Source organism: Plectropomus leopardus, chromosome 17 (assembly GCF_026936395.1).
Source record: "Plectropomus leopardus strain MGB_pleo_1.0 chromosome 17, ASM2693639v1, whole genome shotgun sequence".
NCBI classification, from domain to species: domain Eukaryota; kingdom Metazoa; phylum Chordata; class Actinopteri; order Perciformes; family Serranidae; genus Plectropomus; species Plectropomus leopardus.
Genome location: NC_142192.1, coordinates 1681212 through 1785898, shown reverse-complemented (window position 1 = coordinate 1785898; position 104687 = coordinate 1681212). Strand labels below are relative to the sequence as shown.

The following is a 104687-nucleotide window of genomic DNA, read 5'->3' as shown; positions in this document are numbered from 1 at the left end:
CCACTGCACTCAACTTTTCCCTGTCCAGACATGTTGTTGCCCCTGGTGGTAGGGGCAGCTGCTCACCGTCCCCACCACATTCCTCTGACCTGCCTTTAATAGAGTCACCAAAAGATGAGGTTATATGGTTATAAGACTGGGATAAGGTGTGCATTTCATTACCTTCACTAGACAAGGGGGAAAGTAAAGGAGATATTGTTGAGTCATCACTAATAAGTGTGAGATAAGGAGGACAGGAAAGAGAAAACATGGGCTGAACCTGCTGAAAATGGAGCTGGAAGACCTAGCTGTTTTCTTTTTTTGTGGTGCCTCTGGGGAGCAATTTTGTCCAAGAGCCAGACGACGGAGACAATAAGGCTAAAGGAGGGTCATCTCCTGACTAGCTGTTAGTTCTACCCTAAAACAAAGAATAGCACTGAAACACTGCAGTTAACAGCTCTTAAGCCTTATTCCCACTGCAAAGAAAACCCACTAACACCTGCTAACATCTGGGTTTTTAATGCAATGTGTACTATTGGCATTCACATCTGGCTCATCTGGCGGCAGCATTGAAGGAAACACAACAATGCGCTAATTCAGCCCATTATCATTCCAAACTCTTCAGATACAGCTGCTTTGACAGTGCTTTTGGTGTACGATTCTGATGCCAAAAGGAACCTTTTGTGTGTGCATGATATGTACGTGTACAGCATCAGTTGAATATGCGGCTAGACAGAGCCAGTCGCGTTGTTGTTATACACCACCTTGATGGGCGAGGGGACTTGCCGTGTCAGCCTGATAGCAGAAGGGGGCATCACCTGAGATTACAGCTGGACCGAACCTGTCGCATGTGCGATATATTAATGAAGTAAAGATGAAGACAGCACTCCGATTATGATTAATTGGAAGTTGCGATCTAAATGCTGAGGAAGGGCATCTGGCTCAAAACATTTGTGTGGCAATCAGTAAAAAATTATAATCCGTTTGCTGTCCTGATCTTAACTTCATTAATATCTACTTTAAGTGATTCAGTACCCATTCTCAAAAAGTTTGATCGAAAGTGAGCGCATTGTGTCTCATTTTATATTTGCATGCACAAGATACACCACAGAACAGCGTCAAGTTGAAATGCTGTCGGTAACAACGTAATATAAGGAGTGCAAGGGCGCCTATAGGTCAGGCAGCAGGGGCAGTGGATGGGTCCAACAAACCCTGGACTTTACTACGGGAGTTCAGTGTTCGTTTCACTTTTCTACATCTTACCATGTGCCTCCTCCGCCTAATCCAAACCATCTGTGACTTTGCTGCCTATTCCTAACCATCCATGTGGTCAAAAAACAATGCTGTGCACACTGCCATACTATAAATAATGTTCACTGCTTTGAAGCTGCATCTAAACACACATTATTATCATCTGTAGTGCTCTAAACTTTAAAGCTGTGTTGGAATGAAGAAACTGGAATGTAATGCTGACCCCAGATCAGTTTCTATCTGTCTGATAGTATCTAGAGAAGAGGAGCCAGGTGGGACCTCCTTGCGTGTGTAACCCCGTCGTAGATCAGCTCTGTGACCCTTAAGCCGTCCATCACATTTTATTAGCCAATCAGTGTTTGCTTCTGCTGTTACATGTTGAAGCTGGCCTGTTGGTGGTTCTTTCTTTAAGTTGACATGACCCTTCCTGGAAACACATACACACACATAAATTAGATCAAGGGAACGGTAAACGTAATAAATGGTCCATGAACAGTTCCACTGGGTCTTGTGTTTTTCTTAAAACATGAAATAATAAAACGCAAGTGAGATCAAACATATAAAGCCCTATGTGTCCAGTGTTCACAGTGAAACTGTCTGCACAGCGGACAGTGAAGTATTTCTCAGAATCCAGGAGTGCCGAGAGCCAAAACACACTGGCTGTGTGCAGAGCCATCTGGCAGGCAATTCATACGCACATGAAGATACAAACACAGACTGATACACGCTATTTACTCAAATAGAAACCACGCAGAAATATTTGGACCTACATACAAGATAGTGTTTCTCAACAACAACCTTGTTTTTGCTTTTTCTTGGCCTACAGTCGGCTATTGTTTCATTTTCTTTTGAGCTATTCTTCCCTTTGACCTTTGGTTGGTAGCATGTTTTTTGATCTCAAAGGGAAAGGGAGTGGGGTTGTATGGTGGACTTATCCATGGTCAGTGTGGTCATTACCTATAGCAGATGTAAGTCGACATACCTCCGATTTGGAGAAGCAGGCTGGAGTCTGACATGGAAGAAAAGCAATGTACTGCTGTGGAGGAGTCAGCAACAAAATATGTCTTAGCCATCTAAAGTCGCACCTAAAGACATCAATATCAGTGTAAGATGTGCTATATTTATGATATTTTAAATGCTTTAACTTTCCATCAGATAGCCTGCTTTGATGAGAAAGCCATTAACTGCTTCAGTTCCCCATCCATACTCTCGTCAAAGCCACCATGGAGCCTCTGTCTGTGCTTTTGGCGTGTGACACTAAAAGGCACCTTTCGTGTGTGCATGGGATGCCAGCAGATCGGGTGAGAACATTACCAGGTAGAACTGGGGATGATTATTATTCACTGGTGGACAGCCTCCCGTGCACGGCGATATGTGCAGTGGAGGCATCACTTGAGAACGCAGCCAGAGGGAACCTGTCGCATACGCATTAAACGCGTCGGGATGGCGTTAGGTTGGACCGCTGCCAGTAATGACATAATATAAGGAGTACGAGGGTGGCGGGCAGGAGAGGAGGTGAATTGATCCAACAGAGCTGGACTTTGATGGGGGAGTCTGGTGTTTGTGTTTCCTGTCTGAATGTGATGTTTTTTCTACACCATACCATGGGCCTTTTTGTCCTAAACCTAACCATCAATGACTTTGTCACCTAAACTTAACTTGCCATTCTCATTTATTCATCTTGTGATGTACCTTTTACAGAGCCCTTTAACACTATAACTACTCTGCACATATGTTCAGTCAAAGAGACAATTACATAAACAATCTTTACCGCTAAAGTAAAATTTACCGATACAATAAGTTCCACATATACCCTTTTCATGCAACATGGTGGCTATTTCAAAGCTTTATGCAAGCACATTACTTGTTATGGTAAGGGTGAACTACTCCTTTAAAAACATGACATGAAATATTTTTGCAGCAGGAATTCCAGAGAGGGTGTGGTTGCTGCTGGTTTGTTTGGGACTGGACAAAAACAGGCCACAAGTTTCCATCCAACCATCCAACCATCGCTCTTTCTTACTTTCTTCCTTTGTCTCTCTCTCTCTCTCTCCATTTGCAGAGGAACTATCTGCCTGTTTTCACTATCTCAGGGGGGTCGTTTAAACGATCCACTGACGTCACAGCCAGGAAACCTGAGGTGACCTCTGTCGAATCTTTATTAAAATAACAAGATTGGCACTCACACAACATCTAATTAAGAGAGCTGAAAGCAGAGTGGGGATTCTCTGGTGAAACAGTTTGTGCAAACAACATGGATTAGGAACATATTTGTGCAGTTTAACTTTAAGGCTTTTGGGAGTGTGTAAGAACAAATCTGTAAACTTTTGAAAAGTCATAAAAGGTGCTGTACTGTAAAAAAGCAATCTTAATATTTACTGTTGTGCCTCAAACAACATTTACAGACATGAGACGAATTAAAGGAAAAACCTAAAAAATGGAGTGGAGAAACATACAAAATGCAGATGGTTCCATGCAGCAGGGCTTAATGAATGATTTGATGAGTATGAAAATAATGTGAATAAAAAGCTGCAGCCTTTAAAGTCATCATTTCTCAACCCAGTTAATCACCTATGAAAGATTTTGGACAAACCTGTAAGATGATGCTCTCCACCACCATCATCACAACATCAAATGATATTTAATAAAAACTTTTTTTTCCAATCTATCTCTGTCACTATCTCTGGTGCTGTATATTCTTTGGCTATGTTTGGCTGTGTTTGTTTTTCTCTCTATCTGCTGTACTCGGCTCTCTCATGCAAAAGAGATTTTGATCTCAGTGAGATTACCTGATTAATTTAACCCTTGAAACCTGAGCATATATGCTTGATTTTCTTCCCTTCACTTGGGAAGAAGGCAAAGAGAGACTTAAGAAGAAATTACCTTAAAATCTTAGAAATTAAAAAAATCTGTAGAATAACTATATATATTTATGATAGAAATAATATTAAAAAAAAATTCATACACCCTAGATTTTAAAGATATATATATATATAAAATTAAAAACTAAATATAATTTTCCACTAATTTCTTGCAATTTGTGGAATTTTTCTTGCCAAGCTGCTCATTGCCGTTGTCCCCCAGTTTTCAGAATAAAGCAAACTAATTTGCTCCTTCAAATGGTTTAAATACTTGTGAAAGCCTGTGAAAAACAACACAAGAAAAGTGATGTCACTCCAGGTTTCAAGAAGTAGTTTTAATCACTTCAACAGTTTCACAGACTTGGCAAAGAGCACTTGATGTTAGTTCTTTCTTTAATTTGTCACCCAACTGCACATCACAACAACAGGCTCCCTAAGCTGACATATCTCAACATACTGTACACACACACACACACACACACACACACACACACAAGCCAGTTATTCCTAGCAGTAACAACATTAACTTGACATGGAAGCTTTATGTGTTTGGGTTGACAGCGAGCCTCAGATGAACAGGGTGTCCTCTTAGAGCCATAATGATGTGCTAAAAGTGGCACCAATAAGAGCTGGGTGAGCCTTTACTCGAGATGGGTGAGTAAGACCAGAGGAATGTTAAAATTCATACTGACTAGTGTGGTGGATAACAAGTTGGTGTACTTACTGGACCCAAGTGAGATCCATGCATACTAATGTTGAAACAAGGCTATGAGTGTGCAGCCATGCTAGCAGCTCAGTCAGGCTGGACTGAGTTACTGTGGTGCTTTGAGCTAAATGCTGACACAACTCTGCTTGGTGTGTGAAAATGGTAACATGTGGTACAATAATTAGTAGTCTACTAAAGCTGCGATGACATTGGGACGTATTGTTTTCACTTTGTACGTGTGCATATGTGTGTGTGTCCAGAAATTTGTGCAAAATGTTAGAAGAATGTGACCAAAATGTGGTCCCGCAGGCACCAACTGTAGCAGGAACTACAGCAGATGCTGTTTTAAATATTTTGACGTGTTTTTATATGTGTGATTTTTGTTAACACCATACAATGTATCCTCATAAAACGGTTTGCATGATATATATCAAAAAATGCACGGACAACAGTTCGTATGATATCCTTTGAATTAGCACCCCACAAATGACGTTGCATCCTTAATGTACAGTTACATGATTTACGTAAAGACACTGAGGTAAGGTTAAGGAAAAGAAACATGGTGTGGGCATAACTTACAATGACTCAAAGGTCACATGGTTCCTAAAATGCATCTCTGTGGGAAAGTCTGGTTTTGAGACCCATTCACAACCCGTGCCTCTTTACAAGGGACACCGTCCTTGTTTTCCTCCGTCAGTGCATTAGTTCCATGATCATAGCCCTCCAAAATATGTCGGTTAAACACAACTTAAACACAAACAAGAATTACTGGCTCATGATTACGTGGGATATGTACAAATTTGGGTGCATTACTTTTTTTTAGAAAAAGTACCAACAGTTTATGAGAACAGCCTGCATGATAATGATGCAACATTGCAGGACTGCAGTGACAAAACTTAGTAGTTGTCTAGTTTCAACCTGTTCTCACTCAGAACAAGTTAAATACGTCTGATTTGTCAGTGCATTCAGCGTACGAGTGTGACGCCAAAAGCCCCTTCCACTACCAACCGTAACACAAATGGATGAGAACGCGCTCAGACAGAATCTGTGATGCTGTTATCAAGCGCTGGGCGGCACCGGGTGCATCCACATGCAACGGACAAGGGCGTCACCACTTAAGAGTGCGGACGGACGGAACCGGTCACATGTATGAAACGCTGAAGGACATGTCAGGAAATAATATAACAAACGATGTAATATAAGGTGTGTGAGTGCACTTATAGTGTGGTTGGGCGGGTGGACGGGTCCCACAAACAACTGACTTTCGTATGGAAGTCTGGAGTTTATGTCCTGTATGGATGTGTAGTTTTTTCCCTACACCTTGCCATGTGGCTCTTTGGCCTAAACCTAACAGTCTGTGACTTTGCGCCTTCTCCTAACCATTGTGACAGTCCGCCGGTTCGTTGCCATGTGCTGCTGTGTAAACATAAGGACAATGCTGCGTCATCCCACCGTGTGCATTTGTTGACATCGTGGTATCGACATCCTACAGCGTGAACATTGGCCATTGCCCTCCCCACTTTACACCCCTGACAGACATTTAGTTTAAGTTGGGTCCATCTCAAGATGGTCTCTAGTTTTTCATTTTAAGTGATGACGACTCTAGATGATGAAGTACAATTCATCCAGAGAGCAATACATGAATGTTTGTGCCAAAATTCATGGCAATTCACTCAATAGTTGTCAAGACATTTCATTTAATGTTTAATGCAACATTAAACTGAAGAGAATCTGCCATGATTGGCTGTGAGCGACGCAATGCAATCGTCATTTTTTTCTAGAGCTGGGTACAAAAAGGATTATACAACAGTTAGTTCCGACCAAGTAATTTGATTGGTGGGGAGGCATTCCATGAGTACTCATATAGGAGTACAACATCACTGGGACCGTAAACTTTTAACTCTGCATGTATCACTCTGCTTAACGGCTGTTCAAAATCTGTTTATTAGTGTAAGAGTGAAAGTGGGATATGTTTTAAAAGAAGTATATGTTTATAGTACGGTGTAAGCACAGGCTCAAACAGCTAGTTGCCGCAGTTCATGTAGCTGTCAGTTGGTCAGGTTGAGGGAGGAGAAGAAGAGAGGAGAGAGAGAAAGAGAGAGAGAGAGGAGTTTGGGGCGAGAAAGGATGAGAATTTTTAAGTGTGTGTTGAGCTGACTGTACATGCATTGGAGTTACTAAAAGTTATGAGGAAGCCCCGGAGGAGGCAGTTTTGACGGGTTGTGGTAAATGTTTGTTAACTGGAAGTAAGCCAGCTGTTACAGATGTTACAAGGATGTGCAGTGAGACAGGGACAGACTTGTCTGATACTAACCGCAGCCTGAGAGACACTGACACACACACACACTGTCTGATAAGAGACTCGAGGTGACGGAGATCACAGTAGTGAGCGGACACACACTGCAGAGACGAACTGTCAGATCAAACTAACTCATCTGAATCTCACAGGCCGCCAAAGTGTCTGTTAACAGATTCTGATTTCACTGAAAACACAGAGATAAATGTTTATGATACTAAGCATCTGGTCTGTGCATAACATGAAGACTGAGCTAACACAGATTAGCAAGCAGCATGCAGGAAAATGTTTACGTCCAGCAGTTGCGGAACTACTTGTGTCGGCAGAGCCAGAAAAAACATTAATTAAACAAACAAATCATAATCTGTTGTCGCTTTTTAATATTAACAAATAAAAGACACTTGTAAAAATGTTGTATGGTCATGTGTTGTGCTGTATATCATCACGACTGTAATTATCTTCGGCACTCGGCCTGCGAGCTTGTGACCGAATCACAGCCCTGATGATTTAGCACAACATCACTCCCTCTCTTGTGATATTGCTTAATTGAACACAGCTATCATTTGATTGGAGAAGTTTAATAATACTTGGCTAGAGGATAAATCAGCAGGTCACCAAAGTTATTAGAATTTTTTCTTTGCACATTATGGATATCTGTATCAAATTTCTGAGCAAGATATTGTGCATAAAACAAACACTGTCAAAGTCATGGTGGAAGAAAAGTCAGAAGGAGAAGTCAGGAGGAGAAGTAAGGAGATCACTAAAGTCAGAGAGCTTGGTCCTCTAGGAATCAGGAATTTTCAAACGTTCGTCTTAATCCATCCATCAGTTGCTGAGACATTTCAGTCTGGACAAAGGAATAGGACTAGAGCAAAACCACCAGCTGGCTAAAAATTTAAAAACATTTCCTCAAACAAGTGAACAATGCATCTGGCTCTTGCCACACTGACTCTGCAGTCAATGAATCCTCCCACCCCAACTGATGTAGGTCGGTTCCAAGAAACTTCTTGAAGTAGGAGGATTTATTTCCACACATGCAAAGACACAAACAGCCCTTTCAGCACATAAGTGGCAATACACCGGTGCAAAACAAGTCTCCACGGTTAAAGATTGACAGATAAACAGTGACTATCACCTAATGATTTCATTGTTGACACAGTTCACTCTGTAGGTGAAGTCTGTCAGCCATGACTGAAGCCAAAGTATGATCTTCACGGACTGAACATGTGATCTCATTTCTATCAGCTCATCTCATCTCTCTCTACATCAGCTAACAAACCTGGGTCCTGTCCCAATGCTGTGAAACTTTCCAAACAAAGACTAAATTTTGTGGAGAAGTAGCCTAATTTGAAAGGAGTATTGGGTGAGATAAAAAATCTAATCAAAGCGCTATGAGAACAAGCCAAAGCTGCTCTATCTTTTTAAGGACAAGCGTGTCTGTCATCTTTAAATAGAGGACATTCTTAATCCAGAACGGTGGAAAAGCACACTGAGGAAGGACATCGGGCCCCCTTATTCATTATATTAAGTGATCCCTTAAGACCATGAAAAGCCAGCTGGTAAAAACACAAGGTGGCTGATGACAGTAAGAAGATGGCGGCTGACAATTATGTGGCAGAGGCACTCTCCTTAAAATAAACACCCGATAAGGTCACTGTCATTAAAACACACTTAGCCTTGGTGAGACAATGCTGTATGATGCTCATTATGACAGGCGGTAGGGAACAACAAAGGGAGACAACAGATGTTGAGTTTGGAAAAGTGTGTTTGTTAGAAAAGTGCTCCGGGGCCTGTGTTTTTCTGTAGGCCGACACGGAAGTTAGCTTAAACCTAGTTCCCACGTCAAAAAGCTTACGGTATTTTTCCATTGGATTTTGGATTATGTCAGAAATAGATAAACAAACATATATGATACTTGCATATTTTGTTTAGCAAGATAATCTCCACAAATAAATGCCATTTTTAGAATATGAGGCCCAAATGCAATTGCCAGAGGTAAAAAGCTAATGTTAGGCCACAAACAAACTACACCACAGTCGCATGATTAAAAATCGCCACCATCTACGAGGCTGTAAAGCCCTGTTCAACATGATGATGTTCTGTAGTCTCATATAGCCACTTGTTAGCAACCACCTTTTTTAAGACACATAGAAGCTTAAAAGTTCATAATAAAGTATTTACTGACATATTTTATGTCATAGAACAAAACATGAAAGTGTCTTCAAACCTTATTTCAGGCTTCTAACCAAAAACACATTCAAAAAACATTAACTTAGGATGAGGTAACCAGAAGTGCTAAAATGCTAACTTATCTCCAGGTTTTAGGACTCATTACTGGGATTCTCTATGATTCAAATTCACAGACCTGCTGACAGAATGTTCCTGGGTGAATTGAGGGATTGTTTTGTTGTACCACAATAAGCTGTCAGTGAGCCATTGAGCAATACTTTTTTTTTTTAAATCAGCAGTTAAACACTGGTTGTATGAGAAAAACCTGCGTGAAATTGAGATTGTGAGCATTGTGAATGCATGTTGTATGAAGTCAAAAACGATGGCTGCTTGTATTTTTGATTTACATGTGGGCAGGTAGTTCATATTTTAGGCCATATATTATGTACAACCATTTTTGTCTCAAAAACACACAACAAAAACTTTTACCACCTCATTGTCTTCTTAATTAAATCATTTTCTAAGTAAAAGACCAGTTGAGCTTCTGGTGTAACTACAGTAGTTTGTTATGCTGTTAGATGTGTACTACATTATTTTTTATTGCTACCATTTTATGTCAGTGTCTTACCCTTTAATTCGAAATCACACAAGGAAAAAAATGAAAATCTCTGCTGGCAAAATGTGGTGAGACCACCTAAACTGAACAAAAGCATGAGTGCAACCAGAATGGAACCACCCATAAGGGACACATTCAGATGAAACACAAGGGTTCCTTTCCTCAAACTACTCCTGGACAAAACATTTTAGAGCAGACAGTATACCATATGCACATTTTTGTTTTGAATGGGATGTGTCTTATGAAAATGCACTTATTGTGTCCACCAGTCAGGTAGCTAATGATCCCTGAGCCAATTTATGTGAATAGAACACTCTACAGTGTTCTGCAAAGATGGTCGTCTGCCAAAATCCAATTTTAAGCCACAAATTACTGTGTTAGCAGACCTGAGTTGCAAAAAAGGTTTGAAATCAGGGATGCATTACATTTGATTTTGTTTGCCAATATCCAGTGTGCCAGTATATCCCAATTAATTTTGTTGGTAACCAATACCAATAGCAATAAATTCACTTTTTTTCTTCACCTAATTTTAGTGATCATCAAGTCTCTTCTGTAGTGTCATAAACATTATATTCTGCATAAAATATGCATAAATACTTCAAGAAAAGGTTGATGTTTTTTACATGTTAACTTAGTCAGTTTGTCGTAATGGCAGAAATAAGCATGTTGGCTGATTCCGAAATGTCACTGACCTTTAGAGACCGTTTAGTGCATTTTATGAGCTTTCCATTTTTTTTTTTTATCATTTTGGCTGTGTTCATGCATATGGCATAAATTTTAGACAGATTAACTGAATATTCACACTTCCTCAGCATGTGCCAGTACTGATCACCTACCTCCTTTCTCACTGTCATAATGTGAGGCTTCAAACTGGGCATCATCGTTGGGTAGCTGAATGCTGGCAATGACCGGGTGATTCTGCTCATCAGATGTGTGAGTGCCCAAAAGCGGCTAGTGCACACTGTAATCCTTCCCCTCTAACCTGTAAGGGAAAAAATCCTTCAACAATAACCTTTAGGGACTGTTTGGCACCCACTTTTCATTTTTCATTTGATAGGTTTGGCTGTGTCTAAAATGCACTGTGGAAACTAAATTGTTACATTCATACTGTTAACTGCAAAATATGCACCACTGAAGAGTATTAAAGAAATAACCTCAATGAAAGCAGAAAACCATATGAATGTATAACATTTCCATTGCCTGATTTTGAAAGGTACATTTTGTGTGCAGAGCGATGTAAGTGCGAATATCTGACATTGCACAAAAAAAAAGATAATGTATAAAAATCATTGCTGCTGCTAATCACTGACATATCCTAGACTGTGATGATAAAAGAAATCTACTCAGCACGTAGTATACTGACAATAATTCATTTTTGCTGTTGTTTTTTTAATTGAAAAACATAGTGGCATCATGACAAAAATCTGGCATTTAAAGGGTTAAAATTCTAAAAATTAATGAATATTTGATATTTTTGATTAGGACTGATGTTGGTTAAAAATTAACTCAATGACAGAAGAAAATAATTTTGGTGTATAATATTTTTTAAAGCTTGATTTTGAAAAGCCCATTTTGTGTGCAGAGCGATACAAGTCCGTGTAATAATGGAAGCGGGCCCTAAGGGTTAAAGCAAATACAAATACAGATGACATGACCATTCTATTGTTCATCCCTGTTTGAAATTTGAACAGTATGAATGTAAAGGGCGCCCAGCAGCCACCCCATGTACAAAGACTATGTCCTTGCCACAGTGGCTGCGCGTTCGAACCCAACCTTAGTGCTTTACTGCATATCATCCCCTCTTTTTGCCCCCTTCACTCTAAAGACTGATCTTAAAAAAGTCAATATGTTATTAAGAAACCCTTTATGTTTCACATCTACATTATTCCAAAGGAAACTACTGACATAAATAAAAATACATCTTAAAAAAAGAAAGCACTAATGAGTTGATGTGTGACTGAGATTAAAGGATGGAGAGAAGAGAAGAGAAACAGGAGGTAGAGGAGGACACACTGACAGGATGTTCCGGTGAGTTTGGACAGTGCTGCAGATTGGAGCAGACGCTAACAGACTGGTCCAAATCAATGTCCAGCATATGGCCTGTCTCAGTGGGACATTCAGTCCTCAACCACAACGCCCCCTGAAATATTTGGTTTCCCCCTTGTCCTGCTCTACACCCACACACAAACTGATGATCTCTCCATTCACTACGAAGGGAATGATTGCAAAAAGACTGAAAAGATGACGGTTTTTATGGTAGGCAAGTCTGAAAGTCTCTCTCTAGACCCCAGTGGATGTGTAGGTGTGCATCAGCACATCAATGTGTTGAACCAGTTCATTCCTGGACATAACTTGTAAATCACTGTCTCTCTCCCAAAGCTTAGACTTGCCAAAACACAGAGTCACACTGGTTGACATCAGTGAGTGAGATAAACATTACATCTTGTGCACAAGGGACAAAATCTTATCATGGAAATACTGAATCAGAATCTAAAGGGAATAACTGTCATTATTTCATAGGGTGTTAACTGCTAATAAAAGTATATTTAGTAAAAAGGGTCCTGCAAGTACTCTGAAGGAGGCTTTGCAGTAAATAATCTGAGATAGTTTTGTTCAGTTTAGAGTACACACAGACTAAACAGGAATCCATCATTCTCCCTCCACCTCTGGAACCCTTTGTAAGGCAGGAAGCAGCGATCAATAACAAATTAGAGAAAAATAACGTCTAAGATAGACAGTGTTAAAGGGATAGTTCTGGATTTTTGAAGTGGGGCTGTATTGGATGTGCACACCCCACGGCTCAGCATTGCCCGGCTGTATAGAGGGATTAATATCAAAACGTTTTAGGCACTTTAAAAAGAGCCTACTTAAAAAATACAATATCCCTCTAAGGTGACGCTGTATTCAGTGTTTTTAACATGAAGTTTCTCTTCAGTCGGGTCACGCAACAGCCGCTAACAGCACTTTCTGACCCAAACAGCTGAGCAGTGGCGGATGAGAAATGTGGGGCCAAAGGAAAAGGCATGGTAAAGTGGAGAAAATACTCTAAATACAGTGTCCACTTAGAGTGGTAAACCGGGAGCATGCTGACCGCAAGCTACTGTGTGTCTTACATTGTCTATACACTGATATCTCATACAGTCCTACTTCAAAAATCATGAACTCATCACTTTAAGGTCATATCTGTGATGTAATTGCTGTAGACTGGGTTTAGAGGTTAAAACTATGTCTTAACCCTTTAGGATAAATACAATTTAAAAAGTAAAAAAGGCAGACAAGACTGCCTTTTTAGTGGTTAAAAAGGTATAATAATGTGGTAACATAATTTTTAATATGTAATTATAATTATTAAATAGATTATTCCCCTGGCTTTTTTGGTTTTTTTCCTTAGAAATTTTTCCCTAGCTTAAAAAAAAAAACAACAATCTAAAACCAAAACAAAACAACAACAACAAAAACAATCTTAAAAAATCTACTTATTAATCATAATTTGAGGAACATTTCTTACCAAGCTGCTTATTGCCTTTTTCCTCATGTTTTTGAAAGAAATCACACCAATTGCTCAGGGTTCAAAGGCTAAAATACTTTTGAAAAGCAGCACAGGAAAAGAGATGTTGCCTCAGGTTTCTTAACTAAACTGGTTGTTCAAAGTTAGACACTCAACACACTTCTTACCTTACCCCTCTAGATGAGTGGTGTTAAAATTAAGCTATGAGGCCACCTAGTGGTGTCTGGCTGTTATATTTCTTCATATATATGAAAAATATTCAAAATAGTGTAAAATCAGAGGTATGATTAATGCATAGTAAGGTACAAAACCTAATTATATGCTATCAGAGAGATGTCAAAATTAGTGATAAACTCTCATTACCCACAAGAAAGTCTGCTTGTGGAATAAAATCTAGGTCTGATGTCAATCAAGATACAAGAAATCTTTCAACTGATATATCCATCGTCTCCTCCTTTATCCCTGGATCCCTCTCCCTTTTGTCAATATCTGCCACATCTTTTCATGTTTTTCAGCCCTGTCTCATCCTCTCTGCCCTCTCCTTAGACTACAGAGGAGCACCTGTGCTCCATTGCTGGGGTCAGAAGTTTAGGCGAAAACCTATCCTCCCGTGGGAAGCTTGCAGAAAAGTGAGGGGTGCTATTTAAAGACTCTGTGATAATGAGGAGGCACGGGTGGAATCCTGGAGCCATGTTCTCTTTAATCATCAACACTCACACCATAACTTTTTGCTATTGCTGCTCTGCATGTCTGCATGATATGCATAGTTGTATGTCATGGCTTCATGCTGCATGCATGGCCATTTATGTCTTCATGATGTTCTGCTGGTATTGCTATGTGAATTTTTATAATTTCACAGGTTTCAAAACATCTTGCCAAAGGACTACAGTTTAAAATTAGCCAGATGTCTAACACTGGCACATTTACAATAATGCTGAGTAATGTGTGCTGTCCTTATAGATAAAATAAATGAAATGAAATAGTCTAGCGCCAATTTACGTTCATTAGAAGTTTGTTTTTACCAGTGACTTAGACTGTGAATCAAAGTGTTTGACTCTTCTGTCTATAGTTAATTATACGTCTGGGCAGACAAATATGACATGCAGACTTCCCCAAGTCTCCATATTGGGGCCTCTTTCATTTGACATCTACATGCTTTCATTGGCTCAGATTACAAAAATTAACAAAACAATGTTACCATAGTTGAAGGGACTACTGTCCAATACAAGCTCTGACTGATTGCATTGAACAAATCAACAACTGGATGTGCCACAATTTTCTTCAACTAAACAAAAAAAAAGACAAAACTGAAGTACAGTACAGTAATTCTTTTTGGAGCCAAGGAGGAACCATTTAAAGTCAGCGCTCAGCTTCAATTAGCAATGTATAAAATGACATACCAAGCCAGACATCTTGGTTTGGTCAAGCACTCAGACCTGAATTTCAACAGCCACATTTAGACAATTACAAAGTCAGCCTACAACCACCTTAAGAACATACAGTATCAAGGATAAAATGACTTTTGTCTGCTCAGTTCTCAATAAAAAATGATCAGACAGCTGCAGATGACTGCTGCTCAAATTTCAAAATACTATTGTTAGTTTATAAAACACTGCATGCTTTAAGACCCAAATACATTTCTGACCTTCTGCTACAGTCTGAACCATCCAGAACTCTCAGGACTTCTTGGCCAGAGTCAAGACTAAACATGGGGGACCTGTGTTAAGTTTTTTTGCACTACATATCTGGAACAAACTCCCAGAAAACTGCAGGTCTGCTGAAACTCTGTGTTCTTTTACATCAAGGCTGAAGATTTTTCTCTTTGCTGCTGCCTTTTATTAAATTAAATATTTTCTTCATTTCTCTCACTTGGACTGTAACTCTTATGCTTGTACTGATACCTTAGTATTTCTTTTTGTTTGTTTTTATTTTCTATTCCCTAAATCTTGAATTAATTAAGCTTTTAATTGCATTTATATGTCATTTTAAAATGTGTTTCTTATGCACTGTCTCAACGCTTTTGATGCTTTATGTACCTTGTACCTGGTCACTGAAATGTGATGATGAAATAAACTTGCCTTGTCTAATGTTATCTAAAAGATTTTTAATATCTTGGCTGAATATTTAGCTCATTTCGATAATGTTGTAAAGGCTGCAAGACTGGCTCTGAAATAAGAACCCTAAGCCGCACATGCAGTTAGATTTTTCCTTTTAGCAGGTAAATTTCTTAGGTCTACCTGCTAAGCTAAGCTAAGCTAAGCAGGCAGGCAGCTTACTGCTGATATGTTTTGTATGGAAGCCAAGCCTGTGTCTGAACGACCATACCCGCACTTCAGCAATGTGTGCTTTAACCCTTCTATTTTTCAATTCACGTGCATAAAATTGCTAATGCAATCAATTGTGAAAATAAGAAGGGTATCCAGGATGACTGTGACAAAAACTAGGGCTTAACGACCAGGGCAAGTGTGACTTGGTGGTAGTCCTGGGCAAATACTTAACGATGGCCCAGAGTGAATGTGACTTGGTGGTGGTCCTGGACTAACACTTAATGACGGCCCATGATAACTATGCCTAGATAACCCCTCTATTTTTTCTTTCTTCTCTTTTGGCCTGCTTAGCTTAGGTTGGCTTTGCAGGTAGAGCTAACATTATCACAAGTCCTGTAAGAAGGTTCAAAACAAAGTTTAAAAAACAAAATTACATTTGTCCTTGATCCTGCTACATCTTTTGGAGTAACTATCAAGAATGGTGAAAAACATCTGTTTTTCTCACATATTTAGTTCCCACAAAATACAATCCACAAAGGTTATATACATATAATTCCCCAACCCCAAAACACATTTGTAAGGAAGCTACCTTTTAGTCTGCTTAGCTTAGCAGGGAGCTATAGTTTAGCTTAGTTTAGCAGATAGAGCTGATGTTACCACAAGTCCTGTAACATCTATCTTTTGTCCATTTAATTACTCACTTGTTATTTCGCATGCAGTTTCACATTCATCTTAAACTGAAACTAATGTGATACTTTGAAAGAATACTCTTTGTATAACGAGATGTCACTTAATTCATAAAAAAGCAATATACCTTTCAGAGATGTTGTTGTTGTTATGTCCTTTTAATATCTTCCAATAAATATAAAATTAGACAAACTGTACATATGGCTAACAGGTGTTCAGTATAATTCTTAGAGGTCATTTAAGCAAAACCCTTTTTGTCTCTGGGGTTGAAACGGCCTGCAGTGGCTCCTCTGTCTGCCAGCCTAGTGTTTATTAATAAACCTAAACAGAGTTGAAGTAGTCATGGTCACACATAGCAGCTCACTGACTTAGAGGGAGGGAGAGGAGGCTGGCTCAACTGTCTTTACGCCCCCCTCCTCTCTAAGTTCATCTGCAAACACTGCTCCCGCTCACTCTTAGCCTCTCAATTTGCTTTGTCACATGAACATCAACACACTTTGAATGGATTCATCCTGAGGATATACCACAGAAGAGCAGAAGAAACAAGCACACATACAGAAGTAAGTACAATTATATTTTTTGGGTTATTTACGGTGGTTTGTGCTATTTATTTTGATCAAATTTGAATGGAATTCCTGAAGAAAATCCAAACATTAACCATTCATGCTGCTCCCAACTTCCAAATAACTCTGAACTAATTTAGCAGTAAAGAAAACCAAACACACATCACATGAAGCTTAATTATTAATTTTTATGTTAAATACTAGAGGAAAAGTAAGTGTTCAGAATATTAAGCAAATATAGGCCAGTGCTGTCTTTGAGTGGTGGAGGTCTAAAGGAATGTGACTTGTGCCCATGCCTGTCCTCCAGCGAGACAGCTGGTGACTGTCATGTCTTCCCCGGGGCTTAAGTCAGCCATGCAGAGCACAACACTGTGCAGTCCTCTAGATTTTAGGACTCAAGTGTAGTCCTTATGAGCTGTAACAAACACTAGAGCTGCGTCTTGTATTTGGGCTGAGAACGTTTTGGCGGTGCAGCAGCAGCTATCAAATGACCGTCACACTTGTCTGCCATGCCCTCTCTACATTACTAATCTCCGACGATGACAGTATTGGGTCATTTTGATCAATTTACTCTCTGGGAGTCTCTGGCCAGTCTTGGCAAACACCTCAAAGGGTGAAATTACAGCTACATTAATCACCAGGGGAGAATGCGAATGCCCATCCATCGGCACAATGACTTGTTATGATAATCTGCTCTATAATGTCATCTGTGTAATGCCACTTGCTTGAGGTTCAGTTGAGAGCCGTTTGTACATTTTGGTTTATAAAAGTTGTGTTGCTTGTTGTCTGAGGTGTGTCTCTGGTCATTGCCAAGCAGTCAGTTGGTCCCTGGGCATCTAGCCTTGCAGTACAGCAGCTGTTAGCATACCCTCTGCAAAACTGACCCCTTGCCCTGCTCTACATATTTGCATGTAATGACATCACCATAACTTACCACACTGTAAACTCACAAGCTGATATGACTTAAAAAAATCTAGGAAACTGACTCCCTTAAGAAAAGTAAATTATCGAAAGTAAATAAGTGAGTAATAGGTCATAATAAGTATTAGCTTTATTTTATGTATTTCATATCTAATTGTGAAGATTACCTAAATTTTAGTTGACGAGTGAGTGAACTTGTTCATTCCAAGTGATAGCGGCTTACATTTTTAAGTGAACCAAATCACACTGTAAGATGTCAAAAGTAAATTTTGCTTAAAATCTAGGGAACTGATTGCCTTGAAAAATGTAAGTAAAGATAGCTATTAGTCTTAATTCATGTTCACTTTATATCTAATTGTTAAGTTCACTTAAAATCGTGTTAAATTTACAAAATATTGTGAAGTTGTTGCAGCTAAAAAAACAAGTTTAATTAAATCAGTCTTTCTAAGTTTTAGTAACTTGAGTAAACCAAGTGCACTGCACTCAATATCTGCTGGTTGCAAAGTAGTATTTTCTTAAACGTTAACAAATAAGAACTGACAGATCTCCTAGCCTTATCATTGGCTAAATCCTCTTGGTCATCATCAAGTTAAGTCAGAGTTACTTAGTTGCTAACAATTAGCAACAAGGTAATTTCACTTGTCATTTTTAAGTTGCAACAACTTCACAAAATTAAGTAAATTCAGCTAAATTATAAGTAAACTTAACAATTAGATATAAATATAGAAAAAGTTATACATACTTTTTCAAGGCAATTGATTTCCAAGATTATTTAAAGTAATTTCAACTTGTCTGATTTTACAATGCAGACTTAATTTCAATTTTATTTATAAATCCCATTATCACAAATCACACATTGCTTCAGAGGGCTTTACAGCAAACGACATCCCTCTGTCCTTAGACCCTCACAGCAACTAGGAACAGTTTTATGTATTTCGTGTCACGACGAAAAGGATTTTTCATGTGGAGTTAGGATATCTTTGAGTTTTGCAAATTTTGTTTTGTTAACATGTTTAAGAATATACAATTGTGAGTGATAGTTTGCAACCATGGGATACACATATATCACAATGTTAACATCTACAGTGTTGTTTGGTTCATTTCAGATTCAGGCAGGTGCATAATATGCAAGTTTGATTGAATGTTTCGTTTATTTTGCAAGTTTGCTGAAGCTTGATTGAGTATTGACATTTCTGATAAAACGGCTTGACATGGAGTCTTGTATTTCTCTTTTATAAACAATTTTTATAAGACTTAAAAGTAGATTTGTTTTGTTTGTATAATTTTGTTTGTTTCTACAAACACTGGTCTTGTCTTAAGATGCTAAGAATGGCGTCACAGAGTAAACACAACTGTTCAGTTAAGTCAGTCTAACTTGGTTTGATGAAGTTCATTTCATTTGTCATTTTATAAATGGACTTCACATAATGAATTCCAAAAATTTTAGGTAAACCTAAAAAAATAGCTATAAAGTAAACATAAGAATAGTTATATTAACTTACCTTTTTTTCAAGGCAATTGGTTTCCTAGATTAAAAGAAAAAAAAAATTAATAGTATGATCAACTTGTAAGATTTCATAGTGTGGACATCCAGAGTATGAACTCAACTCCTCTGCTGACATGTTTCCTGTGCAGAGCAGGCCTAATATTTGTGATATGCCACACAACTGATAAGAACTACAACTATTATGCCGAATAAGCACTGGCTAGGCTGTTTACATAATCATGTTCTTTTGTCCAGGGATGAGACGGTCATAAAGGAGACTTGTACAACAGAAGCGGCTTTAACAATAAGGCTGAACCAATGGAGAACGATAACACCTCATCTACTGGGTTCGAGCCTCTCTTCATTAAAGAAGAGGATGTTGATCCGGACAGAACCCTCATGGAACAAAGAGAGCGCAACACCGCACAGTCTGGACTCACCTTCACAGCAACGCAGCTGAATCAATCCGCTTTAATGAGGCCATACTTACAGGAGATGGATGAGCTGCTGAAAAGCTGTGAGGAGCTCACTGGCATCCACTTTGGCTCTCACTTCTCAGAAAAATACAATGAAACAAGTGTGACTGAATCAACTCAGAGCAACAGTCAACAGGAAGACACAATGGAGAGCAATGAAGAAAATGTTTCTTCTGAAACATATCTTACCACAAGCTACATTGACACACACATTGACGGGGCTGGAGCAGAAGACCAGTCGGCACAAGGCCGGTCTCAAGGCGTGGGCACCATCATTAACAGGTGTGGAGTGACTACAGAAGCTTCTTGCCAAAAAGACATGCCTCTGACTTCAGCGGGAAACAAACTGAGTGAAAGCATGGTGCAGTACGAGGGTCAGCTGTTAGGGATGTTGGCCATGCTGGAGAGCTGTATGGAAGAGTCTGGGATGGACTTTGAGCCTCAAGGCTGGCCTACAGATGCAAGTCAGGAGTATGTACACATCAGTAAGAATCCTCATCTTTCCCGGGGTACAACACTGGTGCCCATTCAGCAAGGGAGGCCAATAAAGCTGGAGACCCAGCCGATGCAGTTAGACTCATGGGCTGATCAACATGGAGCAGGAGATCAAGTCTCCCAAGAAAGCAGGAATGAGGAGACAGCGGTTGGCTTCTCAATGGAAACACTGGAATGGCAAGACCAGGAGGTTTCCAGTCCTCAGCTCACGTTTTCCGGGCCATCAGTGCCATTAGATATTAACAAAAATGATCCAATGTACTGTGAGATGACAAAAACAGAGTGTTTATCTACTAATGAAAGCACATATGTGAAAGAAGACATAACCGCGATTGAAGTGGACACTGAATTGCCAGCTGAAGAGATACAGGAGCTCAAAATGGACAACATTGATCTGGGATCTGGCATGAACGAACTACTCGCACTAGGGTGTCAGATGGAGGAGTGCATAGCGGAGGTACAGCTGTTACAGATGAGGAGGAAGGAACTTCTGACGGAGGTGCTGGAGCTGAGAGGGAATAAAAACAGAGAGGAGGCAGAGGAGACCAGTGAAGAGGAAGAGGAGACAGAGGTGCAAATTGACAGCAAAGTGGCAGAGCTGATGAGGGCACTGAAGAGGGAGGAGGAGGAGAGAAGACACGAGAGGAAGAAAGAGATCCAAAGTCTCAGGGAGGAGAGAGCAGAGGAGGAGAGGATGTTGTGGAAGGTGAACCTGGAGAGACAGGGGCTGTATGAGGAGCTAAGAAAGCTGAAGAGGAGGCTTTTCGGGATGGCCAGGGAATGTGCTCACAACCAGGCCGCTCTCAACACCCAGCACCGAGAGGTGGAGCTGCTGAAGAGGGAAGAGGTGAAAAAACTCAAGGAGAATCTTTATCTGTCCATCCGATGAAAGAAAAACCTTGACATAAAAGTTTCTTTCTCCCCATCCTCAGGAGAAGCTGCAGTCGCTGGTGCTGCATCTGACAGAAGAGGGCTCCCAGCTCAGAGCAGCTCAAAGACAACAGCTCTCAGATCTACAGGCAGAGCTTCAGGCACAGAGCTGCAGTCAGAAGCCCAACACCCAGGACGAGCTGAGCCAGTGCAGGAGGCACTCCTGTGGGGACATCCAGCAGTATCTGCAGGGGGGACTGAAAGCACTGGAGGACAGGTGCTCTCACTGTCTGACACAGTCTGACTGAAAACCATGTTTTTAATAACTTTTACTCACAATGATTTCTTACACTTTAACCCTTTGAAACAACACAATTTGGCTTTATTTATGTCAAAAGCATGGGAGGAAGGAAATGAGCACCAAACACAAGAAATTAAACCCAAAATTAACAAGAAATGATTTAAAAGAACAAGAAAATTGCCCAAAAAATCAACAAAAACAAAACTGACAAAAAAAAAGGGAAAAAGGAAGTAAATAGAAAATCAAGTCAATGATTTAAAAAAAATATTTTTCTAAATCTACTAATTTCTTGCCATTTGTTGCTCATTGCCTTGTTCAGCGTCTGTGATGTAATTGCTGTATTCATGGAAAGATTTACAAAAAGACTGACAGGGGTCAAAATTCTTTCTTAACCCTTTGAAACCTGAGCAATTTGGACTGATTTTTTTGAAAAACATGGGAAGAGGCCAATGAGCAACTTCAGAAGAAATTACCCAAAAAATAGCAAGAAGTTAAATTGATCTGGGATCGGGCATGAATGAAGAGAAGTGGTTGAAGAAGATATTGATCCAGGTTTTAAGGGGTTAAACAAAGCTCTTTAGTGGTCAGTTAAATTCATTCTAAACTATTAATGGTTGTCCTGGCCAGGTATGAGCCCATGTTGCTCACACTGCTGAAGAGAAGGGAGGCCACAGCCGGAGCACTGGTGAAAGCCAAAGAGCAGGCCCAGGAGCTGAGGGCCCAGCTGAGGCCCCTAAAGGAAGAACTCCAAAAGCTGAATCTCCAGAGGGCCTGTTTGGAGGAGAAACTCAAACTGATTCACATGCAGAGGAGAGAGGATATAGCGCAGTATAAGGTAAGCAAGATGGCCGCTGAGGGAAACAGACATACAGAAAGTTGAAGGCAGAGCCGGGGGGTCCTTAAAAGGGACACAGAGCTGACACAAAGAGTTCAGAGCTGGATCAAGACACTTACCCACCTTTCTCTCTCAAACTCAGACAGAAATCTGATCAAACAGTAAAACAAGGCAGTGCTGATCGAATATAAATCAAGATGTCACTGTGCTGCCTGTTTCTCCTCCATTATGTTTTTAGAAACATGTTTCAATGTTGTTTAGCTAAGTTTGTGAGCAGGAAGTAGGTGCCAAACTGCTTTCTGCACACTGAAAATGGGGGCCAAAAAAAAAACCAGAGATTGAACAGTCAAACTAGGCAGCGCTGATAAGTATATAAATATAGAACAAGATTCTGTTACAGTATTGCATATCTCTCACCTCAAATGTTTTCAGAACCGTGTTTTAACTTACTGCTTAAGTGGAATACAAGATTCAGACAGCCGCAAATGTTTCACACTGGCCAGTCCACATTCTGTCACCCACCAGTGGGAGCGTTTATTGATCCGATAAGATGAGTAGCAGTCTGGTAGGTTGAAGGTTTTCTATTTCTTGAGCAAAAGCACTGTTTTCTGTTTTCACTGGTCATGCAGTACAAAAAAAAGTATTTGTGTCTTTTTACTCGAGAGACATCCTAGTTTTATGTAAGAGGCCATCTTTTTTATACTTCTTAAACTGTCATTTAACTGTGCATCAGGCAAAGGTAGCATCACCTGGTTCACAAAGCAGTAAAACTACATCACTCTTACAGGAGACAGTGTACTTTCTGGAAGACAACAGCAGAGAGTTGAAGACAGAATTAAAGATTCAGAAGAGAAAAACCAAAGAGATGGAGGAGCTCAGAGACGGCCTCACCAAACAGCTACTCCTCTTCAGGTAAAGTGATGGATTGGTTCTGTATCACCCTTGGATACGTCTTTGGGGAATAACTAATTCAAACATTTTTCTTACAGGGCTGCCATTAAGGACCATAACAAGTGTGACGATGAGGAGAAAACATGATTGTTTGTTCTTGATTTGGAGTTCTGTGATTAAATAGCAAACTGACAATCTGTAACACAGTGAACTCCAAGATTCAGTGAATGCACTTTATACACATGCTGTTAGTAAACAAAAAATAAATTTTAAGTTTTTTTTTTTTTTAGAAATCTTGTGAAGATGAACTACTCTGCAGCTTGTAGAAAGGTTTTTACTATGAATAAAGGCTTTGTGTTCGTTGTAATCCAAGTGCGACTGATGTGTTAATGTCTGTGCATGACGAGTGGAGAGAGGTTCATGGACTTATATGGGCAACATGTCTGAGGCACTAAACACTGGGACACAAGAGTAATAGAGTGAGAGTAAGTTCTGCAGACAGGAAAAGCACAATGGCGTCACGCCAGACAGAAAAAAAGGTCTGAGTGTCATGAGACATTATTGACTCTTTCACTAAAAGGCTCATTTAGGGTTGTTTAAAAATACTTTCAAGCTTAGCAAGGCACTGATCCTATTCATAGAATATGTTACACCTTCATATAGAGAAATGTTGACCACATAAGCCCAAAGACCAATGAAACACATTTTATTAAGAATGGACTCACTGTACAGTTACAAAATATTGAACATAGAAAAAGTCCAACCACTAATCTATATCACGACAACATTTAAAGGAGTAATGTATGACAAAGGTGAAGGGGATGTGGACCACAAATGGAAACTTCAAAATGTAAATTTTTAAAATGGTCATTTCATTCAGACGCAGCTGGTGTGAAAATCAGAGTCCAAAACACTTAGGTAATGATCACACTGTAGCAGGGAAACATGAGGCATTTTTAGGACCGAACAACCTCTATCAAAGTCAGAGCAACTCACTATGCTTTGTGTCTTGTCGAAAGGCTGGAATGCATTTTCCTTTTTTTTTCCTGCATCATTCAATGTGTGCAGAAGGAGCTGCTTAGACCCTTCCAGAGCAAATTATTCTGAATTACCACTTGTTGTGGGCTGTCAGTTTGATCACAATCTTAAGTTCCAGAAAGTACTGAATTTATAAATGAAAAAGCGTTTGCTAAAACATTTCAGTGTACGAGGGAGAGCCAATTTGATTACAAAAATATATCTTTCATACGCAGCGCGCAAAAAGCATGAGTGAGAGTCCTCAGGCAATAAGTTACTCAGTTAAAGTTCTTCACTGTGAGTATTCCAAAAAAAAAAGCTGACTTGATTATTCTGTCTTGTATTTACAGTGATTTACAGCATACAGGGTCCCACAGCTTCAGTAGAGTAAGAAAGATGGGAGGAAGTAGCTGCATGAAAGTAGAGAGGTGGCAGTTTGGCAGTTTGTGTAATGAGGTTGTAGGTTAAAACACAGCAGGAAGAGGAGTTATGCTGTGGCTTCAGGGTCTGTCGAACCCTCTGGGTCTTCATCGTTGTAGATGTTCTCAGCCTAAAAGAAGAATTAGTGTAACGTCAGTCAACAAATAAAAGGCAGGTTATGACTGACTGCTGAAAAAACTTAAGGGAACACTTCGTCACAGTGTAACACTCAAGTCAGTTTAACGTTAGGGATAACAATCTGTCCATTTTGGAAGCACAAGTGATCAAGTTCACCTGATTTTGGTGCAAATGAAAGTGACAACAAGCGCAAAGGAGAAACAAAAGCAAGAACATCACAAAAAAAGGGAATGCAGCATTGTCTGTGGTGGCCACAGACAATGCTGGACTCCACTCCTGACTGATTCTTCTCTAGTGTTCTGTTAGTGTCCTTGTCACTGTTGGCAGCATGAGACAGTACCTGCAGACCAATCAGGCTGCACAGGTAGTCCAGCTCCTCCGGCATGGCACATCCATACATGCAGTCACAAAAAGGTTTGCTGCATCTCAAGAGCATGGAAGAGATACCAGAGACCGGGTGTTACACAGTGAGCGCTCAGAGGGCTGTAGAGGCGTATCAACTAAGCAGCAAGAGTGGAGCCACCACAGCCCTACAAAATGACCTCCAGTAGACTGCTGGTGTGCATGTTTCTGACCAAACTATCAGAAACAGACTCCATGAGAATGGCATGAGGGCCCCATGTCATCCAGTGGGACCTGAGCTCACAGCCAAGCACCATGCAGCCCAAGTTGGCAGGGGTGCCATTGGCACCCTGTTCTCTTCACAGATGAGAGTAGGTTCACACTGAGCGCATGGGACAGGCAGGAAAGAGTATGAAGGTGCCTCGGTGAATGTTATGCTGCCTGTAACATCATCCAGCATGACCAGTTTGGCAATGAGCCAGTGATGCTTTGGGGAGGCAAATCCTTGGAGGGTCGCACAGACCTCCATGTCATAAGCCTCCTGCAGACTGTGAGATTTTTGCTGTTATAAGTTTAGTGCAGCTCCACTTAATAAACTTGACATCAAGTTTGATGCATGTAGACTGCACGATGACATCATCTACTGAATCGCAGGCTACAACATACGTCCATCGATGTCAGTACAGAAGAACAAAATGTCGTCAGCATGCGTCATTCACTTATGCTGTTGTAGTGGTGAGAGAAAAATATAAGCAAACTGAGCCCTCACTATAGTGGCATTTATTTGTTTCGAAAAAAGTCTACAGAGGAGGAATATGTGGACATGGTCGTGGCTGGGGAAAAGAGGCCAACTTTGCACACCAGTTTTACAATGAGAGCTCGAAGTAAGTATTAGCATCTACTAGCATTTAGCAATCACTAACAGGGTTGCGCGGATCAGTGCGTCATTTCATGCTGGATATCTATTGGTTGATTAGTAGACGTAGGTCATAATAGCAGTCACGCTGACATCCCAAATTTCAAACACTGTCAGAATTTTATCCCAGGCTGTCTTTGATTGCACCGTGACCATTACAAGAGCCATCTTTGAACCTCTCTCACTGTGCGACACAGGACCGCCGTTTTAGAGCCACGACCAAAGATATCACAACGTTTCTTTCACGATGGTCATCTTTTGTCACACAGTGTATACAGGGCCATAGCCAACGGTCTCCTGACTGCTGTTCGGTACCGGGATGAAATCTTCAGAGCAATAGTCAGACCCTTTGCTGATACAGTGGGCCCCAGGTTTCTCCTGGTCCAGAACAATGCCCGGCCTCATGTGGCCAGAGCGTGTAGGCAGTTCCTGGATGACGATGCCGGCCACTGACCAGCCCTCTCGATCCCCTGATCTAAATCCAACTGAGCACCTATGGCAGGTAATGTATTGGTGAATCCGACGCCGCCAAGTACCCACACAGACTATCCAGGATCACTGATGCCCTGATCCAGGTCTGGGAGGAGATCCTCCATGACACCACCTGCTGACTCATCAGGAGCATGTCCAGACATTTTTGGGAGTTCATGCACGCACCCGGGGGCCAAACACACTTTTGAGTCACATTATGAGTTGCCGTGATAAAATTCACACGAGTTGAATCAGCCTGTAATTTCAATGTTTTAATTTGACTTTCGGTGTAATTTTGAATCCAGCCCTCAATGGATTAATGATTTTGGTTTCCACTGACTGTAGTTATGTCACTTTGTCCTCAACAAATCTTTACATCAGTTAAAATTTTCAACTTGAATAATTCATTCATTAAGATCTGATGTGTGATTTAAGTGCTCCCTTAATTTTTTTTGAGCAGTGAATTTATTTCAGGTCATTTTTTTAAATCCAGGATAACCAGAAAAAGATTACCTGAGAGGCTTTCGATTTGTCAAATTTTACCAATAAAAGATAATAACGTGCTTAACCGCTAGCTTTTGAAGTCTATATCACAGTACAGTGTTACAGATAAGGCTTCAGTCATATAAAAATGCTTTCATGTGAAAGAAGTAAACACATAGTGGGTTAGTTCACTTACCATTTTTCTTTTCTGTCTCCTTACTTTGCCCTGACTGAATCACTCCAAATATATCACAGATCCATCTTGACTGAGTGTTTCTCTTTGCAGTCTTTAGTTGAAATGTCTGTAATCTCCCAACACGGCCTTTCCCTGCAAATTCATTGCTGCCTGCTCTGATCCACAATATAGACATGGAAGGAGACATGGGATCTCAAGAGCAGCAAATTCACTGTGCTTCAAAATTAAGTATTTTTTTAAAAACTTGACATGGTTGCAAGTCACTGCAGTCCATTCAGAGTGGACCTGCGACCGACCAGTAGAGAACCACTGTTTTAGCCTGTTTAAATGTAACAAGATTTATTGGTCTGATGCATTCTGGTAGTTGTAGGTTTTCTACCTTTTGAGCAAAAGCGTCCTTTTTCTCTCCTTTCTTCGGTCATGAAGCAATTTCAGAAGTATTTGCGTCTTTATATTTAAATAGTTTTTAAGAGAAAATGACTCCCTCCAAAACAATAAAATACAAAGAAGGAATCATGTTCTCTGCCTGTCCAAAGCCAACATGCTTTTACAAAATGTGCTCTCAGTCATCTTACCATCTGCCAGACTTGCATAATGTTGTCTTCAGACACTGAGCAGATGACCCAGGGCTCGTTGGGGTTCCAGGAAAAGTCAGAGATCTTGGCTGTATGGCCTCCATGGATAAACTAAGGGACAGAAAAGCCACCGTTTTCATTATTATGACACAAGCTGTTACACCACTAAGAGATCATCTCAACTTCCGAAGTTCAGCAGCTAGCCTCACCAGTAGCTCAGGTGGGCCATCCTCTGCATCCTCTGGCGACTGCTCCTCTCCGATTTTACTACAAAACAAAACAAAACACCCAGAAGAGTTCAACTTTGTAAAACACAGTTACAATATAACTAACCCCACATGTGTGTGTGAGGGAGACATTACTCTCACTGTTACCACACTGGCCAGAATGGCAGGGAATCCTTTCTGGCAACCACAATGGAGCGGAATTTGGTACACACTGGGGGTAAGATGTTGAGTTGCTTACCTGAGGTCCCAGACGTTGAGGCGACGGTCTGTTCCGCTGGACGCCAGTATGGTCTCGTTATGAGGTGACCACTGAACCTGGAACAGTCAATGGGAGAAGTCAGATTAGGTCACCTTGAATACTGATGCAGACATATACAATACCGAAACCTAATCACAAAGATTTTGTCGGTAACATTCATCTCAGTGTGCATATTTGCTTGGGAGGTGTTGATAATTTAGATATTTGATAACTTTTTGACTTATACATCAGAAATTTTTCCAGCTGCCAGGAAAGAGAACTCAAAAGAATACAATCTAAACTTGCATCAACTGTATTTTGACTGACTTAACAGATCTGCTACCAAGACACCCTGCCACTCTTATTTTAATAGAATATAATGAAATAAGAGTGATTACATATCTTACCTGGAAGATCTCATCCTTGTGTGACTCAAAGGAATGCAGCTTCAGTTTCAGGTTTCTCAGGTCCCAAAGAGCCACAGTCTGTGAGTGAGAGAAAGGATATTACACATACCTGCCACAGAACAATCTCTGTGACAACACTGCAGGAAAACACAATAACAATTAGGCTTGGGCAGTATCATGGTATTACGGTATACCAGGGTATTTAGAAATCCCAAAGGTTTGCTCTACAGTACCATCATAAACACAGGCGCGCCTCTCTTTATCAGTCATTCATGAAATGAGATTAAATCTGCAAGCAGATATGGACATAAAACACCTTTCGTACAGCATACGAATTAAGTTTGTTATTTCTTATAATGAAAGCAATAATTATGTGTATTTCTTATTTACACAAGCACAGTCAGAGGCAGTTGTAGATTTTGTTAGTACCTGTGAAAAGATAGGAGACACTAACATATTGATGAATGCCGGAAAACACGTAAATTTCCTTCTGCAAACAGTTTACGCACAAATTTGCTTTGCTCACATTTCATGAATGAGGTCAATTGTTTATAGTGCACAGCACGCACCACAAGAGCTCAGTCCAGTCTCTACTGCTGGAAAAGGCAGCTGAAAGACACAGCAACACCTGGGGGTGGAGGGAGAAGTCACAGAACTGTAAACTGCCAGCAGCTGAGACTGTGGGGAATAACAGCATGTTTTTAGCTTCTAACTGAATGAATGTGAATAAGGATTTATTTTTGACCGAACCAGAGCTGGTGATTGTTGGAACAGTGGACTTACTAACTAAATTACACAGTACGGGTGAGTTTTATTTTGTTTCTGTTGAGTCTGAATGAAGTGTGTTTTATGATGAGTTAATGAGGCAATTCATCAGTCTTCACTGACCGAGAGAAAGCTGAATTCAAAAGGTGCCCATGTCTATTTCTCTGCTTAATAAGGAAAATAGGTATGAGATTATTACTTTTCTTAACATTATGTGGGGTTCTATTGTGCATCTATTGGTCTGAAATGCTGAAAGTAAGAAGAGTACTCCCTGTCGTCATTTACTCTATACCTGGTGAAATTTCAGGAAAGTATGAAATATTACATATTGCTCACGCCTAGTAACATTATAATCAGTGGAGGTGGGGGAAAAAAATCGATTCACATAAGAATCTCGATTCTCGTTCTTAAAAATTGTGAATCGATTAAAAAATCCTAAACATTGATTATAAACTATATTTACTTAATATAGTCTATTCTTAACCCTCTAAAAAATTTTTAATTTAGAAAAGTCTTAATTTTGAGACCTTTCGGGTCGCCTAACCTTTTTTGCCAGTGAAAGCTGCTGGCTGTGCCATTCAGAGGGATGTCTCCGATGCATCGTAGCTCTTTTAGAAGCCTCAGTATCCAGCCTGGGAATTCGGGTGTTTTTGCGGAACCTTGTTCAATAAATACATGATGACAGATCTGATATTGGGTGTGTTCCGTTCATATTTTATCGATTTTTCGATGATAAAAGTACTTTAGCATCGATGCTAAACGCCTGGCCTAATCCCACTGTATCTATCGCTCTGTGTTTTTGGTAGCACCTCGTGCATTAGAATAAACTCTGGTAGCCCTTATAATAATAATAAGAAGAAGAAGAACAAGAATGAGACAAGGGTACACTACCGTTCAAAAGTTTGGGGTCACTTAGAAATTTCCTTATTTTTGAAAGAAAAGCACTGTTTTTTTCAATGAAGATAACATTAAACTAATCAGAAATACACTCTATACATTGCTAATGTGGTAAATGACTATTCTAGCTGCAAATGTCTGGTTTTTGGTGCAGTATCTACATAGGTGTATAGAGGCCCATTTCCAGCAACTATCACTCCAGAGTTCTAATGGTACAATGTGTTTGCTCATTGTGTCAGAAGGCTAATAGATGATTAGAAAACCCTTGTGCAATCATGTTAGCACAGCTGAAAACAGTTTAGCTGGTTAGAGAAGCTATAAAACTGACCTTCCTTTGAGCAGGTTGAGTATCTGGAGCATCGCATTTGTGGAGTCGATTAAATGCTCAAAATGGCCAGAAAAAGAGAACTTTCATGTGAAACTCGACAGTCTATTCTTGTTCTTAGAAATGAAGGCTATTCCATGTGAGAAATTGCCAAGAAACTGAAGATTTCCTACAATGGTGTGTACTACTCCCTTCAGAGAACAGCACAAACAGGCTCTAACCAGAGTAGAAAGAGAAGTGGGAGGCCCCGCTGCACGACTGAGCAAGAAGATAAGTACATTAGAGTCTCTAGTTTGAGAAATAGACGCCTCACCGGTCCTCAACTGGCAGCTTCATTAAATAGTACCCGCAAAACGCCAGTGTCAACATCTACAGTAAAGAGGCGACTCCGGGATGCTGGCCTTCAGGGCAGAATGGCAAAGAAAAAGCCATATCTGAGACTGGCCAATGAAAGAAAAAGATTAATATGGGCAAAAGAACACAGACATTGGACAGAGGAAGATTGGAAAAAAATGTTATGGACGGACGAATCGAAGTTTGAGGTGTTTGGATCACACAGAAGAACATTTGTGAGACGCAGAACAACTGAAAAGATGCTGGAAGAGTGCCTGACGCCATCTGTCAAGCATGGTGGGGGTAACGTGATGGTCTGGGGTTGCTTTGGTGCTGGTAATGTGGGAGATTTGTTCAGGGTAAAAGGGATTTTGAATAAGGAAGGCTATCACTCCATTTTGCAACGCCGTGCCACACCCTGTGGACAGTGCTTGATTGGAGCCAATTTCATCCTACAACAGGACAATGACCCAAAGCACACCTCCAAATTGTGCAAGAACTATTTAGAGAAGAAGCAGGCAGCTGGTGTTCTATCTGTAATGGAGTGGCCAGCACAGTCACCTGATCTAAACCCCATTGAGCTGTTGTGGGAGCAGCTTGACCGTACGGTACGCAAGAAGTGCCCATCCAGCCAATCCAACTTGTGGGAGGCGCTTCTAGAAGCGTGGGGTGAAATTTCTCCAGATTACCTCAATAAATTAACAGCTAGAATGCCAAAGGTCTGCAATGCTGTAATTGCTGCAAATGGAGGATTCTTTGACGAAAGCAAAGTTTGAAGGAAAAAATTATTATTTCAAATACAAATCATTATTTCTAACCTTGTCAACGTCTTGACGATATTTTCTATTCATTTTACAACTCATGGTGGTAAATAAAAGTGTGACTTTTCATGGAAAACACAAAATTGTCTGGGTGACCCCAAACTTTTGAACGGTAGTGTAAATCAGGAGACAGTCTAACAAGCAGCAGGGCCTCATATGAATGTAAAGTGTTCACTGCAGGCAGAGCAGGCAGGAGAATCAGGCCCATCTCTGAAGTGTCAGGAGTGTGATGTGGCCCTCTGCAGCATCAGATAGATAGGAGATAGAAGCTGCTTTGCAGAATGGTACAGATAATGGGATACACAAACAACTGCAAAAAAAGATGGGACTTTTCTTGGAAAAGTGTGTCCATTTTTTGAACTATAGTAATTACAATGTTTATTTTTTCACTTTCTGATTCCCAATACTTGGGAGAAAGGTTTTCTACAACAAAATGGCTTGTACATAATAAAAGCTCCATAATTTCATACACACTTTGCTTTCATAACATAATATGCCACTGGCAAAACAGACTGGATTAGATCCTGAAATTACACCTCCTATATTTTGAATCGGGAATTGATTTTGAATCGGAAATTGTTTTGAATCGAGAATTGATTCTGAATCGCGTTGTGACACCAAGAATCGAAATCGAATTGAATCGTGAGATACTGAAAGATTCACACCCCTAATAATCAGTGTCAATTTCTTCACTCAAAGAGTTAAGTGCACATGATATCACAAAGATATATCCCTGTAAATTCATAAGTATGTGGTGAATTATTGTGTTACCTTGTCTGCAGAGCCAGAGGCAAGGATGAACTCGCTGTAAGGGTTGAATGACAAACAGTTGACCTCTGCTGTGTGGGCGTCCACTGCATGGCTGGGTTTGGAGGTGTTGTTCGAGCGAGTGTCCCAACTGAGGTGAGGAATGACAAATATTAATGAAAGGTCACATTTTTTCACGTGAACTGTCTGTCAGATTTGATTTATGATCTTTCTTCTTACATCATTAGTTTCTGGTCATCTGCTACAGATCCAAAGAGTGACTCGTGAAGCAAGTGCCAGGAGACGTCTTCCACCACAGCAGTGTGACCGGTGAAGATGGTCTTCGCTTCAACTATCTTCCCCTCTTTAGGCACAGCACTTATGTCCCACAGACAGATTGTCTAGAGATTAGAACAGATGAGGGATTAACAACACATTTCGTGACCTAATACATTTCTAAACCTGCTGGAAGATACTTGGTGATATTTGACTGCAGCATGAAACCTGTATTTTCTCTTACATGGTCATCTGATGCACTAAGGAGAGAGCCTGACAGATTTGGATTCCAGGAGAGACCATAGCCTTCTTTCTGATGGCCTCTGAGACGCAGATCAGGGTGACACTCTCCAGAAGCATCTGTGGACAATGACAGTAAAGCCCGAAAGCAGATATGCAGTAATGAGAATGTGTTAAACTGAATACTTGTAAGTGGTCAAAAGGTACCAATTAGCCCACTTTACTATCAAAACGTGTTCAAACACAATGCCTCCTTTAGCGGTGTCTTGTTTTGTGTGTGATCTCTATACCTGGCTTGGAGGGGTGCTTGGTGTAGTCAAACACCAGCACCTCTGAGGTGGGGGTCTTGGTGGCAATGATGCAGGGGTTTTGGGGCATGTAGCGGGCCCGGTTCACCTCTCCTTCATGGTTGATCTTGATTTCTATCTCAATTTTGCCGCTCACTGAGCCAAAGCCTCCAAACTCTGCAAGGAAATATTTTTGTAGTATGCAGAAAATGGACGTAATACAGTGTGTCTTAGCAGAGCAGCTTCACCCTAAAAAATGAACGTAAGTATAATAATAAACATCATTAATCTGATTAAAAAACAGCATGCAAATGAAATGTTGTATAACTTACTTTACATGTTAGCAGCACTATATTTTGACTTCTATATTGTAAATACAAAAGGAGACAATGCTGTATGCAAGTATCACATTTTAATGCATGCTAAGGCATCTGCTTGATTTACTTTAAACTAAAGATGTCACTTTTTAAATTTTAATGTTTTCTAGTCCACTTCAGAGTATCAATATCATTCTGTTATTATTGTTGTGCCACATTAATGAGTGTACAAGATCAGTAATGTGCATGGTATCCATCTCTTTCAAACACATGGCCCGGCTATAAATACACAGTACATGAAAGTCTGCCTGCCTGGTTATTCATTCTTCTTCAGCATGTGCCAGCACTGATCACCTACCTCCTTTCTCACTGTCATAATGTGAGGCTTCAAACTGGGCATCATCGTTGGGTAGCTGAACGCTGGCAATGACCAGGTGATTCTGCTCATCAGATGTGTGAGTGCCCAACACCAGCCGGTGCACACTGTAATCCTTCCCCTCTGGCCTATAGGGCGGAAAAAAATCCTTTATCGTTAACCTTTAGGGACTGTTTGGCACATTTTACATGCTTTTCATTGTTCATTTTTTGATCATTTTGGCTGTGTTCATGAATATGGCATACATTTTGGAAAGATTGTGTATTTTTGTTTAATCTGGGAATTTCCAGCTCAGCTCCTGCAATATGTCTAAAATACACTGTTAAAACTAAACTGTTACATTCATGCTGTTGAGTGCAAAACATGCACAACTGAAACCCATTCAAACTGCAACTTGATTCCACAGCCATCAAAGCATAAAATCATGCATTATAGTATTTCTGTGTATCATTCTGGGCTTTGTCATTTTTACTGTTTTCCACCAGATGACGTTATTATTTATTTATTTTTTGTACCATATTTGGCATATGGAGTGAATACATGCTATTTCCACTCAGTGCACTGTCACAATCACTGTTGCTGAAAATCATTGACATATTCCAGGCTGTGATAACAATAATAATAATAATAATACTTTGCATGTACTATATTGAAAGTAACTGATTGTAAAATTACTGAATACTTTTTTGTGTGTTTTTTCATCTAAAAATAATAGTGGCATCATGACAAAAACCTGTCATTTAAAGGGTTAAAATTCTGAAAATTACTGAATATTTGATATTAAGGATTAGGACTGATTTTGGTTAAAAAAAATAAACTCAATGAAAATCATATTAATCTATAATATTTTTAAAGCCAAATTTTGAAAAGCGCATTTTGAGCACAGAGTGGTTTAAGTGTGAGTACTTGACACTGCACAAAAATAATAATGTATAAAAATCAATGTTTCTGCTAATCATTGACAAATCCTAGACTGTGATCATCAAAAAGATTTTTAAAAATCTATTTAGCATGTAGTATATTGAAAATATTTCATTTTTGTGAGGGTTTTTTCCCTCTAAATACATGGTGACATCAGAAGAAAAAGCTGGCATTTAAAGGGTTGAAATTCTGAAAATCCGTGATTATTTGATGTTTATCATTAGGACTGATGTCGATTAAAAAAAAATAACTCAATGAAAGTATAAAATAATATTATATATAACACTTTTTAAAGCTCAATTTTGAAAAGCGCATTTTGTGCGCAGAGCAATACGAGTGTGTAATATCAAAGCAGGTCCTACAGAGTGCATGCTGGTGTGTGTGAGAATTACTACTGGCCCAGTGTGTACTGGCGCGGTGTGTGTGCAAGTGTGCACCTGGAGACATCAGGCAGCCACTGAGCAGTCAGGCTGGGCCACTCCAAAGCGTGGGTCATAACCAGGTCATACAGGAAGGGAGTGTTTTTCTTCCAGATCTTGTACTCCTCATTTATCACCCTCTCCTCAACCGCATCATCAAATGCTCCTGCTGGGAGAGAGGACACTGGGTCAAGTCAGTGGAAATAGCTATGAAACAATCATTCATCAAACACTTGCAAGATGCTTCCATGGCTTTCACTGATGGTACTACTTCAATATGAGGATTGGTGGGTAGGATGGCCTGCTCTGGAGACCAGTAGGCTCTTACATTGGTACACCTTTATATAGAAGGTAATTCTTGGTCTGTTCCGACACTACCTCTGTGTTTTTATTTCGCAGAAACCAGACATTAGTTATTGCCCTCTTAATGCTCTCTGTCCCCAAACACTTTGACAGAAATTGGGAAAAGGACTTTAGGGTATTCTGTACCCTTAGCCTGGAATTTGTTTCAGGATGGCAAGATGATGAAACTCAAGGAGCCGGTGTCACTGAATGTTTTTAAATCACAAATGAAAGACTTAGACACAGATTCCATAGTACCTTGATGTTTTTAGTCTGCCTGGTTGTACATCTGACTGACAGAAAATCAATGCAAACTTTAGTGCTTGTGAATTGTATTTTGTCGACCATTGTGCCTCTGTTAGAGGTCGACAGATTACTGGTCTGGCGGATTGTTGGGGAAATATTCGGCATCTTGCTGATCATCTGTATCAGCACTATATTTTAATAATTGCCTATAAAATGAATTAAAAAATGTGCTACTTTGGTTCCGCTGCAACTGTCTCTCTCCCTGTTGTCCATTTTCACTCACCACTCTGTCTTATTTAATGTCATGTACAAATTACTATCTGACTTGACTGACGTCACTCAAGTAAGTAAGCCAAAGACAAAGATCCAAAAGTACAGTATGGGAGTATAACACTCAATCAACACCTGGGAAGGCAGTCTGCAATACATGCAAAAAGAGTGTCTGCATTTTTTTAAAAGTTGTTGGAAAATATATATGTTGTTGAAATTTTCAATTTTGAGTTTGCTGTATTCCAAATTCTAGATTTTGACAATGATACTTGTAAATTTCTTCCAAATATCGGCTATCAGTCTTATTAACTACTAATAATCTGTTACGGCCCTGAAACAACAACAACAACAACAAAAACCGATACAATATCGGTCGAACCCATGTCCCTGTCTGCAACTTCGTGTTTTCATTGCTGACCGTCTAGGTCAGGTCTACCTAGAAAAATTAAGTATCAATGTCAATGGGACCAACCTGGTTAAATAAACGCTAAATTAAATAAATTAGTGAAATTATTTGCTATCTCAGCGACAGTCAAGGCATCAGTAATAGTTAATACTAAGACACTAAATCCACAGCTGTTGACAAAAATGACTCGCGGCCTGAGTGGTGTCCACTGTGCAGCACTATGGTGTTTTCAGTAACACATTTCCGTTAGCTTACGAGGCTAACATAATTATGCTCTGCTGGTACGAACATAATGCACGGTCCTTATAATAACGTTAACTGTGTCACGCTGCGGCCTCGCGATATAACGCTGCTGTAGTGTAAAATAGACGACGCCAACTGGTGTGAGAACAACAACTGCAAGATGAAGCTGGGACTTGCAGCTTTACACAATGAAAATGCACCCGGCTTTTGTTGTGGCTTATTTCAGGTCAGGCGCTAACTGCTACCCAAGCTAGCCAGATAGCTAAAGCTAACTAAGACTGTCAGATAACTACTTGAACACTTATCATAAACCTTCGCTCTAACGTTACCTTCCTTATCCGCCATCGCTGATATCTTAAGTAGCTTTCTGTCCGCGGAGACTTTTGGAAGACAGTTGAGACGCGGAGCCAAAAAGCCTTGTGTCAGGTCCTTCTGCGGTGTACCGGCAGCAACCAGTGCTGGTCAAAGCACTGAGTAAACGATGCTAAGCTAACTAGCTAGCTAGCTGAGATGCCGATTGTGAGAGACGTGGGTGCATTCGCGCGCTCTGAACAAGCGCGAGGGAAGGGGGTGGCGTCCCTCCACAGAGCAGCTGCGCTCGCGCTGGCCACCAGAGGGCAGCATGTGGTCATTGCTAATTAACCCTTTGAAACTTGGGAATACCTTTCAAAAACATGAGAAAAGGGCTATGAGCAACGAAAGAAGAAATTAGTCAAAAAAATAGCAAGAAATTAGTAAAATGTTGTGTTGTGTTCAATGTTAGTTGTCTGTAGTGCACTAGTTTTTCCCTACCTATTTTCTTTTTTTTGCTCAACATGTTTTGGGAGTTTTTTCCATTTATAATTTTCTAAATCTACGGTTTTCTCGCATTTTGTGGAATATTTCTTATCAAGTTGCTCATTGCCTTCTTGCCCATGTTTTTGAAAAAAAATCGCATCAATTTGGTCAGAGTACAAGAGTTTAAATACTTGTGAAATGCATCTGAAAGCAGCACGAGAAAAATTATGTCGCTCCAGGTTTCAGAGGGTTAAAGAAAATCACACCAGTTAAAATAAACAATATAAGACATAACATATTGCAAGTTAATATACAGAGATATTTGACATATGGAGAAAATACATCACGATCAATGTTGCTGATAATCGTTTGCATATCCCAGGCTGTGATGATGATGATGATGATGATAATAATAATAATAATAATAATAATAATAATAATAATAATAATAATGATAATAACAAAAAATCTACTTTGCCTGTAGTATTTTGAAAACATTATTTTCGATTTTTTAAAAAAAAAATCTAGCTGCATCATGACAAAATCTTGACATTTAAAGGGTTAAAATTCTGAAAATGAATTATTTGATATTCATGATTAGGACTGATGTTGGTTAAAAAATAAACTCAAAGTGGGAAATCACAAGTATAATATTTTTTAGTAGGGTTTTGAGACCCATTGAACTATGGTTGTGTAATATTAGGGTTAAAGTCTGTATACACAGTTTTTTTTTTTTGGCACAGGAATGGCATTTATTCATGGAAAATAAAAAAAAAAAAAACATGCCCTTTCTTGTTGGCTATTGGTCAACTGTAAATTCACGTAGGAGTATGAGGCTCTCTGATTGGACTTGTTCAGTAAACTGATTTCTCATTGGCTGAGGATGACGCGGGCCCTTAAATGACACACGTAGCGCTGTGCATGCTTGGTAACCACCGCTACACTGTGACTTCCATGTCCTGTGTAATAACACAGCGGGTCCATGCCGTCAGTATGTCCACGGCTGACATGTCCCAGACGCTGGACATTCTCCGGTGTCTGTATCAGCACGTGCAGACGCTGGAGGAGTTCGCGGACAGCATCGTGTTCAGAGAGGGACACCGAGCAGAGCTCACCGAGCAGTCCGACACACACCGATTCAAAGCCTTCGTCCGGGGGGTGTTCGTCTGCTTTGACAAGGAGCTGCAGCAGGTGCCGAGCTGTACCCAGGTACAGTCATTTCAAGTCAAAACTGTCCTACATGTCAGTTTATTCGAGCTGACACGTTAACATGATGTAGGAAGGATATTTTACTTGCAGGTCAACATTAAACCAAAATGTGAAAAACTCAAATTGTGTCAGCTTATAAAATGAAATTGATTATAATAGAGCAGTCAATATATTAGTCAATAGCTGTGGCGTGGATAATACCACTTTGTGTCATGGGCATTTCAAGAATTTAAGCACATTGGGGGCTTAGCCTGGACTTATGGATCCCCCTAGCCCCCCCTGCTTAAGGGCTGATCACAAGGCACCAACAAAACCATTGTTTACCTATGTTGCAGCATGCCCCTCAGACACACCTCTCTTGCTGCTGCATGATGCATTTTAGCAGTTTTTGTAGTAATTGGAAGGACAACGTAAAAACTCACATTGGGAATTAAACCCCAGGAAATATTTCATACTAACCCAAAGTTATGTTGAAAGTTAGTATTAAGGGCAAACAAACTCATAACTGAAACAAGGACAGAGACGTGATAGCAAAATAAACAAAATATTTTATTTTATTGATGAAAATAAATAAATGTGTTGGAACTGCAGCTGTTTGGGAGATAAAGTTAATAGACAAACAAAGAAAGAAATACAGATACAAAGAAATACTAATGGAACTAATAGAAGTATTAGTTTATTAAAATTTATCCAAACAAAGGCCTGATACAACATCTAAAACCATAAATTGAGGAAAAATGCAGTCCAACCTAGGCTTAACTAAGTAACAGTACGTCGAGGCCACTTGCAGAGAAGCAGACTACACTGAGGAGCACCCAGGGGTGCTGGAACCTCCTCACCTCACGTGTGGCGCAGCAGTCTTCACAGCAAAACAATGGCGCAATCTACACTCGTGTACAACAACAAACAACTAATAATCAAGAATAAAACAAATAACCCAGCTGGTTTAATCATAAATTAGTACAAGCCAAACAAAACTATGACTAACCAACATAAAGAGCTTAACAAAGGGCAAAACAAGTGTTAAGTGCAGCCAGCAAGCAATCAAAGCTGCTTTCAACAAAAGGCAGGCACCTTATTTACCCTTAAAACATTTTTTGAACTTTCCAGATTAATTATGAATTGCAATGACAGAAATATGAACCCTTTGAAACCTGGATGGACATCAGTTTTCTTGTGCTGTGTTGGGATGCCTTTCGTGAGCTATTTAACCCTTGAGACCTGAGCAAATTGGTCTGATTTCTTTTGAAAACATTAAGAAAAAGGCAGTGAGCAACTTGGCAAGAAATGTCCCGTAAATTGCAAGAAATTTGTAAAAGTTGACAAGAGAATGACTTGAAACTTCGTTATTAAAAAAGAGGAAAATTCTCAAAACTCTTGGGAAAATAGTCCAGAAAACTATATATATAATTATTATAATCACATATAAATGATACCATTTTAAAGTTATGTTTCAGAAAAAATGTATATATTCATATTTTTTGCTTATTATCAGGTAAGTTTATTGTAACTTTTTTTTGGTAGTGTCTTGATTAGATTCTCATTGCTCATTGCAAGTCAGACCAATTTTAAATAATAGTTGGAAGCAATCAGTATTGACTATAGCATACTTAGCATATGCTACCATTAAAAGAATATCAAGCAGAGTTGAGAAAATCTTTTTACTGTGTTATATATGTTAACAAAGATGGAATGTTACAAAATACATTTACTGATAAGTAGCTGAGAGGGGGTAAAAATAAATACGTTTGTACTTCCTCCTGCTACTGGTTGGACATGTAAGATTTCATTTTTGTTGTTTATTAGAATCTATTCATTGACTTTGTTGTATAGGCTATCAGCTATCTCAATTATTGTTTTTTCTTTTGTTTTTATCCTTTTCTGTTTTATTTGTGTTTTACATCTTCAAAAATAAATGTGAATCCATAAACCAATCAGCTAAAGTACAAGTAAAAACAGACTGACAGAATATTAGCTCAGAGACTTGAAAAAAAAAAAATCAGGTCTGTTCTTATATATATATATATATATATATATATATATATATATATATATATATATATATATATATATATATATATATATATATATATAACCTAGCCTTTGACGCCCAGGCCTAACAGTGCCACAGCTTAGTATTATATGCCAAATTTACAGACGTAATATTAAATGTAAGTCTTGAGTCATAATAGATAATAGATATCCAGACTACTCAGCTGTCAGGTGTATATTAGACTAAACTCGATGTTTTGTTTTATTATTTGATTAAAAAAGGAAAAGAACACATGAGGATGTAATCATAAAACTCAGCTGACAGACACTTCTTATGTTGACTGAACAATGTTGACTCTGATGTATGTACCGTTTTCCACAGATCTGCACTCTGCCTGAACTGCTGGCCTTTGTTCTCAACAGTCTGAAAAGAAAGAGAAAAAGGAACATCTTGGCACACGGCTACAATTTCCTGTCCCTGGCTCAGGAGGAGAGGAATGCTGACCATTTCAAATTCCAAGGAGACATAACTCAAAGCGCTGCCTACATCCATGGCAGCGACCTGTGGAAGAAAGTCACAGTACGCCTCGGCACAGATATCACACGGTACCTGCTGGAGAGCTGCTCTGTGTTTGTGGCTGTCCCTCCGTCATGCGTTTTCCAGGTGTGTGGCGCTCCTGTCTATGACAGGGTGTCCATGACCACTGCCTCCACTGGGTTCTCTCTCCAGTCGTGGTCCAGGACACAGAACGGTGCTGAGGCTGGTAGGAAACGAGCTGCAGTTGGCATGAAAAGGAGACAGAAGGTCGAGAATCCTCCTATCAGCAAGAAGAGGAACAGAAAGGAGGTGAGACTAAAGAAGGGGAAAAGAAAGAGAGAAACTGATGATGAAAATATGACTTGCTCTGAAAAGAGGAGACGGGTTGGACAGCAAGAACCCACTCAAGAAATCCAACAGGTTTGCTATGAATCTGTAGAGGAAGGGCCGCCCATGTCTGCGGAACCAACATTGTCTATGAAGCCTTTGGAGAATCATGCTGCTGGTTCCAAACAGCCTGTTGAAACCACAACAACCACACTTCCCTCGGAGGGAGGGCCCAGCTGGAGATCAGGTATTTTCCCCCCTTTGCCTCCCTCGCAGTGTTATATCCGCACGCTGGGATTCCTGTATGGAGGAAGAGGCATGCGTGGCTTCCTTCTCAACAGGAAGAAGAAGACTGCTGATGGATGCAGAAGGCTTCAAGGGCAAGACTTGGTACGAACAGTCTTCTTCGAGGGACTGGCGTATCTGAACGGGCTGGAGAGGAAGCCAAAGAAACTCCCGCAGCGCTTCTTTAACATGGTCCCTCTGTTCGGCCGGCTGTTGCGTCAGCACAGGAGGTGTCCCTACAGTAGAATACTGCAGAGGATGTGCCCGGCCGGAGAACATAGAGATGCAGAACAAGGAGAATTAAGCTCCCTGTTGCCGCGGCACTGTGCACCTTACCGGGTCTACTTGTTCGTCAGGGAATGCCTCTCCGCTGTGATCCCCGAGGAGCTGTGGGGCTCCGACCACAACCGGCTTCATTTCTTTTTCAGAGTCAGGGACTTCTTGCGCAGCAGCAAGTTTGAGAGGCTGTCACTGGCTGAACTCATGTGGAAGATGAAAGTGAATGACTGTGATTGGCTGAAGATCAGTAAAACAGGTAAGATTATCAGCTGGTGAACTTTTTTCAGCTACTGCATGTACAATACTGATGTATTTTGGCTGACTTCGGCTGCATTCACACCAAATCAGGTGTTGTCACCTTGTGCGCCATTTATCTGTGTCAGTGTCACCTCAGTGGCCCATATGTGGGGGTGGAGGGTAAAGACAAACTATAGAAAGTCAATCTCCACATCTCGGTACTTGTACATGCACAGATAAATGAAGCTACGGTTAAAGCTCAATTAGGCCATTTAATAGGACTACTGTCCTTGTCCCAGTATACAAGCAGAATCCATTAATTGACAGAAGTATGTCCGACTACTCCACACCAGGTAGAGATATGCCTCCTTTCAGTTAGTTGCATTTTGACCTTCTTCGGTTGACCTATTACACCACATACCAAACAAGTAAGCAAGCAGCAAACAGTGACAACATGTACATTTAGTACATACTCTACATTTTACTTGGTACCTTCTTCTTGTTTTTGTTTTTTTCTTCCCCGCTTCTTTTTTTTCCCAGCTTCCTCTTTTATGAATTTATGCTGCTCAACTCCCAGGTCAAAGCCCTGTGCAGGGACTATGTAGCGTGTGCAGGACACCTAGGCCAGTTCAGGTCTGGTTGATGCTTAAACATGAGAGAGTAAATCAACTCCCAATCGCATTTATCTAAGTGTATTAGTCCAACTTTGAGAAAGTTGACTTAGTACAATATCAGTCAGACTAACATGTTTACATGTGTTTTAAAAGTCTAGTTTTAGTCAGACTAACACAATATTTCGACTTTTTCTGACATTGTGTCAACATACTGAGTGTATTACTTGTTTCTGTGGAATGCGGCCATCTTCTGGTCTGATCGTCGGCTATGTGATTGGCACCAGTAATGTGATGCTGGGTTGAACTTGTCCCAAAACTGATTCTGTCTCATCTTTTTTGCTGTAGGCTGCTGTGCTTTTCTTTCTTTCCAGTATCCCTTGTGGTTTTGCCAATAGACGCACTGCCCACATTCAAATGATATGGAGGACATGAGTTTTCACTTAAACACCTTATTTGGCGTGAATGCAGACTTAAGAAAACCGCTCTCATCTGCAGGCAGGTTCCCACCCAGTGAGCTCTCGTACCGGACACAGATCCTTGGTCAGTTCCTGGCTTGGCTTCTGGACGGTTATGTCGTGGGCCTGGTTCGAGCCTGTTTTTATGTCACTGAGGGTGTGGGCCAGAAGAATGCATTGAGGTTCTACAGACAAGAAGTGTGGGTGAAACTGCAGGACTTGGCCTTCAGGTGAACACACACACACACACTCACACACTCACACACACACACACACATACACACATACATACACACATACATACATACACACACACATTCACCCACAAAGGTTCACACTCATGCAGTCGTGGGACACAAGCTCACAAATCATTTTTTTTTTATTTAGGGGTCACCTCTCCAAGGGTCAGATGGAGGAATTGACTCCAGCTCAGGTGGCATCCCTCCCCAAAAACACTGTCATCTCCCGCCTTCGCTTCATTCCCAAGACTGATGGCATGAGGCCAATCACACGAGTCATCGGAGCAGATCCCAAAACCAGGGTTTTTATGCACTATTAAAGTTCTCCCTTAAGAATCCATGAATTGTGTATTTTTACATGCAGTGAGCGTGTGAACATTTTTAGTACATGTCCTTTCTCCTTCAGCTCTACCGAGGGCGAGTACGGGACTTGCTGGACATGCTGCAGGCCTGTGTGCGCTCCTCTCCATCCCTCCTGGGCTCCACTGTGTGGGGGATGACGGATATCCACAAGGTGTTGTGCTCTTTAGCTCCAGCCCAGAAGGACAAGCCACAACCCCTCTACTTTGTCAAGGTTGTTTTTTCTCTGCCAGTATGTTAATTTTACAGAAAATGACAAAATAGTAGTGGATCTTTTATGCAGTCATTTTCATATATTTTCTGTGCTTCCGTGCTGGTGATGGCTGAGGCTGAAGGCATTATGTTTTAAGGTTGTCTGTGCATCTGTCCATCCATCTATTCATCTATTCATCTGTCCACCCATTCTTGTGACAGCAATATCACAAGAACACCCCAAGTTCAAGTGTAGCATGAACATCTACTTTGACTCAAGGATGAAGTAATTAGATTCTGGTGTTAACAGGTCAAAGGTGAAGGTCGAGGTGACCTTGTCTATCTCATTCCTGTGAACGCAATATCTCAAAAACACCATGAAGGAATTTTTCAAATTTGGCACAAACTTTCGAGTGGACTCAAGGATGAACTGATCTGATTTTGGTGGTCAAAGCTCACGGTCACAGTGACCTTGAATCTGTCTCATTCTTGTGAAAGCAACATCTCATGAACACCTTGAGGGAATTTCTTCAAATTTGACACAAACATTGACGTGAACTCAACAATCAGCAGTTTAGAATTTGATGCTCTAATGTCAGGGTCACTGATCTTGCATCCCCCTCATTTTCGTGAAGGCAATATCTGAAGATGGCCTTGAGGGAGTTTCCTAAAATGATACACTTCGATACAAGCATGAGCTGAGTAGAATCCTATGAGATGATGGTCAAAGGTCAATGTCACGGTGACCTCATAAAACGTAACTCAAGAATTCATGCACTCAAATTTCACTCGTATGTCTTATAGGACATAATAATGTTGGCATTTTATATCCAAGACGTGAAAGTCAAGTAAAGTCAAGTCAAGTCAATTTTATTTATAGAGCCCATTATCGCAAAACATGGTTTGCCTCAGAGGTCCTTACAGTGTACGACATCTCTCTGCCCTTAGACCCTCACATCACCCAAGGAAAAACTCCTGAAAAAGTACCCCTGTAACGGGGAAAATAAAGGAAGAAACCTCAGGAAGAGTGGCAGAGGATGATGAGGGATCCCTCTTCCAGGACGGACAGACATGCAATAGATGTCATAAATAACAAATGAAATATAATCATGGCAAAAGGAAAGAGAAAGAGAGAGGGGAGGAGAGGGGGAGAGAGGCACAGCAATAAGGTCAACTGTGATATTGTAATGTTCTGCAAAAACACTTTTCTGTCTATTACTCAACATCATATCTCAAGAACAGAAGGGTCATGATTTCTCTCTGTGTGCTTAAGGTGGATGTGAGTGGAGCCTATGAGAGTCTGCCTCATGACAGACTCATTGAGGTCATTGGCCAGGCTCTGTTACCGGTCCAGGACAAATTCTTTACCATCCGCCACTATGCCAAGATCTGGGCTGATTCCCATGAGGGCCTGAAAAAATCCTTTGTTCGACAGGTACCATCATACACACACGTACTATACACAGTTTGATTGTAACAATATTGGACCCAATTTCAGAGTTTCTCATGTTTGATTAAGGGATATTTTGCTGGTTCTCCACCAGCTTTGTATCAAAACCATGAGATGAATAAATGAAGTGTGGTAAACATCCCTGCATCTAACCAGTGCCTAGATAACGAGATCATTTGTTACCAGCCAGCTGTCATCCACCAGCGGAGTGTTATTTGGGCTGTTGTGGTGCAGTGCATTCTGGTCGTTGTAGGTTTTCTACCTCCTGAGCAAAAGCACAGTCCTTTTTCTCTGTTTCTCTGGTCATGTACTGTAGCTTTAATTTCAAAAGTGTTTGTGTTTCTATTACATAGCCAGACAAGTTTTATTAAAACGCCATCTTTACAGCAGTGGAATACTTCTTTAATACAGGCTGATTTCCTGGAGGACAACATGGGATCCACCAACATGAAAGGGTTTGTGACATCCCTGCAAAAAAGAGGGAAAGTTCATCATGCCATACTGGTAGAGCAGGTGAGAGAGACATCCTCACATGTTTCTTTACATAAAGATGTTTGATACTTCCTACCTGAACGTTTCTTTTCTGTCTTTTAGAGTTTTGGTGCTGATCTTTATGGCAGAGAGGCGCTGCAGTTCTTCACCCAAATGTTAACCGGCAGCGTTGTTCAGTTTGGGAAGAAGTAAGCATTACAACACACACACTTATTTTGCTTTGCTTTGTCACAATCTGATTCTAGCTCTATGTTTTTCAGAACATATCGTCAGTGTCGAGGGATTCCTCAGGGCTCAGTTGTGTCCAGTCTGCTCTGCTGTCTCTGCTACGGTCACATGGAGAATGTCCTGTTCAAAGACATACCTGAAAAGAAAAGGTACAGCAGACTGTAGATGTAATAACACATGTGCAGCAGCAGGGGGCGCTCTCTTTGTACTGTACGTTTTATTTCCCTCATTCTGTGTCCTGTAGATGTTTGATGAGACTGGTGGATGACTTCCTTCTGATCACCCCAGACTTACATGAAGCACTAACCTTTCTCAAGTATGACACACACCAAGTATTTTCGCACACATTGCTTTTCAAGTGACCATTAGTCCAAATCTGATCTGTAAACAGTATCATTGATGGGAAACAATAACATACACATGAAACATAACTGTTTTAGTTCCCAGTGTTAAAGAATTGTAGTGAACTTTGTTATCCTGTTCGTTTCAGCAAATCTATATATGGCATATGATAAAACCTGATTTTATGAGCTTTGTTATACACCGAGATCCACATGGTGATGTCTATTTGTCAGCAGATCTATAAAGGCTCCATAGTGTTTTTTTTTAATGGAAAAAGACTTTAGACTTAAAAGATTTTAACACAATGCTGAAATTTTCATGCAGCAGTTGATACTAACACTTGTTCTTTGTGTGTAGGATCTTGCTGGCAGGGGTACCACAGTATGGTCTGGTGGTCAACCCACAGAAGGTGGTGGTCAACTTTCAGGTGCCTGGAAGTGTGGGCTCTTGTCCTGGCATTCGTGTACTGCCCCCTCACTGCCTCTTCCCCTGGTGTGGACTGCTGCTGGACACACACTCACTGGACATTTACAAAGACTATTCCAGGTGAAGCATCCTGTCAGCTGCAATTATTAGTGATGGCTCGATCACAAACATTGCACCAATCAAGAAATTGTAAACTGATTGAGATTAGCTATATTTAGCTTATAAAGCAATCCAATCCTTTGTTTTATGTCAGCTGTCACACAGGTGTTTTAATTTAATGCAGAACAATACAAAGCGCACCATTCGTCCACTCTTTTCCACTCAGCTCTCTCTATCTCACCTCTGTTGAGCTCCAGTGTCTGTGTAAGATCAGTGGCTGTGCCCTACACACCATAAACGAAAATGCAGTATGAAACTGTTTATTTATGTTATTTACCGAAGTTATGCACATCAATTCATTCCAGCTCAGCGTGAAAGTCTTGCATTTTGCCTTCAGCTATAGCGCATGGTGTTTCTCCACCCTGCTTGGAGGAGAGAGGAAAGGAGAGCAGTACAGAGCTTACTACAACCTCACTCACCACTCATCACTGCCAGAACAATTAAAGCTGTGGGAGCAAAAAGTCAACATGGTTTATGTATTAATGATGCATAATCCCCCCAAAAGGTGTGATGATGACAAAAATAAACACTCAACAGAATACAGCCCATTCAGTTTACTGAGACACAAGCTGCACCGAAGCAACAAACACTGGAGAATACTCTCTTATAGAGACAGAGACATTCCCTTGAGACATAGACGAGGCCAAAAAGACTAAGGAGAGGGTTTATCATCCTATTTTTTTAAAGAAATGAATAATGAGTGAATAATAATCATTATTATAATAATAGGCTAATGTATTGCAGAGCTTTTCATTTATTTATATTGTAAAGCATAGGCTATACATTGGAATGATTTTAATAACTTAACAGGAGCCTGCTTAAAGTGTACACTGTGCAGCGAAATTATGTAGGAAAATCAGATCAGATTGGGACTCGGTATTGGCAGATACTCAACATTTAATGACTCAGATCGGGGGCAAAAAAATGTGATTGAACAGCCCTAGTTATTATTCTGTAGAAATACTGCCTCAAGCGTGCTTTTTGTCTTTTGTCTGTCTGAGTTTTTGTCTTCATGGTTTCTTGAAAGCCAAGTAAAAACCTGCTGCTCTCTCCTGTACTTTGTACGTACTCATAAAGGTTTTAGGGGACACAGTCTAGCATAGATGATGAATATTCTTGCACAAAGTGCTGTAAAAATTATAACCACATCTCCATTTACAGTATTTTTGCATGGAAAGTTCTGTTGTGTTTTTTCAACTTTAATGTTTGCATTTTTTAACCAATGCTGCTTTTTATTACTTTGCATCTCTAACAGCTATGCAGGACTGTCATTGCGCTACAGCCTTACTCTGGGCTCATTCCACTCAGCTGGACAGCAAATGAGGAGGAAACTGATGGCTATCCTAAGACTCAAGTGCCATGCCTTGTTCTTGGACCTGAAGGTTAGAGAAATAATGGTGCCTGCATTTTTATTTTTTTATTAAAATTGCAGGCACCATTGGGCTTCTTTTTAGCCTTTAATTGAAGATCTTGTAGCCGGTCCTTTATAAATGTTTAGGTCTTCCACTCTGTTCAATAATGCTCTTGACCCCACTTCATGTTTAAATCAGCTTATAGAAATAACAAATAAGTCAACAAATATCCAAGGTGACCAGCCACAAGTTACCCCGAAACAGCAACAAAGTGGTAAATAACAGGTGAAAGTTGGGGGTGGGGGTCACCCTTCTAAATTTGGAGGTTTTTGCTGGTCCATGTACGCGGCACAAACTGAGCCCTCTGTGACTTCTTTTTTTCCTCTGCAGTAGTTTATGAGTCAAAGGATGGGTAATTGTTCGGTCAATCTGTGCAGAGCTGATCAGATCAGATCAGTGTAGAGAAGCAGCTGCTGCAGAGGGATCACGGAGCAAAACCGCAACGGAGCTGTAACGCAACACACATGCAAGCAGAAGAGAGTACACGAGTGCATGCTCCAAGAGTGTGGTGCAATCTGTAACTGAATTGTGTATATACAGAAATTTCAACAGTGCTTCTCATGAACAGTCCAGCTCCAAAAATATGAGGGGCTGCCACGTATAAATAAATGTGTGGGGCAACCTGATATGCACAGGACCTACAGTGAAATGGTTTAGGAAACAGAAAATAACTATTTAATATTGGCTATGCTAATTTTTAGGGCTGTACCCAACTCAGAATTATGTTAATGGATCAGATCTGGCTGTTCAATAATAATATTCGATGATTACTTTAGTTTTTCATGCAAAATCTTAAAGTTTGAACAGGCTCCACCATTTGTGCAGTGTGACAACAGCATTCAGTTAATATAGGAAAAAAGCTAACTCTGCTAACAGCGGGTCATAAATGTGCAAGACACTGAATTTCAAACAAAAGTCAGAGACTGTATCATATTAAGTTGCTATGAGATTTGAATTCACCACTTCTAAGTAGAAGGTCTCTGCTCTCTACCACTGAACCTGATCAGTTTAAAATTTGGTTCACACTGTACACTTGAAGGAGTCTCAGTCATCTGAGGGTCTCAAACTGATGATTCAAATCTCTGACTTTCAAGGGGCAGCCCTACTAAATTTAAAGACAGTTTGCCTCAACTTTACCTTTGATAAATGTTCCTGCATTTATTTGGTAGAGATCATGAGTCCCAAACATAATTTATTTTACATTTAATTTCCTTTTGGCCCTTTGCATCTGTGCTAATCATAAGATAATGGTTTCTTTTAACTTTGCAGACCAATTCTCTTGAGGCAGTCTACAAGAACATCTACAAGTTAGTGCTGCTTCATGCACACAGGTAAAGACAGTACACGGTTTTCCATTACAGATTTGTGCAAAACTTAAGTGATATTTGAAATGTCAATCCAAAACAATTGCGAGATGACAGCTTTTCCATTCAGTGGTGTTATGTGACTTTTCCTCTGGTGATAACATTCAAAGAAGCATGGTGAGGGATGTTTGAAACATAAGCAGCTTTATTTCTATTGCAGTCATAGCTCTAGCTGTCATTATTTCCAATCCAAGGCCACGTAGGCTCGTTATGGAATGATAATGGAAGAGCAAGCCCCTTATACGTGGGAGCGACCACATAGACCACATATGAGGGATTTCTGGAAGGTGATGGTCCGTGATTTCATTAAGGAATTGTAATATTCAGGATGAACTTTTGAAAAGTTATGCTATGCAGTAACACCTTTTGTAGCACCTGTTTCATCATGCCAGAGTGAGCCTTTTTAGCATCATGTGACCTATAAAAGCCAAAAAAGTTTCCATTGCAGTTTTGTGAAAATGGCTTTTTCGAATCGCCTGAAATATCCACCTCATGCCAGGGTAAAAACTTTTTTTGCGATAAATGGTATTTTTTAGAAATTGATGTCTTTCCATTAGGCATATTTTGTATTTGCAATTTCAGTTTGCGCAAAATGAGGCTTAATGGAAACCTGTCTAGTGACCTTGCTTTTGACTCTTTTTTCCCAGACCTGAAGTGCAATCTTAAATCTGTACTGTAATCTTTTACTGTCATCACATGCTATTCTGCTGTCTTTTATTCAGATTAAATAAATTCAGTGGGCAATGTGAGTAATTTTCCATTACCTACCTGAAGTATTGAAATACAGTTTAGTTTCTTCAGACACTACTCATTTCCCTCTCAAATGAACTCACGGGCCTTGACTTAATAAATAGGTAAGTGAATGTAAAACTGCTTATGTGAGAACAGCAAGGGTTATTAATCAATAACTGCACTGAGCTGAGCAGGCATTGTCCTGCCTTTTATCTCAGTGTAAATATGTGAATGGGCAGGCTTTGTCTTTGTCGTCTCGTTTGTCTCCTGTTTTTCTCTCCCTCTCTCTCTCTCTCTCTCTGTTTTTTAGGTTCCATGTGTGTGTCCAGAGTTTGCCCTTTGGTCAGACGGTTGCTAAGAACCCCATGTACTTCCTGCAGATGATCCTGGATATGGCTGAATATGGCAATCAACTCATCAGGCTCAGCAACAAAGGCAACATTTCCCCATCATACATATGGAAACAAATATTTCAAGCAATATCAAGTTCAAAATCCATTTTCTTTCTTTTTTTGAATCTCTTCCCATTTACCCAGGACTCACATTAGGCAGTAAGGCCCAGACTGGCATTGTGCAGTATGAAGCAGTGGAGCTGCTTTTCTGTCTGTCCTTCCTGTTGGTGCTGTCACGATACCGTCCTCTTTACAAGGATCTGCTCCAGCACCTGCACAAACGTATGTGGACCTACCTTCAGGAAACACACACACATGCACAACAATACTACACAGGAAGTATCCTATGGTAGCACAGGATGACAAGCAATATTGTCAAAACATATTTCTCCAGCTACTGTAATGATAAGGTTTATGTAACATTTCATAGAAAAGATTAAATACATTGTGCTACACAACCTGCACACAACACAGTAACAGTAACTCAGGGCTCAAACTAATAATTAATGTCATCAGTGTTTAATGTATTATTATTATTGTTATGCCTCTGTGCTGGGGATAGCTGTGGCTGTAGGCAAAGGCATTATGTTTTCTGTACGTCTCATTCTCATGAACGTGATACATCAAGAACGCCTTGAGGATATCTCTTCAACTTTGGAAGAAATGTCCATTTGGACTCAATGATGAACTGATTGGTGGGGGGGTTGTTGGTCTGATAGACACGATGCTGACACCTTGCACCCCAGAGCTTGGGTGACAGAGAGACTGTGTGCTTCACAACTTCACCATCACGTAGGGTCACAGTTTAACCCATGCAAAGAGAGAGCGAAACAGAGTCCAGTTTGCCTCCGACTCTTTGACAGTGGTTGTGACACTTTATAGTTTGTAAAGTTGGAAAAAAACATCTGAAAGTTAGGAGGCACTAAAGCCAGAAGTGGGAGGTGTAGTTACTCTTTAATCACTAAGAATATTATTTTGATTCAAGTATTGATCTGCACTTCATGTAAAAATGTGAAGCAGCTGGAAAGCTGTAAGGTCTGTGAGAGGTCTGTGTGTGCATGTGCTGCAGTAAGAGAAGCTGAGCAGCAAGTGGAATTTTTATGCCAAAATGAGCACCAAAACTACACTGTACTGTCCAATCTCACACCAGCATCAGTAAGCTTGTTCCTGTAGAGCTGGGAATTTATGTGCCTTATGAAAAGACTCGCTATAAATGAACTAAATTAAAACATCATCACAACTTTCCCGGAAGACCAGTCTCTTAAAATGTGGACTTTGTTAGAGGTGCACTCAACCCAAAAAACTAGGTACCAAACAATCTCACATTTAGTCACATTATTGCCACATCAGTGGATGAATTTTCTGAACACTTATTGTCCTCTGCTCCCACTCTTGTGACAGGGAAGCGCAGTCTGGAGTGGCGTCTGGGAGATTTGAGACTGGCTAGAGTCCGACAGGCTACTACCCCGAGGACCCCAGTGGACTTCTTGGACATCCAGATGTAGACTACTAGCCAGCCCCAATCACAGCACCCAGCACAACCATGAAACCCTCAGCAGCTCAAAGGTAGAGAAAAGAACTTAGTCCTGCTTTACTAAAATGTTCTTGTTGCGAGTTTATCCATATTTTTTTCTTCCTCAAAACAGTGTTCAGAAGAGGGTTTAAATGAGAGAGACACAGTGCTTATTTATCTGTTATAAAACATTTAAGTGATAAAGCTCAGTCATAAACACACCCTATAAGCCAACATCCACCAGATCAATAAAAATAGATAACTTAAAATCATCCAGCTACTGTTAGAGGGCCCACCCCATCCCACAGCTGTTAGTCTGTCTGGACTTTGATTTATACTTTGTGGTAGTTTTCCACAAAGAAGACATGACGTCATCTGGAAGATCATTTGGATGAGCTTTAGATCTCTGCAATGAAGTGTTGTGATATGGCTGCGAGTTACAGTATGATGTGTTAGACTGATAGTTATTTACATCATGTTCATTAGCACTATCCAACAATGTACAAATGAAAGAATTTCACTGTTAAATATGTAAATAAAACAGTTTTCAGCTCCTATTAAATGCAGATAAGTGTAAACATCAGTAGCAAAGTCTGTTCTAGCTGAGCCTGACTGATTAAACTATTCCAGTGTTTCAACCTCGAAACCATCATTGCAGTATGGATTTAGGTCAGCACGAGCAGAGGACTTCTTGATGCCACGGCAGATCAGTTTGTAGAGAGCCACCAGAGGGATGGAAATCACGGGCAAAACACAGAGGAGGATGATTATGGCAAACACCCAGTCTGGATAGGGCTTTGTTTCAGTTTCTGGAAATTTTTCCTTGAGGAAAAGACAAAAGTGTAAAATGTAACATTTAGAATATTGTAAAATTATTTTATTTATAAATCTGTATGGGTTAAACAATTAAGATAAAACATGCTAAATGGCTAACTTTAAAGGTTCTGGTAGGCATATTTATTTATCTTCTGACAAAAAATCTTGCTGGTGCTAGCTTCATATGTAGCTGTAGACATGGGAGTGCATCGATCTTCTTATCTAACTCTGCAAAAAGCAACTAAGCGTATTTCATTGTAAAACTGGAAAAAAAAAACAAAAAAAACTTGCAGTCCATTAGCGATCTGTTTTGATAATGCAGCAAACATACACTATCCCTGTGTGTTGTCAAACTGGATAAACTCAACCGCATCCTCTTCTTTGAAGTTTATTGTCAATGGGCTAACATTGTTTTGGTGCAGTACCACCACCAGCTGGTATGGTACACAGTCACAATGTCCTACAATGCTTTGGGGTGCTCACTCCGGCTAACATCACGGTCCTGTTCTCTGTATTCTAATAGAATTTATTTAAGACTTGACGCCATAAGTTCTTAACGTCTTCATACCAGTTCCCTTGACTTGCTTACATAGGCTGGGTTCCATGCAGGATAAGAAGGGTGGTTCTGTGCCTGGACAACCACATAGGAAACAAGCACCGCCAGGAGCATTAAAGGACTGATGACCATCCAGCACGCCTTCCAGAAGATGTTGGGCCTCTTCCCGGTCATGAAATAAATGTCTTCACTGAAACTGTCACAGAAAACAGGGACCATAGAAAATGTTTAACACACAGGGATCTAAATTGTCATTAGTCAACCAAAGAATGTAAGAGTATCAAAGAAGAAGAGAAAAAGTTACGTTTTCATTCCACGGACATAAATGACTCCAATAATCTCGAAGAGTGCAACGATGAGCAGAGGTACAGAGCCCACATAGCTGTTAAAGACCTCCACCCAGTAGTTCCCCGAGCCCAGGGTGAAGATGAGAGCAATCAAGAAGGATACTAAGCAGATGGCCGCTAAGGAAGCAAGAGACAAGTTTTTCAGAGAGGGAATTCAAAAGGGAAAACATGTTATAAAATGTATCTATTTGACATGAAGTATTTCTGATATGATATTATGATTTGATCTTTTCAGAGGTCCCAGAGTCCTTCACACAAAAAAAAATCAATAAAAAAATCTCTGAATTTACAGTTTACAGTTGAATTTACAGCCACAATTTCTTCTGTAGGTTTAATCTTTAGGTTATGGCAAAGATAAGTTAATAAACAATGATTTAGGTTACAGTTTTGCTAGCTTATCCAAAAAGTGATGAAAGAACGTGCATCAGGTACACAGGGGACGAAAGGCACCACCTTCTGCAAGAGTGTAATCCACTACCAGTACAATCGCTACCAAATTGCCTCAGCTACCACCTTTAAAATCATTCAGTAGGTTTACATGATGGCAGAAAAGTTAAATTATTGTGTCAGTCTGACTAAAACTGGACTTTTAAAGGTAGATATGCTTTGTGTGCTTGACTGCTGTGATTTATTTTATTTACGATGGTTTATAGTTTGAGTTTCTTGATAGAAAGATTGTTTCAAGCTATTTTATTTGATGTAACATAATTTAATGTTGGTGTGTTAGTGTGATATCTGGCCAGCTTTGACCTGATCAATTGTAATCATTGTTCACTTTGGTTGAAAACATATGCCAGCTTGTTTGCATCTTTTTTTCCTTCACAGAAGGTAGGACAATATCCAGAGAGAAGGTTACAATAAGTACCACTGAAACAGTTTGTGTTCTTGAAAATGTATATTTTCATTTTTGTAAAGATGGTAAATGGATGAACTGTCATAGCACCTTGCTAATCTTCTGATATCGCAAAACATTTTTACACTACATGTCATCACACACTGTGCCAAAAGTTTAAACATTTACATGCACTCAGCTATTAAAATGAATCTGAGATTCAGTATCTTGTCCAAGGGTACTTTGACATGCAAAGAAATTTGTTTATGTATCAACCTGAGTCACAGCTGCCTTATACTTGTTACATTTATTTAGTTTTAGCTTTAATTTATTTAAATTCATTTTATTGTTTCATTTTATTAATTTGATTGAGGTGCCTATAAAATCATCAAATGCATTTCTTTGATCATACAGTGACCACTTTGTGCATGGTGTTATACATTTTAGATGTTTTGAAAAGTACTCAGTCATAAGATAAACAATAGTTGTTGTTCAAAGGCACACCTCATATTTCCTTAATGCAGTGATACTCAACTTATGGCCCAAATGGGGCCCCCAGTATGGTGCTGGTTGGCCCCCCAACCATTTTCTAATTCACAAAAAAAATAAAGTGATTCACACTGAGAATTGTTTTTGTACTTTTAGTGTACGTAAGATGCCAGAGTGCATAAAACAACATCCAAATAGAGCTTTTTTTTTTTTTTTTTTTAAGTGCAAGGAGGATCCCTAGCACCACCCAACAGAGGTCCAGGCTAGGCCGATAAGGTGCTAAAATCATAGAAACATCCTAAAATCTAAGATATGTCCTAAAATCCTTGAGACCTGCTTAAACAGTACAAATATCCTAAGATCCTAAAACGTCCTAAAATCCCAGAAACCTGCTAAAATCCTAGAAACATCCTTCAATCCTAGAAATGACCTCAAATCCTAGGGACATATATGGGGCTGCTGCAACTGGCCTTTGGCTCATGTTATTTTATAAAAGTGGCCCTCAAGCAAAGCAAGTTGAGTATCCCTGCCTTAACATGGTCTGAGTTACTGTATTTAAGTTATCTGTTGTGTAAAGATGAGTGTAATAATAATTGTAACAAAACCATTTGTATCAAGACAAAGAGTTAGGTTGCGAAATCTACTTCAGAAAGTTTTTGCTTCTAGATTTTCTTAATTTAAGCGTATTTGTATTATTATTGTATTTTACCTCAGAAGTGAGTAAATGAATGATTAAGGCTTAATTGCTTATTTTGTTGGTGGATGTCTTCAAGTTGAATCAGTACATTTAACATTTTAAATGGAATTTAAATGATTTGAACTTATTTAATTACTTAGTGTATTTTGTTTTTTTCTCTGGCAATTTTTTTAGAGGTTTTTACCTTCTTCTTTTGTCTAAGGAGTGTAGTTAGTCAAAGTGAGTCTTTTACTCATTCACAAATGAAGCAAGATTGAAGCACGATGTTTTGTCTCAGTGTTAATGCCCTTGACACTCTCACTCACTCAGTAGACTAAGTGTCTTTTCTTGAAGCAGCCTCCTGTTAGGCTGCAGGGGAGACAGAGCTCATTGGTGCATTAGGATAATGCTGATCTCAGGATCAAAAAAAGGGGTGAACTAGTAGAAAAATGTTTGGCATGAAGGAATGAATGATAAGATAGTTTAACATTTTCAGAGGCCTCCGATTCCTCCACACTTGGCATGGGATATGCTAGGAAGCTCTGGGTGTCTGGAGGTTAAGCTATGATGAGGACCTCATAGATAACAATTATTCTGGATCAAGGGTTATGCAACACTTTTTACGCCTTCAAGGAGGCAATGTTACTTGAAGTTTTTGGTACATCTGTGTCCGTGCATACTCTTCTCTCAGATTGTAATAAATGTATATTCAAGTAAGGACAACTGGGGGTCATCAAGTTTGTTATTCATCAATCAAGACTCAAGACTGACCACAAGTTTTCTACATCACATGTACATCTTTAAATTCAGAACAGCTTTAGCTGGTTTGCAGGTACCTGTTACGAGCTCATTTGGGATCCACTTGGGCACCAGTTTGAGTTCCCTTACAGGATTGAGGACTCCCTCTATGTTGCCAAACATGGATGTGAGGCCCAAGCTGAAGAGCATGATAAAGAACAGTATAGCCCATATCTGAGAGCCTGGCATCTCGATCACTGCTTCGCTGAACACAATAAAAGCCAGGCCGGTACCTGATGCACTCTGGGGAGGAACATGAAAAAGAGGCCAGAAAGTAATCAGAAAATGTACATGTTTGACCAGCAAATGATGTACTTTGCTACAGGGGGGAAAAGAGGAATGTACAAAAAAACAACCAGGATTTGGTTGAAGAGGGAAATTAGAATAATGATTATCTGGCAAAAAGAATACAAGATTGGATGTGTTTTTAAAATTACAATACCTGGTCGAGGAATGTTTGCAGGTTACAGTGAGTCAGGTTCACATTGGCCATCTGACCCGGAAATGAACTATTTAGATGCTTAATCCAGTCATCATAGTTCTCCACTGTGATGATCTGGTCTGCAATCTCAAATTCGTTGGTCAGAACCAAGATGTTTCTACGGATAGGATACGAAAGAACATTAGCCTCACTGGTTTCATTAAGAAAAAGAATAGAAGCTGTAGAATTTCATAGAATATCTGTGCATACGTACTCCTTCATACAGGAGTTGAAGGCGTTGTTTGCTTTAAATCCCAGAATGGAGAAGATGGGAATGGAGCCGTAGAGAGATGTGGCACTATTTATTATTCCTACTAGAACAGCATCTCTCTCACAGTTATTTCTAATGGACACACAGGAGAAAAATGGCTCTGTAAGTCATTACACAAACCATTGCAATTTTACTGAGGGAGTTTAATAAGTATTAACTGCTGGAAAGACATTCTTTTCATTAAACCAGGCAGTCTACGTCATAGAAAGATGCAATTACTTTTGAAATTGGGGCTACATGACCAGAGAGAAAAAGCTGTGGCATTCACTTTTGCTCAAGAGGCATTAAACCTACAGCTACAAGAATGTACTAAGCCACACGGAATCCATAAATGCTCCCACTCATGGGTGACCTAATGTGAACTTGGAAGCTTTGACACAGGAAACAATATGGCGGCCGGTTGGTAACAAATTTTCTTGAAAAACAGTTAAACATGTTTCTGAAAACATTTAAGACAAGAAATAGTCAATTTAGTAACATAATCTTGGTTCATATTTGATCAGCAATATCTAGTTTCACTAAGCCCAATAAAAAAGCTCACCTGAAAGAAATGGAAGACCTGACCCGCTAGTGTCAGGACAATAACCTACTCCTAAATGTCAGCAGAGAGGGTCGGTAGTGTCAAGTAGGCTACCTTGATGACCACATCATGAGGGCCTTGCTCCATACTGGCTAGCTCAGTGGTGAAGAAGGCGGAGACTGCTCAATGATGCCTGAGGAAATTCTGTGTATTCTTTCAAAAAAAAAGAAATGTCTTCTCCTGCACCATCCAGAGAGTCCTGGACTACTGGTGCCTGCAGGCTGAACAGGACTGTAAAGCCCGCTATAGGCACCGCTCTACCTTGCCGAAAGGATGTTTAGACCAGGTGCTGCAAAAAAAGGGCCAGGAAAATCACTTAAGATTCCAACCACCTGGATAACAGCCTTTTCTACCAGTTGAAGTTGGGAAGAAGGTACACTGTACACAGTTACACCAGGCCAGCACTAAGAGGCTCAGGGAGAGCTTCTGCCTTAAATGAAGACTCTGCCTAAGACCCCCAATCCTTACCCCCATGGACATGTATTTATCATCCTAGCATCCTAACCCAGAGGGCTGGTCTTCTCTGTTGAGGAAAACCAGTGGGACCATTGGATCAACATCTTCAAGGTCCATCTCCACCCTGCCAAAGAGACTTCAGTTGCTTTGCACCACCTCTGTATGAAGCAGTTCTTACACCTGATTAAGGCTTGTGAAAGGATAGAAAGTGGTTCAATTTTTCTGTTAGATACATTCCCCATAGGCTGGTTAACAGGGACTGACCATATCAATCTTGGCCACCAAGGTATGCATTTGAGTGTGAATGGATGCATGTGACAAACAGTGTGAAAGCATTTTAAATGGTTGGAAGACTTGACAGGTTTGCACAAGCCAAACCTCACAATGAGCCTGAACCAGAATAGACTCCCAAGTTCCCTTCACAATGGAACAGGGGCCTGCAGTGAACAATTACTAAGGCTGATAGCTGAAGCATTTACTGCAGCCTACTAAAGGGAAGCTAAGAGGGCATGCATTAGGTGAGAGAGGAAGTTGTCAATATGGCCCATGCCTCTCGCTGTGTCATAAGCCCTAGATAGTAGGTCATCTGTGCCCTAATACTGGGGCCAAGTGTACCTGGTATCTGGCCTCAGATTCTTGTCAGGGGAACTTATAAGGGAGTACATGACTGGTATGCAGTCAAGGCCAACTTTTGCTGCATCCTGCATGGCTGCCACAGGTCAGCCAAGAGACATAAGAGCGGAGAGAGCCTTAGTCCCCCTCTAGTGTGCATTCAGCCCCCTCAGATTTTTATCAGAGGGAGAAATAGTATAGGTGGTTCAAGACTGCTTTGCATCCAGCTGCAAATAAGCTAGTGCCATGCCAATGACAGATCCCTGTCATCTGCCCTGTCTGAAGAAGTTTGAGCTGAGGAATGGAAGTGAAGCCTAAAGGTATGGAAGGGCTCCTCCTCGCCATAATCATCAAAGAAAGTGCCTAAAGCTGCCACTCAGACACCATCCTCCTGTAGAATCATTTCAGCCATGGGTGCATTGGGTACACCAGCAACCTCTGTACCAGCACCAAAATGGAAGGACAAAAGAGGAAACTTGAGCTGGACCATATCAGTGGTTAGCAGATCCATCTAGGACAGCCTGTCAGACCTAGTCATCGACATTTAGGATGGGTAGACTAGGCTAGAGTCAACTGCCCCAATATGAGGAGGTCATCACTACCCATCAGGAGTTTGACCTCGGCCAGTCTAGCAGCCTTTACTGCATGAAGCATGAAGCTGCAATTCAGGCATGGGTCTTCAGAGAGGCCCTCCCTCAGATGCTCAAGGCCAAGACAACAGGGACAAAGGTCATGACTGTTTTTGAGTTGAAGAGCCATACTGTTACTACAACTACATGAGTTAACCTAAGAAACAGTGCCAGAGAAACTCTGCTGCATCAAATGCTGCAGACCACTAAAGTCAGTAGAGCGAGAGCACACACTGACTGTGAAATCAAGAGGAGAAAGAGTACATGTAGTTAGAGGGCAGTGACATTCTCTTCACTAACACAGTAACTGTCAACATCAGCTAACACTGAACTCACTCTTTTGTTAGCGGTCCACTTCATGAGCTTGAACAAGAACACTCTGCTTGTTATGTGCTACAGTGAGAGAGGATCAGGAACAAGCTCTTTACTGGCACAGTATGTTGTCAATATTAGCTAACAGAGAGAAAACATGCTGTATTTATATTTATATCGCTACAATGAGAGCGGAGCAAAGACACTTTCTACACTGACAAAGTATGTTGTGAATATTAGACAACACCAAGCAGGCTTGGTCTTGTCACAAGCCCTCTGCTGACCATGAAATCAGTACCATTATATGTAATACCAGATAACTCCTACTAGCATCTTGATGTGTGAGCTTACCGACTGATGTTTACAGGTGAATTCGTTTTTATCATGCCAGTGAGAAGTGAGGATAGGAGTGTCCACCAATTTGAAAAGAAGCTATCCCTGCCCGGAGAGCGATAGCTTGTTTGCTTTTGGAAGTCAAATAATCTGTAACTACGACCAGAGTGATCATAAGGCTACAAGTGATGAACTCTGAATAAGCATCAATAACTTAGCTTAATGCTACCACAACAGGTAACCTGCTTAAGCAAGAAGATGAAAAAGGAATTATCTTGGGGATAAAACAGGAAGTTTTCCTGGGTCATCTAAGGTCAACCATGAGTTTGTAGATAAGAATACTCAATGACAGTCAATGCTACACCACTGCCTCTGGTGGTCAGGAAGGACAAATTAGAATGTTACCTCTCTGGATTATAGCTGGAGAAAGCTATCAGACCTCCAAAGGCTACCGAGAGAGAGAAGAAGATCTGCGTGGCAGCATCCAGCCACACCTGTGGGTTCTTCAGTATCTCCCACTGCAGCAAGCATAAACGCAAGACATCAGGTTTCCTGAACAAAATCTCTTATCACCTGTTCTAGCAACAAGTGGTTAAACTTACATCAGGAGTGAAGAGGTACACAAGTCCATCAGTAGCTCCAGGCAGAGTGAGGGCTCGGATCAGGAAAATAGTCAGCACCAGATAAGGAAATGTGGCTGTCACATACACAGCCTGAAATATGCAAGCAGACAATACAGCCTTCATTAACCCTTTCTTTATTTCTACATCTTACTCTAATTGTCAGCAGTAAAGTGTGTCTGGTGTAGTGGCTGATTCTGAAATAGGACATTTTATCCTTTTTACCAGGTAAACGGACCTTTCCCATGGACTCGATGCCTTTAATGAAGCAGATGTAGACGATACACCAAGCACTGGCCAGACAGATGACCAACCACCAATGCAGGGAGCCGCTTGTCTCAATGTCAGTTGTGACATTCAGGGTCTCACGGTACCAGAAGTAGTTCGCTGAAGTGCTCTTTTCACATTCTGCATTATAGCCTTTATGAATCCAGACAGTGAATAATGAGCATGTGAGATCAATAAAATTCCACAATGGCCTAATCTTCAAGTTCATAATTTCAGAGATCAGTAATAAAATATATTCTGTATTACACAAGAGATGTGTTTCTGTATAGTTAAATATAAAAAGTGGAGAAAAAAATTGGAGTCTGACCTGAAACTCCCCATAGAGCCTTGATAGTTTAAAGTCCTTACCAAAATAATTCTAATTTCTCAAACCAAATTTGATACATTAGAATGTATCCTATACTTTTAAGCTGCTATTAAGCAACACTTTTTAAGTTACCGTTACAGTTTTTGACAATACATGTATCCGGTGCAGATAGAATGACCGATGAGTTTTCTTGATACCTGTGAGGTCATCATTGAGTGGACACTGGCTCCATGGCAGGGGGTTTTGGAAAGAGTTAAAGAGGTACCAGAGCACCCAAGCCAGGAGGGTATTGTAGAAAATGCTCACCAGCAATGACACCAACATTGAGGCAATTCCTACACACAGGATAAATAAAAACAAATGACAAAAAACCAAACATTTTCAATGCCTCAAAAAAGTTTTCAGAAAATGAAATAATAAAGAATATGACAAATTAAAAAAATCTTTAGAAATGTTACTAATAACTCTAGGTCACCCACCAACTCCACCCAATAGTGGTGAGATGGTGTACCAGACACCGACGCTGCCCATGCGGAGTCTCTGTCCTATAGCCAGCTCCAGGTAGAGCAGAGGGAGGCCCTCAAACACCAGCGCTATCAGATAGGGGATGAGGAATGCACCTGAAGACATGAAGTTTAACATTTAGCTTAGTCATCAAACCAGACTTCAGACTTCAGGCTATGAAAAAAGTGCTCTGCAATACTAAAAGATCTCAAGCTACTGAAATACAGTTATTACAGTTATAATATTTAGACACTAGGATGATGACTGGAATTTACTTCAGTTTTCCAGGTGTCCTAAAACTGGAGGAGTCAGGCTAGTAAAAATGTTATGATAGTTTAATATAAGAGCATCTTACCTCCTCCATAGATTTGGCAAAGGTAGGGAAAACGCCAGACATTTCCAACTCCCACTGCAAAGCCAATACATGTTAACAGGTACTGAACCTTGTTGTCCCATTTAGGTGTCTCCTCCACCCCAGAGTCTTTTGTTTGGCTCATTGTCACCTGGAAAAAAATGGCTTATCACAATTCCAGTTCTGGTGCAAGGATCCAGCTCTTCTAATCTTTAGTGGGCAGTCCTTTAATGTCCAATCAGGTGCAGCTTTGAGAGTTATAGATTGTATTGGTTTTTAAGGGGACTGAGAACATCAGGCATTATGTTTTAATGGTTAAACCTGCCAGCGTGTTTAAAATGAGAGTGTGCTAAGACTCAGATTAATGGATAACCTGGTGTTACACTGACCTAAGGCATACTGTGATGCATTTAATAACCTTGAATCATCGTCTTGCATCGTATGCCCCTGCCAACCAGTCAAGCTGCAGCTTACATCCCTGTCTGTTCAGACTCTTTAGTAGTCATGACAGTTGACGATGCTTTAATCATGGATGTTGCTGCAAAGAAGCTACAAATTCTAAAACATGGATGCTTTGAACATCTTCAACCCTGTAGCACAGAAGATCTCGATATAGTGAGTACAGTTCCTAACAGAGTTAGGGCAATGGATAATAATAACAGCATTATAAATAACATCATGAGGTCATAATAAAGTTGACCTTTGACATTTTATGATATTTCTTAAAGACATGGCCAAAATGGCATTTTGGTGAAGGCACAGTGACCTTAAACTTTGACAATCATTGACATGTAATGCCTCTGGCTGTGACTGGTGTGTTTTTATTCGGTTGCTGGCAACAGTTATATCATGACAAAGCAGTATGTTTATTGAATCATTCAAACATTGAACATTAGCTCACAAACCATTTTTGTGATTTAGAAGTGATCTTTCCAAGGGTCAGATGGAGGAGTTGTCTACAGCTTAGGCTGGCTCTCTCCCCAAAGCCAGTCATCTCCTGCCTTTGCTTAATTCCCAAAACTGTTACTCTGTGCAACTATCCCCACCATCCCCAACACCTCATACCTCTCTCTTCACAGAACTACCAGCAACTGCCTAGAGCTGTGGCCTGCAGCTCATAATTTTGATGCTGACAGCAACTGACGTAGCATTAAAGGGATACTTCACCAGTTTTCACACAGCTTTGTATCAAGACAAAGTAGGAAATATGTGTAGATAAACTGTGGTAAACATCCCTCCATCTAACCAGTGCCAAGAAATCCCTCCTCCCCTGGCAAAACTCTGCTGAGTAAAGCAAACTGATGCAAAACATGTCATCCAAAAGAGTCTTGCTGGCTCTCCTGGGCTGGTGTAGCTGTTGCTCGAACTACAGATTGTAGTTCTGCATTTTCGGATTGCCCGCCACCCATGCTGCTTCCACGGACACAAAGAGTGTAGAGTCAAATCAGGAAACAGACCTGCCTCTCTCCCTCTCAAAGTCTGACTCAAAGTCAGACTTTGATCCCTCTTCCAGAACGGACAGACGTGCAATAGATGTTATAAATAACAAATGAAATACATTCATGGCAAAAAGGAAAGAGAAAGAGAGAGGGAAGGAGAGGGGGAAAGAGGCACAGCAATAATGGAAACAGACGCATGTCATATTACTATAAACATTCCTTTGTGACATAGCTTATTTTCTGCAATAATCCAAAATCAGCTTAAAAATTCCCATAGGCTTTTTGACAAAGGAACCAGGGCAAAACTAACTTCTTTAGCCTACAGAAAAACGTCATCCTTGGGGCACTCTGTTGGTCTGGTGTGGCACAGTGCATCTGGTAGATGAATGTTGAAGTTGAGCAAAAGCACCCTTTTTCTCTGTTTTCTCTGTAGGACCAACTTCAAAAGTTTTTGCATCTTTGTACCGCATAAAACAATATAACAACATCATTTATATAAAGTCGTTGGTCACTGACTTTACTCACACGCTGAGTCTGTGAATGTCCTCGTTGCTGAACCAGTGCTGAAACAACTAAGCTTAATAATTTATTGGTTATCGTTTCAGGTCCAGAAAGGACGGTGTCTCGGTCAGGGTCAATCTGTAGTTGTAATAACATATCTACAGCAACAGAGGGCAGTCTCGCTGTACTGTAGCTCTTTGCTGTTGACTGTATGTCCTCAGTCTGCAACAGGGGGTCAGAGACTGCTGGGGAGTTACTATGGGTTTGATTGTTTAATCAAAACTTAACAGTTACTGTATTTTTATTTTATATTATCTATATAGATGCACTTAATAATTTAAGTTTAGAAAGTTTAGAGTATTGCATATATAAGTTACCCCACAGCTGGTAGCATACTTGTCCTCTTGTTTTGAGACTACACAAATACAGTACCAAAAAATATTTCTGAAGAATATTTTGTTTGATTTGGTTGGTTTATTTGTCAAAGTATTTCGTCTGCTTTTAAAACTTTATTTATTTTGAGCTTTATTCTTGTACAGCTATTGTAGCTGGTTTTACATCTAATGGCTACATCAGTGTATCCAGTGTACCCTTGGGCAAGATACTGAACCCCAAATTGCTCCAGGTACCGCGCAATCGCAGTGTGAGTGCGTGTGAGTGGTTACTGAGTTGCAGCTGGCACCTTGTACGGTAAATTTGGCCACCAGTGTGTGAGTTTTTAAGAAAAAATCACCCCATCTGTTTGTGGTGCAGCCTCTTACTGATCGTCTCACCAAGAATTGTTCAGCTGAGAGAAAATTAATTAAAAGTGAGAGCACTGGCCATTTGACAGCTCTCTGCCACGGACCGGCTTATGGAAGTCTAAGTCATTCAGTATGTCTTCAGAGCTTGGCAGGGAGGAGAACAAAGCAGACATCCAGGAGGTAACTTCAAGGTGCACATAGGTGTGTGGTAAAGTACTGAACACAAGTGCATGCTTTCAAAATACCTCATCATTCTGTATTCAGCTGGATGCAGAGGGAATTCCAAGAGAATATATGCAATGCCTGATGAGCAGACCAACTGCGCTATTGCATGGGCTGAGTTCCTCAATGTCTGTATCAAAGTGCTACTCCCCTTGCATGCTGAAGAAATGTTGGACTCATGAAGACTGCAGGGCGAGTAAAGACCAAGTTCCCAACAACAGCTCCAAGATAGCACTGACAAAACACAACCCCTTGATACGGATGCCAGCATACTCAAGATTGGTAGAGATTTCCTGAGGGTACACAAGGTCTGCCAACAGAATAGGCATCCAGACAATACATCATTTGCTCCAAAGCCAAGAATGGGTCCTTTTTGGCAATATATGCCTTGTCCACAGGCAGTTTTGAGCAAGTCAAGTCAAGTCAATTTTATTTTTAAAGCCCATTATCACAAATCATAATTTTCCTCAGAGGGCTCTACGGCACACGATATCCCACTTTCCTTAGACCCTCACATCAACTAAGAGAAAAACTCCCCAAACATACCCTATAACAAGGGAAAAAAATGGTAGAAACTTCAGGAGGAGTGACTGAGGTGGGATCCCTCTTCCAGGACGGACAGACGTACAATAGATGTCGTAAAAACAATTAGATTACAGTAAATGACAAAATGATACAAAGGAAAGAGAAAGAGGGAGGAGATATGAGAATGGTTGTATGAGCCATCTACTATCTTGTATCAGTTGAAATAAATTTAGGGAGGCGTTCAGTAAAACACCTTAGCATCACCACCATCCAGCAGCACCTCCATGTACAGCTCAACGGTGGTTGTTGAAGACAACCAGGCTAAAACCATCACTTATATCTGCTGAGAGTCATAGAGTTGCATCATCATTGAAGGACGAAAGGTTTCTTCAGATCATGGAAGCCGGCCTCCACCAAGACAACTCCTGCAACTGTGTTGTTACTTTATTCCTCTGGAAGACCTAATCCCTTTAATTGTGGACTTTATGATAGGTGCACCCAAACCGACAAATCTAGATCCAAGTTCTTACACGTACACAAGTAAGTTTTTTGCTACCCTCAGTTAAATTTTACAGGTGTTGGAAATAGTTCAGGGGGATGAATGTTACTGTTCATGAAAAGAAAGAGAAAAATCTGTCCTGTGCTGCTGTCATCCTTTTAACATGAAAGCACCATCTAGAGCAGCTTCTAGGGGATCTGAGACCTGCCAGGTCACTAACCCTAGCCCCAATCATCGCTCCCACAACAACCATGAAACTTAGTCATGCTTCATTTAAATGTTTATGTAGTGACTACATTTTTTTCTGTCAAAATAAATGTACTGCACTTTTTTGGCAGTGATGTGATCTGATCTTCAGTGTGCCAAACAATTATACAATGCTGGGGGAGAGGTTTTAAGTGAAGGAGAGAGAGACAGAGAGAAACAGTAAAAAGCTTAAGTGATAAACTTCAGTCATAAACACACCCTATGAGCCAACATCCACCAGATCAATAAAGATAGATAACTGAAAATCATCCAGCTACTGTTACAGAGCCCACCCCATCCCACAGCTGTTAGTCTGTCTGGACTTTGATTTATACTTCTTGTAGTTTTCCACAAAGAAGACATGACGTCATCTGGAAGCTTTATATCTCTGCAATATGTTGTGATATGGCTGCAGGTTTTAGTATGATGTGTTAGTTAAATACCGTTTTCAGCTTCTGTTAAATGCAGATAAATGTAAACATCCAAAATCAGAAGAAAAGTCAGTTCTAGCTCAGCCTGACTGATTATATGTCAGCTTTCTTGTGAATTACGATGAGAATTATAGTGAGATGCTATGATAAAGGATGTCCTTTTCTGTGCAGTCACATTGTTACTTTCAACATTTTTTTATGCTTTCTGGTTCTTCTGTTCCGGTGTTTCAACCTCGAAACCGTCATTGCAGTATGGATTTAGGTCAGCACGAGCAGAGGACTTCATGATGCCACGGCAGATCAGTTTGTAGAGAGCCACCAAAGGGATTGAAATCACTGGCACTACACAGAGGAGGATGATTATGGCAAACACCCAGTCTGGATAGGGCTTTGTTTCAGTTTCTGGGAAGTGTTCCTTAAGGAAAATGAGAAAAGTATAAAATGCAATGTATACCATATTGTAAAACTGTGTAATTTAAAAATAAAGCTGAAGAAGAGTTTGAAATTTTGTGACATTTGCAGATTCCTTTTATTTTCTCTCTTTGATTACTAATTACTGTCATATTTGTGCACTACATATGTAGCTAAAACCAGCAAGCGATTAGCTTACCTTAACTTAAAGTCACTTTGCCCAAACCAGAAACACTTCTAGTATGTATCTCCCCATAAAAAAAGTTGATTATAGAAAGCATATTATTATACAACCCCAATTCCAAAAAAGTTGGGAAGCTGGAGGCTAATCTGAGATGGGCTGACACAAAGTGATAAGTGTGCTATGGTCTGACAAGTACACATTTCAAAATGTTGTTGAAAACCATGGACGTTGTGTCGTGGCTTAAGAGGAAATGAATCTTCTGGATGGTTACCAGTTCAAAGTTCAAAGCTGGCATCTGTGATGATATGGGGGTGTGTTACTGCCCATGGCATTGACAGTGCTTTCAGAGTATGATCCTGACGCCAAAAGGCACCTTTTGCATGCGCATGATATGCACCTAGATGGCATCACTTGAGAGCACATCTGGACAGAACTGGTCACAATGTTATCATGTGCTGCTGGATGGCACTTATATGTGGACAGGTGGCGTCGCTTGTGAATATGGCTGGACAGAACCTATCATGCGCACATGATACACTTATGAACGGCATCAAATTAAAACATATTACATAAGATAGAAGTGTGAGAGCACCTATAGAGTAAGGGCAAGATACTGAGCCCCACATTGTTCTCAGTGCTACACCATCAGAGTGGGAGTGTTTATGATTGGTTACTGAGTAGCAGGTGGCACCGTGTAAGGTTACCTCGGCCACCAGTGTGTGAATGTGTGTGTGATTGGGTGAATGTGACATGTAGTGTAAAAGGTGTAGTTCATTCAAAGAGCCTGTGGGAGGAGCAGTGTGGATGGGTTGAACAAACGCTGGACTTTCATGCGGGAGTTTGATGTTTGCTTCCTGTATGAATGTGATGTATTTTTTATTGTACACCTAACCATGTGTTTTCTTTCCCTAATCTTAACCACTGGTGCTAGCATGTGCATTTGTTGATGTACCAGCATTGTTTGCCATGTGCTTGAGTTTACCAAACATAACCACGAACCGCGTCATCCACTATCTCCACTGCAAAGTGGCAACATGCATGGCTTCATAGTAAAAGAGTGCAGGTACTAAATTAACTTGCCTGCAATCCAGACCTGTCTCCCACTGAACATGTGTGGTCCATTATGGTAAAATGGTAAATGGACTGCACTTGTATAGCACTTTTTTAGTCTTCTGACCACTCAAAGCACATGGCAAACAATGCTGGTCCAGCGTTTGTTCAACCCATCCACACTGCTCCTCCCACAGGCTCTTTGAATGAACTACACCTTTTACACTACATGTCACATTCACCCAATCACACACACATTCACACACTGGTGGCCGAGGTAACCTTACACGGTGCCACCTGCTACTCAGTAACCATTCGCATGCACTCACACTCCGATGGCGCAGCATTGTGAGCAATTTGGGGTTCAGTATCTTGCCCAAGGATACTTCAACATGTTGACTGGATGAGCCAGGGATCAAACCACTGACCTTCCGATTAGAGGACGACACAAAATATGGCAAGGAGATGCTGGACTGCTGAGCAACTGAAGTCTGATAGCAAACGAAAATTGGAAAGAATTTCTCTTAAGCTATAACTGTCCTCAGCTCCCAAGCACTTATTGGGTGTTGTTAAAAGAAAAGGTGATGTAACACAGTGTTAATCATGCTCCTGTTCCAACTTTTCTGGAACATGTTACAGACATCAGATTCAGAACAGGTGTGTATATATAAAAAAACAATCAGGTTTATCAGTTCCAACATTGAATATCTTGTCTTAAGACTGTATTCAACTGAATATAGATCTAAAAGAATCTGCTAATCATTACATTCTATTTTCATTAACATATACACAGCATCCCAACTTTTTTGGAATTGTGGTTCTATACTGTTTTTAAGACTGGACATCATACTACTAAGTTCTTAACATCCCCATGGCAGTTCCCTTGACTTGCTTACATAGGCTGGGTTCCATGCAGGATAAGAAGGGTGGTTCTGTGCCTGGACAACCACATAGGAAACAAGCACCGCCAGGAGCATTAAAGGACTGATGACCATCCAGCACACCTTCCAGAAGATGTTGGGCCTCTTCCCGGTCATGAAATAAATGTCTTCACTGAAACTGTCACAGAAAACAGGGACCATAGAAAATGTTTAACACACAGGGATCTAAATTGTCATTAGTCAACCAAAGAATGTAAGAGTATCAAAGAAGAAGAGAAAAAGTTACGTTTTCATTCCACGGACATAAATTACTCCAGTAATCTCGAAGAATGCAACGATGAGCAGAGGTACAGAGCCCACATAGCTGTTAAAGACCTCCACCCAGTAGTTCCCCGAGCCCAGGGTGAAGATGAGAGCAATCAAGAAGGATACCAAGCACATGGCCGCTAAGGAAGCAAGAGACAAGTTTTTCAGAGAGGGAAAAACATGTAACATTTGACTGTTTTACAAGCAAATTCGCAGGTACCTGTTATGAGCTCCTGTGGCATCCACTTGGGCACTAGTTTGAGGTCCTTTATGGGATTTAGGACTCCCTCTATGTTCCCAAACATAGAGGAGAGGCCCAAGCTGAAGAGCATGATAAAGAACAGTATGGCCCATACCTGAGAGCCTGGCATCTCTATCACTGCTTCAGTGAACACGATAAAAGCCAGGCCGGTACCTGATACGCTCTGGGGGAGGACCATGACAAAAAGGCCAGAAAGTAATCAGGAAGCATGGACTGACTGTACATGTTTGACCAGCACATGGTGTATTTTACTACAAGGAACGAAGGGGGGAAGTGAGAGCAGGAAACAACCATGATTTAAGGGAAGAGGGAAATTAGAAAGAATGAGACTCAGATCAAAAGAATGTAGCATACACGATTGGATGTGTTTTCAAAGTTTGAATACCTGGTCGAGGAATGTTTGCAGGTCACACTGAGTCAGGTTCACATTGGCCATCTGACCTGGAAATGAACTATTTAGATGCTTAATCCAGTCATTATAGTTCTCCACTGTGATGTTCTGGTCTGAAATCTCAAAGTCGTTGGTCAGAGTCAAGATGTTTCTAGAGATGTGATACAATAAAAAAAAAAAAAAAAAAAATCATTGGTTTCATCAAAGAATCTTTAGAAGTTTATAGAATAGTCCTATCCCAATTTTCCCCTTAGGCCCTGGACCTGGCTTTGGAGTGCTCTCCACTGAGTAGTGACCCTTCAAAACAGAGCCACAATGGAAAGGGTTTTAAATCTTAACCAAGGAAATGGGATGCCACTAGTTATGCCATCAGTTGAGCATACATAAATTACTATCTAAAAGTTATAGAAAACAGTTGAAACAGCTAAAAGTAACCAATAAACAGTTGTAATAGCATTACTTATCTAACACTGATGAATGTTCTTGTTTATGTTTAGATTGCTGCAGTTTGCAAAGCATTCTGGGAATTTTCCTCTAACATTCCGTTTGGAGCCTCATTCCCGGAAAGAAATGGTACATCCTACCCTCACACTCACAACAGAATGACAGAGCCAATTGGTAGGGCAAAGGGTGAAAAATTGGGATTGGGCCAATATGTGTGCATACTTACTCCTCCATACAAGAATTGAAGGCATTGTTTGCTTTAAATCCCAGGATGGAGAAGATGGAAATAGAGGCGTAGAGAGATGTGACACTATTTATTACTCCTACTAGAACAGCATCCCTCTCACAGTTATTTCTAATGGACACAGAAGAAAAATATGTGCTGTAAATCATTACACAAATCATCCTAATTTTACTGAGGGAATTAAGGATGCGTAGTCCTCACCTCTCTGGATTATAGCTGGAGAAAGATATTAGACCTCCAAAAGCCACAGAGAGAGAAAAGAAGATTTGGGTTGCAGCATCCAGCCACACCTGTGGGTTCTTCAGTATCTGCCACTGCAGCAAGCGTAAACACGATACATCAGGTTTCCAGCATAAAATCTCATATCACCTATCCTAACAACAAGTGATCAAACTCACATCAGGAGTGAAGAGGTACACGAGTCCATCAGTAGCTCCGGGCAGCGTGAGGGCTCGGATGAGGAAAATAGTCAGCACCAGGTAAGGAAATGTGGCTGTCACATACACAGCCTGAAATATGCAAGCAAATGATTCAGCCCTCATTAACCCTTTCATTTTTTCTACATCTTACTCTAATCATTAGCAGTAAAGTGTGTCTGTTGTAGTGGCTGATTCTGGAATAGGACATTTTATCTTTTTCAGCAGGTAAACCGACCTTTCCCATGGACTTGATGCCTTTGATGAAGCAGATGTAGACGATACACCAGGCACTGGCCAGACAGATGACCAACCACCAATGCAGGGAGCCGCTGGTATCGATGTCAGGTGTGATGTTCAGGGTCTCACGGTACCAGAAGTAGTTTACTGGAGTGCTCTTTTCACACTCTGCATTATAGTCTATATGGATGTAGACGCAAGTGAAAAATATCAACATGTCATTACAATTACATAATTACAAAGTTATTAGTGGTTCTTTTTGGCTCAAACATGCATAGACTGAAGAGAGTTTAGTATGAAAATGCGTTTTTTATCACACATCTCCTTGTAGCAGGGTTCAAATTATAATTTTGCTGAATTGTGGTGAAACCCTTTAGTGTTCATGCCTGTGCAGTTAGGTGGGCACATTCCTTTGTCCAACCCCAATTTGGAAAAAGTTGGAACATTTAAATCTTTTTTGACCTGTATTCAAGTTTAATACGGTACAAAGACAAAATATGATGTTTAAATTGATAAACTCTATTGGTTTTTTAAGTAAATGAGTTCTCAATCTGAATTTGATCCCTCCTACACATTCCAAAAAAGTTAGGTCATAGGCAACAAACTACTGGGAAAGTTGTGGAATGCTCAAAAATCACCTTAGTGGTACTCTGGTTCTCAGTGTATGATTGCAAAGAATTTAGAGATTTCACCACGTACAATTCAAACTTATCCGAGATAGACTGACACAAAGTGGAAAAGTGTGCCTTAGTTTTATAATATAAAAATATAAATATAAATAAATATTACATACAGCCAAAGCCCAGTCGAAAGCTTAAGTCAGAAGACCAATACTTGAAAAATGTACTAAAATGTAGTTTGTTATTGTCCATCCCTGGTGTAAAGCTGCTTTTACTCAATTCTTCTTTAGTTACGTTCACTGTGGCAGTAGCAATCCCAGTGTTTGACAATGATAAATAGAATGACTGGTGAGTTTTCGTGTTACCTGTGAGGTCATCATTGAGTGGGCACTGGCTCCATGGCAGGGGGTCTTGGAAAGAGTTAAAGAAGTACCAGAGCACCCAGGCCAGGATGGTGTTATAGAAAAGGCCCACCAGAAATGACACAAACATGGAAGCAATGCCTACATCCAGGAAATAAATAAATGACATATTTAATACCACAAGGACATTTTCAGGCCATGAAATAATGAAACATAAAATTCTGAATAATGTTACAAATAATTCTAGGTCACCCACCGACTCCACCCAGTAGTGGTGAGATGGTCCTCCAGACACCAATGCTGCCCATGCGGAGTCTCTGTCCTATAGCCAGCTCCAGGTAGAGCAGAGGGAGGCCCTCAAACACCAGCGCTATCAGATAGGGGATGAGGAATGCACCTGAAGACATGAAGTTAGTATTTATCAGCAGACTTTGCAGAGAATATTTAAAATAAGTTTGGTCATTATGACTGGCAGTTTGATCCATGGTAATGACACAAATGACATCTCCTTTTTATTACCAAAATTAAACCATAATAAGGAAGATCTCAGGGTATGCTATGTATGTGCCCTGTAAAACTAAAATACCTTGACAAACTGAAATACATTTAAACACAAGGTGATCACTGGAATTTTTTGTGTTCTTCCAAGTGTCCAAAAAGACAAGCAGAGTCAGGCAAGTAAAAGTGTATTTTTAAAAAAAGAGCAGGTGGGGATGAAATTTGAAATCTAATTTTCATGAGCCAAAAGGTGCCCAGCCTGCGTGGGCTTACAAGACACTACAAACATCACAAAAACACAACCAATAATGTAATGAGAATGAAACAACAAATATAATATACTTCCATGCATGTCAAACAATTCCAAAGAATATATGAACACTGTCCTGCCTCATAGACTTTATAGCTATGAAGTATAACTTGGGCTCACCTGAGTCACAGACCGTGCCTTTAACAACCTGTTCAGTTGGTAATGCACATTTTGAAATTGGTGTTCAACTTCACACTATTACTACTACTTCTTCACTTCATTAAGGGCTCTGTGTGGGATTTTCCAAGGTAGGCATATTTAATCAACAGAGGGATGTCCCATTATATGTTTGATGAAAAACAATTATATCAGTAATTTTTTTCACTATTTTAAAAGCATTGTAAGAGTAAATACCTAGGATATGTGCAAGGGAGTAATAGCAGTGCCGGTATTTGGTCACAAATTGAAATATATTGGTATACTAACATATTACAAGCATTATAACAGTAAATTATTTGTAATTTTGATTCATTCTTTGTGTTGTACCATTGCCATGAACCATCTCAACTGTTTGGTAGATGCCTACCGTAAAACTTTATGCATGCAGCCAACTAACATTATCATATATAGCACGATGCCAACAACCTGGTTTTATACATCAAAAGTACTTCTATAAAAATGAACTGCATGGTAACTAGGCCTCTATTTGAGACAGGCCTTTATTAGTCAAAATGTGCAGCCACACTAATATGTAAAGCTGATAGCCCCTTAGCATATTTACAGAATTGGATGTTTATGGAGCTTAAACCTGACCCAGGTCCTTTAGAATTCTCTGGCTTTGGGACTCATGACTCTCACTGGGAACTATGAGGAAGTAAATACAGGAATTAGGACACTTTAGCAGGAACGGTGGGCGGGGGGCAATGATTCACCTGGTAAAAAATGTTCCGCAATCATAATTAAATATTGACAATTATGTTCAAAATATTTGATTTTTAAGCATTTTTCCAGGTCTTTTAAACTAATTTTCAAATAAATTTCTTGTACGTTTATTAATTTCTTGCTAATCTTTGGGTCATTTCTGTCATTTCTGTTTATTGCCCTCTTACCATGCTTTTGAAAGGTATCAATACAATTTTCTCAAGTTTCAAAGGGTTAAACTGTGGAGTTATACACAGTTGGGTAGGTATAATGCAGTTCATGTGATCTCATCATGTTAGAACATCTCACCTCCTCCATAGATTTGGCACAGGTAGGGAAAACGCCAGATGTTTCCGAGTCCCACCGCAAAGCCGATACATGTTAGCAGGTACTGAACCTTGTTGTCCCATTTGGGTCTCTCCTCCACTTCACAGTCTTTTGTTTTGCCCATCGTCAGCTGGGGAAAAAAAAGGCTTCACAATTTCACTTCTGTTTCAAGGATGCAGCTCTCCTTATTCTAAAATACACTTTGTAGCAGGTGGTGTATATTTTTATTTTGCCCAGAATTCTACCTGATATCAGCTCAGTGTCATGATATATACTGTCTTGAGTGGTTTAGTCCAGATGATATCCAGCTCTTTTCCTCTTTCTGACACTCCTCAGTGGGCTGACCTTAAATGTCCTATCAGGTGCAGCTTTGATGGTTGCATTTTTTTAAAAGGAAAAAATCAGGCCATCAAGAAAGGAATGAAAACGTCAGTTATCACGATTTACTGGTAAAAACCTCCCAGTTTTTTATTTTTTAATGGAAGTGTGCTTAACCTGAGTTTAATGGGTAACATGGGGAGGTTGTTTCTATGTTACACTGAATGAAAGCGCACCATGCAGTCAGAGAAAGAAAGACATAATGACACTTGAGGCTGTATCTTCATACGATTAAACAAACTTTATGCATACAGTTAAATTTAGACATCATAAAGAAATAGGGACTGTGTTACAGAGAGCAAAGGCACACAGGGGAAAACTAAAAAGAAATGTGCCTAAAATGTGCATTTAAGGCAAAAACAGGAAGGGAAAATATGAATAGTAAAATGAATATGATCACCTATGTAAAAGCTAAGGTGAAAGATTCAGAGAAAGACTTTATCAGTCTCAGTCCATGTGCCAAAGGCACCGTCAAGTAGGACAGTTGTTATGGTTGTCATAATATATATTTTAAATTATTTTACAGAAATTTCATTAAAGACCAAGAAAATTGAACTATTATGATTTTGATTAGGATAATTATTATGATTACATACATTTTTAACTCTAACACTGTAGAACAGGGATGGACAAACACAAAAACTTTTTTTCTACTTTTCTATTGTATATTTTTGTCAGATGCAATTTAAATAGTTTAACCTGTTAAAATGCAAACCAAGCAAAAAGCAATTGATATTTTTCCTAAAAAAAAGGCCATAAGGATAGTAAATGATGTAGGATTCTATGAACCTACTAATTCTCTATATTTAAAATCAAATGCCTTGACTTTCATGGACTAGAATTTTAGACAGCACATATAATGTACAAAGCAAAAAAAAATTGCTACCAGGCAATATATAAAGAAATGTTCTTTGACAGGGAGGGTGATTATAAATTCAGAGGGAAGCTTCACTTAAAGAAACACCATGCTCGTACAACCATGAGGAGTACGTGTATTTTAATCTGTGGAGTAAAATTGTTTAATAAGTTGGATGAGGAACTCAAGAATTGCTCAAACATGACTCATTTCAAGAAGATGCCCAAATTATTTTACAGAGGTATAAAAATGAGGAAAGAATTTGAAGATAGTTATGTCTGTCTATGACACAGTATGACATCTGTGTTGTGCGCACAACTTAATTACTATAAAGTGTGTGCAGGAGCATACACATATACATAGTTATTAAATATGAATACGCATGTATGTATATGAAAGTGTATGTATATTTTTAGTGATAGAGTTCAGGAATTAATTAACTGATTGGCCGAGAAGGGGTAGGAAAAAATAAGTTTATACTTCCTCCTACTGCTTGTCAAGCATGTAACTTGCAATATATTGTTGCTTGTTTGAATCTATTCATTGAGTATTGGTTGCCATCAATTTTTGTTATTGCAAATTTTGTGTTGTGTTTTGTGTTGTGTGCAATGTTCGTTTGTTTTACATGCTCAAAATAAATAAAAATCTAAATCTAACAGTTGAGATGGTTGTTAGAAATTATTTACAGTTATAATGCTTGTAATGTGTGACCACCATGCATCAGTTTGTAACTATGGAATTGGGAGTATTACCAGCACTAATATGAGTTCCACCCAGTTCCACCAAACAAAGCGCTGATGTCTGGAGTAACTTTTTTGTTCCTAACTTCCCTTAGGAGGCCATACTGAAAAGGCAGACTATAGACACAGCGACATTCAGTTAAAGGGTTTTAAGCATTTTTCTTTACATAGGATGGATATAATTATGATGTTTATGTCCCATTTTTTGTGCAGGACGTTTTTCTGAACACTTGTGGAGGTGTGTCATCTTTAACAACGCTTATCACTGATCCACTTCTGCCAACGCCACTCAGCAGAATCAAATGTTTGCTTGATTCTTGTTCACCCCTTTGCACCCTAATTAAGAAGTTAGGGTTGAAACCAGTTGGTGTTTTAATGCAAGTAGCCGTGGTCTGAATAAAATCTTTTTAACTGAATTCAGGTGCATTTCAGTCTTTTTTTCCCTCCCTGTCAGCTCTTTTTGTTGGTCCTGTTACATACTGATGGACAAGTTGTTCATCAGTATGTTACAGTCCAGTCTGCCTTGTGCAGATGCAAGCACATGTTTATTGAAGGGAGGAAAAACACTGACCTTGTGGTTCTGTGGCTGAAAGGGGTTTTAGTCATCTCCCTTATCTGCATCTTAGAAGAATCAGTCAGTAAGAATATACTCATCATGTCTGCATTTCCTGCCTGTAACTGTGAGTTCAGGTTCATTCTGCTTTCCTTCAACTGATAAGCGTCATGTTTTTATGCTGGTTCAGGTGAACGATGTTTCAGGTCATCTGTATATTGTTGCCAATAATTCCTGCGGTAATTAAGACTTTGAAGTACCTGTGTGTAAAGTTACACAATAACAACAACATGTTGAATTGTAATTGCCAATCCTGAGTGGCTCACTAAGAGATGTGTGCCAAGAGTTAGATTCATTATGTGTTTTCTGATGTTGCTGTTTACTCTTACTTCTTTGAAGGATTTTTTTTCATTTATGGCTTGCATTAATTATTGAAATAACCAAGAGAATACATAGATTTACAGTTATAATTATATAGGAAAATACTGAGAAGTCTCTGTTCTTTTCTTTTTATCTGTCTCCTTCCAGCTGGTCTTTCTCTCACATCTGCCTCTGATAAGAAAGCAGCAGTGCTCTCTGCTGTTTGAAGAGAGAAGTGAAGAAGCTCACAGGGTCTGGTAGTCTACAATCCAAGTACTCAGGGGTGCCAAAAGACATTTTGGTACCCATGAAAGAATAAAACAGTGGCCCCCCAGAGATCACCATATAGGCTTCATTGCTGTAACAAACTACACCTGCAAAACCCATTTGACATCTCCAAATATTAATGATATCTATATTTTTGCAGGTTGGATTCTTGACTGCAGTTTGATGTTAACCCTTTATCAGGCACTTATTGAAATACTTGGGAATTAAAAATGTCATGTCATTACAGGACACTACATACTTTTTTTACTTTAGTGACATTTTAAAAAAGATTCAATTTTTATGTTCGAAATCAATATTAATTAAGTAAACATATAGTTCCTCACCTGTCTAGGATAAAACATTTTCTAAAAGGTGTATATATAAAAAATATAAGAAAAACACATATAAGCTTATAGGAACATTTGTTTTACAACGGTAGATGTTGAGAAGTCCATCACCCAGTTTCTCAGGAGATGGCAGGGGGCTCCCCCAGTCCTTGAGCAGCATCGCCCTGTACGGCCATTACAACAAGCTGCACCTTCCTTTCAGTGGACTAACAGAGGAGTTTAAAGTCACCCGTTCCAGAGAAGTGATGATGTACAGGGACTCTGCAGACACCAAAGTCGCAGAAGCCGGAATCCTTGTGAAGACCGGGAAGGAATGGCGGGCACAAGAATCTGTCGCTAAAGCTGAGGCGCGACTAAGGCATAAAACCCTGGTGGGCTCCGTGGCAACTAGACGAGCAGGTCTTGGTTCCTTTCTGAAGCCGTGTTACGATCTGGCCCGTGGAGAGGAGAAGCGCCGACTGATCCAGGATGAGATACGAGCAGAGGTGGTGGAAGAACACCGCAGTAAGATCGGCGGCATGTCCAAACAAGGAGCATGGACCAGGTGGGAGCAGGTAGATTCCCGCAGAGTCACCTGGGCAGAGCTCTGGAAAGCAGAACCACTTCACATCAAGTTTCTCATCCAATTGGTCTATGATGTCCTCCCAAGCCCAGCCAACCTACACACCTGGAGAGTGGTGGCCACCCCCGAGTGCCAGCTGTGGCAGAAGGCACAATATCACCAGCCTAACTCTACTGGGGGCTCCTCACCACCACTCATGACTGGCAGCTTCAAGTCGACCTCGGAAGACAGCTCAAGTTCCCAGCCAACATCACAATCACTTCTGTCCGCCCAGACGTGGTACTAACATCGGAGTCCACCAGACAAGTGGTTATCCTGGAACTGACTGTGCCCTGGGAGCCAGTCGAGGTCGGGTGCCGAGGCTTCGCTGGCCATTCACTTCTGCGAACCTTCAAACTCCTTGGAGTGAAAGGACTGCATTTGAAGAGAGCCATCAGAAACATCCTAGAGGCCGCAGAGAGGGCCTCATGGTGGCTGTGGATCCATAGGGGGGATCCGTTGAACATCATACCACTTGGACACAAGCCGGAGACTGATCACCCCCGGCTGGGTCGCCCAGGCAAGAGTGTATGAAGATTAAAGACCCGAAACACCCTGTGACCCCTGGTATTTCACTGATGACATATCCAAGTAGCACCAGAAGGTGTATTCAAACTCTTATTTTGAACATGTTTTATGGAACATATATAACAAATATATATAAAGAACATAAATATCAAATATATATATATATATATATATATATATATATATATATATATATATATATATATACTGTATATACAGTAACACGCACACACACACACACACACACACACACACACACATATATATAACATAAATAACAACAGTTACGCTCTGCATTGGGGCACAGGTGGATCTTGCACACCCTGCAGACCACATTTGACCTCTTTATGTTCCCCTTCCTGCTGCAGTACTTGCAGGTCTGGCGGTTGCTGTAGACAAGGGCATGGAGCCTTGCAGTCCCGCCTGTATATGACCCAGGCATTCGTAAGACCGACATCAATTGCATAAGCAAACAAATGCATGTACCACCTCTTAGATTTCAAGGGGGTACAGTAGAGGTGGACCAGTATGTTGCTCTTGTCAATGCCGCCTATGTTTGCATTGTAGCTCTTGATGACAGCTGGGCAGCTCACTGAGGACATGGGCTTCACCCCCTTGTCTGTTGACAGCAGAGTGACAACCTTGTTGTCCTTCCACCTGAGGGCCAGGATCCCATCATCAATGGTTATGTAGTCATATGTACCATGAGGGACAGCCTTCTTCTCCATCTCCTTGATGGACTTGAGCGGAAGCTGGCCGACTCTTTTGTCCCTGGCTGTTCCTGTGTACGTGCAGGTCCTGTCCTTGAGATACCGCACCAACTCCAGGCTGGTGAAGAAGTTGTCTGCAAAGATAGCTGTGGTGGTGGAGGAGGAAATGGTACTGAACAGAGCGGACACTATCTGGCTGGTGGCGCCCATGGCGTGTTGTTCAGCAGCAGGGGGACACCGTGGGCCACCGTAGTCTTCCCCTGGTATAGCACCATATTGTGAATGAAGCCATCCTCAGAAGCCCTGGCAAAAAACTTGAACCCCCATTTGTGTGGCTTGTTCTTGATGTACAGCTTATCAAAAATAAAGTAAACACACACACACACACGCACACACACACACACACACACACACACACACACACACACACACATCTGCTGCAGAGCCGGGTACACAGCTCTGCTTTACTGACAATAGGAAAGTGGTCTGTAGCTTATTTTTATTGGGGTTGTTTGTGCTTGAAAAAAAAATCCACCTACACAAGCTAATTTTGTCAGAAAAGAGGCATTATTCTCTCTCTGGTGATATTCGGACTTCTCATCTGACCTACAGGCAGTTTTTATGGTTCTGCACAGGGCCCTCACCTCTTCATTTATTCAGGCTTCCTCAGTGGTTTTCTTTGTCTTTGTGATCACCACATCATCAACTCACTTGCTGATGTATGATGTCACTGTCCATGGATATTCCCCAAGTCTGATGTGGTTCTCCCAGGCGGCGGCAGCTCTGATCATGTGCCAGTCTGTGAGCTGCTGTATCTGTCCACACTTTAACATTTTTCTTTTCTGATGGTTTGACCCTTTTAATCAGCTGGGAGTAAGTTGGCAGGAGAAGGCGAGTAATGCGATCTGATAGTCCAAATTGGGGGCGGGGGAGGGCTTTGGAGCTGCCAGGAATGCTCGTGTAAACATGGACCAGGTCTGGGCCACTCTCTCTGATAGTGTGAACGAAGCCTTACTTTGGACAATCCTGGAAAAACACATTCACATATAGTTCCTGTAATATTTCTAAGAATCTTAAAATATTTTTTTTCTCAGAACAATCCCACTTCATTCAGGCAGAACCCACATGTATATTTTCTCACCAACATTCAAACATATTTTTCTCATAGTTCATTTCTCTGCTGTCAGTGTTCTTACCAAGCATAACACAAGGCTGAGAGAAGCAAAGCAGAGGGAAACTCTAAATAGCTGAGCCGGAGAGCAGCCTGAGCCAGGAGTCACGTCTTTTCCCCCAGATGAAGAGCAGCGCTCCCTCCTGCATCTTCTCACAAACCTCCAAGCTGCTCCTCTGGAGGATGACTCAGGGGATGCAGAGGAGTCTGTGTGTGTGTGTGTGTGTGTCAGCCAGTCAGTGAATTTTAAAAGTGGTTTAAGTACATTTGCTCAGACAGTCCATCAGTTCTCTGTCATGCCAGAGGGTTTGTAACAATGTAATAACAACGTAACGTATTGCAAATGTAACAACAGTGCTGTGATCGGCTGCAGCCCCCCTCTCCCTCCTTCTCTGTATGTTTCTCCCTGTCTGCATACCCTTCTGTGCCCTAACCTGTGTGTGTGAGTGTGGACGTGGTTTGTTCTTCCCTAGGCTGGGCCAGGTGCAGGCAATCTCCTGATGAGCTGGTAGTGTACTTAAGCTGTGGCTTCAGACCTACTCGTCGCCAGAGTATTCCTCCTGCCAAGTGGTAGATGTTCCTCACGGCCTCTCAGTATTTTTGCTGTTTCCTAGTGCCCCGTTTTTTTGCCTGTGTGGCTTACTCCCTAGTGTTTTCCCCCTTGCCTAAGAGTCGCTGAGAGGTTCAGTTGCTTATGTTTTGGGGTTGTTAACTGGTAGAGCCAGAGCTTGGGGAACAGCTTTTTGGAACAGCTCCATAACCACTCAAGCCACCTTCTTGCAATTTTCGGCTGAGATGAAATCTGTTTTTGATGGTAAAGACTCCAGCCATAAACTCCTTAGCATTAGCCAGGGTGCTAATAGTGTGGCCATAGTTTTCCATCATGTTCCGTACATTAGCTGCCGAAGTAGGGTGGGGGGCCAAAGCACTACAGTGCATATTTTTTCAAGGGCTCAACGAATCAGTTAAGGATGGTTTGTTGGGCGTGGAGAGAGTCGCTACTCGAGCTGATAGCATTAGCCATTCAGGTGGATAACAGGCTCAGAGAACGAAGAAGAAAGAAGGCTCAACAATCCCTCCATCGGCCTCCAGTTGTCGCTGTCGCTCTTCCCTCAGTTCCCAGTTCAGTTCAGTTATACTCTGTTGAATTACCTGCCTCTGCTTAACCCTTGACCAGCAGCAATGTAAATGTGGAGCCCATGCAACTGGGCAGGACCCAGCTCTCTCAGGAAGAAAGAACTCGCCACTTCAGGGAGAGGCTATGCCTTTACTGCGGAGAAAAGGGGCATCAACTGACATCTTGTGATCGTCGGTTAAACTTCAGACCTCACCAGTCGCAGATGTGGTTCTGGTGAGTAGAGCTGTGGTTCCCACAATCCCCTGAAAATGCATTCAAATTGAGGCTACTTTGTTGATTAATAACCAGCCCTTGACTCTATTAGTCAAGTCAAGTCAAGTCAATTTTATTTATAGAGTCCATTATCACAAAACATGGTTTGCCTCAGAGGGCTTTACAGTGTATGACATCCCTCTGCCCTTAGACCCTCACATCACCCAAGGAAAAACTCCCGAAAAAGAACGGGGGAAAAAAAAGGAAGAAACCTCAGGAAGAGCGGCAGAGGATGATGAGGGCTCCCTCCTCCAGGACGACAGACGTGCAATAGATGTCGTAAATAACAAATGAAATACAACTGTGGCAAAAAGGAAAGAGAAAGAGAGAGGGGGAGGGAGAGAGAGGCACAGCAATAGTGGAAACAGACGCATGTCATATCACAATAATGATAGGTGTGAAATTATCAAATGCACTCTATGATGATATTGTGGGTGTTGATAAGAGCCTCATTCATATATTGATAGGGAGGTGTCCAAAGGCATGATAACAGCATCGGCGCAAACAGGACCAAGACCACGATCAGGGCGAGCAGTGGGTACAGTATCAGTGCAGCCACAGCACAAGCACAACCAAAGGCAGAGTCACAGCACCAGCACAGATATCACAGCGATCAGGCACAGCCAGGGTTGCGGCCAATATCCAGGAAAGCTAAGAAAACAAGGTAGCAGGAATGCTCTGGAGAGGCAACAGGATTAGCGTAGTGCAGTTCAAAAGACCCAAGGTGGTGAGCAGTAAAAAGGATAAGCACTTGTTGATTCTGGCACTGATTCCAATTTTTTGGATATTGAACTTGTACGGCAGGGCCAGTTTAACTGTGAGGTTTTGTCTACACCCCTGGAATTGGTTGCCATCAATGGTGAGGTGTTGGCCCGTGTCACCCATCAAACCAAACTCTTGTCTTTGTTACTTGCAGGTAACCATAGGGAAATGCTAAGTTTTCATATCCTGCCCTCAGCTCACGCACCCATCATTCGGGGCAGGTTTTTTCTACATGAGAAAAAAGACAAGACTCTCAGACCCTGTATTGATTTTTGTGGATTGAATGCCATAACTATCAAAAACAAGTATCCACTCCTTCTCATCAGTTCTGCCTTTGAAACTCTGCATGGTGTCACCATCTTCTCCAAACTGAACCTTAGGAACACCTACCATCTTGTCTGGATAAAGGAAGAGGATGAGTGGAAGACTGCTTTCAACACACTGCTGGGACATTTTGTATACGTGATCATGCCCTTTGGGCTCACCAACGCCCCGGCAGTCTTCCAGGCGCTGGTAAACGACATCCTCCGGGACTTCTTAAACAGGTCGTTCTTTCTGTACCTCAGTGATATTCTGATCTTCTCCCGTAACCTCTCCGAACATGTGATGCATGTCAGACAGGTGCTGCAGAGGTGTGGGAGAATAAACTGTTTGTCAAGGCTGAGAAGTGTGAATTTCACACCTCTTCCGTCTCCTTCCTTGGCTGCATTGTGGAAAGCGGGCAGGTGAAGATGGATCCAGCTATGGTTCAGGCAGTTATGGAGTGGGAGGTCACCACCTCCAAGAAACAGCTTCAACGTGTTCTGGGATTTGTTAATATCTACAGGAGGTTTGTTAGAAATTACATGGTTGTGGCTCCTCTCACTCATCTCACCTCTCTCTCTGCTCCTTTTGTTTGGACAACCGAGGCTGATTAAGCGTTAAAAGAACTTAAGAAGCGGTTCTCCTCTGCTCCCATCCTCATCCAGCCTGACCCAACTCGCCAGTTCATCGTCCAGGTGAATTCTCGTCAGGCCCATTGGGCCTTATTCTTTGGACGGTTCAACTTCACCCTTACCTACTGACCTGGAAGCAAGAACGTCAAGCCCGACGCACTATCCCGGCGCTTCCAGACTGACAGTGAGAGAGAAGCCACACCTGACACCCACCTCCTGTGTGTTGGCAGCTGCTGAGTTCCCCATAGAGTCTGTTGTGAGAAATGTACAACTTACACAACCAGATCCAGGTGGGGGGCCTCCTAACTGTCTCTTTGTCCCTGACTCAGTCCGTTCCCAGTACCAGGACGCCCGTGGTCACAGATTGCTGTCTACTTTGTGACTGGTCGACCCCCCTCGAGAAGTAATACAGCCAAGCTGCCCTTGGCGGCTGAGACGGCCGACATCCTGATTAACCATGTCTTCCACATCCATGGCATACCTGCAGATTCTGATCGGGGTCCCCAGTTCACATCTCAAGTTTGGAAAGCATTCTGCCGAGCTCTGGGGGGCCACCAGTAGTCTCACATCTGGCTATCACCCTCAATCCAAAGGCCAGACAGAGGGAGCCAATCAGAGTCTGGAGGCTGTGCTACGGTGCACTACAGAGTACACACTACAGGCTGTTGTTCATGTGCAGGTGTTTGTTACACAGAGAGAAAACTGCTGCTCTGCCACTGATAACTCTATATCATATATTATATATAGGGGTGAGTGTTGTCAAAATGGGACAGTTAAGATTTGCAATGATTTATATTTTCAAGGAATACACAAAATAACCTAATACCAGTATCTATGCATAGCTTGACAGGTATATGATCAGGAAAAAAAAAGGTCACCCGGATATGACATCATATTTGTCGGCGTGGCTTCACATGCAGTGACACCTGATACCAGAATCACAATGGTAATTGACATGACATAGCGTTCTGACCTAAAGCTTGTTATGCTTTAAAAAAAAAAAAAAACTAACAACAAATACTCACTTTTTCATTCCAATATATTTTACAATGGTATATAATTGTGTATCAAAATTACCATGGATCAATTCCAAATTTCTTTCACCTTTTTGTAAAATGTTAAAATGTATTTTGATAGTGTCCCATTTTGCCAGTTGTCTACTGTTAAAATGGGACATGCTTTTAATGTCAAGATGGGACACTACTCTCATTTTGAGAGGGAAAAACTGTTTTTTTAGGACCATAAAACACTTGCTATATTCAGATAAATCATTTTTATAAATTTTATCAAATATATTTTTTCTAAATATGCTGGCTAGCTTGCTGGAACTAAGCAAAGAAGGGCTAACATTGTCACGTTTTAGCAAGCTTAATTCAAAAAGCTCTAGCTAGCTATTCTACCCTACAAAGGAGAAAGGCAGTAATTCTTAGAGTGCAGAACTGTGATGTATAGCATTGCTAATAAATATTACATATAGAAATGCTTTAAATAACTAGTTAAATAAGTAAACAAATACAAATATAAATAGTTTAAAAACATCAAAATCCATTTACATTTCAGAGGCAATGGCAAACAAAGGGAAGGGAACGAGTAAATAATGGAAAAGAGAAGCATCAGCAAGGATAAGGCAAGGGAAGAAGTACAACCAGTGGACTAAAGACAAGATGACAGGGACAGTTTTGTAGCATCAAGAACAATCAGAGGCAGGGCCAAAGCTACAACTGCTGTCTCAATCATGGAATTTACCTAAAAGTACATTGCAAAGAAGGGTGAAAGGTGTTGTAAAGTGTTATTTTATGTGTTATTTGAAGACAATACATTTTTAAATTACTTCTCTTCTTCAATATCTCTGGCTTTTATATCATAATATAAGTTGTCCCATTTTAGCATTGAAGGTGTCCCATTTTGCCAGTAGCGCCTGTAAAAAAAAAGTGGTTTCAGGACATATTGTGTTTGAGATGGAACAATTGATTTTGTGTTTTACTTTCTTAATTTTTTCTTATGCATATTATGGTAAAGGTGTTAATATTTTTAAAGTGATATCATGTTTGGAGCTCAGACAAGTGGTCAATTCTGTAAATTGTTCCAGAATGCAAATTTTCAAAAAGTGTCCCAATTTAACAATACTTACTATAGCCTTTATTACATTCTGCGTGTGCAGACACAAACTCTATTAGAAGTTTCACCAGCTGGTTATTTGCCTAAAGATGTGTCTCTGTCCTCGCATCTCATGCATACATCTAGGATGCGAGGAAGAAACGCAGGTGAAGAGAACATGGATGCGAGATAAGCAGATGGGATGAACCCTTAGTTCTTCCTGACTTTTTCTTTTTCCATTCTGTCTTTTATCAGTCTTGTTTGTCCTTCCCTGTTTTCAGAATCTTCCCTGCACACCTGTTCACTCTTTTTGTCTTGTTTTCTCCACCCTTTTGTTCCCTCCTTTAACTTTCGTTTGTTAGCCAATCCCTGTGTTTCCCTCCTTTCACCTGTGTCCTCCCCAGCTGCGTCTCATTCTTCTGATCAGTTCATCTGTGATCCTCCCTGTTGTCTCCTCTGTGTTCTCTGCTGTGTTCCTGCAGGCTTTCAGTTACATTTTTGATTTGGATTTCATTTGGGTTTTTGTTACCTGCTTGTTTTTGGATATTTTTCATCAGCATTAAAGCTCGCTTTTTGTGTCTACACTTGTCTGCCCTTTTTGTTGTGCATTTGGGTCCTCATCTGAACTCATCTGTAACATCCTCAGTCCCATTAAGAATTTTCTAAGTGGGAGGTCAATTCAGGTTAAAACAGTCAGGGCTCTCAGAAAGTCTTGTTGTTTTTAGTCCTACACTGTTTTCATATATGATAACTGATATATTTGAGAGTGTACAGTCAAGCATGGAAATACTGTTATTCATAAATAAGAAACTCAGGGAAGGAAAAAATCTACAGTTATGTGGAAATGATCTAGAGGGAGATGCAACACCCACAAATGTAATACAAATTTGAGGCTTTTAATGCAATAATCCCACAAATGTAAAGATAATAGCAGTTGTCTACTACAAACATAATATCAAACGTCCTGCAAATGTTCAAAAACATGTACAAAAAAGAAAAAAAAAACTTGGATATTCAGATGCTGGAGCACCAGTTAGAGGTGAGTTGGACCTGAAGGTGGATAATATTGTTATGTTATTTACTGTTACCCTAACTGTTGCAAAAGTATTGCAATATACAAATATATATTCTAATTTTAAAGCATTTGTGTCTTTTTTGCAGGAAATAAAGTATACTGAAAAATAAATGTTGTGTGAAGGAAATAAAAACAAATTATTTCTTTCCTCAGTTTATTTTAAAGTAATAAAGAATGCTTCAAAAGTCTGAAAGGGGCATCGGGGGGAAAAAAATATGAATATCTTTTATATGTACTTTAAAAAAAAGAAGGAGGGCTAAATAAAAATGCATTTGACTGTTACCAGACAGGGGGCTGGTGGGAGGTAATGGGAGGAATAGTTGGAAAAATGGTTTTGACATTTGCTTTACAGAATGCTCTTCTATCCTGCCCATCAGTGCGGTGGAAGGGATGGTCATCCTCTGGGTCTTTTATTTGTATGGCAGGTTGTCGCTCTCCTCTCAATACAGCAATATTGTGGAACACAACACAGGCCACAATAATGTAACATGCTCTCTCTGTGATGACCCTGAGCCTACACAGACACTGGAGACTGGCCTTGAGAATTCCAATGCTCATCTAAATTCTTGCTCTTGTTCTGCAGTGAGCCAGGTCGTAGTGTTGCCATGGTCCAGGCTCAGGCTCGGGGTCAGGGGTCATCAGGGAAGGCAGTCAGGGGCACCCCATGGGGTAACCCCTGTCTCTACGCAAGATGCCATTATTAAACTGTCATGTAATAATAAGTGGTGGAGGGACAAGTTAAAATTTTAAGATTTAAATTGCTGAAAAATTACTGAAGGAGAGAACAACAACATTTTTAACTTACCTTGTGCAAATTTAACGTCGTCTCACAATGCATCTGTGAGTCATGGACAGAGCCTGGACTCTGGTGATGTTGTGGGATGCATCACACATCACCTTTAGGGCAGAATTATAATCATAATGAAAGCCGCAAGCAGCAATGAAAGGGCTCTCGCATATGTCAGGGTACTGATGGGAAACCAACTAAAGTGGTCGTTCATTTCTGTGAAAGTGTGGTGTGTTGTGTTGTGTTTGGACCCCCTGGAGTGAGCTATTTTACATGATGTAGTTCTTTCAGCAGCCACTAGGTGGCTGTGGAGGGGACGCAAATTTCATGTCATCTTGGTGTACATAATCTGTAGACCACACCATGTAAATATCATGTAAAGCAAATGAAAACTGTCCCTCAAGGCTTCCTGTAGGACAAGTTGGCAAACATATGAGGCCCGAAATTGGACAAAATCAGTACAAAATCCCAAATGGCCGACGTCCTGTCAGACTTAGGGGATGGGTCAAATAAACTTTTTTGTGCCTCCGGGCATGATAGATAAGTGTACCAATTTTCGTAAATGTAGGTTAAACTGGGCATTGGGGCTACATGAAAGGGGGCGCTGTAGAGCCATCCTAAAGTGTAATTCATTGGGGGGAAAAATAATAATTACTTGCATTCCAAGAGGTTCCTCGCACGGTTGGTGCTCTGGCCTTAAATATCATGTTATTATCATAATTTTAAATCAGCTTACATTTAAGCCATTATTTCCTTCTTCGTGATCTTTTTATTTTATCCTGAGTAGTGCAGTAATTTGAAAAGTCTGTTTATATGTGTGAGCTGTTAATTATTCATCAATAATCGGTCTGATGATATATGATGATCATTGTGGTATCCCCTTGAAGATGGTTTACAGCAGGGGTATTCAACTAATCCTTGTTATTTATTAAACTTTCGAGCAGTATATGAAAATTAAAAGCTCCATCTTAAACAAACTTAAGGTCAATTTAAGCACATTTTGCAGATAATAGGCCAACCTCACCTAACTGCAGGACTCTGACTTCAACTTCCATGAAACTTCTGCGCTATTAATCATTTTACTCAGGAATTAAAAACTTTTGAGTAGGTATTCTCTTATACTACTCTTATAGCTGCAAAAAGCCTGCCAACATTCCTAGTTAGAGAAAGGGTGAAAATAAGGTCATGTGCTTGTGGCCCCAGGCCCCCAAAACATTACATCTGCCCCTGGTAATAATAAAGAGAGCTCAGCACGAGCAGCTGGATGAGACACGGAGCGATGAATCCTGGTGTTTCTAAATAATTCATCCAAAGTCTGATTAAACCTGAAACTAACACAAAGTAGTCTGTAGAAGTCTAAAGAAGTCACTTTCCACCTCTGCACATGTGTCTGTTTCAGACACTTTGTGCTATGAGGAGAAGCTGCGCTCTGTTCATCTGTCTCACTGTGCTGCTGTCAGACCATCAGCTGTTTGATCTGCGATAATGAAATGCTGTGGCTGTCAAATACTCAACTGTTCTAGAGTCAAAGTCATTCACTGTGTTTTGGTGTGAGATTTTCCTCTGTGTCATGAGAGCATGAGACAGAGCCCAAAAGCGTGAGACGCACAGCAGATCCGTGGGAGTTGGCAGCCGCCATGGGGAAAGGTTTAACAGAATTTTTACATAACCGAAATACCCAACATGGGCAAAATTATGTCGGTTAGAGGTTCTGAATGTCGGTTTGGATTATTTTTCAATTAATTGCCCAGCACTACTCATCAAAAAAACAAGTTCTCATTTGTACATTTAATTACAACTTGGCTACGGGTCCGAATAGGACAAAGTTTTGGTGCGGATCCAGACCACGGTCTGCCAGTTGGTGATGCCTGGCTCATAGGTGATGAATCAGTGGTATGGGCACTATAAATAGCCACCTCTGTGCTTATTGGTTGTGCGCAATGACAGGTATTTTATTGGAAAACCTCACAGGAGCGAGACAGTAAAACTGTTCCAGTCAGAGCATGCTGTTGCTCATTTCCGTGCTGGAGCAGACTGTTGGACATATCCGCGCGTTGGAGCGGGCTGTCATACATGTCCACACTGGAGAGGGCTGTCGCATATTTCCATGCTGGAGTGGGCTGTCGGACATGTCAAAGTGCTGGAGCGGGCTGTCACATATTGCTGCGCTGGAGCGGGCTCTGATAGTCAGATAATGAACGCAGAGAGGTTTGACCCTGGAGTGAGCTATTTCACATGGTGTAGTACTTTCAGCGGCAATTAGGTGGCAGTGGAGGGGACAGAAATTCCATGTCATCTTGGTGTCCATAATTTGTAGACCAAACCAAATATCATGCAAATCCAATAATAATTTTCCCTCGAGGCTTACTTGCTCTTGCCAGTAGGTGCCGTTATTACAACTAGTGAATATTGTCATAGAGATGTGTTCAGGGCGGGACCCTTATCAAGCCTATGAAGTTTCAGGCTGATCGGACAGTGTACACCAAAGTTACAACAATGTCCTGTTTAATGGAAAAACATCCAAATGTGACACAGCACCACGGGAAAATGGTAAAAGTTTTATGCCGAGCTTTGATAACTTTCACTCATGAAGGGGTTAGGTTTGGACACACCCAATTTGAAGTCGATTGGATTATGAAACGGGCGTGTTGTGGACCCAAATGCAGTACTCGGATGCTCAATAACGGTTGGTAATAAACTTTATTTAAACCAACACAGTCAAAGTCAATTCTGCTCAAAGTCTGTGGTGTGAAAAGTCCGTTCTTCGGGCAGAAAGCCCAAACACAGTCTCTGGGGATCCCACGAGGAGAAGACACGAGCCTTGTAGCTACCGCAGCTGGTGAGCAGGAAGCCTCGAGGCCCGTCGAGCCGACAACACGTGGAGAGGGGATGTCGTCGGTAGAGCACAGGGAACGTCGAGGGCAGGCGGGAGGTCCGGAACCAGGAAAGCAGTCCGTGGTGGCAGCAGTACCGATAAGGAGTGAGCAGAAGGATCGTCGAAGCCAGGCAGAGGAGACATTACCAGGAGAGCAGTCAGGATTCCAAAACGCCGAAACAGAGCACGTGGTCCGGGACGGAAGGCAGGTAGGTACACAAGGAGTCAGGCGAGGAGAGTTGGTCGGGGACAGGCAGAGTCGGCGTTGGAAGGTCTGGCAGAGGAACGCTCGCATGGGTGCTGAAGAACAATCTGGCAGAGAGTGAGTGTGCTGGAGTGGCTTATATGCAGGGTTGATTGGTGATCAGTTGCAGCTGTGAGGTGAGCAGGCTGTGGAGGTGGGCGTGGTTTGCAGGTGGAGTGAGCAGAGGGAGGGTGAGTGGAAAAGTACTGGCAGCAGGGGAGGAGGAGGAGGCAGGCAGGCAGGTATACACCATGACAGATTAACTCTGTAGGAGAAGCTTGCATAAGTACAAGGCCTGATATTGCCAAAACTCAGCACAAAATTCAAAATGGCCGACTTCCTGTTAGGTTTTGGGGGGTGGGTCAAAGAGGCTTTTTTGTGCATCTGGACACTTTACTGTACTGATTTAAGTAAATGCAGGTTAAAGTGGGCATTGGGGCTAGACGTTAGGGCTGGGTGTGGCTTCCTGGTTCTGGAGCTCTGCATGCACCCCTGCTGCTCATTCCACTCATCTTCTGCAGCTTAAAAACCCTGGACTCACTTCCATGCTGCCAGGTTGTTGCGCTCCTTACCGTGGTATTAAATTCTTTTGTGTCGTTTTTAGTGAACTGGACAGAAGAAGGCTTGGTAGAGGAACAGTTTCCACCCCGAGTCAGGCAAGCCTCACCGTGATACTGACTCTTCTTCCTCTTTTTGTCCAGCACTTTCAAGTTTTGTTTCTCCCCTCCAGTCTGACCGGCTTGTTGGTGTATGCCGTCGGTGGGGACCCTTTCGCAGTTCTGCTGCATTCAGTCCAAGCCCCACACAGCTTTTCCCGATGCTGATAAGTGCCACTCTATCGTAAAAAAGTGGCGCTTCAGCAGAAGGGGCCATGGTGTTGAAAAAATATTGCTGAATGAGCCTTAATCACATCTCATCCACTTTTTTCTCCGGCGAGCGGACATTAGACAAAGGAAGGTTTGAAAGAGGAACAGCTCTTGGTCCAAGTCAGGTCAGCCTTGCCCTGATACGAGCACTCCTCTTTCTCTTTGTGTAATGCCTTCGATTCTGTTTCTCCCCTTTGGTCTGAATCGCCATTCGGCACAGGCCACCGGTGGAGATCCTCTCATGGTCTGCTGCATTCAGTCCAAACCCCACACAACTTCTCCCGATGTTGATAAGTGCCACACTATTGTATACATTGTATATATTAGGACTGTCAACAGTGATGTGTTAATCTTGATGTTACTAAGGTCCTCAATTAACATGTTATTATTATAACATTAATGAACATGATTGATAAAATAATAATAATTATTTTTTAATTCATGTTAATTGCAGGCTGACATTCCTGTGTTTAAAAGGCTGTAACATACTGCGTTTTAAAGCTTCGGTGATGGACTTCGGTGAAATTAATTGTTTGACAGACCTAATATATACACATTTAAAGGTTGAAACACTGCTGGTAAAAACATAATATACAGAGCATGAAGGTGTAGGCAGGAGAGAGAAACCAGCTCATTTTCATTCTGATCTTGTAAAATAGCGCGCCTTTGTCAGTGCTTTTGGTGTAAGAGCACAATGATAAAATTACACAGTGTGTATGTGTTGACATCACGGTGTGGCATGCCAGAATATCAACAACAGACGCAGAAGGATACCTAGAGCATAATATGTAGATGCAGAAGTCTATTGCCAAGCGGCAACGTGATGACAGTGTTTTGTGGATGACGCAAAAAAAAAAACAATGGACTTTCATGTTGGACTCTGATGTTTCGCTTCCCATCTGAATGTGATAGGAGTTTTTTCTACAACTTACCATGTCCCTCCTTCCTCTAATACTAACCATCAGTGCCAGCATGTTAGTTTATTGATGTCCTGCCATTGGTTGCCATGTCCTTTTGTTGCCTAAACATAGCCACATGCGGCATCATCCCACATGTGCTTGTGTTGACATCACGGTAGCAGCATCCCATCAACAGCAGACACAGAAGGGTACCTAGAGTGTGATATGTAGACACTGAAGTCCACTGCAAAGGGGCAACATGTGATGACTTTGGATGAGAACTTGCTGCAACCAGCCTCAGCCTCTAGTTTTATCTAGATTTTAGTTTTGTCTTTTTTAAATACCAGTGGTACAATTCTACCTATATCAGTAAAATATTTTAAATATGTATTGAAAATATGTAATAAGAAAATACACCCGTTACTTAACTTTATATTGTGTTTCAGTCTCAGCAACCTTCTCCATTTTACTTGTGATTGATGCAAATAGAATTTTAAACATCTGCCATCTCATCCCTTAGTGAACCAGTAATGTTTAATTGTGAACTGGAGGTTATTGGTAGTTGGTAATACCCACCTCCCAGTTGTACATATTTTCATCATCTTAGTTAGTCTTCTGTTTCATTCACCTATCTTGTATAGCCCCCCTGATCACCACCACCACCACACCACAAAGAGGGAATCCACGGCTTGTGCCTGACTGACAGCCACTTGAGCACGAACAATAAAGTTTAGTACTCCTACAGAGATATAATTTGTGGTGTCTGAATTTTATGCAGACAGCTTTGTGTGTGAATAGGAGGTGATTGACTCATCTTCTGAAAGGGGGCTTTGGGAGGCACAGAGTCATTGTGGGATTGTAAATGTTTGCTGTCCCAAACTCCCAATTCAGGCAGACAGTACTCTTCCCACACATTATCATTCATGGCAAGGTTTAAGATCATATTTCATTTAGCAGTTTAATTTCCCCTTTATCGAAAAAAAAAAAACAGCTGGATCAGAGCTGACTGGGCCCTAGAGCCCCAGTAAAGACAGTGTGCTTGTGTCTCTCCTTTTCAAAAGATGTGGGACGCACAAAAATAAAAACTATCTCTGTGACTACTTGAGCTCTGTAACAATATGTATATTGCCTCCTCCTCAGAAGAATAGATAATAATTATCACCTTCTATTAAATAACTTGTCATTACCATTTACTGTAGCCCACAGTAATTTATCAGCCCCAACTGGATCTTCTTGTTTTTCTACAGTATGATCAGGCTAGGGGAGTGAAAAGACATGTAAGGACAATATGTTGTTAAGCAATTAGACAATTGACTCCATTCCCAGAGAATGAGAACAGGTAAACAGCAGACAGCATCAGGAATAGAGGTCTGTAAAAACTTGTCAGTGGTTTCTTCAATTTCTATATCTTTACTTATTCAGTCTCTTTCAAACTCAGTGCAGACTAACTTAGAGTAATGTTTTAGCTGCTTAGGAGGAGATGGACAGTAATTTGTGACAGTGCATCATAGCATCTTGCCGGTTAAGGAGCTGAAATTAGCGAGGTCACCCGCGTGTTGTGTTCCCATCAATGCAGATAGGAGCCAAAGGTGAAAAAAACCCATGTCTACTGCAAAGTCATTTGACCCGGGTGTGAATGCCGATTAAAGTCATTCATATTTAGATATTTATTTTGAAATATTCATTTTGAGTTTTTTTTTCATTTCCTTGATCTGTAGATATCCCACACTGCTTAGCAGAGTTACTATCCTTGAAAATGCAAGGTCCAAAAGGGGTTAAAACAACCCAGTCTAGAGCTTTTGAAGCAACTGCATTCGTGACAGAAATCTAAATATTCTGGAACTGGAGCCTGTCAGGCCTCTGATGTACGACTTGTAATGGGATGTTTCCAAAGCCCTCCGCCCATGTGGCTGCTGACACGTTCAGCAACACCCTGCCTTCAGAGAGGGACTCTCACTGCTGCACATCTGGTACACACACACACACACACACACACACACACACACACACACTCTCTCTCTCTCTCTCTCTCTCTGTCTCTGCTCTCCATGCTGAAATGATGAGGATGGTTGTGTCTCCACTTACTGGAGACACAACCGTCCTCATCACTGACATTACAAAGAGAGCTTACCTGGATGTGAGAAGTGCGAGTGGCAGAAAGTTTTTCGTAAGGGGAGGTCACCCTGGAAAAGAGCAGGAAGCCCCAGTCATAACACGTCCAAATCTCTGCTGCTCCAGAGAGGCATAAATCAACCACACGCAGCTATCCATGACCACATCCTCTCAGCTTAATGGGCCCTCACAACATGGGATGGCCCCCCACTACTGCTGTTACCACTCCTGGAGAGCCAGCAGGATCAGCGACTGAATATTATATCCCAGAGAGAGTGATGTGAGAGCAATGGTGCAGTCAAAATATTGCATTTATTGCATCAGTCCCTAAAATTCAAGCTGTTTCAAAGTTCTGTAATATCCAGGAGGAAGATGATGCTCACTGATGTGATGATTCCATAAACATCTAGAACTTTCCAAAATCCTACTCTCTTTCTCTCACTCAGACCTGCTTTCTTCAGTCTTTACACAACTGTTTGCTACTTCATGTTTGGAGTATATTTGAATGGTAATTGCCTCTCACCCCTCGCTATGACAGTAGGGTTTTTCACCTCCCACTCCAGCGTGGTTATTTATGACAGATATGAACACTTTTCCATAGGACGTGCCATACAAATGAGCTGGTTTTGAGCACACCCATGGCTTTACCCATCATAGATGCATTTTTTGCCAATTGGAGAATAATTTTGGACTGGTGATGATGTGATGACACACTGAGAAATCACGGAGGAGTTTGTTTGCAATGTATATCAATGAAAAGGGGATTAACCCTTTCACACCTAACACAATTGTGCTTGATTTCTTTCAAAAACATGGAAGGAAAGGAAATGAGCAACTTGAGAAGAAACTACCTAAAAGAAACTAATGTCACACTTGTAATAAGAGCACCTTGTTGTTGTTGGTATTTTGGTACCAGTGCACAGCCTAATGTCAGTGGCTGGTAGGTCACTTATGCAGAAATATATGATTTATTCCATCATGAATCAAAATGGGTGCAACTACATAACCCCCAAAAAAGCTTCTCAGTTGCAGGTGGAGACCACGACATAATGTAGAAATTATTTAATTATTTAATAATCCTAACTTTACAACCAGACTTAGTTTGTTTCTGAACAGACAGCATACATTTTAACCTCTATACTTTCTCAACCTCACAGTTATAATTCGTATTATGAGGGTGGTTAGGATTAACCACACATGATAAAGCTCAGGTGGTACAGCCTAACCAGCCTTCCTGGGCCAAGTAACAAAGTGTAAAAACAGATACAGTAGAAACACCTCCATACAGGAAAGAGTATACTCCAACTCTCTGTGCAACAACAAAGGCCTTATTGTGCTCATGTTAGAGGCACTGGTCTCAGCACAGCCCAGTGGCCATCCAGACTCCCACCAGATCCACCCAGCGGTGTTCACCTACAGAACTCTGCTTCCCAACCATACACACAGGAAATGCCTGCAACTTCAGCTGTGGCCTTTATACATGCCTAATGATATCTGGACTATAGTTCTTAAATAAAAGCCGTAGTAGTTCACGTCACCTCTTTATTCTGTGAAGCCTACTTCCTGTTATGCCACACTGGTTTTGTGGCAGCGTGATTCATGATCTTAGAATTGATATAGAGCTGATATAGACTTCAGTATCTATTTGTCAGAATATGGAGATGATATTGGCCTTTCATTCTTGTTAGGCATGTAAAAGCTTGTGAATGGAGTGTATTTTTTGTAACATGCTTTTCACTTTACTCTGCGTATTTTTTGGAACTAATTTAACTTTTTGTTTGTTATTTTGTTTTTGTTTTATTTTCACACGTCTGAAATAAAATTTAATTTACTCATTCATTCATCAAAGATCACATGCATATATATATATATATATATATATATATATATATATATATATATATATATATATATATATATATATATGTATTGTTTGATCAGAAGTTTGAGGGGTTTTTTTTGCACTGACAAGAATAAAGCAATATTTTAACCTAATTGCTTAACAGAAACAGAAGTCAAAGCCTGTAAACTGCCAAACTGTCACACTCATTTGTATGGTGATGATACTATTATCTACACTTCCAGCTCTGATATATTGCAAATACAAAATTATTTACAGTATAATGCATCCCCAATCCCCCCTGTAGTGAAGTTGATGTGTCCTTGCAATAAGGTACAAAGTAAAGCCATGCCACCAAATACCAACTCTGTATCCATTCTGCCTTCATAATATCCATGACTTGGTTGACTGAACTTTTATCATGTGATGTGAAACAAAGCTTGTAGCTTCTAGATAGCTACTAGCAGAGCTTCAGATTTTCTCTGTAGATTTTAGTAGTCAAATCATTCCTAAACTAGACATCTTAAAGTGATGTAGCATTGTTGCAATGCATGCTAGCAGGTTTGCTGCACCCTGAGGATGGCACAAGAACTGAAGAAAATGATGAATGCAGACCACCCAACCACCCCTCTGGCAGCTGCACATCCTGCAGCACTGAGGCTTTTTGCTAACACACAGAGCAACAACAACAGGCTGAACTGTGTTTAAAGTCATCTGCGATGCCAACTTGTGTTATAATCAAAATAAAGCAGAAAAAGGATAGAATTTAGACTATGTCATTACTGTTGTAATTGTTTTACTCGTATGACAGGCTGTTTCAGTTGGAGAAGGATGGAGGGTCGTGTGCCAAGTGAAACACACAGTGGAGCGCCTGCCAACCAAACGGAGCAGCAGAATGTGAATTTGAAATGTTTTCACTGAGTGTTGTGCTAGTCAGCTGCCTTAAGTGTTTTATGGGGCAGGGAACCCTGAAACCTGCAGGGAGAGCTTTGTTTTCAGCAGTTAGACTGATATTGCTCCTCTATCAGATGGGATCTTGAGCTTCCACTACATCTGTAACACTTTTTGTTTTACAATCATTCCACTATTTGGAAGTCCTCACCCAAGTTGAAGTGTAATAGCATTTTGTTAAGGCCAAATCCTGCATTGATTTCTGAATTCTTCTGAATCCTCACTGATGTTTAATCCTTTTATTTAGCAAGTGAATAGATAACTAAAGCTGAAATATGTACAATCACTCTAAAATGCAGCCCCTGTGTAGTCACCGGCAGCCTGAAATAAGTCTGGGCAATAACTGGATGCCCTGTCAGTCAAGTGATCAATGGGGTGTGAGAGGTTTTGTATTTGACACATGAGGTCATCTCACTGGATGCCAAGTCAAACAGCAGCTTCAGCCCCAGGACAGAGGGCAAGCCGCTCTCTGTCATCACAGTGCTTGGCACCTGCTCTCCATGGTTCCCAGCCAGCGTGGTGTGTATTCTGTAGAAGTCACAAGCTCTCATCACAAAAAGCCAGCAGGCTGCTCATCGATTCCAAATAGAAGGAGAATTTATGTTATAATCAGTGTGATGGATCACTCTAAACCAGGGGTCTCCAACCTTTTCACCTCTGAGAGCTACTTTTACAAAATGAAAATGGCCGAGAGCTACTCATTTTTGTAACATTTATTCTCATATCTTATTTCAGCCCAAACAAACTGAATAAGCTTATTTGCCTGGACTAAATGCTGATGTCCAGAACTCATATTTTGCATTAAAACATCACACAAAATATTTAGTTCACCTGCATTTTGTATTTATATGCCTTTCTTTGTCGTGTATCTCACATTATTAACTGAAAACTTGAATGCTGTTAAAAAAACAATGCAATTACAAAGACACACTGTATCACTTCACAAGAGTATTCACATGTCTAGTTGTGTGTGTGACATGTATTCAGTCCTTTTTAGTTAGTTAGATGACTGGCACTGCATGGAGTCAACAACAGAGGTGTATGGTGGAGTGTAGCCACTTAGGTTCACTCTTATGGAGTCATTTAAATGTTCATCTGTCAGTCTTGTTTCGAACTTTGATTTCATGACATTCATGACAGAAAAGGCTGACTCACAGAGGTATGTAGACCCAAACAAAGCAGACATTTTCAGAGCTGGTTGGTGAAGATTCTTATCTAGTTATCTGGCTCTACAAAGCTCCAGAAATGCTGAGAATACTGTTGAGACTTAAGTTGCACATTATTTTGAAGGTTTATAACCTCAATTTCCATTTCTACAGGATCAACACAGAAAAGTTCAGCCATCTGTCCTGAAATCTCACTTATGTCCACATCGATGAAGGGGTTGGCCAGAAATGTCACACAGGGCTCAAGTTTCTCAAAGTCACTGAATCTGTCTGCGAACTCCTGTCCAAGCCTTGACAAGAGGTCACAGTACTTGGAAACATTTAACATGCTGGCTGCAACTGTGTGACTTTCCAACATCTTTGAGACAGAGGGGAAGTGCTGAAACCTTTTGTTTTTCACTTGCTGAATGTACAATGACAGTTTTGCACTGAACGCCTTAACAGCACTGATCATGTCAGATATGTTTTTATCTTTGCCTTGTAACTGTAGGTTCATGTGGTTTATTTCCTCAGGTACATCTGTCAGAAAAGCAAAATCAAGTAGCCACTCTGCATCCGAAAATAGGCTGGTGTCCTCCTCCCTTGTTTCCATAAAAGCCTTGATTTCACCCAGCAAGGAAAGAAAGCGCTGTAGTTTCTTACCCGGACAGAGCCATCTGACTTCAGTGTGGAGGAGGAGATCCCCATACTCTGCAGAACATTCCTCCAGGAACAGCTTGAAGCTCCGGTGTTGCTTTGCCTTTGCTCGAATGGAGTTGATTATCTTAACAACAGGCGCCATGACATGGTCAAATCCCATAACTTTTGCGCATATAGCCAGTTGATGAATGATGCAATGATAGTTCAGAAACTAGTTCAGAAAGAAATTCTCCTCTGGTGGGAAACTCACCAAACACCATCCAAATGAACACAGCTAGCTGGGCTGTATCACTGGAGTCAACAGACTCATCACACTGACTTGAAAACCATTTGCGCCTGTTCATGTCCGAGTCCAGCTGTTTTACCGCATCCGCAGACAGCACAGATACTCTCCTTGCCACAGTATTTGCACCAAGTTGTACATCGGCAATAGCAGACAAAATCTCTGTCTTACTTTTATGGTCCCTGAATAATGTTTCAGCCACCGCAGTCATAGCCTCCTTTACAATCCCGCCATCGGTAAAAGTCTTTTTATGCTTCGTTAAGATGCACGCCACTTTAAACGAGGCCTCTGTTGCTGCATTTGCCTTCATCGTAGGTTTGGTGAAAAGAGACTGTTGTCTTTGAAGCGTTGCTTTCAGCTCCTTTATCTTCTCCTTTCGTAGACTGCTGCCCTCAGGAAAGTCCCGTGAAAAGTTACTGTGGACTTTGGTTCCACGTTACATCTTTTACTGACTGACACGCTTGCACCGCAGATCAGACATACACATTTGTCGTTTACATTTGTGAAACAAAACTCTTTTCCCCACTTTTCATGAAAATAATAAGTTTTCAGCCTCTTATTGGTATGACTACCTGCCGCGGTCATGGTTGCTGCTCATCTCACATCAACCCTGACTCATCAAGCTTGATAGCAGCGCAACTGTTTGACAACTAATGGGCAAACAATTATTTAGTGTAAGAAGGGGGTGGGACACTTATTTGATTGGATATAAATGCAAGTTGGTTCCAAGTGACTAATCAAATTTGACTGGTCAAGTGTTCAAATGTATGTAGATTTGTTAACCCCTTTCACAAGCTACTTGGAGCAGAGTTGCGAACTACTGGTAGCTCGCGAGCAACGTGTTGGAGACCCTAGCTCTAAACTAAAAATAAAACATAGGCTTTTGATTCCCTTGATGATTTATTCATACAAAATGAGAGCAAAATGTCAGGTCTCAGTGAAGATATACTGGGCTGAATCAGGTTTAACCCTTTGAGACCTGAACAAATTGGTTTAATGTAATTAAAAAAAACACCTTAAGAAGGCAAAGAGTAACCTGAGACGAAATAAGCCAAAATTTACAAAAAAAAAGTCTTCTGTTTTGATGATGCATTTACATGCATTTTTGGTGTGTGTGTGTGTGTGTGTGTGTGTGTGTGTGTGTGTGTGTGTGCCACATTTGTCTGCTAGACTCTGCTTTGATTCCCATCAGTTCCTTGTTATCTGGTGACAAGAGGAGACTTGTTTGCTGCCCGTCTGTTTTCAGCCAAAATCTCAGGACTAACAATCAATAAATTCACAGTTTTATCACTAATCATCTTGCTTCTGTCTCTGGGTCTCAGCTTTTGGGTACCATCTGTCCTGGTAAATTGCAACAGATGGATTAACTGTTGGTTATCAAGTAATATTTCTAAGAAGCAACAACCACTAAAACTAGAAATGATTACTTTTCCATTTCTGCTTGTGTAAGATTTTATCAAAGGAGATTTGGGTTAATTTTGTGTGTTTTTGAACTTTGAAATGAGCCAGGCCAGCTGGGTTAATACTACGCTAGTAGCTTAGCATAAAGACGTAACACACTAATATAACTGATATGTTTCTGTGTTATATATCTGTTTATAGTGATCTTCTCATCTCAAAGTGAATCAGTGTATTTCCCAACAAGCTGATGTAAGATTGCTCAAGCAGCAGTGCTGGTCTGAAATAACTACTGTAACTCTTTCCTGTTACTTTTCAGTGTAACATTACTTACAAAACTTCGCTATTCTTGTCGCCCGGGAACCAGATGAGTCTGCAAAATCATGTTTTATTTATTCTGGTGGATGCATCTGGTCCCCCTCAACTTCTGATACATTTTAGCAACTTGAGATCTATTGGCCAATCAAAGCCATTTGTCTGCCATGGTGTTTAGAATGACGAGCTCGGAGAGGAGTGCCATTGAGGTGGACATGGTAACTGATCACTTAGCAATACATTACATGTTTTGTTATCTTATTGATTGGAGGTCTGTCCAATAGCTTCTAGAGGTATTTTATAACATCATCCAACGCCATCATGTTGCCGCTTTGCAGTGGACTTCTGCATCCACACTCTACGCTCTAGGAATTCTTATGTGTCTGCTGTTTTGGCTCTGGGATGCTGCTACCGTGATGTAAACATAAGCACATGGTGGGATGTTGCTGCACTTAGTTATGTTTAGGCAACAAAAACAACCAACCAATAGTGGGATGTCAACAAACGTAAATGCTGGCACTGATGGTTAGTTTTTGATTAAAACACAGCGCTCTGTCACGATCCCTGCTCCTCTCCCCCTTCTCAGTACTTTTCCATTCACTCTCTCTCTGCTCCCTCTACCTGCTGACCACGCCCACTCTGCCTGCTCTGCTCACTCACCTCCAGCTGCAGCTCATCAGTAATCAACCCAGTATATAAGCCTCCCACACACACAGACACACTCGTTGCCAGATTGTTCCTTCGCATTATGCAAGACTCTCCAGCATTCTCCTGCCAGATCTTTGAAAGCCGACCCTGCCTGTTCCCGACCTGCTCTCTTCGCCTGATCCCCGGTAAACCTACCTGCCTTCTGTCCCCGACCACGAGTTCTGTTTTGGCGTTCCTGATCTGCTCTGCTGGTAAAGACTTCTCCGCCTGGCCCCGATCCTCCTGGTCCATCCCCATCGGTACCGCTGCATCATCGGACTGCTCACTCGGTTTCGGAACCTCCGCCTGTCCCCGACCACGCTTCCGCCTTCTCCTCGACGGTATCTCCACACGTGCTGCCGAGCTGTTGGGCTACGGGGTTTCCTCCGCATCCACGCCGAGTGACGTAAGCTTCGGTTCGTTGCTTCGATCTCCCTCCAGAGACTTTGTTGTGGGTTCCGACCCGAAGAACGAACTGTGTGCAGAATTACTTCATCTTGTTTCGTGTTTGATTTGTGCTGGGCTGAATAAAAGTCATTACCAACTATTCCTGTTAATCAAAGTTGGTTAATTAAAAACCCCTTGTAAAATGGTAAAACAGATTTTAAAAAGAGTAAAATTTGATATTTGAAAGACAAAAAGATGTGAGATTTGAATGACAGAGGTGAGGCAGCAGGAGTTTCAGTTGTTATTAAAGTTCTAAAAGCTCAACGGTCTCTCACCTGGCTCTGGTGAGCATTAATATGACAATCTATGAAAAATAATTTAAGTAATAAATAATGAATAACAGTTAATAATACAAAGGATTTATATTTAAAGGGAAGAATCTTAGGATGAGTGAATTGAATTGAATAGGCCTGACAGAATGAAAAAAATACATACATAAATATAAAAAGTGCTAAATATATAATATGTGATAAGAGTTTTTAAAAAAGACACACAAGATACACGTGAGATCTAGAATGAAAGTACTATTAAGAGAATATATAAGTATTAAGAAAACACAATTATGAAATAAACATATATAAAAACACCATAAATAATATCAAATAAATAGAAAGGGTAAAATTAACTCCAGGGAAACTGTAAATAAATAATAAACTAATAAATAAATAAACAAATAAGTAAATTCATTTAAAAGGTATCATCTCTGCAGATGTATCCCTAAATTATGGGAATTATGTAGAGAATGTGTAGAAAAAAACTTCACATTTAGATGGGAAGCAAACACCGGACTCCCACGTGAAAGTCTGCCTCCCTCCTGCCCGCCTTAAAGGGACCTTTGTGTATCTTATATTATGTCATTACTGGTGCCATCCAGCTGTCTGGC

General features: G+C 40.8%; 5 protein-coding genes and 1 pseudogene across 9 annotated transcripts; 3 read left to right on the top strand and 3 right to left on the bottom strand.

The window, feature by feature from the left end:
• The first annotated feature begins 16740 nt into the window (after window positions 1-16740).
• Window positions 16741-23545, top strand: sync (syncoilin, intermediate filament protein). The gene is made up of 6 exons (XM_042506233.2): window positions 16741-16900; window positions 19566-21128; window positions 21214-21428; window positions 22080-22287; window positions 23075-23199; window positions 23277-23545. Exons 2-6 carry the CDS (start codon window positions 19629-19631, stop codon window positions 23323-23325), a joined length of 2097 nt encoding a protein of 698 aa, XP_042362167.1. The 5' UTR covers window positions 16741-16900; window positions 19566-19628; the 3' UTR covers window positions 23326-23545.
• A 322-nt stretch (window positions 23546-23867) lies between these two features.
• Window positions 23868-37393, bottom strand: rbbp4 (retinoblastoma binding protein 4). Of its 2 annotated transcripts, none has more exons than XM_042506234.2 (12): window positions 37169-37393; window positions 35351-35501; window positions 33975-34120; window positions 33303-33476; window positions 33017-33132; window positions 32737-32897; window positions 32521-32647; window positions 28609-28686; window positions 28202-28278; window positions 27946-28003; window positions 27737-27847; window positions 23868-24745 (listed from the first exon to the last, which is right to left on the bottom strand). In XM_042506234.2, the coding sequence occupies exons 1-12, from the start codon at window positions 37182-37184 to the stop codon at window positions 24683-24685; spliced, it is 1278 nt and encodes a 425-aa protein (XP_042362168.1). In that variant the 5' UTR covers window positions 37185-37393; the 3' UTR covers window positions 23868-24682. The 2 variants fall into 2 exon arrangements, with proteins under 2 accessions (XP_042362168.1, XP_042362170.1); XM_042506236.2 differs by having other exon boundaries at window positions 35351-35498.
• Window positions 37394-38501: 1108 nt separating this feature from the next.
• tert (telomerase reverse transcriptase) lies at window positions 38502-62009 on the top strand. 2 transcript variants are annotated; one of them, XM_088090002.1, is made up of 17 exons: window positions 38502-38825; window positions 41200-42502; window positions 43593-43782; window positions 43940-44093; window positions 44198-44365; window positions 45617-45778; window positions 46205-46306; window positions 46388-46473; window positions 46546-46662; window positions 46758-46829; window positions 47213-47401; window positions 48696-48822; window positions 50122-50183; window positions 51259-51383; window positions 51485-51622; window positions 52742-52906; window positions 61890-62009. In XM_088090002.1, the coding sequence occupies exons 1-16, from the start codon at window positions 38517-38519 to the stop codon at window positions 52843-52845; spliced, it is 3408 nt and encodes a 1135-aa protein (XP_087946128.1). In that variant the 5' UTR covers window positions 38502-38516; the 3' UTR covers window positions 52846-52906; window positions 61890-62009. The 2 variants fall into 2 exon arrangements, with proteins under 2 accessions (XP_087946128.1, XP_087946127.1); XM_088090001.1 differs by lacking the exon at window positions 61890-62009 and adding an exon at window positions 54263-55627.
• Window positions 53024-65129, bottom strand: LOC121957432 (sodium-dependent neutral amino acid transporter B(0)AT3). The gene is made up of 13 exons (XM_042506004.2): window positions 65077-65129; window positions 63116-63263; window positions 62736-62876; window positions 62454-62591; window positions 61900-62081; window positions 61644-61754; window positions 61447-61559; window positions 58063-58191; window positions 57810-57966; window positions 57406-57610; window positions 54530-54689; window positions 54259-54421; window positions 53024-53675 (listed from the first exon to the last, which is right to left on the bottom strand). The coding sequence occupies exons 2-13, from the start codon at window positions 63255-63257 to the stop codon at window positions 53475-53477; spliced, it is 1842 nt and encodes a 613-aa protein (XP_042361938.2). The 5' UTR covers window positions 63258-63263; window positions 65077-65129; the 3' UTR covers window positions 53024-53474.
• A 2180-nt stretch (window positions 65130-67309) lies between these two features.
• On the bottom strand, window positions 67310-75815 carry slc6a18 (solute carrier family 6 member 18). 3 transcript variants are annotated; one of them, XM_088090462.1, is made up of 13 exons: window positions 75771-75815; window positions 75508-75655; window positions 73786-73926; window positions 73533-73670; window positions 72546-72727; window positions 72290-72400; window positions 72093-72205; window positions 71874-72002; window positions 71198-71354; window positions 70771-70975; window positions 70531-70690; window positions 70260-70422; window positions 67310-68133 (listed from the first exon to the last, which is right to left on the bottom strand). In XM_088090462.1, the coding sequence occupies exons 2-13, from the start codon at window positions 75647-75649 to the stop codon at window positions 67915-67917; spliced, it is 1860 nt and encodes a 619-aa protein (XP_087946588.1). In that variant the 5' UTR covers window positions 75650-75655; window positions 75771-75815; the 3' UTR covers window positions 67310-67914. The 3 variants fall into 3 exon arrangements, with proteins under 3 accessions (XP_087946588.1, XP_087946587.1, XP_087946589.1); XM_088090461.1 differs by having other exon boundaries at window positions 75508-75795; XM_088090463.1 differs by lacking the exon at window positions 71874-72002 and having other exon boundaries at window positions 75508-75795.
• Window positions 75816-76882: 1067 nt separating this feature from the next.
• Window positions 76883-80161, top strand: LOC121958207 (uncharacterized; annotated as a pseudogene).
• The last annotated feature ends 24526 nt before the right edge of the window (window positions 80162-104687 follow it).

Bases quoted from the DNA above. Each gene is read 5' to 3' on its own strand.
- sync (XM_042506233.2), top strand. From the start codon at position 19,629: ATGGAGAACGATAACACCTCATCTACTGGGTTCGAGCCTCTCTTCATT. The intron at 21,429-22,079 runs GTGCTCTCACTG...TGTCCTGGCCAG, and splicing joins CTGAAAGCACTGGAGGACAG to GTATGAGCCCATGTTGCTCA. The intron at 23,200-23,276 runs GTAAAGTGATGG...TTTTTCTTACAG, and splicing joins AAACAGCTACTCCTCTTCAG to GGCTGCCATTAAGGACCATA.
- slc6a18 (XM_088090462.1), bottom strand. From the start codon at position 75,649: ATGGGCAAAACAAAAGACTGTGAAGTGGAGGAGAGACCCAAATGGGAC. The intron at 73,671-73,785 runs GTGGGTGACCTA...TCCTGGATGTAG, and splicing joins ACCACTACTGGGTGGAGTCG to GCATTGCTTCCATGTTTGTG. The intron at 71,355-71,873 runs GTAAGTATGCAC...TCACATCTCTAG, and splicing joins TTCAATTCTTGTATGGAGGA to AAACATCTTGACTCTGACCA.
- tert (XM_088090002.1), top strand. From the start codon at position 38,517: ATGACACACGTAGCGCTGTGCATGCTTGGTAACCACCGCTACACTGTG. The intron at 42,503-43,592 runs GTAAGATTATCA...TCTCATCTGCAG, and splicing joins GCTGAAGATCAGTAAAACAG to GCAGGTTCCCACCCAGTGAG. The intron at 46,307-46,387 runs GTGAGAGAGACA...TCTGTCTTTTAG, and splicing joins ATGCCATACTGGTAGAGCAG to AGTTTTGGTGCTGATCTTTA.
- rbbp4 (XM_042506234.2), bottom strand. The intron at 28,687-32,520 runs GTAACACAATAA...TCTCACTCACAG, and splicing joins CCTCTGGCTCTGCAGACAAG to ACTGTGGCTCTTTGGGACCT. The intron at 27,848-27,945 runs GTGAGGCTAGCT...TCTGTCCCTTAG, and splicing joins ATGGCCCACCTGAGCTACTG to TTTATCCATGGAGGCCATAC.
- LOC121957432 (XM_042506004.2), bottom strand. From the start codon at position 63,257: ATGAGCCAAACAAAAGACTCTGGGGTGGAGGAGACACCTAAATGGGAC. The intron at 62,592-62,735 runs GTGGGTGACCTA...TCCTGTGTGTAG, and splicing joins ACCACTATTGGGTGGAGTTG to GAATTGCCTCAATGTTGGTG. The intron at 62,082-62,453 runs GTATCAAGAAAA...GGATTCATAAAG, and splicing joins ACTCAATGATGACCTCACAG to GCTATAATGCAGAATGTGAA.